Consider the following 143,285-nt stretch of genomic DNA (forward strand, 5'->3'; position numbering starts at 1 on the left):
GGCTGCTGGAGTGTGCGCCCCACGGAATGGAGCTCAGAGCTCTGCAAAGATTTCCACCTGCACCCCCGTGGCCCCTCGCTGGCAGCTCCCAGTTCCAGCTCAACAGTTCCTGATGGGACTAGGAGCACCTAGCACTGGGAGCAAAGAGCACACGTGCCCCACAAAAGCCTTTCCTTTCCAGAATCCCGCCGCGCAATTCTGGAATTCGCCCCACACTGGGAAGCAACTGCGAGAAGCAAACCGACAACAAACTGAATGTGGAGCAGCCGGAGAGCAAAGCGAGGTCGGCTGAGATTTCCTTGCAGGAAGGAAGGAAGGAAGGAAGGCAGCGCGCCGCCTTACCTGCTGGCCTTGCCGCCGCGTCCCTGCCAGGCGCCCCGCGCCCGCGGCCCCCGGGCGGGATCCGCCGAGAAGCGGCTCCGCTTGCCTTTCCGTTGCCGCTTTTCTCCCAGCCGCGCCTGCAGCCCAAGCCGGGGGCGGGCGGGGCTTGTGCTGCGCAGGCAGCTCCTCGAGGAAGCGCCCTGCCCAGGAGGGGGATCCGGCCCCTGGCGAGGCCGCCATCCCTGCCCCCGCGCAAGCATCCCCGAGAGGTGCCCCCCCCCCCGGGATGCGTTGCCTCAAATCATCTAAGGCAACTGGATGCTTTTGTCTTTATTCTGTAAACTACCCTGTGATCATCAGAGGAAGGGCGGTATAAAAAATTATTAATGATAACTGCAGCCATGGTTTCCTCTGGGTAAAATGATTTCTGATTTGGAAGTAAGACTGTCGTTCAAGGCACACTTAGTTGAAAGCAAATCACACAGAACTAAATTTAGTGGAACTTGCTTTCAAATAAGTGTGCCTATGATTGCAGCTTTACTTCAAAATCAGAAATAACTTTATCTGGAGGAAACAACAGCGGCATTTGTAATCCACTTGCTGAGCAAAAAAGTGATTTGCGTGCATGTGCAAGGGGTGGACATTCCTATGTGGTCCCCCCCCCTTTTTTGCTGTTTAATTTAGTGGCAGGCCCATTCAGACAAGGACAAATCCCTAATTTTGACATTCATTTCAAAATGTCTGAACAAATTACCCAACACCTACTGACCAAGTCAAGAACTTTCTTTCTAACACCACTACTAGAGTTTCAGCAGAGGAAAGGTTTAAAAGGCCTTGATGGGTGGAAAATCCTTGTGTTCTTTTCATTCTGCTTTGTCAGTTGAGAACTGACACAGGGGAAGATGATTTCCGTGGTGGCATCTGGACTTTCCCCTGCCTGCTTCGCACCAGGCAACTCCTGTTTTGAAAGTCAAATGCTGATGGCAGACTAACTGCATGGGGGACCTTCCTGCAAAGAAAACATCCTGCTTTCCCACTTCCACTTGACGCTGCAGTTTGCAAAGCCTTTCTGGAGACACAGAACAAACAGCATGGACCCACACAGACAGACAGACACACATTCTGCCAGAAAGAGAGGAGGATGTTATTCCAGGGCCCACCTATGGCAACATAACCCTTTGCATCAACTCCCAAAGCTTTTAAGTACAGGAGAAAACATGGTCCAGGTATTCACGGAGTGCTAACCAAAATATTGTTTCTCCAAGCACAGACAAAGCACACTTGCATTGCCTTGTAATTCATTCAGCTTAGGGACGCCCCCCGCTGTGCCTGCCACATCGCATAAAGTTGAGGCTGTGTAGCGGTTTAGTGAAATGTATGTTCTGCCTTCTGACGCCATTCTCTGCTCCAAGGGAAGGAGGGTGGCTGCATGATTTATTCATGCCTTGAGAGACATTGGACTCCTGTCAGTGCCAATTTTTCATTTAAGAAAAAATTCTGTTACTTCCATGGCTGATTGGTGGCCACTGAATCTTAGCAAGTGTAAGTATAAATGAGAAGAGTTCCTAAAGTTACGGTTCCTATGCCTGAAAGGAAAGAGGATTCAAAGTACAGACAAGCCTTGTGCTTCTTTTCCTTTCCCCTTTTACTGCTGTAGATGAGATAGGAGAACAGGAAGAGGGTGGGATTGTTTGAATTCTGCAGCTTCCTTGTGGGTTAAAGACATAGATCTCGAGTGCATGCTTGCCACAACTGTTGTTGAAATGGAACACAGAGTGCCAGGGCCCTGCAGATAAAATGGTGGGACCTCTAGAAATTTCATCACGTGTTTCAAAAAATATTGCACTAAAGAGGCAACATACGATGCCTTGTGAAATTTTAGAATTGTCTAATATCAATATGCAGCACTCCAAATTTTGCAGGTAATCTTCCCAGAAATGTTAAAAATATACAGTCCAAACCTACTACATAAATACTTTGAAAGGTGAGGACACAATATTGGTGGGAGTTCCCTTTTCAACTTACAGTAATGGCTGATGGGTTTCTGATGGCATCTATGCTTCGAGAGGCTAAATTTATTCTGGCCAGCCTGAATCTGTCACAAGACAGACATCTTGGATAACAGCTCCATACAGGATGAGCCAGGAATCCTGGGAACCAGCATGTTCTAAGAAGAAAGAGAAATCCTGTTGCCTCCGAGTGCCTGTCTTGCTCCAACCCTGCCGTGCCTAGAGACAGCCAGTCAGCTCATGCATTCATAGCAGTAACCAGAGGAGCAGCAGAGAAAATAAACGCCCTGGTGCGTCTGAATCAGTGCAATCGGATGCCTTCATCTGCCCCAGCTGCAACAAAGCATGTCTCTCCCATATTGGTCTCTACAGCCACAGCAGGCGCTGCAACCTTTCAACCATTTGATTTCACTCCTCCATTGTTTCCTAAGACAGTGGGATGCCAGCAATGAAATTCCAATGGATTAGCAAGGTGTCTAAGACACAATTTAGGAGGTTTGTCTAGCTCAGGGGTCAGCAACCATTTTTAGCCATGGGCCAGTCCACCATCCCTCAGACCTTGTTGGGGGAGGGGCGGACTATATTGGGGTGGGGATGAACAAATTTCTATGCCCCACAAATAACCCAGAGATGCATTTTAAATAAAAGGACACATTCTACTCATGTAAAAACACGCTGATTCCCGGACCGTCTGCGGGCCAGATTGAGGTGGTGATAGGGCCGCATCCGGCCCCCAGGTCTTAGGTTGCCCACCCCTGGTCTAGCTAAATTAGTTCTTTCACACCTTTAATTTCAGAGAATTAAAAGAATCTAACACAGAGCTCAAATACAGGCATGGGTCTAGCTTTCACCTCACATCAGAGACTAGCCTACCTTAATAAGCTTTTGATGCCCAAGCCTGAATCTAGCACCTACAAACCTCTAACAGTATGATACATTTTTAGAATCACTTTACATACCCATAAATTAGTAAACTTCATTTATTGCTTAGAAAAGAGGATCCTCTTAATGATAAACATTATTGCTATATATATATATATATATATATATATATATATATATATATATATATTTGCTTTCGTAGATTTTCACGGGTACAGGAATGCAGGTTTTGGTGTCTTCGGGTGTCTTCCCGTGTAAGAGTTGGGGTGTCTAGGCGACGTTTCGACGAGGTCTCACTCGTCATCTTCAGGCTGGTGCTTTCGGCTTCTTGTTACTAGAACAGAGCTCTGTTCTAGTAACAAGAAGCCAAAGGCACCAGCCTGAAGATGACGAGTGAGACCTCGTCGAAACGTCGCCTAGACACCCCAACTCTTACACGGGAAGACACCCGAAGACACCAAAACCTGCATATATATATATATATATATATATATATATATATATATGCTTTCGTAGATTTTCACGGGTACAGGAATGTAGGTTTTGGTGTCTTCGGGTGTCTTCCCGTGTAAGAGTTGGGGTGTCTAGGCGACGTTTCGACGAGGTCTCACTCGTCATCTGAAGATGACGAGTGAGACCTCGTCGAAACGTCGCCTAGACACCCCAACTCTTACACGGGAAGACACCCGAAGACACCAAAACCTACATATATATATATATATATATATATAGCGCCCAGTTAAAGTTTCTGATGTGTGTGCCCTGACCCTAGAAGTCCATGGCTACTTGGAAGTCAAAATCCTAACTGGGATCAATCTGTTGCCTAAATGGAAGCTCTGAGGGTCCTGGAGAAATTTAATATGACTGAATTGACCTATATGCAGTAATGAATGATGGAATGGACAGGAGGCGTAGAATATATGGAACCGACAGGTGACTGAGAAACAAGATTTTTTAAAATAAAAAACCAACAGTTCTTTTGCTGCATGGAGCACCAGAATAACTAAAGATCTAATGGACTGTTTCTTTAATAAAATATATAGCCCAGTCAAACAGATTTTTTTTTTACTTCTTCTATTTACCAAATATAAGGTATTAAATATACAGTTCTCTGCACAGAATCTGATTACAAAAGGGATTTAAACAAGCATAGCAAGCACTCGTGTCCCCCACCCCGTCTCCCGTCTTCCTGTGCCTGGTTCAGTGCCCTTGAGAAGACACTGCAGCATTGAAAACAGGTGAGCTGGAACAACTCTTCAATTCATACAAGGGCTGGAATGAAATATTGAAGAGAAACATCTTCGTGGAGCAAGATGAAGTGAACAATCCTTTTGCTTGCAATATCTGCAAAACACAAATCCATATTTTAAACTTCAAAGGATGACAGAGGGCCCAAAATATCACGTTCCACAATAGCCAACATTCTCCAGTTTTGAAGGCCACACAGATGCAGAGGCCAAGCTTCAGGAGATCTGGAATATTTTGAACATGGCTACCAACAACCTCCAAAACTTTTTAAAAACTTTTTCCCAACCAGGAGAAAGACAACAAAAAGAAAAGCTGCGTCAGATCCTCCCTCCTAGACAAAAGGCACTTTCAACAACCTCCACTTGACAGCAGACCTGACTCTGCCTACAGATGCAGATGCCCTGGTGGAGCTGGGCAAGGGAGGGCTGAGGTGAGTCACAGAAACATGAGTCATACATACATATATAATTTTATTTGTATGCCACCTTTCCAGTTAAAACCATGCTCCAGGTAGCTTACAACATGGGGGACGGGGACGGAACTTAATTACAAATATAACGAAAGTAGTCAACAATAAAGAAATATCAAAATATACACAACCAAATTTCCACACAAATCATGACATCTAAAATAAAGATACGAAAAAATTACTATCAATAACAGCAACAATCCCCCCCCCCATGGTGTCCGGTTTGGCCCTAAGAATGCTGGTCCAAATACACTGGTGTGTGTGGAAATGTTGAAATTTGCTTTTACAGGAAGGATGTGGCAATCCCTTCCAAACACGCGATATCTTCTTCATACACTGCTTTCTCGAGTGGCAAATGACTTGTTCACACAACAGGCCCAAAGGGTCACTTACTACATAGGGCTTTTGTGGGATTTACTTGCTGCCCTGCAAGTAACTGGAGAAGTCTCTTAATGTCAATGCGGGCCTCGGCCATGGTCTCGGGATCTCTCTCTTGACTCGACTTTTGGGAGCCTACGAAAATTCACAAAAAATAGAACCTTTTATTAACTAGAACAATAGTTTTTAAAAGGGTTGTACATAATTTCCATTAACAGTTTAAGGCTGTAATCTGTGCATTTTACTTCCAAGTACAGTGGTACCTTGAGTTACAAGCGTCTCAGGTTACAAACACTTCAGGTTACAAACTCCGCTAACCCGGAAGTTACCTCGAGTTGAGAACTTTGCCCCAGGGTAAAAACGGAAATTGTGTGCTGGCGGCGCAGCAGCAGCAAGAGGCCCCATTAGTGAAAGCACGCCTCTAGTTAAAAGAACGGACCTCGGGAACGAATTAAGTTTGTAACTAGAGGTACCACTGTACATATGAATATGATCAAGCAGCCAGTATGCACTATGTTCTATTCCTCATTGTGATAACCACCTCATACTTCCATTTCAGAGAGAACAAACCAAGGCTAGTAGCTAACTTGTCAAAAGGCAAGATAAGGCTCTCAGCAGGGCAGTAGCTCTTTTTGGGGGGGGTGTTATTGGGTCATTGTTCTTATTTTGCTTTTATATATTGTGATCTTTTCTGTGAACTGCCTTGAGACCTCCAGGTATAGGGAAACATATAAAGCTCCAATCTCAGCCACGGGGGAGGGGTGGACCCAGAGCCAGTTCACACGGATGCTTGCATGAAAGTAAGTCTCTGGTTAGCTGTAGGAGCTACCAAAGCTGCCAGAAGTGGCTGAAGGAAGAGAGGAAGGAACTAGCAGTGGCAGGCACTGATGATGAACGTGTTGGAATGGGGCTCACTAACTACAGTAATATTCAGACCGTGTACTGCATCCAGCCAGAGGCTTCTGTACACACAGAGATTTGTTCATAGGCAGAGGTGCTGTATTGGCACACCCCCACCCCAGAAAAAAACCACTTCATCACAACAACCACCAGCTGAGCAAGTACCGCACAAGAGCAGGAAGCAGGGAGGCAGGTGGGCCCCTGAAAGGTGGGGACTTTGAGGGCTGTGTGTGCACATGAAGGTTGAGAGAAGTTAAAAGCCTCCATCGGTAGTGGAAGCAAAGACGGCAGCAGAGACACCAGCTGCCCAGTCATCACCCATCTCAACTTCTTCTGAGGCAATTGTCATCCACACAATCTGCCTCTTGTGTCTCTCACCCTCTTTCCTCAGTTGGAGTAATCTGGGGTGATTTTTGCACCCCCTGGGCCTGGGCAGTGGGGACCAATTTCGCCAACCCCACGGTATGTCTCTGTTCATAGGCTCCTGTGTGTACTGGTCATCATTGCAATACATTCAGGAAAAGGAGAAGACTAGTGTGTGTTACCAAAATGATTTTTCATAGTGCATCAGGTAATAAGCAGGACCACCAGGAGCCCCCAGTTTTAGTCATCATGTTTACCATGAAGTGTGCGCAACCATCTTCTGTCACACCCAACAAATCCTAGCCACCATCCCAACCTTGGAGCTGTATATCTGTCTGTGGAGATTATCTCTGCAAGTTGCACAGAACTTCAGAAACACATCACAACTATGGAGAGCAATCCCTGCCCCAGCTGCAAGGATGGGAAGGAAACTGGCTTCAATTATGTACCTTCAAGGTGCTCCAAGTATCTCTGAAGCACAGGAGCAAACCGAGAAGCCCCAATCTTCTTCACAGATGCAAGGAAAGAGAACTCTAGTACTGTGCCTTAAAAGGGCACCAGCAAATCAAACTAAGCCCAACCCTCCCTTGCCGCAATGGAGATCTGCAGGATATTTTGCTTCTGCGCTACAAACAACCATCTTTGTGTCCATATTGGAGCTGTAGAAGAGGTGCAAACTGTTTCGGCAACTGCACCCGACTTCTGAGGCCCTTCAAAGGACTGTGCAACTGCAGTGACAGTTTCCACCTCTCTCTATACAGTTCAAGCTGCAGAAGAAGACTAGAAGGAATTCCCAAGTCTGGAGCTGGGAAAAGGAACAGGATATTGTGCTATGATCACGGCACTTCTCCTTGCTTATCTGGTAGTGCACCCCGTCCCTGGTTGGAGACAAGGGGAGCCGTGAGATCTTGCAGTATAACTCAATGAGAGTTCTGTGAGATCTTGCAGGAAGCTGCCACTTCTTCTCGCTTCTCTGGTGGTGGCAGCGGCAGGGGTGGGGCACCTGCGAGAGTGCTGCCCCTTGGGATTCCACCCCCCAAAGCAGCTGGCTTAGTCCCCTTTATGGGTGGCCCAGCTCTGCCTGTGATAGCATATGAGATCAGGAGCAACACCTTGCAGGAGCAGCAAGAGCCTGACAACCACACCTTTTTGGTTAATCATGAAGATCAGTTAAAATTTGTGAACTCCCAAGAATACTGACAAATAGCTATTTCACCCTATCCTCTAATTCTATATTTGCAGAGGAGGTAGGGATTATGTTCTGGGCCCCTGTGCACATAAGTGAATTCTCATAAAGTGGGGAATGCTCTCTAAGCACCCTCTCTGCCGCTCTCTCTTCAATCCATACAAAAAATACTAGAATTGTTAGTCAGGGAGGCTGAGCAGTAAACAAAGCCCTGCTACGCCTCTGGTCTCTTCTGGGCTTCCTCCGACGTCCTCTTCAGGCTCTGTGGAGGGTCTTCTCACCAGCCACAAGGGCTCTCCAGCTCTCTCCTGCCATTTCCAGGTTTGAATTGATTGATTGATTTCATGGAGCTGCACGTATATGTGGTCCCCTGCGAGTCGTAATACACCTGTATTTTCCCCATTCATGATAATTAATTATGTATATTAGTCCATTGTTTGAAGCTACAATGTTATTTCAATTATTTGACCCGCAAATCAGTATTTCCTTCCTTTCACTTTGTTACTGACATCTGAGCGTGGGGAAAGAAAACTATTAAAGACAGACTCAAGCTAGCTCTATTTTACAACAACTATAAAATTGGCTAAAAATTGTTGATGATTACTTTCAGAGCACTGCAAACCTATGCATGGTTACTCAGAAGCAAGCCCTTAATGCCTGATAAGTGTACACAGGACTGTAGCTTTTGTTGTGTACTTTTGTTAGGATCTGTTATCTGACAAGAAAAGAAAATTGCTTACCCCAGGGAGGATTCCCAAGGTCTTTAAAGTGGGTTGTAACACACACTAGATCAGTTTCTATTTTCAAGTTCATTTCTCCATTTAGATTTGCTTCTATTACCTACAATGTAAACAAAACAGTTTATATGCTTTTCACAACTACTAAATATATTCTACCAACACCTGTTTGTCAAGGGAATGCACTTATAACAATTAAGGTTCTATTCGTAAATATATGCCTCCAGACACACCTATAAATAAACGGAGACAACTCTGCTTAAGAGCTCTGCATCAACAAATCACTAAGCATCAAAAAGTCAGTTATATAAATTAGGGAGATGTGTAAAGAATATCATCCATGCGATGATCTCTAGTACTGTGAACAATGGAACAAAAGTGTCAACTGACTCGGACAAATAAGTAAGCCTAGCCTTCTCTGGTGCTGGTAAACCAGAAGACTGATCTGCAGATTCGGCAAGTGAAGCTTTCCAGCGCCGAGATAACACCACAATCTACTAATGATTTCAGATCAAGCTGCTGTTAAGAGCAGGTAAAATTCTTGATAGCCAAAATTCCATAGCTACAAGTTAAACATGCATTTCATAAACATGCAATAAAAAAGAGGAAAATACTGTACATTCACAAGGTCAGTTTGGCAGGGATAACTAATTTGTATAGTCTTAGGGACCAGACAGTGGCCAGGGAATTATTGGCACCATCTTGCAATGAAGGCTGTACAGGTATACAGGACATGCAACCAGGTAAAGCATTCTATATAAAGTGTGTATGCTCAGGACTTTTTTCCAGTTGGCACGTCTTAGGTACGTTCCAACTTAACAACTTTGGCTGGGTGACCCCCCCTTTAAAAAGCGCAATAACTTTGGGTGGGTGCTCCCCTAAAAAAGGTCAAGTTCTGGCACCACTTTTTCTAGGAAAAAAAGCCATGTGTATGCTTACTTATCACTTACAGAGTCTAAAAGAGATGGAATGTTGCAGTGTGGATCCTTTTTCCTTACATTACTTACTGGCATAGGCCAATGGTTTTCAAGTGGTGCCACGGTGCCCTAGGATGCTTTGAATGATGTTCAAGTTTTAGTTTTTACCAGGTATCCCACAAGGAACTGAAGAAGTTGGTCAAGGAAGCAGTGGATTCAAAAAGGTTGAAAACCTCTGGGTTGAGGGATCATATAGGTATGATATGCTAGTCATCTCCAGTGGCTCCAATTGCTTACCAGCTGTGTACTCAGTGCGCAATCCTGGATAACTAAACCTTGATGGGAGTCTTACGCGCAAAGTATCAAGTGAGAGCCAAGACCAGGCACCATTCCCACAATTAGCAACTGCAAGATGGTCTTTTCTAAAGTAAATACCAAGCACAGGGTATCCAATCTGGATCAGTACCATGGTGGGGGTAAAGAATTGAAGCCCTCCAGCTTCCCCCAAAGTCCCAAACTAGATTAGCCACACAAGCCTATTTACTAAAGAAAGAAAAAAGTAAGAAAAAATGCACAATTTCCAGTTGTATGAATGGTGTATTGTCCAGTTTGACCCAGCGGTTAAAATTATTGCATAAAAACTCATCCCAAGTGATGCATGTCTCTCTCGCCTCTTCTACTGCCACTTTAAGAATATAAGAACTTACTATAGAATTGGAGAGGTTTTTCATTCTCTCCACAACACTCTTCATGGTCTTCAGTGCTGGTAAATAAATGCTGACCTACAAAATCAAATCAACTGCTGTCAATTTAAAAGGGATATAGTCACATGCAAGGGCACAGTTCTATATAGCAACTACGAGAATGTTGAAGGGCGTAAGACTGTGAGAAACTAGATTGATAATGAGAAAGGTTTGCAATAAAATGAACAATATATCATTATAAGCAGAAAGTGAACATTCCAGCAAGGCTTACAATGAACTATATAGCACAAAAATTATTGTTGCTGTATTGAAGAATGCTAAGCAGCTGGCCACAGGCTTCTGAATAAGGTCCTGTTTCAAAGAACTTCCTCAGATAATTGTAAAAAACATTATTCACAAGGGAATGTTTACTCTCCCTTTCTTCTAATTAGAATAAGATAATTAAAGTTTTGTTTCATGTTTAGTAACTTATTTGGGGAGAGATACATTTCTGAAGTCCTTGCAGCTGTCAAAACTGTAACCAGGGCCTTAAAACACTTTTGAGGAGATGAGTTTTGGGCTGAAATATGGATGCCTCCCTTAGCAATGAATTGTACTGGTGGTATGTATATTTGTTAACTGCTTGAGGGGAATAAACAATTGCTTCACATTAAGTGCAAACCAAGCCAATGAAAGGGGGGGGGGAGTAAACTCAGGTTGCATTATTTGAAAACACATTTGCTTTTGGCTGTGAGAGTTTTGGCTCTGAAAATATTTCAACTGCCCCAAGTTTGTGTTGTTTTTAAATGGGCAGCACTCAAGAGCGAGGACCAGTTGGTAGGTATGTTGGCAGCCAAGTGTTAAGCTGAGTATTGTGAAGAGGGTGTGTGAATGGTACATTAGTTAGGGTTGCAAGTCATATGAATGGGCAGCAGTGCATGAAAGAGTGAATGTGGAATGGACTCAGGAGATACTATAAAGCACACTGTAAATTTTCACTGGTTTCCAATGGTAAAATACACATTCTGTCTAAAAAGAAGTTTTTGCACTAATTGCAATCCTTGGTAGAATAATGGCTGAATAATGGCTGTAATTCGATTGAATAATGGCTGTAATTCAAACATGAATAATGAAAAACAACTTTATGTAAAGTCAACTCATCCTCAGTTTACATTATCACAATGTGCTTATTAGCCTATAACACTTTTAGACTGAATGAAATCAATCATCTTAACTAAAAGGAAATTAATTTTGTTGTTGGAGTGGAATACCTTTGAGATGGGAAGTATTTGGAATACTGTTTAAACAATTTAATTTTGATATTGTGGAAACTGAAAGGGGCTCACATCAAAGTCCGGCACACTTGGTTCCCTGAAGTCATTCCACAGCTTTCTTGGGATAATACCCACAGGAATGTCGTGAGTCACGACACGGCTAGTGCTGGATAAAGAAGGCTAGAGAGAAGAAAACAAAAGGTTACATAACCAAAATTCACGACAGTAAAGGTTGTAATCCTATAAACACATATGGAAGAATGCCGCCTTTCTTTAACAAAAAAAGGGGGGGAGGGCTATGGCAGAGAAACTTCATGTGTTCCAGGATGAGCGTGATTATCTGGATCAACTTCAGTTCAGGCCTAGTTTTGGGACTGACTCATCCTCGGGATGAGTGTGGGGATAGGAGGTACTCATACTCTCAGCAGCTTTTGATCGCATTGATCATGGTGCCCTCAGCCCAACTGCTCAGATGGGGCTCAAAGGCACAGTGACAGTGGTTTCATGTCTACCTGCACAGGTGAGTCTAGAGATCAGCGTTGCAGGCGTGTGCTTTGGTCCCCTAGTGCAAATGCTATGGGGCTCTGCAGGGCACTATTTGGTCCCCAACACTATTTGACCCCTGCATGCAGCCCGGGGGGGGGGGGCACTGGGACCTCTTCCCACCCCGGCTTCCACAATTTGGAGCTGGGGCACAAATGGAGCTCCCCCTGCCGCCCAGGGGGAGGAATGCGACCTCACTTTCCCCGGGCAAGAATCTACCTGTTTTCCCGAGGCAGAGAGAGAGAGAGAGAGAGAGAGAGAGAGGGGGAGAGAGAGAGAGAGACGCCCCCCCCCCCTCTGCATCCATCTCTACTCACCAATTCCACGGCTACTGTGAGGCAAGGGCAGTGCTTGTTCGTCAACTTGATTTTCACCGCCTTCGCATTCTGTGCCGTTCTTAAGGCTCTGGATAGGTTTTCCGGCGTCACCTCGAGATAAATTTCATTTTTCTCTGCGGCCACGCCCTCCATCTGGAACTCGTCGAAGACATTCCCCTGGAAGAGCGGGAGCGGGAGCGGGGGGTGAGACCGGGGCGCCCCCCGCCCGGCTTGGGGGTCCCGCCGCCGCCCCCGGCCTACCTGGCGGACCTGGCACCACAGGCGGGCGCCCCCCACGGCCCCTCGGGCGCCCGCCACGAAGACCAGCTGCTCGGCCGTCAGGCGCAGCGCGCACGCCTTGGCCAGCTTGGCCACCGTCGCCACGGCGCCTGGGGGAGGAAGGAAGGAGAGCCGCGTGAGCCCCGAGGCCGCCCCGCCCCCGGAAAGCAGCGCCGCCTCCCGCCCCCCCCCCGCCCGCCACTCACGGCTGAAGTGCGCCAGGCAGCCGGCGTCCGAGATCTTGGCGCGGAAGCGCATGGCGGGGGAAGCGGCGCGCCAGGAAGGCCCCTCCTCCGCGCTTCCCTCGGGGGCCGGAAGTGTCGCCAAGGCCTCGGCGGCCCCGCCCCCCCCCGCAGGTTCCGCGGGAAAGGGCTCCGCAGGGCGCTCGCAACCACTTCCTTTCCACCCCGAGTGCTCAGGAAAACCCAAAAGGAAAACCCACCCTATGGAGTACATCTCCACCCCCCCCTTCCCAATTTTTGTTCCCTAAATAGTTTAAAATTCAGCCATGCAGTTATGAAAGGGACAAATAAAGCAACTTTCCACAAGCTGTTAACTGTTGTTGCATATTTCTTTTATAACTGAAAAAGCAGCACAGCAAATTCTCTTCAGTTCAGCCCTGTGAGGCTTTGGCTTCATTTCTACACCAGCAGCGGGCTCCCTTCGCAGAGCCTCTAGATGTACGGCAGATTTCCATGCACCCGGAAGCGATAAATGCAGGTGTAGTTTGGGTGGCCCCAATTGCTCAGCACTTTCAGCTTCACATAACTCATAGATTCAGACGATTCATTCTGAAAGTAAAGAAAGTAAGCATTTTAATCCTTGCCCTATTGGTGCAGCTGAATGAAATTACCCATCAATTAAGTTTTCCCTGACATAAAATATAAGATAATCATATAGCCAGACTTCCAGAAACAAACTTCTGTTTTTCTGATTTTTACCCACAAGGTATTGGTGATCATAAAGACACACAGATCACATGGGCCATTAATTACCCAACTAGCTAACAACTGCATTAATAGAATTTTGTGGCGATTTCCCATCATATTCAACATACCTTCAGTTGGAATGTTTGGATTAAATCTCCTTCAGTGTCATAAAGAAACTGGCCTAGGAAAGTTCCCTGCTCCTCCTCTTCCTCTTTTAGTCCCTTGAGGGGGGACAGTAAAAAGCATATCATCAGCACTCAAGAAATGTTAGATCAGAAAACAAATGCACAGTTTCCAATGACAACTATGCTAGCTAGCAGCCCACATATTGGCCACACTTGCTAGGGCTGATGTGATTTGTAAAGCAGCAACATCTGGCAGGCCAAAAGTTCCCCATAACTGGCACAAACCATTTACAGCATGTTTATTCAGAAGTAAGGCCTACCAACGCCCAGGTAAGTAGATCTAGGATTTACTTTTGATACATATGCTTGTGCTGTTAATGGGTTAACAAGAATGTTCAGGATCCCTGAACTGTAGCTGCATGCACATAAGATGTTCAAAGCATTGGGAAATTATTTCAGCTAATTTCTTTAAGTTATCAATACAATTAAAAATACTACTGTTTAAATGTTATAGAGAAATGTTAAAGAGAAAAAATCCAAGTTGCATGTTATAATAATTTCATAATTTGCTTTGCAAAATACTCATTCCCTAACTCAAATCTGAAAACTGGAATATTAGACTTACATAAATGGCAAAGTCTTTGGGAGCACTAGAAATCTCTCCTGTTGGGGCGACCTTCTTAGAAATATGCTCTATTGTAACAGATTTTGGAATAATTTCCTTGGCTAGCCTGACAACAGCTTCACCTTGATTCCCAGGGAAAGACCAGCAGTTTCCAGGGTGGTAATTGGGCTGCAAGAGAGCAGAGAAATTCTGAATGGGTTATGTATTATGTGGCTAAGGTTATAGGTGCTATAATTCAGCCAAAGCAAATGAATTTAAACTGGTCCATGTGGTTAAAATTGACATTACAGGCAATTTACTTCAGGTTACGTTCCAAGGCACTGTGTGTTTAAGTGAAATCATGTATATTTGAAACACTGTTGAAAAAGCCAGCCAACAGTCAAAAGTCAGACATTAAGCATCACTGTCCCAATGCCGTGGAACACTCCTGCAGCAGAAATTCACTGGGCTTCCTTGCATTTGACTTTCAAATGTCTCTTGAATACTTTTTTTATACCAGCAGGCCTAGACAGTTCTTTAAATGGTGCTTGAGTCATTCTATATTGCTTCTAAATGGATTTTTATGTTACTGTACACTACCCCAATGTTCTGCAGTACATGGAACCCCCCATTTACATGCGTTCAATATGTGCATGACTTTAAAAATTAAATATCCAGAGAAAACACCCCACCATTAATTTTCTTTTACCATCAATCTTTTATTTGACTTCATGCTCTGACATTTATCTTATAGCTCCCATTGTCCCTTTTCTTCCCTGCTGTCGCACTCATGACTCATTTCTCTGCTTGTCTACAAAATTGCATAGCTCACACTGTACAGTTTTCTGTTTTGAACACTAAAAGGCAAGATGAACCCTGAAAAAGTTGTGACTCGAGGCAATTTTCAAATTAATCATTCCTAAATCCCAGAGAATTTAGGAAACGCTCCTTAGGATTTTACAAGAGCATTGGCCTGCCAGGCATAAGCAGTGACAAAGGTTTTGGACAGAAGATACTGAAAAGGAATAAAATGGTTACATAAGTGGAAAAAGTAGTGCAGAAAGTGTTAAGTTGTGGGTGAACATATCAGACGACACAGCGATTCTTCAAATAGCTCTTGTTTATTCACAGGCCAGAACAGAACTGAACTGAACTGAAGGGTTCAGCCAGCCTGCTTATATAGAGCTCCACTAGAACACAACAGTAACCATTTTCTGTAACTATCCAATCACTGAACGTCACTTTTGATCCCTTATTTGCATATGTGGACCTGAACTATCTACAGTATCCCCCTGCTGGCCCAGGGTGAGAACTTCAGTACATAACAGAAAGAAATATCCAAAATAAGAAAACATGAATACTTTCTTGAAAATTGATTTCTACCTCAAGAATTACATCTGGAGACCTCACAAAAGGAAGCATAACGAAGGACATCCAGAAGTATTTTCCTCCATCATGGCGGTAGCTTCTAGTAGTTCTGGACTGAACAATGTTGGCACCTAAAATTAAACAGTTGTAGAATAATACTTCTGATATTTCAGGCACACAACAGTAGTATTGCTTGTCACAGAAGACTATGCAGAGAGTCTAGGCTATGTCCCCAGTCGGTCTGTTAGTAATGCATAATAATAATAATCAGGAAAATGTCAGCAGGCCTTGCCCTCCCAATTTAAGGGCAGAATACTGCAGCATCTTACTGGTGGAAACTGCTTACCAGAACTAACATCGTAATGATCACAGTGATATTGACAGACTCCTGTGTTTGAATAACAAAAAATGTCCAAAATACCATGGGCAAGTTTGTTTAACAACTGTTTCTAATACCTGCTGATTTGAGGGCATAGTCAGGCATTTGGACGTCATCTTCATCCAGCTTTTCCATTAGTTTTTTAAGCATCTTTTCAATACTCTGTCAATGGATAAGAGGTATAATTCATTTATCATTACCACAATAGGAAAACGTTAAAGAAACAATGGGCAACCTGAAGAATAATATTAAATTGTGACTGCAGTTTTTCAGAAATCAAAAAACTATAATTATTCATTGGGGAGCAGGGGCATTTCTGTTATTGTGCCTGACTATAGACACTCTTGCCTCCCTCCCTTGGAATGTTGCTTGTTCTTCAGCTTCATGATGGAAGCCAAGAAATCACAAGGCAAAAGGTTGTGCGTATGTGCAATGGAGTGGCATAGTGTTAGCATCCGACTTATGGTACAGTTGTCAGGTAGGTTGGTCGTTCCTGATTAGAGTAAAATAGATACAAAAGTCTGACAGTTGTTTACAAATCACATTACTTCATCTTACCCATCTTGTAATGCCTCTGCTAGTATATCCTTCCAGTACTTTACTGACAGCATGATGGGCAATGTCCTTCATACCAGATCTCACATCATGAAGCCGCAATTGTAACTTATTCACCTGCTCCTTCAGAGGTGTAATTTCAAGTGCTTTTCTTTCCAATATGTTATTTGCCTTGCTGGGGGGAAATAATGGAGGAAAGTAATACAAAGCACTGTTCCTTTAGTTGTGCATATATGTTCTGGAGTACATATGTCTGAGGCTGCTTTGCTGCAGTTCTAAGAATATTGTTACCTGCATTCTTTTATTGCTCTTGCATAAGCAAAGATGCATGTCTGGGACCTAGAAACTAAAGCATTTTAAACTTACTTTGCAGCCTGTGGTCTGTTTCATTGAAAAGGGGCCAAAATGGGGAATCAGCTGCTTCATACAGCTGAATGGAATAAAAAGTTAATATTCCTAGGCTTCATTAATCTGTCTAACAATGGGGCTTAATACTCTGCCACTAGGGCTGTCTATGTGCTAGCCCCATGTTTTTAAAACCGGCACCAGCCATTCTTTCGTTGTTAGCCTCCCCCCCCCCCATTAAAATATAATTAATATACCCTCTTACCAAGTCCCTCCAGACCTGGGTATGGGGAGTGCAGTTGACTAAATGGGACACAGCTGTGGGCAGCCTGAGGGCAGTCTCACAATCTGTGGGTGAGCTGCGAGTTTGTTTAGGCCCTGGGTGGGAGCCAGGAGAGAGGGGGAAGGTGTGTCAGATGGACAAGGAAGGAAGGTACAGGCACTTGCCAAATATTTACATAAATTATTTTAAACTTGTTCTTACATTAGGGATCTCAGATCTTGTGTTTCACCCTGTATATAAAAAAGGGGGGAAGAAGCAAGTTTAATTAGAAACAAGCTTACACCAAAGAGATCATTCCACAAAGGCAAGAAAGTAAAATAATGGAAATAAGAGTGTCATGCTTCTCATTACACCAATATCCTATGAACATTTGGGTCCCAGCAAATGGTCTTTTGGAGGGGTAAGCAGCTCTAAGTGGAATATAAGCAAACTAACTCTTATTCTGAGTAAACATGTTTAAATTGGATTTTTTAATTACCCCCCCCCCCCCAATTTTTAAATAATTCAGCCACTGATGCCAAAGACAAAACACCCAGTGGCTTTTGGGTAGGCTCAGATCTAAGTAGCCCATGCCAGAAAATCTTGGTGCAGGAAAAAATGCTGGGCCATACTAAACAATATGCTAACTGAATTAATCTAGCTGATCTGGTTTGGCCCTTAGAGCAGTGGTGTGCAGTGAAATTTTTTGTAGGGTCACAGAGGCACCAGCTTGCAAGGGTGATGGGGGGGGGGGCAACATCGCACGCGTGCCTGAGCCTTGCACCTCCTTCCCTAAGCTGGCCAGAAGCTTCATGGGCTTTGGGAAGGAGGCGCCAGGCTTCTGACAGGATGCAGACGGGCTCTTGGACCTCGTTGGAGCATCATGCCTCCCCAGGAGGGCTGTGCTATATCATCCGATACCAGGTTTTACATCAAATTGTGATAATCGGTTTTTTTAAAAATGTGCTTGCAATTTATCGCATATTGTGTTTTTTGTGGTATTAAAAAATCACAATACTGGAAAAACCAGGAAACCGATGCTTCTTCCTGTGGGTGCTAACTCCACCTCGGTCAGCTCTTCCCTGTCTCCAGCGACTTCTTCCCGCCAGGCTCCTGCTTCAAGGCGCCAGGCTGGGGGTTGGCTTCAGACTTCGGGAGCCCCTTTTACTACCCCTTCCTTTGGCATTTGGCCCTCTTCTGCCACCCCCCTCCACCTGCCTGTGTGTCTGCCCCCCTCCCGATGGCGGGGTGGGGGGCGCAGCCACCAGCCGGGCTAAAAGCACAGCGTTTTTTATTAACCCAGCCAACAGTTCTCTGTGAATGAGCCCCAATTCGCCTTCCCTGCTTCTCTCTCTCTCTCTGTGTGTTTTCGGATGTTTCTTCAGAATAAAAGGGGGGGAACACCCAGTGTTTGTTGTGTGTGCCTTTCTTTGGGGAAGAAGCAGCCCACAGGTTTCTTACTAACCCAGCCTACGCTGCCAGCCTCAGGTTAACTCTGCCAGTCTTCAGCTCTCCCCTCCCCTGACGCAAACAGGAGGGAAATACGCTCTTGAGATGCTTGTTGGCTTGCAAGTTGCTTCATAGTAAAAGAAAAAAACCCCACCCTGCTTTGCGTTTGAGCCTCTTCTGGGTGTCTCCCCCCCCCCACTCCTTATGCTGCCCATTTTCTCCTAGATGGCTACGCCAAGACTGGACACTTACAAATGCTCTTGGATGGGGTGGAAGGTGCATTAGGCATCCTTCCCAATGTTGAAGGAGCTTGCAAAAAAGTTTATGGCTATTCCAAGAACAAGTGTGCAATCTGAAAGTGTGTTCAGCTCGGCTGGCAATGTTCTTCAAATACAAAGGGCATCTCTATTGCCAGAAAACGCCAAAATGCAAATTTCCCTTGCAAAAAATATAAATTGTGTTTAATAGTTTTTGTTCTGTAAAATTTTATCCATGCTTTCCAGTTTGGCCTGGTTTATAAAAGAAATGCAAATTTTCCTGACAATAAAAATATAAATTTTGTTTATATTTTGTTCTGTAAAAATTTATCCATTCCATTCTTTCTATTTTGGCCTCGTTTAGAAAAGAAAATTAACAAACAATCAAATAACTGGTGTTGTGCGATGTATACATTCAACTAATACTCGATATTTGAGTATCTAAAAGTGTGACACTGAATTTGCTTTTTTCTTGTTTAGTGATGTAATTAATTTTTTAGGGAACCTTTGGTATCTATGCTACTAATTACTTCCACAGCTTTAATTTTAGAGAAAATGTACTATTATTGGTACAGTAGTACTATAACATAACAGTTGTAACAATATGTTAAGTAAAATTTTATCAGTTTTAGAGTTAGAGCCATAAGTAATAGCAGTTGCCAGGACCATGTTCACCTCTACATAGCTCCAGTCTTATTTTAGATATCGTGATATATTGAAATATCTCAATGTTTAACTGGTTATATATTGTAATGTTGAAAACCAGGTATCGCCCAGCCCTACTCCCTACCTAAGCTGGGCAGAAGCTTCCCGGGCTTTAGGAAGGAGACACAAGGCTTTAATACTTTAATAATCTAATTTACCAGGAACATTTAGTGAACTAGGCTAGTCCCCCTAGTCCATTGACCGCATGACACTGCCGTGGAGATAGTCCTCATTGCATTCACCCCCTTACTAAGGTATTTCCTCAAAGTTCAAAATCAGAAGGTTCTGCAGCTGACATATAATCTGCCTTTAGTGCAGGGATCTTTCCAGTACAAACCGGATCACAAAAAAGCTAATGGAAGCCTCACTGAATGCTCACAAACATAAGGTGCTCTGAGGATGAGACTCCCTAATATTAGCCAAGCTGGAAATCTTTGGTTTTGCCAGAATTAGGGTCGCCACCTTTTTTACTGGCATGAAGTCAGAAAAAGCTTGACTGCAGTGCTATTTTTCGAAAGAAAGAGGTGCTGGAGCTCACCATGAACTGTTTCCTTGTTCTCTTAGAATGGCAATGGCACCCACCTGAGAAGTGCCGGAGTTGAGCTCTCGTGAGCTCCGGCTTTAAAAAAAGCCCTGCTTCACTGGCTTAGGTAGGCTAGATGCTTTAGTTGAGATTTCTGCATAGCAGGGGGTTGGACTCGATAACTTTAGGGTCCCTTCCAACTCTATAGTTTTATGGTTCTATGAAGCAGATGCAGGATTAGAAAAAGGTGTAATCCTACTCTCAACACAAAAGAGATCATAAGACATTCTATCTGTGAAACCTTCAAGGACAGCATCTGTTCTGGCTGCAAATTGAATTGAGATAATGCATAAACATAATTTGTGCTCTATAATTTCTCAAATTTTACCTAGGGAGATTGTTGTAACAAAGCAAAACAAAAAATCACCTGGATGAGATCACAAATAGAGAAGTCCCTCCATTCTTCTCCAAAAATCTGAAATTTATTTCCATCAAATAGTCCCATGTAGGTAGCACCTATTAATAATAGTAATAAAAACCCTCTTTGTATTAACAAGATTGATTATTCTATTCCTTCTCAGCAGATTAAACATGGCAACAATCTCAGTATGTCATCCTACATGGCTGTGATTTTTTTCTAGAAAAATAGGTGCCAGCACTAACCAGGAAGTTGTTACAGTAATTGCCACATTTTTTAACAACAACAAAAAGAGGTGCTGGTACTGATACCCTGAGTACCTCCTGGAAAAAGCGCTGCTACATGGGTAGGTTAGCTAACCCATAACATGGCTTTATCTGCTTCTTTTATTTCACACATTGCGTTCCCAAGTAAAACACTTGGAGCTGGTTCAGGGGTTAAGAATGCAGAAGCCAGGCAAGAACAAAGGCTCTCTCATCAGCACTAGCGGAAACCAGAGTTAAGGTAACTAAACTGAGTACTGGGTCAGGACTGTGGAGAATAGAGTTCAGATCCCTTTGTGTAGCCAGGGAGCCAAGGGGGTTCTTAAGCCAGTTGCTATCTGCACATGCTACTCAGGGTAGCCTTGCACCATAACTCAACTTCTTAACAAAAGTAGACTTTTTCTTTCATAAGAATAAGGCCATCATGTCACCCAAATTGTTTTCCACCCAATTCACCTTGAGGGAAGGAAATGGCATACACTGGACATCAGGCGGGGCCTCAGGGTGTACCTGACCTACACAGAGCCCTTAAGAAAATCAGAATCCTTGTCTGCCTCCTTCAAACAGGGGTCCCTGAGTAGGAAGGTACCTTGACACTATCAGCAGGTCAGGCAGGGACTGAATCATGCTTGCATACCAGGCAAAAGCCCAGAGTCCTCCAACAGGCATCAATATCACTTAGTGTGTGTAATCACCACCACAGCTTTACACACCTGCACCCTGCTAGAATCTATATGCAGGGCAATCACCTGGGCTCACCTGCCCACCTTCGCTTAAGTGGACAAATGTGCTTCTGCAGAAGCAGCTTCCGGCAGGAAGATGTTCCAGTGGGTTGTGGCTTAGGTTTTCCTCCCACATGGAGTAGCAGACGAAAACTGGTTTACACCCTGTTGCTGTCAGCTCCACCTTGTATGCACGCCACCTAGGTCAAACCTAGGATTAGGGGGCAGCTTCTCTCAATCTGCATTTGCACAGTACTCTGGAAAGGTCAGACAGGGCTCTGCTGTCCTCTACCTGCCGCTAGCAGCTTTGCTCATATCTGGAGGTTGCAGGAAGGTCACCTCCCATTCTTGCTGGTCTTAGCAATTTTTAAATTTTTTTAAAAAATTAGCCTGCCTCTAGAAGATGAGTTAATTCATTCATGTATGTGCCATTCTATGCTGACCAGAAAGACACTTCACAGTAACTCCAACTTTCCATTCCCTGCTCTATAAAACATGTTATTAAATCACATGAGTAATAGCTAGTACATAGAAGGACAGGTAACCACAGTCCTCTGTGTGCCCAACAATTTAAGGTTACTATCCTCAGCATGCTGACAAAACTGCGATCCTAAACACACTTCATAGTGAGTAAGCCCCACTGGGAGTTACTTGCGAACAGACATGCATAGGCTAGTGAAAGGTAAAGGTGAAGGACCCCAGGATGGTTAAGTCCAGTCAAAGGCGACTATGGGGTTGTGGTGCTCATCTCGCTTTCAGGCTGAGGGAGCTGGCGTTTGTCCAGACAGCTTTCCAGGTCATGTGGCCGGCAGGACTAAACCATTTCTGGCACAACGGAATACTGTGACGGAACCCAGAGCATGTGGAAATGCCATTTACCTTCCCGCCACTGCGATACCTATTTATCTACTTGTACTGGCATGCTTTTGAACTGCTAGGTTGGCAGAGCAACGGGAACTCACTCCATCATGGGGATTGGAACCACCAACCTTCCGATCAGCAAGCCCAAGAGGCTCAGTGGTTTAGACCACAGTGCCATCCACGTCCAGCGTTGGCTAGTACAGTAAGTGCCACTGAATTATGTGAATCTTATGTCCTTGTAAACATGGCTAGTCATAATGTACACCAGTGCATACTCAGTGTATACTTAGCCCCATAGGAAGAAGCGCACCAAAAAACAGTAGGAACAGGGTCACCCAAGACACAACTTTCTGAGCAGAGCTCGCCCTGCAAAACAACAAAGAGAATGATTCTAGCATTACATTCTAGTCATATAAAACTTTGAACAAACAGCTAAGTTAGCTACTCCAACTTAGACACCCCAGAAAGCCCAGGCTGTTGGTTCTATTATGGGCTTGATGCTGTTTACTGCTTTCAGGTATACTGTCCAATAATCTGGTTCTAATTTCAATAAGATGGCTCCTCCAGATTTTTTAAGCATTCACTCCGATTTGCTTGAAGAAATCTTACTCATCCTGTCTTTATTGAGCTTTCATTTTGATTTGTTTGCAGGGAGGTTATACAACAATGAACATTCATTCTGATTTTCTGGTGGGGTGTTTTTACATTTCCATTTATCATTTGTTCATTCTACGCTTGTCAATGTATTTCCTCACCACTTTCCTGCTTCTTTTTTAAAAAGTGAACATGTGGAGACAGGAGACAGTGCTTTAACTGTTCAAATCTAAATTTCCTGGTATGCACTTAAATCTCCTGCAAAATAGTGACAGTTTAGAGGCATCTAGCTTGATAGTGAAATAGAGTTAGTGGATGCAACCTGGAGAAGTTCCCTTTTACTTTTAAAGCCTGCCTCAACCCCAATTAAGTGTTAGAAAAGCTCATGGAGAAATTGGCAGAACACATTTCCCCTGTTTTGAATGAATCCTGTTTCTGCACAAAAGCATTCATTGGCCTGCACAAGTGCATATATCTGGAGCAACTCTCCAAACTAGGGGTGGCTGGCACCGCTTTGCGGTGGTTCCAGTCCTACTTGGATGGTTGTTCCCAGAGGCTGTGACTTGGGGAATGCTTTTCAGCCCCGTGGAACCTTCAATGTAGGGTTCCGCAGGGCTCAATCCTGTCCCCCATGTTGTTTAACTTCTACATGAAACCACTGGGTGGGGTTATCTGGAGGACTGGAGTACGTTGTCAGCAATATGCTGATGACACTCAGCTCTGTTTCTCCTTTACATCTGCAGGTGAGGCAGTGGAAGTGCTGGACCGATGTCTTGCCTCAGTCATGGACTGGATGAGAGCCAACAAAGTGAAGCTCAATCCAGATAAGATGGAGGCACTGTTAGTGGGTGGTTCCCTAGACCAGATGGGTGGGAGACCACTTGCTCTTGATGGGGTTACACTTACTCAGAAGCAGCAGGTTCGTAGCTTGGGGGTCCTCCTGGATCCTCGAGGCTCAGGTGGCCTCAGTGGCCTTCCATTAGCTGCGGCTATGCCCCTATCTGGACAGGGATAGCCTAACTACTATCTGGACAGGGATAGCCTAACTACTGTTGATTATGTTCTGGTAACCTCAAGGTTAGATTACTGAAATGTGTTATGAGTGTGTTATGCCTCTGAAGACGGTTCGGAAACTTCAGCTGGTGCAGAATTCAGTGGTCAGGTTGCTCACCAGAGCAAGATGGTTTGAGCATCTTACACCGATCCTGGTCCAACTGCACTGGCTACCAATTAGTTTCCGGGCCAATTCAAAGTGCTGGTTTTGACCTATAAAGCCTTAAACGGCTCAGGACCACAATACCTCAAGGACCGCCTGTTTCCATAGGAACCTACCCGAACCCTGAGATCACCTTCTGAGGCCCTTCTTCATGTGCCTCCTCCTCAAGAGGTCCGGAGGGTGGCAACACGAGAACGGGCCTTCTCTGCAGTGGCTCCCCATTTCTGGAATGCTCTCCCCAGGGAAGTTCACTTGGTGCCTTCATTGTACACCTTGAGGTGCCTGGCAAAAACGTTTCTTTTTAACCAGGCCTTTGGTTGATCTGATTGAAATCCGATGCTCTTTTAAATTGTGGTTCTTTTTTGGTGTGGGTCTGGGGGGGGTGTTATTGGGTTGTTGTTTTTATTTTGATTATATATACTGTGGTTTTTATGTTGCTCTTTTCTGTGAACTGCCATGAGACCTCCTTATATAGGGCAGTATATAAATTCAATAAATAAGTATAAGCATGCATCATTGTTCGTTCCTGTGGATATCTGTGCAGGTGGAGGACTCAAACTGAGGAACCAGGTATTGTTTACTCCTTTGTACTGGTACATCAGTGCAGTACAATGTAGCACCAATATTAATACCTTGCAAAGTACAAAAATGGCACAGCGGCATGGTGCTAACACATGGCAAGATACTTTGCATGCCTCAGAAGGGATTCCACTTGTTACAAAGAACGTGATTTTTCCTTCCAATGCAACAGAAGCCGTAGGGGCCCTAATCTGGATCACGACTGTGGAAAAGGGTTGAAGCCTCTCCTGCTCCTGAAACCCTCCTGATCCTGATAAGCATCTCCAGTAATGTAATGTAGTAATGAAAGGGGTGGGGGAACCACATGGTAAACATCACATCAAATTTGACTGTAGGCTGTACCATAATTTGTTACTCCAGTTATTATGTTATGTTACACCTCACAATGTGGGTCCCTAAATGTTCCTGGGTGGTCCGCACAATAAGGGATGTGTATTCTTCGCTGGGCGATCTCCAGTCATCTCAGGCAGCGGGTGGGAGCAGAGGCAGCATCTGTGCTGGCCCAGGTGTGAAGGAAGTAGAGTTAGTTTACTAGTGGGTCTTGAAAGGATGAGTAGGTTTACTTGTGGGTCTTGCTTAAAAACATGGGAAAGTACTGTGTTACAGTACAATTCTAACCATTAGAAATAAGTCGTATTAAATTCAGTGGGGCTTACTCCTGGGAAAATGGGGTTAGGATTGCAGCCTTTTTTCAGTTTGTTATTCAGAAAACATTCCCGCCCCTCATATTTACCTTGATAAAGTGATGCAGACTCTTTTCACTAAGCAAAATGGAGTTATTAGGCTCAGCCCTATCAAATTACAGATGAGTCTAGTGAAACTTTCTGGAAAATACACACAAGAGGACAATTAAACAATGCAACACATCGTTAGAATGACTTTACAAAGCTCATGCTATGCAATTGCTGTATTGGTCATATTTATCCAGCAGATGCAGTTAATTTGTTAAGACCATACTTGCTGGCAGTTTTCCAGGAAAATGGGGAGGGGGTATATTGAAATCAATAGGAATTGAATGTGCTTAACTTTCAGGAGATCACACCTTATATTACAGACATACTAATGAAAATTACTGGAACATACTTTACAATTTGTTTTTTATAAATTGAAAAGATATAGCAAAGCTAACATATAACCGGAGCCAAGCATGAGAAATGTAATTTTCCCACAGCTGAAGAATCTCTTATTTCTGTGAAATTCTAATTGTATTTATTGTCCTTATCCAACACAGATCCATTCTTCAGTATGTAACCTCAATGCAATTATTTCAAAAGAAATGTTCTCCATTTTCAATCATGCTATTGTATTGACAAGCTGTTTGAACTAATGTTTATTAGCATCATTAATCAAGATTTGAAAAACAAAACAAAACCCAAGATTAAACTCTTTAGACACCAGAAAAAATATGAAAGTTTATGTCAACCAACTCCCCCACAGAAATGCTGCAAACCCATAGCATTATGAAAATAGGCAGTAAATTTGGATAAAACAAGAAAATATGTAATTGTAGTGGCCCAATATGACTTTAGAACAGAGTCACAAAATGAGCTCTTGAGCTTCCAAAAATATTATTTCGAAATAAAAGGATAAGAGCAAAAAGGAACACTGTTTCAAGGGACAAACTACTTTAATTTAGTCAACCTGACCATTTTGAATAATTTTTTTCTTACTATGCTTTGGTATTTTTTGTTTGTTACATAGGACTGAAGGATGTGAAATAGTGAAGGAAATCTTGTCAACATGTTGGTTCAACATCTGGGTTCACAAACCATAAAAAATGCAAAAGCCCCCTTATAAGTGAGTAATAACTACAACTGAACTTACTCTTGGGTGGGCATGGACACTGAACATTTTTCCCCTTATGAGAGAAGAGAGGGTGGCTGTTGGTGCAGCTGCAAGGTGATTTTTTCCCTTGGGACAAACTACAAAATGAAAAAAGTGTTAGAGCTCAAGAAGCCCCTTTGGGTCTATCTTTGTCACCAAACTCTGAGTATAAACTGCACACTGTATTAATTGATACTGTTTTTAACATTAGTGACCATGTGATGATTTTAGCTTATGAATTTTATTGTTTAATGTTTTTATTTGTACATTGGGGTACTTTTATAGTTTTGTTTAGAGTACCTAATGTTTTAATAATACAAATGTTTTAAGTCTTTTTTTACCAATTCAGTATATTTTCTTTTAATTGTCAAATAATTCTGTGTACATTGCGGCAGCCTTTGGCTATGTGCAATAAAACTGACTGAGACTAGAGCTCAAGAAATGACCAGGTGGATTTGACCAAAAGTCTTGTGTTCTGGAAGAACCTAAGCAGGGCATGAAGGTGATGTTCATCCTCAGCATCTGCTGTTCAGAATATACTGCTTCTATACACACAGATTAATTTAGCTGCTATGGCTGGTACATCCCTGAAAGGCTAAGCTTATTTCGTTCTTTTTAAAATTCATTTAATCTACAGGTCACAATTTTTGTCTGTCCTGAACCTGAATGAGCTTCATTGAATGACCCCAGCTTCTAAATTATGAGGCGGTTCTGTTTTATTGGACTAATTTTACCTGTCTTTACCTATGTATTGCTTTTGATATTTCTACATTGTTTCGTGGCATCTTGGATGCTAACACAGACATTATAAGAAATATAAATAAATAATTAGAAAGGAAAACAAGTTTTTTTATCCACTATCTATAGCAGGGTGGTGCAACCTCTCAGGCACAAGAACATGAAAGCCACACACTGAATTAAATTTCCACATTGTAATTAAAGTGTTTGTGCTATAGTTAATGTTATTTAAAATATTTAATTAAATATATGTAAGTAAATACATGTAATAGATTTAATATCCTTAAATAACATGACATACAAAGTAATGTCTGTGCCATGCAGTCCCCAGCCCCAAGCTACTACAGCTGGACAGCTATTTGGGAAGAATAAAGAGAGAACATTTCACCACATCTGTCATGTTGTCTGTTTCTTGAATACTGAAATAAATTAGTTAATATTCAAAATCATGCATACCTCTCCAAAAGCTGTTGGGTGTCAGAGTCTGAGGTGTCATTGTTACAGCCATTGTTTACTTCATTAGAGTCTTCTGTTGAATAGATACTCCCTGAGCTCTTTGGGATTCTGTACATATTTTTATGCGCTTACTCCTTGATGCTAAAATAATATGAATAAGGAAATATATAAAAGGGAACTAAAAAGAATTGCAGCGTAAAGGTAAAGGGACCCCTGACCGTTAAGTCTAGTCGTGGACGACTCTGGGGTTGCGGTGCTCATCTTGCTTTACTGGCCAGGGGAGCCGGCGTACAGCTTCCGGGTCATGTGGCCAGCATGACCAAGCCGCTTCTGGCGAACCACAGAAGCCCACGGAAACACCGTCACGGGGATTTGAACAGCTGACCTTCTGTTGTTGTTTTTAAAATGATATTTATTAAAATTTCAGAAACAAAAAATTACATAGTTAAAAATAAGAGAGACAAGGGAAAATATAGAAAAGAAAAAAAACCCATACAAAATACATTTCATTTCCTTGCTTCCCTGACCTCCTCTCACCTCCCTTTTTTGTATTCCAGTTCAATTGGTTACTTCAGCAATTCCTTTCCCTCTTTGTTTTTGTCTTAGTCCTTTAACCTAATGTTTTATAGCTTTAGATTCTCACCTATTAACCGGCCATTTTTTCATACACCTTTATGACATTGCTGCTAGAACCACTTAATTTCATTCTAACATCATTCTAACATCCATTAATTTTACAATATTTCTGTAAATAGTCTTTAAATTTCTTCCAGTCTTCTTCCACCGACTTCACCCTGGTCTCGGATTCTGCCACTCATTTCCGCCAATTCCATGTAGTCCATCACCTTCATCTGCCATTCTTCCAGAGTAGGTAGATCTTGTGTCTTCCAATATTTTGCAATAAGTATTCTTGCTGCTGTTGTGGCATATGAACCGCTGACCTTCTGATCGGCAAGCCCTAGGCTTTGTGGTTTAGACCACAGCGCCACCCGCGTCCCTAATTGCAGCGTATACTGACCTAAAATAGCTAACAATGTGCCATTTTAAATGTGGGTGAAATGTTCATAACTGTATATATAAACCACATGTCTGAAACACCACAGAAAAGGTCCTGAATAAATTGACCTCAAATATTTCTCTGCAACGTCAAAGTGGATAACCTCTCCATTGTCTCTTTCCTCACAAATCCTGTCCTCACAAATCCTGTCTTAAGGGCACATTCAAGATATAAACAAGGTGTGAGCCTGTGACCTAGGTTCTAGGGCTTGTCAATCAGAAGGTCAGCAGTTCGAATCCCCGCGACGGGGTGAGCTCCTGTTGTTCGGTCCCAGCTCCTGCCAACCTAGCAGTTCGAAAGCATGTCAAGTGCAAGTAGATAAATAGGTACCGCTCCAGGCGGGAAGGTAAACGGCGCTGCTCTGGTTCACCAGAAGCGGCTTAGACATGCTGGCCACATGACCCAGAAAAACTGTCGGCAGACAAATGCCGGCTCCCTCGGCCTATAAAGCGAGATGAGCGCCACAACCCCAGAGTCGTCCGTGACTGGACCTAATGGTCAGGGGTACCTTTACCTTTACTTTAATAACAAAAGAGTGGCCAAAACCCAGATAATGCAATCAGGTAACTTGCCAGACAGGAGATAAACAACACACTCAGGATTCTGTTTTAGACACCCCTTCTGTGATGTATGTATGATGTTTCTGGGGGTGGTCTAGAGTTTGAAGTGGGCAATTTAAAAAGTCTATATAAGGGCTTGCACGCTTGTGCTCCCCCCCCCCCCGTGTGTGGGGGGGAGCACCCTGTTGCAACAGCTTTAATAAAGATCAGGCTTACTAGCTGCCTTACTTCTCAATATTCTCTGGTTGGCCTCTGCTATTTTCTCCTACCAATAAGGAACCTATAAAGAGGTCTCTATATGGGCTCTTGGGTACCCCAAGGGAAAAGGAGGTTTTTTTTACTTATATCAGCGTGAATGAAAAACATGTCAAACGTGTCATTATTTAGGCATTATCTTTGAAACTGCTATGGCCATGATGATGCCCGAGTCCCTTCTAATTTCTGGGGTAGCCAGGCCAGCTTCTTGGGGCCTGAGCATGGTCGTTAGTATAACAAAGGAAGGGGCTTTGTGCTGGAGAGCAAATGGGTGGGTTCCTCTCCCTCACTTGGCAGGCGGCGAGAAGGACAAGAGGTAGAGTGGGGTGTGAGAGAGCTGGGCTTGCAGGCAGAAGTTGGGGGTCAGAGCCATGCCTTATTTTGGCTTCAACCCAAGGCTGTGATTATGGGAAGAAGCAAGACCTTCTGAGGTGTTAATGCTTTTAACCCATTGTAGGCTCAGGTTGTATATACAGTGGTCCCTCGGTTTATGAACTTAATCCGTTCCGGAAGTCCGTTCTTAAACCAAGGCGTGCTTTCCCATAGCAGCGGGGGGCCCAATTTACATTCAGCAGGAAGTGAAACATGTTCTGCTTCCAATGCAAAGTTCACAAACCAAAACACCTACTTCAGGGTTTGCGGCGTTCTTAATCCAAGTTGTTCATAAACTAAGCTGTTCTTAAACCAAGGTACCGCTTATGTGTAAATAAACCTTATCTCTTCTGTGGTAGTTTTTGTAGTCAAATCTACCCCTGCATATCTATGCTAGTTAGTAAATGGAGGGGTGAAGGACCAGAGAGCTGTCCATTGCTATAGAAGGCACTGCTAGGTCACCCCCTCACTTTCAGGGAGGGAGAGAAAGGGGCTAGGGCAACCAATATTATTGCTATTATTGGAGGGGCACTTTCTACTTGAAATTAGACTCACGAAAAGCATTTCTTCACCTTAAGCCGGACCTAAAATTACAACAAAAGTATAATTTCCTGAAACAAGTAATCAAACAAAAGTAAATTTAAAGGAATCCTGTTGAAGTTTTACATATCCAAACTCCTTGAAAGGATCTGTACAGAACCAAGAAGAGGGGACGCAAAAAGCCTCAAAGAGACCAATAGGTATATTTAAGGAAACCAGACTTGGTCCTGGTTGATCTTATGGAAATGCAGCCGTCCCGCCGCCCAGCCCGCGCGCTCTGCCCCAGGGCTGGGCCTGCACGGAGGCGGCCGAGGCCAGGGCAGCCCAGGGCCAGCCAAGCTGTCTTGGGGCGAGAGCTTCTCGTGGGGACAAGATCAAGCCTCTCGGCAGCGTGTATCTGGGGACACACACGAGTGTGCGCGTGTGAATCCAGGCACACCCTCGCGGTAACGCGTTCCTGTTCCGACAAGCCACCTCAGAGGCCAAGGGAGCTGAGGGGATTTCCATCTGCCTGAGGGCTGGAACTTCTCTCGCGAGTCCTCCAGGGCTGATTCGCCCTTTCGTAACCCGCTCACCTCGCCGGCTGAGGAAGCCCCCTGCCGCTGGGGTCGCCCTCCGTGGGGCGCAGTGGGGCGCCGGCGAGACCCCCTCGCTCTCTCCCTCTCCCGGCCGCCTCGCCTCCCTCCTCCGCTCGGCCTCCCGCTCCCGGGGCGCGCGAAGCCGCCGTTGCCGGGCGACGGGATTGTTTGCGGCCTCCTCCTCCTCCTCCTCTGGGTCGCTCTCGCGGCGGCGGCGGCGGCGGCGGCCTCCCGTCCCACTTCGAACTCGGCGGCGGAGGGTGTCTTCCCCCGGGGCGAGCTCCCTCGGCTTCGCCCGGAACCAGGCGAGAGAGGGCGGCCAGGGAGGAAAGGGTCCACCTCCTCCTCCTCCTCCTCTCGCGGAGGGTCTCCAGCCGGGCGAACCGCCTTCGGAGCGGCTCCCCCGGCAGCCTTAACCGCGGCCGTCGGAGGAGCCTGCCCCGGCTGGCTCGGGGTGGGCGGCGTCTCCTTCGGGAGGGTCGGCGGGGAATCGGGTCGGCGGACCCGGGGATTCAGAAGGGGCCCGAGTCGGGCAGCTCCGTCTCTGCAGCGACGCTGCGGTGCACTTGGTTCAGGATGCTGCGAGGTGGGCGGGAAAGTTGGCGCAAAAGCCTCTCGGGTTCAGAAATGGGGGAGGCTTGGCCGGCTCGCCTGGCTTCCTTGGCGGGGATTTGGCCAAAGGCTTCCTTTTGAAAACAGCCCCTGTTCTCCCCCTTGTGCAGGTATGAGGAATACAAATAAAGAGCCTCGCGGACCCCCAAATCGATACGCACCATGTGGCAAGTACACAGTTGATAAATGTGATATTTCTCATGTAAAGCGTTTCAAAACTGCGCTCTCTTTTATTTTAGTGAAAATAGCTTACATTTGAATTTGATAGGAGCAAAGAATAATGACTATGGATCAGTGTCTTCAGTGCAAAATAAAGGCAAGAGGCAGGTGCAGAAAATGGTGGTCTTGAAAACAGGACCTGCCAAGGCAGCCCCTGCCGTCCCGCCAGCCCTCACCCAGAGGCTCAGGAACATCCAGCGATTCTGTTTTCTATACGCCAATACTTTTTCAGTCTTAAAATCCAGCTATTACAAGTTCATTTTCTGTTTCACACAATTAAGTCCATAAGAAGTTTCCAATCCTTAATAAATGTAAGTGGTTTTTATTTAATTAATCGCATTAACTTTGCCATCTCAGCTAAGTCGAATAATTTTACCAACCATTTCCCCATAGTAGGTAGGGCTGTATCTTTCCATTTTTGTGCATAAATCTTTTCTCAAACTTTAGTTCGGGACTATATAATACCTTTCTCAGAACTAGATCCTGTGGTGTTTACAGTGTTTAGACATCTTCATTTTGTACAGTAAGCTCACTACTTATGCACATTTAACTTGTGTGCATTCAGCTTTACATGCTTGGCAATTTAAAAAATAAAAGGGGAGGCAGGCAACCAGGAGAAAAGCTCCTATTCTCTCTTCCATGCAGGGGTGCCAACTTGAATAAAATACTGGGGGAGCCCAGGTAAGCCACGCCCCACATAAATGTGGTGTGCACACACCATTGAATGGCAATGCCCATCAACTTTGGGGGATAGCTGCCCCCCGAAGGGGCCTTGACCCCTAGGAGTTGGCTCCTATGCTTGCACACATACACATTCTTGTGCACACTTGTTGTTGTGTCCAGGAGGGAAAAATTGACCAAGATTCTAGTTTGGAGGAGAAGACTAAAAGAGGACCAACAGAAGCAGTCATGGAGCTGCTTGGAGTCAAGAAGAAACCATTTGACTGGTGTGTTTTTGCAGTAAAGGGCAGGAAAGGAAGACCAGGAAAGCGGCAGTAAATGATGCCTTTTGGATCAATGAGGAACAGTGTAGAGCTAAAGGAGAAAGCCAGGAGGGTTACAGCAGCAGCCAAGCACCTTGCGGGGTTCACAGAAAGAGCTTGGGGGGGGTATGTGTGGCCATTGGGCTGCAGGTTGGGCTATCCTGATGTAGAGACATTTCTATCTGACTTGGCATTGAAATGCCCTTGATCTTTCTAACTGATGAACAGTACCAGGAGAGGCAGCCAGGCTTTTAATTGTGTGGGTTCCTGTTATATTAGGCCATTGATTTTTGTAGTAATGGGGAGTAGAAGTTATATAAGTTATTCTTTATAAAAGCTTTTAAAAAAACAAAAAATGGAATAGTTTTCCTGTTTTTCATTGTTTCCTATAATAATTATAATTATTACTTATTGAATATATAAAGACTGCCCTATCTATACCTGGAGGTCTCGGGGTGGTTCACAGAACAAAATCAAATTAAGTTTATACCACTTAATATAATACAAATCTAAAAATGTGATATTCATCTTTTTGCTTGTTGATGCAGATTGGTACTATCACGTGCCACTCAAGCGATCAGAGGAGCCGGTTAATTCTGAAGCTCAACAGCAGCCAACATCCCAGATCCCAGGTCTCGGTGATTTTGGAGATCCTCACAGTGAGATTACATTTGGGGGGCGAAGGAAGTGGATTAAAGACACTGACTCGGAATATGTAAAGCTGGCAAAACAAGGAGGCCGACCTGGTAGTTAAAATTCATATGAATCTTATGGCAATTTCAGGAGGCTTATACATATAAATGGTCTGGAAAGTGCTATAAGAAATTTGGGGACATTGGGGAGGATAAAAAACACAAAATATGGATGTTCCATGCCACCCTGAAAGCTGTGATGTTGCAGAAATGCAGGTTCTTTTGTTTTGAAAGAACCCACAATTTTAGCAGTATTCTGTAACCTTTTGTGGCAATCTTGGTTGAATTCATACGGTAACTAAAAATTGCACATTTACCTTTGGGTAAGGCCAATTCAAATCAGTGGGTTTACTTCAGAGTAAAAGTGCATTGAATCAAGCTGTAAATGCATCACCTTACCTGAAAGCAGCTATCAGAGGAAACGTGCACATTTTTTCCCAGATAAGTAACAGCCTCAGGGAACAATTTTATTTGTAAATCAGCATGGAGGGGAGTTAATCCAGGCATAAATGCAGTTGCTTTTGTGTTTTTATTTCTGTATATTGGTTTGCTCTGTTAGTAAGTAGAGATCTTCTGACAAATGATTGTTTCTCTTGAAACAATTTGGATATTTTCAGTATTCTTTTTTGTAGTGTAGGGAATTGGGGAGGGCAGGCAGATTTGTGTGTGAGCCATGGTGCATGAGTGTGTGTGTGTGAGAGAAAATAAGTTTCCCCGTCTACTTTAAAAAAAATCATGCTTGAAACGTTTGTTGGGAAGGCACATTGGTTAGAGCAGCAGTGGACGACCTTCTTAGGGCCAAGGACCACATTCCCTCAGGGAAAGGTGATTGCAGGCTGCATACTAGTGGCAGGGCCAGCACCAGGAGATCCTGTCGTAGGTCTATGTCACCTAGTATAGTTTGCCCCTTAATCTCATGGGGAGGGATAGAATGAAGCATTTTTTATATTGCCCTCTTGTTTTAAGAATGTCCAGAAAACTAGTTATCTACTTGCTTAAAAAAACAAAACTGAAATAACTTTGTCTCCTTCACTTAAGACTTGTTGAGACATTTTACACCTACCCCACGGAAAGTGTCTCTGGGGTCTTATGGTGCACCTGAGTGGTATACACATCATGGGAAACCAGCAGCAGCAGCAGCAGCAGCTGATGAGTCTAAGTAAGTATTCTGTCTTCATGCTAATCTCTTTTGGGTGACTGAGGAAGAGTGGAGTTGAAGAATGTTGAAAGGAAGAAAATGTCACAGCATTTGGAAGCACCTGGAACCTTTCATAACAAAATACTTCACAGTAAACGGTAAAACTGTTTTCCGCAGGCCTCGAGTTTCAGCTATGCCAGACTACATGATCCACGAGGAGTTTAAGGCTGATCAACCTGCCAGCTATGAGCCTAAAAGAGGGCCTTTTGATTTTGATATGAAAAGTGTTTGGCAAAGAGATGCTGAAGACAAAGAGAACAAAGAGAAAAGAGAGGTATGTGAACCTCTCTTGGTTGGTGAGTGGGTCAGGACAGCAGCACCTCACGCAAATCCCAATGAACTAGCACATCTGGTGTTTTGTATTTCTCTGTCTCATAATGTGGGTCTCTGTCAAATTTGCAGTTGAAAATATATTCTTATTCTTCTTATTATTAGAATTTGTATACTGCCCTGCATCCATAGATTTCAGGGCAGATCTATATCAGGTATTGCTGTGGGTGCCAATCAAAAAATGGCCACCATGGGGAAATGACATGGCATAACACAACACAGCTGCCATGGAGAGTGCGGCATAACACAAAATTAGAGAGTACAGTCATGGTGAAGCTTTTCCCATGACTTTATTTCCCCACCAAAAAGGTTTCACTTACTGATTTTCTGTCTGCAGCGATGCAGAAATGCCTGTTTCCCCCCAGTGCCAACCCTAAACCAAAGCCTAGGCTGCCATCCTGCATCCACTTACCTGGGAGCAAGCTCCATTAAATAAAAAGAAACTTACTTCTGAGTAGATTACGTTATACTGTAAGTTAACTATACAGTGAATTCTTAATGAGTGCTTGATCTTTAACTGCTGTACAGCAGGTGACATGCCTCTTTGCAAATGTTTCAAATTTTCCTTTTGAAGTTAACATCCACTCAAACATTGTTTAGCAGTATTTGCAGAAAATAACCTCTAGAAACTACCTGATCTCAGATGAAGCCACCACAAACAAAATGCACCCTGGCTGCTAGGGAAAGCAAGAGGACAGAGATTCCAGGAACTAAAAAATAAGACAGAAGCAGGAAAAGTGCCCTAAAGGGCAGGGTGGAAGAGCAGCTCTTTAGGACCCAGCGTTTCCTGTTATCTGGTGTCCAAACAGCTCACTTATCAGTCACAAATCCGTCTTCACTCATTGGCTAAAAACATTGATAGGCAGGAGCAGCCAGACTGGCTCATTTCATAGAATTTGTGGAAGTGTTTAAAAATGATCATATCCCCTTTGGGGGCAAGGTGCTCGATAAGTTGGTCCAGCTGCAGGCATGCTTGGAGGAAACTGATTACTTGGATCCATTCCACTCTGGTTTCAGGCCTGCCCGTGGCACTGAAACCACACTGGCCACTTGGGTTGATGACATTTGTTGGGAAAGAGATGGGAGCTTGAGTTTGCTTGTTCTGCTTGATCTCTTGGTGGCTTTCAATTCTGTTAACCACAATATCCTTCTAGAGGAGCATATTGTCTCAGGGAGGTTGGGGCTGGGGACCTTGTGCTTCAGGGTCCACTCCTACTTCCTGGGACATTTCTAAGAAGTAGTTATGGGAGGCTAGCATTTGGTGTCCTGTAGTGTCCCATAGGGTCGCATCTTGTTTCCCATGCTATTTAACATCTATATGAGGTCTCTGGTTCTGTGATCAGGAGATTTGGAGTGGAACGTCATCAGTATGCAGATCACACCCAGTTCTACCTCTCTGTTTCATCTGAATCAGGAGAGGCAGTTGAGGTGTTAGACAGGTGCTTAGAGGCAGTGGTTTGGATGGGGGCCATTAAACTGAAGCTGAATCCTGAAAAGACAGAGGTGTTATGTGTCCCAAGTTCTGGTGTCCAGGAGGTGAGGAGATGGCTTGTTCTGGTGAGAGCAGCTCCACAGCCTGGGAGTGTTTTTTGAATTCAGCGCTGACCCTGGAGGCTCAGGTGGCCTTGGTGACCAGGAGTGCCTATTCCCCCAACTGGCTGGTTCACCAGCTACGACACCTTTTAAACAAAACAATTTGGTCACTGTACTCCATGCTGTGATAACTTCCAGATCATATTGTTGCCCTCTGTTCTGTGTGGGGCTGCCCTTGAAGACACAGCAGGAGCTTCAATTACGTAGTCCAAAGTGCAGCGGCCAGATTACTGGCTGGCGTTCTGTTTCGATCTCACATAACCCCTGTTTTAAAACAGCTGCACTAGTGGCCAGTTTGTTTCTGAGCCCATGGTGTTCACAGTGTTTATAGCTCTGATTGACTCAGGCCCCAAAGCAACTTACAATCACAAAAATCAGGTGGGTCCTAAAAATATACCTCTCCGTAAGAAGAGCTCTGCTGGACAAGGCCAATGGCCTGCCCACTCCAGCCTCCTGCTGTCATAGTGGTCAGCCAGATGCCTGTGGGAAACCAGTTATTACCCAACTTTCACCCTAAGGTCACATAATAATCACTGCCATGGGGTCTTAGGATGAAAGGTGGGTAATAAATGAAAATAATCATAATTTTTTTCCCTATTGAATTACACAAGCTTATTTGCACTGAACATGAAATGTCGCCATATGATGCTGTTTCATTCAGAACCAAGCTGTGTCCTGGAACTGGAAAGAAACGATCAGCGGCTAAATTGATGTTGGCTCTGTATAGACTCCAGAATCCTTAAAACTAGACTATTTGCAGACCCTTCCTTTACCTTCCAGCCCCAGAATGTGTTGTAGGACTTAACATCACAATCCTCATATATAATGTCTTCCATGAACTGCAGCAGATTTGGGGGCTGGGGTGCAGACACTTGTACTTTTTGTCACTTTTAGAAACAGCTGAAGTGTGCCTACAGGTTATAGAAATCAACATTTTTTTGGAAAAAGTATGGTATTTGGGTGCTAAAATCTACCATATATTTTGGATAGTCGCTTTTCTGTATGTCTCTGTTCTCTATGGGTCTGGCTACCTCTCAAGATACTGTATTGTTGCCAAACTCTGTACAAGGGTTCCCGAGGGGGAGATGGCAGTTTTCATCAATGTTTGGATGCCAAGGCACCATTTTGAATCAAGATGGCAGATCAAAATGTGACTTTGGTGTGAGTTTGCCTGGTTTTTGGTGTAATAGGTCCAGACTACACCAATTTGGATGGTTCTGAAGATATTGTTGTCCCATTTGGCAGGATAGTTCCTACCTGCATCAGTGTCGAGTTGCAGCTCGGCATCCAGGGAAAAATCAGTCTCACACCAAGAGGGGTTCCGAAATATGGCTGCTCTAGGGCTTGGCAGCATGGCTTTTATTGTGTGAAATAGAAAGATACAAGCCAAGGAAAGATACAAAATACAAGCCAAGCAATTTGTTCTAGCCAGCAGATAAAGACCTTCATAAACCGTGCGAGCGATCAGGCCATGCTACGTTAGCCAATCATATAGGACAGCACGAGCTGTTCACGCGCTATTCATGCTCCAAGGATGCTTCTAGCTATGAGATCACCCTGCAACAATAAGAACTTTGCTCATGCTCTCATGTACAAGCAATCATTTTCCCACACATCAGTTTGGATGCCTCTTGAGATATTGTCCCCAAACTGCATCAGGGTTCCTCATATGGAGGTGGCAATATGCATCTGTCTTTGGACACCAGGCACCATTTTGAATCAAGGTGGCAGACCGAAATGTGACTTTGGTGTAACTGCTCAATTTGGTAGGATGGGTTCAAAGTGCACAGATTTTTATACCTCTGAAGATATTGTCACCCCATTTTATAGGACTTTGCCCAATTTGGAATGACAGTTCCAACTTGCACCAATTTAGATGCCTCTTGAGATAACATCACCAAACCCAGCAAGAGAGTTCCCAAGGTAGAGGTGGTGGTCTAATCCTACAGTTGGACACTGGGCACCATGTTGACTCAAGATTACGGATTGATATATGACTTTGCCCAATATAGCATGACGGGTCCAAATTACGCAGAATTGTACACCTCTAAAGATACTATCACCCTGTTTGGTGGAACTTTGCCAAATCTGATGTGATTTGTGCCAAATCTGATGTGATCTGATGGGAGCCAGTGTGGTGTAGTGGTTAAGAGTAGTCTTGTAATCTGGGGAACCGGGTTTGCATCTCCGCTCCTCCACCTGCAGCTGCTGGGTGACCTTGGGCTAGTCACACTTCTCAGAAGTTTCCTAGCCCCACTCACCTCACAGAGTGTTTGTGGTGGGGGAGGAAGGGAAAGGAGAATGTTAGCCGCTTTGAGACTCCTTAAAGGGAGTGAAAGGTGGGATATCAAATCCAAACTCTTCTTACTTACTCTTACGTTGCCAACCAGTGCCAAGCTTAGATGCCTTTGAAGAGATAGCGTCAGCACGATTGTTCCCAAGGTGGAGGAGGTGGTCTACGTTTAGATGCCAGATGACACGTTGAATCAAGATGACAGGCCAAATTAACGCTAAGTAAACATTAGCTCCCTTTGCCACACTCAAATTGATTTGGGGCTGGGTCAAGCATTCCCCAGGGAAGGGTGAAGCCCGGGTGGGTAAGTGGATAGTTGGGCACAGCCCTAAAACTCACTAATTACACTATCCTTTGAAACATCGCAATATTTTGGGGTTTCTTCAGATTCCTGGGAAGTGCCAAGCACTTCCCACTAGTGAAGAATATAGTGTGAAATAATCCCTTTGAAGGGTGTAAATTTCTTATGTAACTTGGTTGAGGTTCCTGCATTGCAGGGATTTGAACTAGATGACCCTGGGGGGGGGGGAGGTGGCGTTCCAACTCATTCTGTGATCCTTGTTATGACTTAAGATGCTTTTTGTATCATTGTAATTAAGCTGACAAACTAATAAAATTATTATCAGGTTGGTTGGTTTTTTTTAATTTCCCTGCTTAATTTATACAAATTTTGTCAAACTAAGACCTTGACTAAATGGGAAAGAGATTTCTCTGTTCAGGGATAGCTTCTTGTGCCCTTTGAGGACATTCGTGGCAACAGCAGGACTAGGGAAGAAGTGAAGCAGGTGAGATTTTTGCTCTCTGCACCAGCATCCTTGCTTAGTAACATCGAACCATAGTTTGGCATAGCACCGCATGCAAACCAGGTCATAGTATCTTAATTTGGTGCATTTGTCTCCCAGCTCTTTTAAGGATCCCTCTGAAGTAATATTGGGCACTATTCAGCCAAAATGAAGCATAGTAGTTGATTTCAGTAGCAAAGTTGTTTTGATTAAAACCTCTCCCACTGAATTGGGTGAAATTAACTTTGAATGGATAGTGTGGCTTTTGTCCTTCAACAGGAATCACATATAAACTTAATTTAATTGCCTGATGGCCAACCCTTATGGCTAAACCTTGAGAAATAACTGCTGAAATCTTGGATTTAAATTTCATTAGCTTTCTGAAACTTTCATTTTATATATCTTCTCAGAAGCAAGTTCCATTGGGTGTAATGGGCCTAACTCTCAGATAAGTACATTACTGGATTGCAGTCATAAACTATTTTCAGATACCTGCTTATTTAGAGTTATGGGTTTTAATTGTTTTGTCAGGATATAAGAAATACTAGCCAAGAGTACTGTTTAAAGTTCAGCCTCCTTAGTTTATTCTATCAGGGGAAAGTGTGTTGGTTCCAGTTAAAGAAATAAATCCTTAAGGACATATCACAGTACAAAAACATTTTAATCCCAGAGGGTTCTTCTCAGGTCTCATTAAAAACATGGAAGCCTCTTGTGCATTCTGGATCAGGTTATTCAAGTGATTATAGATCCATTCTTTTCAGCTTCCAGAATATATGTTCTTTTTTCTGAACATTAATGTTTATTTGGGAGTGTTTTCAGGAACACTGGTTATCTTTTTATATTATTATTAAAGCTTCCATACTCTGTTTCTAAAGAGTATGGAACTAGATGTGAAATGGGATAATCAGTAACAAAGGGATCTGTTGAGGGATACCTTTTTTAAAAAATTTAAAAGCAGTATCAGAATCTTGCTGGAGCTGTGGCTTAGAGAGGAGACATAATATTGTGTACATCATTTTCATGATTTAAATTTTACCTCGCCCCCCCCCAAGCAGAAAGGTTCTATTCTTTCTGAAATGAAGTTTGTACGGAGGCAAGTCAGGTAGTATACACTTTATGTGACCAAGCTGATCATTTTTGTAAAACATTAAACACTCCTAATCTCTTTTCTGTTATCTTTAAGATCTATTACTTAAATTATGTTTTTTTTTAAAAAAAAAATCCCAACAGGAAAATGGAGTACAAGTTGAGGGCTCTCCAGGCAGCACAAAAGAAGAGGTGAGTTTTTCTGAAACTAGAATTGGATTTGATAAAAGACAGAGGGAAAATCTCAAACTGACCATTTTAAAGACTAAGGCAAGAAACAGGTATTTGGCGATTCCATCAGCATATCAGTGCAAAATCTTTCTCCAAGTTACTGTTGTGGTCTCCCCTCCTTTTAAAAGTCAGTGTTGATTCCTGGATGCATTTGTATTTTTAATAGTTTTCTAGCCAGCTTCAAAGTTTCAGATTCTGGTAAAGAATAAAACTGGTTAGCATGAAAAGCCTTTTTAGTACTGTTCCAATCAATGCTCTTTTAGTATTCCAATCAGCCTGACTAAGGAGTTCACTGTGGTGGAGGGACTGGGATGGGTACGTGGAAGCTCATATTCCACTCATGATTTCTTACCTTGGTTAATAAATTCTGAAGTTTCTGTATGCATCACCCTGTGTGTACTCAAGTTTTGTCATTCTGAAGTATGCACCTGCTCGAAAATGTGAGCTTTTTCTTAAAACCTGAGACTAAACTTGACAAGATTTTAAATGTGTTCTTGTATTTAACATGCAGGATGTTAATCGTAACTGGAATCACAGCAGGTTTATAAAGCAATTTTAACTCTCTGCCTTCCTCCTGAGGAAAACCCCTCCTCTGGTATTTGCTTTGTAGGGTGAGGAGGAAATCCTAAATTGTCACCAGTGGGGGATTTCCTTCCAAATCTGCACACAAAATTTAAAGAGGCATATAACAGCACGGGCTGTTTGGCCCTCATATTTTAAGATAAAGCTTACAATTTTAGCATTCTAATGGCACATACCACTGGTAATCAGAACTTGAATAAACACAGGTAGCGCAGACACAACATTGCAAATGTGAACTTGCACACATGCTCCTTCCATCACCGTCTCACTTCAGTGTACATATTTAAATCCTGCACGTTAAAGGTGCACTTAACCTTGCATAAAGCCCTAACAGAAACTAAGCAACCTTGACCACCCTTTGGAAGTAATGCTAAGGGTCAATCTACATGTTGTGTTACAACTGATTTGAATTGGGTTGATAGCATATGGGGAACGGGTCCAGTCTTGATCAGCCCAACTCAAAAGTTCTAGTCATCACATATCAAACTTTTCTATTTCTCAGCCTAGTCAGATCAGATTACTTTGAGCGACAACATCACAAAAACAGGAGCCTAATACAGGAGCCATGTACAGATTGCTACAGAATATATTGCAGGGAATATTCTTTCTTTTTAGCTGTTATTTCAACCTGTTTTAATCATAGGTATATGTATGTCCATTACTGAATTAGCATTATCTTTTTTACACAGATAAAGCTTCCTGCTATAACGCCAAGATACCCACACAGAACACCACAACCTATTGCAACTAAAGAATTTCATGGAGGAAACCGACTCTACTTCCCTCCAATGTTAGCTAAATATAATTGCTGTGTTTTAAATCCAGACCTTACAGATGGATGTGCAAGTACTCAACTTGCCAGTGTAAAGCTGTGCATAAAATTGTTACCCTTTGCTCCAGTTCAGTTTGAGTATGAATTAGTGTATTGCATCATAGTGATGGCTATATGCTGATCTTAACAATAAGCATATAATCACAATAAGATATATTTGGGAGGCAGTATGCACACTTTTTAAAAAAGTGTAGTTTATTAAAAACTACCCTAGATTATCATATGTACACTGTTTCAGTTATTTGTCAGTGTACCAGATGAGAAGCCTCGTTGGATGTCATGTTACATGACTGGTAATCTGGAACAGGTGAAAATGGAGACCAGAGTACACCTTGCTTTATTTTGGGAACATATTCAAGGGCGTAGCACAGGTTCTCTGCACCCAGGATGTGTGTGTGTGTGCTGGGGCAGGGGCAGAGTGTGGCTGCGCGAGCCCAAGCCCTCACCGCTTACCAAGCCACAGTGGTCTGAGCCGGCAGCGAGTGAGGCAAGGGGATGGATGGAGAAAGGCTCAAAGCCAGCTCACAGTGAGGGCAGACCAGCAACAGCTGCCAGAGGCTCTCGCCTCTCCTTGGTGGGTGGCGCTGCTGCTGCCGCCATCCTCCTCCCTCTCAGCCGGCCATGAGGAGGAGGTGCTGCTGCTGCTGCAGCCCTGAAGGCCCAGCCAGGGCACAGCTTGGTGAGGGAGGGAGCCTGTCGTGGGGGTGCCTGGTTGTGCCATCTTGCGCCCTCTCAGCAATGCATGCCCCTGATATCATTTGGGATTGCTGTAGGCTTGACGTCTTTCGATCACATAAGTTACTTGTCTTAGTCATTCATATTTACCAGTAGTTCCTGTTTTGACTGGGGTTACTTGAAACAACTTTTTCTTCACTGCTGGATGTTGAGAAGGTGTGCATCAATGTATGTTGTCCCTTTGTGAAGATTTGCACGTGGATCTGTTTTACCAGCTGGCATTCAAAGAACCATGCAAATACTTCTACTAGAGGCCTTTTTGCCACAAAGCCAGAATGCTTCTAATACCAAAGGAAGCTTCAAAAACACTTTTTAATATACCACAGAGATCTGGTGTTTAAAAACCTCACCAGACATGCTCAAACATTTGGATCCACCTAATGTAATTCTTTGACTCTCTGCTTCTCTGTATGTTTGCATTGGGATGCTCTGATGACCATCAGGTTCCCCAGTACATAGTGTTTGTTGTCAACACTAACAGTAAATTACTGTAAGTAACTGTTGAAAAACCATGGCGCCAGGTATAACCATTGACCATTTGGACTCATGGCACTCTTCTAAAAATGTCAACGACTTTTATTTCCCTATTTTAAAAAATTGTTATCATAGTAAAAAAAAAGAAAAGATGGGTACCAGTTTTGATAAAAGGCTTGCTTCTTGTTTGGTGTTCTCGTATAGGCCTGCTCACAAAAAAAACGAACCTGTAAACTTCAGCAAACTGATCAGCAGTGGTTATGGAGATGAGTGGCTTCAACAGCGTGATGACTGGGAGAAAAAGAACTCGCAGCCTAATGGTAACATTTTAGACTTTAAAAAAATAAGCAGTATTTACTGACCTATGTCTTTCTTTGTGACGTAGACCTATGCAAATATGTGTATTAATCCCATAAAACATTCCAGTAGATATATGAAATTGGGCTTCAATTCATAGCTTATTCTTCGTATTGCCTACAAACCCGGTATATTGTTTATTCGGGACAAGTTTTTGGGATTTTGTTTCTGTTCAGATAGAGTAGAGCTAACTTAATCTGCATTCATTCTGCAGTATTTGTAGAGCATATAGAAAATAAACTACTTGAGTGCTGTATGTTATACACTAAACCTTTACACAGTTTTATATGTAACTTCTGTAAACTCCAATGGAAATTGCTTCCAGGGCAGCATGTACTGGACTTTAGTCTGACATCGGACATCGTTGCTTATGCCAAATCATAATTCCACTTAAAGATGCAAGGTAGCATGGGATAAATGGCACCCAGATATAATATTTATTTTTCAATGCTCCTTTTGAAAAGACTTGCCTTCTAATAAGATAATAGCATTTACAGAATGAAGCCTGTGCAAATATCCTATTGTATTCAAAAGCTTTTGGACACCTTTTTAGCTCATTTGCCCCCTAACAAATACCTTGTAAGACTATTAAAGCAACCGAGGCTTATTTTATGACATGAATGCATATTAAATAAAGAATTCCATTTCTGTTGTTTCTTACAGATTCTCTTCTTCCTCCAAGTGAGTACCAGAAGAAAATAGAAAAGAGGCAGAAAGCTAGGAAACACACATTGTCATACAAAAGAAAACCTAGATCTCAATCTGGACTTGAAATGGGGGCCCAGCCTAAGAAGCCATTCTTCAACCTCAGAATGTATGCCACCCAAAACACTATCCTACCAGCCCATTTCTGCCTTAACAGATCTAAGAATTATTCATTTCCAAACATATATAGTCTTTTTCTTTAATTGTCAATAGAATTTAACACTGAAGGAAAGTAACCTTTTTAAACGTAAAGCTTATTACAAATGTTTTTAATATGAATTTTTACTTCTAGCTTAATTAATTAATTGGGGAAAAACCTTTTGCTTTGTATAGAGCAGTGGTTTGTTTCTCTTTCCCACCCATTCGCTGTTATCGACAGGCAGAGATCTCCTTTGGTGTCCCAGGGGTGGGCGCTCTCATAAATTCTGCAGCAGCCTCTCCTGTCACTCCTCAACACCTCACACTTCCCTTAAGTTCACTTCCCTCAAGTCTTTGCAATTGGGTATTAGCAGACCTAGAAGAAAATATTTTCTTCTCAATTTTTATTCTCAGGCATATCCAAATAGAGGGCAGTAACACTGCATTTATTTTAAATTGGTTGAAAGTTTTGCTTTGGAAATTCATAATAAAATACAATGATACATTCTACACAAGGTCCCCAATCATGAGAGGGAGATCGGCATATGCAGTGATGCTTACTTCATTTTTTTCTGCACTGCATCACTGGCTGATTTTAAAAACACTAGAACCATAGAATTGTAGAGTTGGAAGGGACCCCGCGGATCACCTAGTCCAGGCATGGCCAAACTTGGCCCTCCAGCTCTTTTGGGACTACAACTCCCATCATCCCTAGCTAACAGGACCTGTGGTCAGGGATGATGGGAATTGTAGTCCTGAGACAGCTGGAGGGCCAGGTTTGGCCATACCTGATTCTAGTCTAACCCCCTGAGTAGCTGCGTGCAATGCCTTGTGGGATGCTGCTGTTTGGAGAAACAAAATTAAAGTCCTACAGCACTTGCTTATTTTCCACTTGTGCCTCACTGGATGAGGCCATTATGCAGAAGGCTGCAAACTCAAGAAGAATCTAAAGTTCATGATGTAAAGCACATACACAATAGTAGGGTTGGAAGGCGTATGTAGTTCAAGTGTTTCCATCTATATAGAATTTATCACATCCAAACTGTTTCTTAGAACTTAATTCCACATTTCAGAAGCTCACAGGTAGGAAGGTTATATTTGTGTTGTAGTGTCTTTAGAGAATGGATCAAGCAAAGTTAAGATATCCACAGTGATTTCTAAAGGGACCATGTATGTGCTGTGTTGGAGAAGGTAAGAAAAGGAAAGAAAACTGATTAGCCAGGATGGCTGAGACGGGGAGAGTTGTTCTAAGACGTTTATTAAACTTGTTCATGCAGCTGAGGTCTACTAAAGCAAAGCAGAATACTTTTAGAAAAGGACAATAATCCAAATTAGGACAATGAACTCTTGTGTGTCAGAATAACAACTGTTATATGCCTCAATTATTACATAAAACCCATCATTTTAAAAATTGTGCTGCAATCCCATTCAGCCAGTGTTTCTTTATATTTCTGAGCAGGCATGGATGGGATTGCACTGTGACGCTCTAGTCCTGTACACTTACCTAGAAGTAGGATCCACTGACAGCAGGGTTTTCTTCCAAGTAAAGGTGCACAGCATTCCATGGCATGACTAGAATCATACACCCGGCCTAGGAATTTAGTTTAAAGGTATTCATTAATCTACCTGCACACATGGGATGCCCTGTGCTTGGCAGGCTAATGGATCCCACATCAGCACCATCTCCATTGGTTCATGTGTGCTGGTTAAACATGGAATTTACTATTCTAGGACAGTATTTCCATAGATTTGGGGGGGGGGTTGTAATGTGGAAGTCATCAATGTAATAGAATACTGAGGATATAAAAAAGTGTATTTTTGTTATTTTAAAGAACTTCAGTACTACCATTTAGAACAGACCTCACATGCAATTCATCAAAACCGTTAATAGAACAATAAACAGAGCACCCTATTTCCATCTAACCATAAAACTGACTAAAACAAGCCCTGCTCAAAGAGCCCCAATTATCTAGCATTCCAATTTAAACTCCAAATGCCTTTCTAAACAGATGTGACTTTGAAGTGAAATTGGGGAGGGCATCTCCCCAAGGATTGAATTCCATAGGTAAGGGGCCAGGGCAGAGAAGACCCTGTTTCTTATGACCGCCAAACTAATACATTTTACTGTAGGCATCTCAACCAGGTCTCCATATTGCTGCAGGCATCTCAACAGGGTCTCCATATTGCTCCATATTACCTGTATCCTTCCAGGGGCAAAAGTTGGTGTGGTGAGCACTGGACTTCTCAATACTGCCTTCCAAAAGACTTTCCCACCAACTCTGCACTATTTTAAAGCATTTTTAATCATGCATTATTACATTCAGATACAGCCTGCAGGTTTGCCACCACTATTTTAGAGCTTCCTTGGCAATCACCAGCACTTTGATTTGGACTGGGAACAAGCTGGCAGCCACTGTAGCTGGCACAATATTGATGTCACATAACTGATTGCTTGGCCCCCACAAATAGCTGGGTAGCCACATCTAAAACAGGTTATCCAGAAAGGGTAACAACAAGCTTATCAACCTAAGTTGGTTAAAGGCTCTTCTGGATACCACATCTAATTCCCTGTGTTAGCAGAGAGCCCAGAAACACACCCAAGGTGCACACCTGAACCTTCAGGGGAAGAAATGCAATTCTAGTATCTGAAACTGCAACCAACAGCACTTGCATTTCATTTCATTTCATTTATTGATTTGGTTGCATTTATGAATTGCTTCCTATGTAACCTCTTGAAGTGGTTTAATACTAAAAGCACCAACAAGAAAAACATACAAAAATATCATATACGGTATGGTTGCATCTTGTGGGGGGGGGTAATGTTCTGGGGTGGTGCATATATGCAAAAATGGGCCGGCTGCCCCCCCAGCCTTACCTTCCAGAGCTGGTGTGCCGAGCAGGCCTTTCTAATGGTTGATGTTTTATTGTGTTCTTTAGATTTTGTTGGAGTGGCAACCCAGTCAGATGGGCATGATATGTTGTTATTTTGTGACCCTTGGGGTCCCTTCCAACTCTACAATTCTATGCTTCTACCTCCCTCCCCTCAAGCAAAGCAGATTACTTTTAAACTCTCCAGATTGCTTAACAGACAAGTCCTCCTCAGCATGCGGGCTCTAGGATGCTCTCGGGGCCTTCTGGGTTTCCATGCAAGAGCATCCCATATTTCATTTGACAGTCATTTAGATATTTGAAGCTGGCTGTCATATCTTCCCTCAGTCTCCTCTTTCCCAGGCTAAACATATCCAACTTGCTCAACTATTCCTCAGCAGGTTTGGCTTCTAGACCCTGGATCATATTGGTTGCCCTCCTCTGCACACCTTCCAGCTTGTCAATATCCTCCTTGTAGCACCCAGAACTGGACACCGTATTCCTGGTGTGGCCTGACCAAGGCAAAATAGAGCCGGACTATTAACTTCCCTTGATCTGGACACTATACTTCTGTTGATGCAGCCTGGAAGAGCATTGGATTTTTTTGTTGCTGCATCACATTTTAGGCTTATGGTCATCTAAGACCCCTTGTTGTTGTTGTTTAGTCGTGTCCGACTGTTTGTGACCCCATGGACCAGAGCACACCAGGCACTCCGGTCTTCCACTGCCTCCTGCAGTTTGGTCAAACTCATGTTAGTGGCTTTGAGAACACTGTCCAACCATCTTGTCCTCTGTCGTCCCCTCCTCCTAAGACCCCTAGAATGTACTATTAAAGCAACGCTGTTCACACTGAAAAGGAAATTAGAAAGAGGAAGAGCAGTCCAAATGTACAAGGAGCAACCCAATTTCATTGCTGTTAGTTCATTTCAATATTACACAAGCAGAGCCATCCTCAGATGAAGCTCAGAGAATGACCTCAGAGAAGCTTTTTTGTACAAGAAAGAAATTGATATTTAATGTCTTTGAGTGAGAAAAAAATGCTCATTTTTCTGTCACCTCTTGTTTTTCAGATTCAGAGACATCCCAGCCAGAATCAACACAAACAGACAATGAGTAAAAGCAGATACTTCATAGAATTGTCAAAATTCTCACTATTTCAAAACAGCACTGAGTGCAGAAGACTATAATAGAGCTTAGGAAGCAGGCTTCAGTAATTATATGTTGATGTGTTAGATTATGTGTCTTTTTAACCAGGATATTTAAACAGTGGACCACATTCATTCCTGTTGGTTTTTCTGTTTGTTTCAGTAAGTTTGCAACTGACGTGAGTTTGGTCCAATAATCTACCCCCGTAAGCTTTTAAAGCCTGGATGCTTGCTTCTGCTGTTAATGCCTCCGCCTGTACCTGAAGCTGCTTTCTGCTTCTACTTTTCACCCACTTCTGCCAAGGCTTGCCTTGTAACCTCATGTTCTAAAGCTACGTGGCTGCTTGAGAGTTGGTGAACAGTAGCATCCCTGCAGTCCTGGTTAATGGATGCTTTGCTATGGGGTTGCACTACTGGAGAGAGTCTCTAGTGAAACAAAACCCTTGAGACCAGTTTGAGCCACATAAACTTTGCAAAGCTGAGTCTTTATTTTTCTGCTTCCAAGTGTTGAATGGGGTAAGTAGAAAGCCAGATTGTTGTGATGTTTTATATATTTTGAACTTGTATGTATATTGGCATTGAGGTTATTATTCAGGAGGTTGGATTGAAATGATCGTTTTCAACACCATTCTCATTTTGTTCTGATGTATACCTCACTTCATATAAACTTGCATATATACTTGGAATTCTGTTTGAATAAACATCATAAGAGAGTGATAACAATTGCCTTTTAACTATTTCTTAAAACATTAAAGTGGTTTTTTTATTGACTAGGCACATTAGCCAAGACAATTTATGATACAAAATCTACTCAAAAGTTACATTTCACCTAAAACAAGGAGCATATCAAATGAGAATATCACATAGCTTCTGGAGTCCTTGAGTCCTGTGTCCAGTTCTGGGAGCCACAATTTAAGCTAGAATGTGTGCAGAGGAGCCAACCAGGAGTCTGGAAACCAAGCCCTATGAGGAACAGTTGAGGAGTTGGGCAGGTTGAGCCTAGAGAAGAGGGGAGATATGGTAGCCATCTTTAAACATCCAAAAAGTTGCCCTATGGAAGATGGAGCAAGCATTTTTTATGTTGCTCTGGAGAGTAGGACCCAACCCAATGGATTCGGGTTACAAGAAAAGATTCTGACTAAACATCGGAAAGAACTTTCTGATGGGAATAACTGTTTAACAATGAAGCAGACACCCTCAGAAGACTGTGGACTCTCCTTCATTGGAGGTTTTTATGCAGAGGTTGGGCTGTCATCTTTTGCGGATGCTTCAGTTGCAATTTGATGACTCACGTTCTCTTCCAGTTCTAAAATTTGATGTTTCTCTAATAGCTGGTGCAGTAGTGAGTGACACAACTGGTTTTATATGTCCAGATCATTTTGCAATGGTCAGCAACCTGGCTGTCAAATTCTGCACAAGCTTTAGTCTCTTAACAGGGCCAGATTTAGGAGTGTGAGTGCGCATGCACTGGGCGCTGAGCCGAGGGGGGCACCATCTCAAAGCCAGGTAAGCGAGGCACTGGGATTTGGGAAGGAGGCACGAGCCCTCAGGCCTTCTTCCCCAAGCCGCTAGCACCTTCCCAGCCAGGTGCTCCCTTACTCACCTTTTCAGTACCTCCTTCCCAAAGCCAGGTGCTTCCTTACCTGCCTTTGGGAAGGCTGGGCAGGGGCACCAGTTTTTGGCCTCGCACAGGGTGCCATAGTACCCAAGTCCACCACTGTTCTTTATCTTCAAAGGCAGCCCTATGTATAATGCATTGCAATAATCTAGCCTGGAGGTTACTAAAGCACAGCTAGCGGACGTTAGGCTGTCCCTGTCCAGAGAAGGGTGAAGCAGAGCTGCCAGTAGCAGCTGATGGAAGGTGCACTGTACTACTGAGGCCACTTGAGGCCCAAATTGCAGCAATGGACCTGGGAGTACCCCCAGGCTATGCACCTGCTCCTTCAGAGGGAGTGTAACCCCATTCAGAGCAGGGCTCATCCCACTCATCAGGTTTACGGAGCCGCCCACTAACAATCTTGTTTGGACCAGGCTTCAGTTTATTGGCTCTTACGTGATTCATTACTAAGGCAAGGCCTTGGTCCAGAATATCCACTGCTGCACCTGCAGGTGTAAAAGAAGAGTAGAGTTGTGTGTTACCAGATGATTGCTGGCAGCATGCTTCAAATCTCTGGTTGGCCCTCATTCAGTGGTTTCATGTAGATATTGAACATCATGGGGGATAAAATTGAACACTGCAGAACCCCACACTGAAGGCTCTATGGGGCTGAAAAGCACTTTCAGAGCATCAGCCTCTGAAAATGACCTTCCAAGTAGGATTGGAACTAGTAGTAGTAGTAGTTTGGATTTGATATCCCGCCTTTCACTCCCTTTAAGGAGTCTCAAAGCGGCTAACATTCTCCTTTCCCTTCCTCCCCCACAACAAACACTCTGTGAGGTGAGTGGGGCTGAGAGACTTCAAAGAAGTGTGACTGGCCCAAGGTCACCCAGCAGCTGCATGTGGAGGAGCGGAGACACGAACCCGGTTCCCCAGATTACGAGACTACCACAGTGTGTTGCCATCCACCCCCAGTTCAGGCAGCTACAATAGGAGGATACCATGTTCAAGGATACTGGAAGCGACTGAGTGACACACTCCTGACAAAAGTCATTATATGAAGCAGCCAAGGCAGTTTCAAGGTCAAAACTGGACTAATCCCACGATTGAAATTGAAAATGGAATGAAACATGGAATAACTCAATAAGTTATTCTTACTTAGGAACTGGTTTGTTGCTATTGCTTTATCATACGATGGCTATGCATTATAGCTGATTATACATTTTAATTTAAAATTTATAATGAAATATTAAACTGGAGGCACTTGTTCCTTTCTCCAAAACCTTCATCTCCAGGACCATTTTTACATAGCTTGCCACTTAAGAACTGAGTTGTGCTGCAGGATGGTGTATCAGCCACTAGCATATGAACATTTCTAAGATAAGAAAATGTCTTTATAGTATCTGCTCACCAGACATGCAAAGACTGAAGAAGCAAAGCTAGTCTTGACACAGCTGGGCCACGTGGAGAGTGGCAGGTGATGGGGGCAGCAGCAAACAGCAAACAAATGTTAGGACCTTTGCAGCATCCTTTAAAAAATATAGTCAGAGGAGCTGGCTGAGCAGGTACCTGTTTGCAGATGTTCATTTAGCTGCTTCTCAAACAATGCTTTATCTTAAACCAGCTTCAGTCTGATTTGAGAACTAGCTATATTCAACTGGCAGTTGAAGCCCGGATTTCCTGCAGGTGGGTGGTCTTTCATGTCCCCCGCATGGCAAAATTGGGGGGGGGTTGGGGGGGAGAGATGGTAATAATGATGATGTTTCTGTCTCTACAGAGCTCTCCCAGTAGAAAGACAATCCAAGATACTTGCTTGCACCCACAAAGGGAGGGAGTCAATGTGTCTCTGTGCCCCTCTGTAAAATGCTTTCCCATTAAAAACAGACATCCCAGTTCAAGAGCATTCTAGGACTGCTTTGCAGCATATGCAACAGTTGAGTTTTTCAGTGTGATCCTAACCATGTCCTACTCCAACACAAAGCCTATTAAATTCTGTTGGACTTTCTCCCAGATAAATGGGAATAGGATTGCTTACCTCCATTACTTGAGAAGAAAGCCTGTTGAACTCATTGAAACTTACTTCTGCACCATGGGCTGTGATCTTACGCATTCACATTTACTTGGAAGGAAGATGACAGCCGTATGGAGTTTGGGATGAGTTTGGGGCAGGGAAACCAGTCAGTCAATTCACATCAGGTTAAGACATGATCCCCACTTCCTCCCCACCCACAGGTGTGGGCAGACAGCGTGGAAACGTGAAAAAGCAGTGATGAACCCAACAATGGTCAAGCTCAAACTGAAACATGACGGGGGGCGGGGGAAGAAACCTGATCTCCCTGTTTTAAGCTGGTAATGCCAGCCTCTATCTCTTTCTCTGACCAAATTAAAATCTGATTGCCTCTTTTTGGACGCTCACTCAGAGGCAGCCTGTAGAAGTGTCCTGCATTCCCGCTCGGCCTTCATTTCCCTGCCAGGGGACGAGGTGGTTGTGCTTCGAGGGAGCGCGTAGGAAGGGCCTTTCGCACAATTACACGGATGAATGTGATGTGAGGAGAGGTGACCTCCGCAAGGCGATAAGGACACTCAACCCTTTCCAGCAAGGCGGGTGTGTGTGTGTGTGTGCTGGGTACACTGGCTGACCCGCGTCTGACCCCCCCATGTGTTCTTTCAGTGCATGGGGGGTGTCTGAATGCCTGCTATGTTTCTAACTGCTTGCCACGGAACTGGAAAAGGTTCAGCCACTTATACTGGGGCGGGACATTGTCTGCCCAGAATAATCCAGCTAGCCTTTTCACAAGTAAATTATAGGAATGTAGTTGCACAATTGTCTGTGAAGTTTATTCCGCTGATCATCTTACATTTTGCCTAATCTCTAGGTTGTTACTTAATATTTGTGATCACAGCTGATAGTAATACAACTGTTCAAAGGTTTTTTCTGTTGATGAAATTTTTGTTTCTTTAGAGGATGTTTGCTAGTTAAAGGAATTGGGGCGGTGATCTCTGGCGTCACTTTCTGTGATGTTATTTCAGAGTTTCCCCCGTTGCGTCCTTCAGTGCTTCCGGCATATTGTGTCAAACTACCAGCTAGATTCTGAAGCAAACTTCAGGAAAGTCCACGCCCTGAACAAGGAGACATTCCTACTCGCCTTGAGAGCACCTTCCCTGCCTCTTTTGGCTTGCAAGTTTAGAGCAGCTCTCCGAGAGAGGCCGGATCCTGCCCTCCCAGAGTGTTCTAAATAGGGAAGCGCGGACCACTTTCTTTGGAAGTGCAGACCCTCGGGCTTCCCAAGAGAACTTCCTCGCGCTCTTCAGAAAGCTCAGCCTGTGGCGCGGAAGTGGCGCGGGATCCGTGCCCCGCCTCCCCCCCGGGGACCTCGCCGGCCGAGGATCCCTTTCCCGAGCAGCGCGGCTGGCCGTGTCTCTGCGAGGCGGAAGGAAGAGGCGGGGCGGCATCTCTGCTGGCCTCGCTCCTCCTCAGGTAGGCGCCTCGCGGGGTCTCCTTTCCCGGCTTTGGTGCGTCGCCGCCCGGGCGAGGGGCGAGGAGGCGCTTCCTTCCCGAGGGCACCTGCCGCCCAACCCTGGCCGTGCTCCTTCCCCGGCTTCCGACGAGCCCGAGCGGCGGGCGGAGTGTGGCGCGCCTGGCTGGGGCTTGGAGGGCTCTCCTTGTTTGGCTCTGGGACCCGCTGGGCAGCCTGCGCTTTGCCGCAGCTCCGCTCCGCTCCTCGCGTTCAGTAAAGGAGGAAATGCAATAGAAAGCCGCCTGTGGCATCATGGGAAGCCGGCTGCCCGGGGGTTTGGGGTTTTGCCGGACGCGGCCATTGCCCCCCCCCCCTCCTCTCATTCCACTTTGCTTTCAGCAGCCCAGAGGGAAAAGAGGCAGCAGCCCCACGGATGGTTGCTGAGAAAGCACGCTCACTGTATTTTAATTAAAATAGCTTGTGGACCGAGCTACTGTTGCTCTCAAAGCACCTCTGTTAAAAGAGGCTTCTCACGGACTGGAGCAGGAAAGGAAAAGGAGAGGAAGGGAAGGGAAGCGGACACCTTTCATGCGAGCAATTCCAAATCCTTGCCTGACTTGGAGCAACTCCCATTGGAGACAATTCGGAAACTTCCATTGCTCCAAAATGCAGTAGCCAGATGAGGGGCTGGGGTTCCAGGCAGACCCCCTGTAACTCCTGTTTTGGTTGCTATTTTGTTTCAAAGCCCATTATACAGGTTTCTGTGAATGCTGAATGCTTACCCATTGACACCTGAGATGTATATCTGCAGGTCCCATCTTATTTTTTGTAGTTGCATTTTTAATTGTAAGTTTTAAAACTGCATTTTAAATTGTAACTTGCCCTGGGACATTACAGTGAAGGATGGGTAATAAAGTAAAATAATGAGAGCAATCATAATACTGATAGTAACCAGTAATAATAATAATAATCTATTTCTGTCCATTTCTGTCTATTTCTGTAGCTGGCAAACAATCTTGTTCCTTATACAATTTTTCACAGTGCTGACCATGGGATGTCCCATTTCTTAAATTTCCTTCCTCAGAGTCTGACTGAATATCATGGCTTCTGGGGATGCTGTGGAGAAGACCGTGAACACATCTTCCACGTAAGAAGTGAATCAAGTGCTATTTAATAGGTTTAGGTATAAATTGCCTCACAAATTGTGGGAGGGGGGAGTAGGGGGACATTACTTTCAAACTTCCATTATATTGCTATCACAGAAGTGGGGGTGGATAAGACAGGGTGTGGGACAGGGAAAACTGCTTGCCATTGTGCTCTTTCTTCAATTGCTCTGCCTGTTCTTATACTTACACTTACTTGACTTTCAAGTAACCTTTAAGAACATGATTTATTGCTGCGAAACCTTTGTTTTTAAGAAATCTTGTCTTGATTGCCTTCTAAATAACAATCATGCAGTTGTGCCCATAGAAATGTAATTCTGTAAACAGGAGATCAATGAATTAGGGAATTTTGCACATGAGGGCTAGAAAGTATTCAGGCCTTTGCTTGAATGGATGTGGAAGAAGCTGTGGGATTGTGCCTGCTAGCCTTACACCTTAGTGCAATCCGTGTAATGTCTGAAAGCACCTACATGCATATTAACTATGTACACACAGATCTCCCATACATCACGTTGTGTGTGCATAGAGAGCATGGTCAGCGGGCGTGATGGGTATAATCCTGCTCCCTCATCACTCTGCATTCTGAAGGGTAGCTACAAGAAAGGAGATCCCAACTAAACCACCCCACAACACACAAGATGCCTCTGAAAGGAAAATAAGCAATCTTTACTAATTTTGAGATGCTGAACACAAAAACAAGGGGGGTGGGTGGGATCTGTTGATCGGTTCCTGTTTAGAAGATACAAAGATGGTCATGCATAAGCAACCCACGCCATACTGAGTACAGAATTTCATTTGGTAACACTGCATTTCAAGCTTCTGGTTGCGACATACGGTGCCATCTTGCACCAGCTCATCAGGTACACCAGGACCAATGGCATGCAGCTGAGTAGTGCAGTTGAGTCATGACATTGTGGCGTAACGGTTAGAGTGTTGGACTAGGACCTGAGAAAGCTGGGTTTGAATCCCTACTCAGCCATGAAGCTCCCTCGGTGACCTTGGAGTCAGTCACCATCTTTTAGCCAAACCTTCCTCACAGGGTTGTTGTGAGGAGGAAATGGGGAGGAGGAGAACCATCTACACCATAACAATAATAACAATAGTGGTAAATAAATAACTAAGCAATCATTAGTATAAAGCAAAGTATCAACTGGTGAGCAAGTCATTTGTGTGACTTTGTGGGCTACTCTCCCATTTACCCTGCGTCACAAGTGATCCCTGCAGTGATGCCTCGTAAATGTGTTAATAGTGCAGATAACTTTTGCTACATTTGCGGGGAAGTGACATCTGCAAGCCAGAAAAAAGGCCGTCACTCCAATGGTGAAAAATGCATATCAGCTTTATTCTGGATGGCGACAGAACCAACTCCAGCCCATCTCCTTCCCTTCTCCCTGGTTCCTTCACCGAGTCCCTGGGCAGGCACAGCTGAGTTTCGTGGGCCCAACTCCACTCTTGGTAATACGATATGTGAGACAATTCTAAACATTCAGGGCTGTGAGCCAGAAGAATCCTAATTGTCCAGACGTTATACTTGTTGCCTTGTTTAAAGATGCTCATTCTGCTGCTATAAATTCATACTAAGTTTCTCCCTTCTTTTGACAGGGAAACCCCCATTCGTGTCCCAAATCAACATCTTGAGAAGATGAGCGATGACATCCTGTACCATTTTGCTCTGGGGACTGGCACCCATGACTTCCCTGCCTTGTTTGGAGATGTAAAGGTTTGGAGATGTAAATGGTGCTGGTGACAACAAGGTCGCAGGGTTGATCCCCATGTGGGGCAGCTGCATATTCCTGCATTGTCTAGTGTGAATTGTTAAAAGGTGTCTTTGTAGCATGAACAGGCTTTTCATATTTCTATTTTTAAAATGTTTTAAAAAATGCATTGTTAAATATTTCCATGGTTAATATTCTTACAGTTTCCTCTCTTTGATCTTGCCTAGTTTGTGTGTGTTGGAGGAAGCCCTTCGCGAATGAAAGCTTTTATTACCTACATAGCTGAAGAGTTGGGAGTTGGCAGCCCAGGCCAGGACTACCCCAATATCTGTGCAGGAACCGATCGTTACGCGATGTACAAAGCAGGGCCTGTGCTATCCATCAGTGTAAGTGGGCCAGATATTTGTGGGCATGCAATACATTGACTATCAATTAAAACTGAATTTTCTCTTTTAAAAATATCTCTAAATTATCATTAATGCATTATTAGATTAGATTTGTATATATACAAACTGCATATGTACACTTGACAAAGGACACAAAACTGGGCTAATGGGGGCTTTGGGCTTGTGCTTTGTGTTCCTCTGGAGCAGCCTTTCTTCACCTGTGGGTCCCCAGATGTTGTTGAACTACAACTCCCATCACCCCTAGCTAGCAAGGCCAGAGCTCAGGGATGATGGGAGTTGTAGTCCAACAACATCTGGGGACCCACAGGTTGAGAACCACTACAGAGGCTCCAGGACAGGGCAGCCTCTCACAGTGGAGAGGTTCCTTCCATTGGCTTCCAGGCAGAAGCTAAAACCATCCAAGGGAGCTTTCTGGCATGCCCAAACTCAGCACTAAGCAGGAACACTCCTCCCCTGTCAGGAGATGGGTGATCCCTGTCAGGAGCACTGGGTGGCTCAGGAAAGCATTCAGATGTGCCAACCTGCAGAATGCTGTTGCACCCAAACTCAGCGCTGAATAACAGAGAGAAATCTCTTCCCTTCCCTTTTAAGCACAATCAGTCTTAAAGTGGAAGAGGAACAATGTAACTGTGTTACAATGATCACAAGAAATTTTGCATGTACAGTGGTGCCCCGCAAGACGAATGCCTCGCAAGACGAAAAACTCGCTAGACGAAAGGGTTTTCCGTTTTTGTGTTGCTTCGCTAGACGATTTTCCCTATGGGCTTGCTTCGCAAGACGAAAACGTCTTGCACTTTTTTCTTAAAGCCGCTTGAAGAGGTGCAGTTGCTTCGCAAGACGAAAAACATCGCAAGACGAAAAGACTCACGGAACGAATTCTTTTCGTCTTGCGAGGCACCACTGTAAAACACATATTAGTTACTATCTCATCACATTTTCTTAATGGTAAAAATGGTAAAAAGAAAAGAATAAAGTTAAAGAATATGAATTTTTCTTTTCATTTGTTGAGATGGAAAAAAGCACATGTTTTGTGGTCAAGATTACACACTAAACCAATGTACATTTTATTGTCCTAAGCTCATCTGATTTTCCTCCTAACATAAAATGTCTTGTCAGTTCACCAGATGAGAAGGCAAAGCTGTCAGTACACTAAAGGGTCATTAACCTGTTCTTTATTTTCTTGCAGAGGTGCTTAACTGAGCTTCAGGGGGCTAAATAGAGAAATCCTGAGTCACCTTGCATGTCATACTTCTGATTGTTTTTATTCACATGTAAAATGCCATTGTGAAAACCTGTTGCCAAATGATAAAATTTGGGGAAATAACTTTAAAATTATATAGAACATGCTAACAATATAATAAAATGAAAAATGAGTCTATTTGTTGACATTTTCATGTAATTACCCAGGAATCCATGAAAATATTCCCAAATTAATTTACAGGTGGCATGTTACACCCATTAAATTGAGTGATATACGGATTATAGAACAAAGAATGCTGGAGAGGCTATAACACAAAAGGAACTTTCTACCACTTGTGGTGGAATTGCTCTATAGTCAGTCAATTTTTGCGAAAGGTATTTTAGGAAATTGGCAAAGCTGAAAGCTTCCATAGTTGTGTTGCTATTTCTGTTTGACAATCAATATGCTGATATACCTTACAAGGTTTTTGATAACTTTCATGTTAGTGACAGCTTACCAACTGATTGCTAAACACTGGGGAAATGGCCTGTTTCTAGATGGTGCGCTAACCTTTGGCAAATGGTCCTGGCTGAGAAATTAACAGGTAGATTAAAAGCTCTGAAGGGTTTAAATAAAATTGCCTTTGATGATGCGTGATGTTGCTTTCTTGCTGATGTGAATAAATGTAGCCACACTATAGCTCCTCCACTTTTTGGAGAGACTCTTTTAGTTAATATACTTGACTTCACATTGTACACTCTTGCAACCGCAAGTCTCTTTATCATTAATATTTGCTACTATGGTTATCCACAGACTGTATTTTGAAACTCTCCGAATAAAAAATGGCTTTAGTGCAATATTTTCTTTCAGGATAAATGCTTTGCTGGCTTCCTGCTTCAATGCTTCAATAAAATAGAAGGTTGTAACCATCAAAATAGTTATTTTCTTCCTTTCCCACATCCCCACAATAGAACAGAATGATTTATTCACTATGAATTTTCCCCCACCCCCACTTTTTTCATTTCAGCATGGAATGGGGATTCCTTCCATTGCTATCATGCTGCATGAACTCTTCAAGCTGCTGTGTCATTCCAAGTGTTCCAATGTAACCATTATTCGTATCGGCACATCTGGGGGAATAGGTATTCCTCATGCCCTTACTACTTTAAAGCAAAAAATGAAATGAAATCACAGTTATTGGTTTGTGAGCTCTAGATATAATTATTAAACATATATTTGAAATGTAGGTTTGGCACCAGGATCTGTGGTGATCACCAAGCAATCTGTAGATGCCACCTTCAAACCTCAGTTTGAACAGTTTGTTCTGGGAAAGCCTGTATATCGTAGCACAAACTTAGACGAGGAACTGGCTCAAGACTTGATGGAGTGTGCCAAAGAACTGGATCAATTCAAAACAGTCTTTGGGAACACCATGTGCACTCTGGATTTCTATGAAGGTAAGGCTGAAAGGGTGCAACCATATTCATGAACAACAAAGCAAAGGAAACAGAAGAGAAGCAAAACACTTAAAACGTTTGCTAAACATGTGCATTTAAAAACAAAACGGAATAATATTGAAACAATAAAATCTGAATATTTGGATAATTAAACCAATAGTCCCCCACAAGTCTGACCTAGTTTACACAAGCAGAATCTTGATAGGTTAAAGGAACAGCTTCACCTTACATTTTAGACTACATGTGAGGGGATTATTCTCACAGTTGAATGCTTCCCCATGAAAAATAACACATATAACTGATGGTGTGGCCTAATTCTCAGAACTGTTCTGATCTGCACATTGGTCCAAGTAGGGTGGAGGGAAATGGGATGGTTTGGTCCCAAATGCAGAGTGAGCTGAAATCTTCCCCAGCCATACAGTAGCTCTGGTTCCATCCATTGGCCAAAGTTCAAGCGGTGAGCCGGGTATAGCTGATCAGGAAATTCAACTCCATGGGGGGGTATTGTAGAGATTTCATTGCATGTATTAAAATCTGCATTTCATACATTTGTAGGCCAAGCTCGTCTTGATGGTGCAATCTGCTCATACACTGAGGAAGAGAAGGCACAATATTTAACGGCAGCTTACAAGGCCGGAGTCAGGAATATTGAGATGGAATCCTCTGTTTTTGCAGCCATGTGCAATATTATTGGTATCAAAGGTAAGCAGCACATGTCTCCAGTCTTCCATAAGTCACTAGTTTCAACAGTCAATAGTTTATCATGTAATTCATAGCCACAGAGGAGTTTTAATATTGATCATACATGCTGAGTATCTTAATGCTTTAGTATAATTTTTAATCAGTAATTCCAAGTGCAATCCATAATAGCTTATCTAAGGCTGGAGACAGACAATATTTTGAAAAGTTAAGTCTGAAAATCTTGGGCTCAGTTTTTCTTTCAATGCTCTAAGCCTCTTGCCCTGCATTCCGAATCCAGAATAACAGCATATTTCATAACTATTGCTGTGTCCATTAGACCTTCTCTTATTTTGACCAAAACATTCATACAGTTCATGTTTGATGTTTGTCTGATGTTTCCAACTGATTTGATGCCACTTGCAGTTTATACTGCTTCCTTCTCTTGCTTGATTTATGATTTGGCCCTTTTCTGGTCCTAAGCAGCTCATGTGGGATGCTTGATAGTCTCCCGTTACCCCTAATTTGATCTCAGTTGAAGTTCAACATACGTCCGCAGTGCAGAATTTCCACTAATTAGCCATGACATGATTAAGAATGCTTTTGGGTTTGAAGGTGAAGAACCTTTAACTAGATCCAAACTTCAGAACCACAGAAAGAAAGCTTTAAAGTATCCTATTTTATTTTTTTAATATAAGAACAAATCTGGGCCATAATCTCACAAGACCTGGTTCTGCGGGGAAAAGTGAGGTAACAGCAAATACACCACAGCAGAGATCTGATGAGTTATGTCCTGCTGACCACAGCTCCCTGAGGAACGAAATAATCACCCCATGTGCACAGAGGAACTTCCTTGCTCTTCTGTTTTTTGAAGGTGGAGATGAAACAGCCTATGGGCTAGTTAACAAATGCCCAATTCCTGCTGAAGGTTTTGTTTCCATTGTGAATTGGCTTTATCTGTCACTTTTCCCTATGTTTGACTGTTTCTTTGTTTGCTGGGTTAATTCATCAGTTTCAGTTCATCTTATCCTGGGTAAAGTGTCATTTCCCCCACATGGTTCGTAGTCTTATTTTCAAGTAACCTCTGTGTATTGGTCTTGGGTTTTGTTTTATAAACGCAGGTGCTGTGGTCTGTGTAACACTCCTGAACCGACTGGAGGGCGACCAAATCTCCACCCCCCACGACGTGCTGGGTGAATACCAGAAGAGGCCGCAGATATTGGTGGGGCACTGGATTAAGAAACGCCTTGGGAAAAAGTGACACTGCCATTTTTAGTTAGCCTTATACTGTAAATAAATACAAAACTCAACATTTCTTCATTTTTAATTCATGATAAATAACCTTGTAACTCAGGGGTGACAAGCTATTTTGGGGCTGAGAGCACATTTACCCATGCTCAGGCTCATGGGGATCACATTTCAACATAGGCATGGTGGATGTGTAAAAGTGGACATGTGGTGTGTTTTTATAATGGGCAATGCTAGAAACCTTGGAATGGCCAGAAAAAAACCTTTTAGAATCACAGCAAGGAAGCCAATGAGAACAGTAAAGGGGAAATAATTTTAATCAATTAATTTATTGATTATAAATGGAAAAATAGCTTGGTTTTACAGAGTTCTAACCCCAGCAGAAGGGACGCGGGTGGCGCTGTGGGTTAAACCACAGAGCCTAGGACTTGCCGATCAGAAGGTCAGCGGTTCAAATCCCCGTGACGGGGTGAGCTCCCGTTGCTCGGTCCCTGCTCCTGCCAACCTAGCAGTTCGAAAGCACATCAAAGTGCAAGTACTTAAATAGGTACCGCTCCGGCAGGAAGGTAAACGGCGTTTCCATGCGCTGCTCTGGTTCGCCAGAAGGGGCTTAGTCCTGCTGGCGATTAGTCCTGTACGGCGGCTCCCTCGGCTAATAAAGCGAGATAAGCGCTGCAACCCCAGAGTCGGCCACAACTGGACCTAATGGTCAGGGGTCCCTTGACCTTTACCTTTTAACCCCAGCAGATGTTTCTTACTGGTGCGTGAGGGTAAGCTCTACTATAAAAATGGATATACAGGCAAGGACCAATTAGCGTGTGTTCAGTTTTTACCCAACTGCACACATGTGCATCTTGGTGACCTGGAAGTGGCCAGAAAAGGGGTCAGAATGGGCTTATGCACGCTCCGCCGTCACGAGTGATGAGCCAGAATGCAACCCCCATGCAAAACAGGGGTTGCCTGTATAAACTGAGAGCCTCTGGAGGTTGAAAAAGAAGAAGAGAATTTTCTTTCTGTTTGGTATGATTTTATTGTTTACGTTAATAATGCAGAACATAACCAGTCTTCGCCAACCTCCAGCCTGTGGATAATACAACATAGCAGGAATACACCCAGAGCTTCACCAACTACGGTGTGCTGGAAATGCAGCTGACCCCCCTTGCAAAATAAGGAGTATCCATGTTTATTGTGTTTTTAGAATGTTCTTCTGAGTGACGCATTGAGCATCAAACCAGCCATGGTTAACTTGTTTAACTAAATAGTTGGGTTTAGAGTTGACCATGAAAGGTCTAATTTCCAGGACTAATTATCAAAGATTTTTATGGGATCAGGATGAGTCAAGAGTTGGTTGGGAGAAGTGGAGGACATTCAACACTATCTGTTACGATCCCCTAGACAAAAATTCCTCGATTGCATCCTTTGCTCTCTTTCCAACCGACCTCCCCTTGAGCAAATCTATTTTGCTTGCTGGCAATAATGTATTTATTACTGCACTGGTTCCAAAATTTTTCTTGGTTGCAAGTAAGTTGAGAGCTAGGCACCAAGGCAAGTATCATAAGGGGGAGTGTGAGACGTGGAGTAAACTTAGGCAAGAGTGATTTTTACATTTTTGTAAGTTTGCTTTGCTGTTGCTGTTGCTCAGTTTTAAATCAATTATTTGTATTCTACGCATTGTGACCAATTGTGACGGCTTATAGCTTTTAGTAACAAAGATCCATTCATTCATTGTGTTTTTAATTTTTTTATAGGCTTGTTGTAATTTCTATTAAATTAAATGTCTGGAATGTATTGCTAATGTCTCTGGCCCTCTTTTTGTCTCTTGCTCTGATTTTTTCATGCCTATTTTTGTGATGTTTTTTTCTATGAGTGATTTTTCATTTTAATTTTGAAAAAGCATGTTAAAAATGTGGAAAAATTGGGAGGGCGTCCCTTTTGAGTACCACAGTATCCTATTGGAGGTTCCATAGGAGTAGGCAATAATATTTTGTGTTTTATTTTGCTTAAAGAATTACTAGTCATTTAAATAACAGATTTTCCTGCAGTGGAGGAGCGTTGTCCTTCCTGCTGACTCCACTTGGCAGGACTGGGCAAATTAAGCAACTCTTACTGTTATGTATTGAAGTTCTCCCCCTGCCCACCAGGAGTATCGTGTATATAGTTTTCACTCAGGTCCACGTCAGTTACTTTAGGTGGGAAACCCTGGGCTGTTGTTGCTACAATGTTGACAGCCGGCTGCCTATAAAAGCAGGCCGGCAGAGCTGTTGGCTGTTCAGTTCTGTTCCAGCTTACAAATAAAGAGCTGCTTTGGAGAAATCTCTGCGTCGTCTGCTATGTTCACCCACAACTTAACATTTACCTTGATGGAGGGGGGGGGCAGCTGCTCCACCTTTGATCCTGCCTAGGCTCCCTGTGCAGGTCGTGGGACAGACTCTGCCTTCAACTCTCTTTTGCCTTTGTGTTGCTTGGTCTGTGAGCAAGAGAGAGATCCTGTCAGAGAGGACCTTTGGGGTAGCAGCCAGCTTTATTCTGAGCATGGCACAAATCCCTTGTGGACTCCCAGCCTTCTTTTTTCAGCCAGTGCCTCCAATGGACAGGCTGGGGAAGCAGAGGCTTCCTGGCCGGTTGCTTCAGGGGTCGGTCCAGGGAATAGGGCTGGGAGACGGGGCTATCCAAATGGGGTGGGGGTAGCAGATTGGCTCAGGGAGCTTGTTTCGCTTTCCCTCTCATCAACACCAAGGCAGATTTTGATCCCGGAGGTCAAGCGGGGAACTTTGACCATTCTACCTTTAAAATAAATAAATAAATAAATAAATAAATAAATAAATAAATAAATGTTTTAACTGGATGTATAGTTTGGGGAAAATAAGTTCTCAGTTTGGAAGGCTTCTGTTGTGTTTGTTTGTGTGTGTGTGGGGGGGAGAGAGTGCACACCCAATGGTCCACTCCTGCCATATTCCTGTCTCTCTTGCCTACTGCACTAATCTGGCTTGGAAAGGCCTTGCCTTCCCTGCAAAATGTTCCCATCTGGGCTACACAACACAGCAGGTACCAGTGGAGTTCTGAGTTTCTTCTCATAGCTTTAGCTAGCTTGTTTGTTTCTGTGTTTGTTGGAGATAATAGGAATTTAGTGGCCACTGGATGTCGCTGGTGCTCCACAAAGCAAAGAAAGGAACAAGAGAGTTTTTTCTCCACCATTATTTGGCTTGTTTATTCATTTGGCTTACAAATTATCTTTTAACTGTCCCAAAACTTTTTTGTGTGAAATTTATGCAGCTGACTTCAAACTGTTTGTTCTGAGGACCAATTGCACAACTAATCGTGCAACGTAAGTTCTACTAATGTTAATTACTGAGTGCCATCTCCTTGGGTGTCTTGCAGCAATGGGGTTCTCGGTTAAGCAGAGGATTTCCTTCAGCTCGCCTGATACTTCCATAAACAACCTTCCTGAAATTTGTTTTCTCCTCTTGAATCCTGCATTCTTGCCATCTTTTGCTTGTTCAGGTTTAATGGTCCCTTGTGGTGGTGGTGGGGAGTTCCTTTTACTATTATTATTTTACAAATTGGTGGTCTTTTCCATTTTTTCTTTAACTGTATTTATGTATGTGTCAGGGGTTCAGAGACAGAGGCACAGGGGAGGCAGGAAATGGAGAGCGATGGAGATGAATCCCAGGACAGTGAGGAAGAGGATGACAATGACTCAAGGGATTCCATGAGCCTTTCCAGCGAATCAGAGGATTCCCAGAAGGGGGCGCCGGTGGTCAAGGCAAGGGGAGCCCCAGGGGGGACGTGTCAGGAGCAGGGGGCCAGCAGGGGATCCCAAAGTAGCAGCTGGGCGTCAGGGCCAGCCTCCCCGCCAGAGTGCAGCGAAGGGGGAGGAGGTTCCAGTGTATCAGAGGAAGCAGCTCCGGCAGCAGAGAAAGGAGGGGGGTCGGAGCAAGCCACCTTCCCGGAAGGGGAGGGGAGTAGTGAAGGGAGTAGTATAACTGTCAAAAGGAAAGTTAGAGGTTGGGCGCGTGCGCCAAGTTCAAATGTGGAGGCGCGCGGAAGAACAGGGAGTCCGGAGGAGGAGCCAGGTCCCAAAGCCCGCAGGAGGGGGGAAGAGCAGTCTGGGGATTCCGCGTCAGAGGAGTCCAGGAGGGGCGGAACCCCAGCGGGCAGAAAGACCCTGCGGAAAAGGAAAGAAAGGAAGAGGTGGAGCAGCGTAAGCCTCTTAAACTGGTGCAGGGGAGGGACCGACTCAGAGGGGACTTCAACGGTCTAAGGCTAACAGTCTAAGGCTGCGCGCCTCGATTGTGGAACCAAGAATGAACTGCAATAAACATCCTTGTATATAAGAAGAGCTTGGCGTTGGTCTTTTGTGAGCTGAGACCTGAGGCAGCCCTTACAGTATGTAACCACAGCGGCATGAAATCTCTATGCTCATGAGTAAAAGAAGAGTTTTTGACAAAAATCATGGTTTATGCAGAGATGGCTAAACTGACAGCACTTGATAAGAGACTCAAGTTTAGATTCTTTCAAGGTGGACTGGAAATACATTTTTAGTCTATTTAAAAAGTAACTACCGTATTTTTTGCTCTATAAGACTCGCTTTTTCCCTCCTAAATAGTAAGGGGAAATGTGTGTGCGTCTTATGGAGCGAATGCAGGCTGCGCAGCTATCATAGAAGCCAGAACAGCAAGAGGGGTTGCTGCTTTCGCTGCGCAGCGATCCCTCTTGCTGTTCTGGCTTCTGAGATTCAGAATATTTTTTTCTTGTTTTCCTCCTCCAAAAACTAGGTGCGTCTTGTGGTCTGGTGCATCTTATAGAGTGAAAAATACGGTATATAGAATCATAGAATCATAGAGTTGGAAGAGACCACAAGGGCCATCGAGTCCAACCCCCTGCCAAGCAGGAAACACCATCAGAGCACTCCTGACATATGGTTGTCAAGCCTCTGCTTAAAGACCTGCAAAGAAGGAGACTCCACCACACTCCTGGGCAGCAAATTCCACTGTCAAACAGCTCTTACTGTCAGGAAGTTCTTCCTAATGTTTAGGTGGAATCTTCTTTCTTGTAGTTTGGATCCATTGCTCCGTGTCCGCTTCTCTGGAGCAGCAGAAAACAACCTTTCTCCCTCCTCTATGTGACATCCTTTTATATATTTGAACATATTTGAACATGGCTATATACAGGGCCATCATTATATATGTTCATTATGTTCATTATGTATGTTCATTATATATGTTCATTATATATGTTCATTATGTTCATTACATATGTTCATGTTCATTATATATAAATGAACATGGCTATATACAGGGCCGTCTTTAGCAGATGCAGCGCCGAGGTGCAAATATCTGCCCAGTGCCCCCAAATTACCACGGATAGTGTTGGGGTGGCCGTAGCTGCGCACTGCCAGCCACCCGGGGTGTGTGTGTGTGCAACTCTCCCCCATGCCCCTGTGGAGAGCAATCCCTGCAGAGACTTGGGAGGGAAGCTGCGTGGCCACCAGCCTTCTGGTTGGCGGGGGGCAGCTGGGGGGCATGCCGGGAAAGGGGAGGCCGCTGGCAAAGCCGAGCAGCTCCCCCACTTGCTGGGGCAACCCTGAGAGGCTGGTGCCCTGGCGCAACACACCACTAAGCTCTATGGGAAAGACGGCTCTGTTTATATATGAAGTCCACATTGGGGTTTGAAGTTTAAGGGGGGGGGAATAGTACATTATATTAAGTGACCTGTCAACGAGGATGAAACTCAGTATGAGGGAACTTTAAAATGCAACTATATGTAATTACAGGTAGGATAGGATTATAATTATTGAGTGTTAAAATGTAATTTTGAATCTTGAAACCAAATAAAATATTAATATAAAAATCTTAATGAAAAATCAGTATCACCATCTAATTGCACCACCAGTCCTCTCCATCAGTCCCTAATTGCTGGGTCCCAAATTTACTGGGGGCAAAGAAAGTACCGTATTTTTCGTTCTATAAGACGCACCAGACCATAAGACGCACCTAGTTTTTGGAGGAGGAAAACAAGAAAAAAAATATTCTGAATCCCAGAAGCCAGAACAGCAAGTGGGATCGCTGTGCAGCGAAAGCAGCAATCCCTCTTGCTGTTCTGGCTTCTGGGATAGCTGCGCAGCCTGCATTCGCTCCATAAGACGCACACACATTTCCCCTTACTTTTTAGGAGGGAAAAAGTGAGTCTTATAGAGCAAAAAATACGGTACCTTCACTTATTTATTATATGATCCTGTGCATGTATAGGATGGTCTGAACCCATGTGGCCGAGAAGATGAGTAAGCCACACTTCAAAGAGCGTCAAAGGGCTCTGGGTCATAAATGAGAGAGCCCCTTTGAACTCTAGCTTATTTATTCTAGGGCTCTGCAACAAAACATGTCTATCCCCATCAGTTTCTACAGCCACAGCAGGTCCTGCAACCTGCCAACAGTTGGACCTCACCTCCTCCATTGTCTCCCAAGTACTAGGCAAGTACTAGCAGAACACACACAAACACCTGGCTTCCCTGCAGCAGACAGGAGTTGAAAGACAATGAAGAACGCTACTGGCTGCCATGAAAAGAGTAAATGGAGACACTTCAAAGGGAAAAACAAATCAGACATGGAAAATAGTTGCACAATTGGAATTGACATAGAGAATTGTTGTGTAATTTGCACAACTGTGTTTCCTGTGTTTGCTGAAATGGAGTCTGACTCATTCCTTCTGCAGTGGTCACAGGAATAGAAGCCAGTAAATTGCAAAAAAGGAAACAGAGCACTGGATTGTTTCACCAGCTGCCATGGGTGTTGGTGATTAAGAAATCCCACCATCTCCATCTCTCTCTCTCTCTCTCTCTCTCTCTCTCTCTCTCTCTCTCTCTCTCTCCCTCTGTGTGTGTGTGTGTGTGTGTGTGTGTGTGTGTGTGTGTGTGTGAATGAGTACATCCACACTCTTCAGATGAATTGTAAAGTTTCTTCCATTGCAGCAGTTCTCTCGTGTCCTCTCAGCTGCCTTGGCTGGAAGATGGTATGTGGAAGTGTTTTAGACCTCAGCAGGCAGAGGACCAGCCTCTTTGAACAGTTCTATCACCTGGACATATAGTAATCAATATTTGCCTGCCTTTTAGCACCTAGTAAATTTATATGACTGACGACCATAAACAGCCTGTGGGCACGTGGGCATTTTATTCTTCCAAAATGCTTTCCATTTCCCTTCTGTGTTCTTGCTGCTGGGATTTAATCTACTGGCAGCCAGGAGCAAATGTCCTATTTCATAGATGCCCAAGTAGAGCCCCCCCCCCCGCATAAAAGGAGTTAAATTGATGGGCTACAATAAATCTCCTGGGCCAGTTCTAATGATTCAGACCATTGGCTGATGCCCTGTTTGAGGACTGTATGTCACTTTCTTAGAGATCTCCTGACATTTGGCTACTTTTGAGTTTTGGATTAAAATGGATGGATCTGAGAAGCTGAAGCCTGTGTTGAAATCTTGACACAGATGTCTGGAATTCAGCTTTACTTTGACAAAACACGAAAATGGGACTAAGTTCTTTCGTGTCTGTGATTTGTGTATTTTCTTTGTATCGTGGGTACCTATGGTCTTTCCCCACTCATCCTTACAAGCACCTGATCAATATGCTATTGTCAGCTTGCAGTGCAATCATCCAGCGACTTTCCCTGTGAACAGTGCCATAGTCTGACATGTTCTGGTGGAGGAGGGACTGAAGGGCACAGTAGTGTAGGGAAAACAGCAAAAACCTATAGGAATGTAGCCTTAGATTTACATTAAAGTTATAAAAAATATTTCATAAATGAAATTAATTTATTGAACTAAAAAATAAGTGTCGAAGTGCTGCATTTGTACTAACTCACTCTTCCCCAACTTAGTGCCTTCCAGGTGTTTTGGGTACAACTCCCATTATCTCCAGTCAGCATGGCTGATGGTCAGAGATGATGGGACTATAGTCCAAAAAAATATAGGGGGCACCAGGTTGGGCAAGGCAGCTCCCCATTTACACAGGTCCAATTGATGCTCAACTGTGTGCATTATGCCAAACCTGGAAGTGACTTTAAAAAAAGGCAAAAGCAGCCCTAAAAGAGCCCAGAAAGGGCAAAAAATCTGCAAAAACGGCTCCTAGCAATCCTGTTGAGGCCTATGAAGAGTTGGAGTTTCAGCAAGGAGGTTTGGAGGAAGTGATTGTGGTGGAGTTTGGCATCTGGTAAGTGCTACTGGTTTGTAAAGGGTTTTTCATAGAATCATAGAGTTGGAAGGGACCCCAAGGGTCATCTAGCCCAACCCCCTACGATGCAGGAATCTCAGCTAAAGCATCCAGGACAGATGGACATCCAACCTCTGTTTAAAAATCTCCAAGGAAGGAGAGTCCACCACGTCCCATGGGAGTCTGCTCCACTGCCAAATAGTTCTTACTGTCAGAAAGTTTTTCTAAATGTTTAGTCAGAATCTCCTTTCTTGTAATTTGAAGCCATTGGTTTGAGTCCTATCCTACAGAGCAGGAGAAAACAAGCTTGCTCCCTCTTCCATGTGACAGCTCTTGAGATATTTGAAGATGGCTCTCATATCTCCTCTCAGTCTCTTCTTTTCCAGACTAGACAAATCCAGCTCCTTCAAGCACTCCTTTGTTTCCAGACCCATGATCTCCTTAGTTGCTCTCCTCTGCACACGTTCCAGCTTGTCAACGTCCTCCTTAAATTGTGGTGCCCAGAATTGGACACAGTATTCCAGGTGTGGTCTGACCAAGGCAGAATAGAGTGGGACTATGACTTCCCTTGATCTGGACACTGGACTTCCATTGATGCAGCCTAGAATAGCATTAGCTTTTTTGCTGCTGCTGCATCACACTTTCATGTTAAGCGTGTGGTCCACCAAGACCCCCAGATCCTTTCCACATGTACTTCTAGTAAGCCAGGTGTTCCCCATCCTCTATTTGTGCACCTGGTTCTTCTTGCCTAAGTGCAGAACCTGGCATTTGTCCCTATTGAAATTCACTTTGTTAGCTTGCGCCCAGTTCTCCAATCTGTTAAGGTCATTTTGAATTCTGATTCTGTCTGCGGCATCAGCTCCCCCTCCCAGTTTGGTGTCACCTGCAAATTGGATGAGCACCCCCTCAATTCCTCCATCCAAGTCATTTATAAAGACGTTGAGCAACAACAGGCCCAGGGCAGAATCCTGCAGAACCCCACTGGTCACTTTTCCCCAGGATGACGAGGAACCTTGAGTACTGCTTGGGTTTGGTCAGTCAACCAATCAAAGGCTCTGAAATAACAAGGGCTTCCAGAGATTTAGAGGTTGTTTGCAGGCTTTTCCAATGTCGTTTCGCTTGAACATGTGGTGCCTCGTAACCCCTGTGTAAATGGAGAGTTGCCTGTATGCTGAAAACCGTACAAAAAGGGAGACACGGCAAATAATACCTAGCAATAACAGCTGCTTAAATTAAAGCTAAGTAGTAATCAATCATATTCACTTCAAAGATGAGAAGGGAGAATTGGGATGAATTAGAAAGTATAATTTAATTGTAGATGTAATTGCATTTGTTACATGTAATTACATTCATATGTCAAGCATGACAACTTTTAACAATTGGGTCAGATTTTTGATTTTTGATCAGCTAAATTATTAATGTAAATATTGCAGTGGTTCAGAAATTTAAATAACTATGTGTTTGGTGGGTCCTTTTAAAAAGTGACTTTTTAAAGTTGCAAAACCTGTATCCTCTGTTATGAGAATTGTCTGAATGCCTAGTCAATCCAGTGGTGATTTGTACAGCTGTATGTCAACACAGCGGGTGGCGCTGTGGGTTAAACCACAGAGCCTAGGGCTTGCCGATCAGAAGGTCGGCGGTTCGAATCCCCACGACGGGGTGAGCTCCCGTTGTTCGGTCCCAGCTCCTGCCAACCTAGCAGTTTGAAAGCACGTCAAAGTGCAAGTAGATAAATAGGTACCGCTGCGGCGGGAAGGTAAACGGTGTTTCTGTGCGCTGCTCTGGTTCGCCAGAAGCGGCTTAGTCATGCTTGGCCACCTGACCCAGAAAAACTGTCTGCGGACAAACGCCGGCTCCCTTGGCCTGTAAAGTGAGATGAGCGCCACAACCCCAGAGTCGTCTGCAACTGGACTTAACTGTCAGGGGTCCTTTACCTTTTTTATGTTGACACAACTTGCCATAAGGGTTAGAAATCTGGAGGTGATTTTCATTTGTCTCGGCATCATGGTGCAGAGGCCCAGCACAGCCTCCTCCTCCTCCCTGGGACTGGGGGTCAGTGGGCAGCTGGTCCTTGCAGAGTGGGGCTGCCAAGGCCACGCTCCGCATGCCTGTAGTCACCCGCTGCTACTCCCTCAGCACTCGGAGCTTTGACCTGGGCTATGGGGGCCTAAGTAGGAACCGACCTTCTCTACTGGCAGATCGTTGACTTTTCAAGTTGGGGGTGCTGGCTGCAGCAGACGGGCAGCAGCGGGTGCTGGTTGCTGACCCTGACCCCAATAAGATAAAGAGTGAACACATAAATGGCTAAACTTATGTGCACCTCTGTAAATTTATATGTTTGCAGCCACCCCAATCTCTAAGCAGTGTGAGATTCCAGGGGTTGCAGGTGCTTAGCAGGGTTTGTGTTTCCTTTTGGGAATGAGGCACAGCAAAGACTGGGGTGTCTTTGTGATACACATATATGCAACCTGAGCCTAGGATGGGGGGTTCACAGCATCAACACCCCAAGAAGGCCTTGCTTTCCCCCATAGCCACAGCCTCAAACAGAAATCAAACGTCATTCTGACTCTCTCTCTCTCTCCTGCTTGCTGATTTTCTTCTAGCTTGCATCACTCCAAACTCTCAACTCTCTCTCCTCAACTCTGGCTTTGCTGCTCTGACTACCCATAAGTTGTGGGAGGGCCACCCGCCTGCCGACTTGCAGAGAGCCACTTTCCTCTATTCCCCATAATGGTTTATTCCACCTCAATAGGAAGTTAGCCTGGCTTATATTTAACACTTACTGGCAGGAGTGCTAACTTAAAAAATATATGAGGGGGGCAGGTAAGCCGTGCCCTGCATAATCAATCACAAGATGCAGCACACACACAACATTTGAATGGCAGTGCTCATCAACTTTGGGGAGTCCAGACTCCAGCCCCACTGAATATTTTATGGGGGGTGAAGGGACCTCAGCCCCTAGGTGGAGTTGGCTCCTATGCTTGATGGATCCAGTGGTGAGGAGAGCCTTGGCCTACAGCTTACTCTCCACCAAAAAACACTCCTAACACTATTGAAGGTGGGAAATTGCTGTCCATAGGCGCCGACTCCATGAGGCCTGAGGGGGCCCGAGCCCCCTCAAAAATTCGATTGGGGGGGCGGAGCCCCCCCAACAATTTAAGAAAATTATTAGTGCGCGGACCTTTGTGTAAAGTCTGGCGGGCCAGCGCTGCGGCCGCGGCGACATCAAAAGGACTGGAGAGTCCCGAGGAGATTGCACAGCGGGGGAGAGAGAGAGGGAGAGAGAGGCAGGAGGTGCACTCGCTCGCCGCGCGCACGCACACGCAAATACAAACACACCGAGGGAGAGGGAAAAGTGTTTTGCAGGAGGAGCTGCTGCCGCCGCCACCGCCGCTGCTGCCAGGACGCGCCAGAGGAGCCGCCGGGTGGGAGGGGGAATCCAAACGGAACAACAAAAGAGAGAGAGAGAGAGAGAGAGAGAGAGAGAGAGAGAGAGAGAGAGAGAAGCAGCAGCGTCTCTGAATGGGCTGGATATTCCTCCTCAGGCGGCGCTGGCTCTGTGGCTCCCGGGGCCTGGGCGGCAGCAAGCAAAGCAAAGGAGCCGCCGACCGAACAGCAGCAGCAGCAGCCTGCCTGCCTGCCTGCCTGCCTGCAAGCCTGCCTTCTATACCAAGGTCCAGGTTCTTACCCGGTCTACCTGGAAGAAGGCAGGCAGGCAGGCAGGCAGGCATGGGACGTCCACACACCCTGGCCTGCTGCCTTCCTGCCTGCCTGCGGCCGCCTGGCGCTTCTATACGAAGGTACAGGTTCTTACCCGGTCTACCTGGAAGCAGGCAGGCAGGCAGGCAGGCAGGGGACGGCCATGCTGCCTGCCTGCCTGCCTGCTGCCCGCCTGTCGCTTCTATACAAAGGGCCAGGTTCCTACCCGGTCTACCTGGAGGGAGGGGGGCAGGCACGGGGGTCCTGCTCAAGCAAGGAACCGACGCCTACCCGGCCAACCCGCTGCCTTGAGGCAGGAGCAGCAGCTGCGCGGGGTCTCGCGTTCTCTCAGAGGTTCGTGCTGCTTCTCGCGTTCTCCCTCCCCCAGGACCCCGGTATGGGCCCCCCCAATATTTTTTATAAGTCGGCGCCCCTGTTGCTGTCTCAGCTGATGAATAGCTGCTTAATTCCCTAATTTCATCAGTCCTTTGGTATACAAACTCCTCCTGCAATAGCAGAAAAACTTATTTTACTCACAGTTCATCAGTGGAGTATTAGGACATGCTGCCTGAACGCTGGGGATCAAAGAAGGGGATTTGACTGAAAGTGACAGCCCAACCTGCTAAATACAGCAAGGACAAAAATATTTCAGGGACGACTTCTTTGGAGCCAGAAGCACTCAGCCTCAAGGATGACTGGACAGCTCAGCTCCAAAGCTTCGAAGCAGAGCTAACCAAAAGCTGGAGCACATTTCCAAAGCCACTAGAAAGCAAGCTCACTGACTTAGGTGTGCATTTGGAAGACATCGCAAATTTGGCGGTAGACACTGGATCTCAGCCTAAACAACTCCAAAGAACTACTCAAGCTTAAACAGAATACAGTAGTACCTCGGTTTTTGAACAGCTTAGTGCACGAACAACTTGAAACCTGAATGCTGCAAAACCAGAAGAGAAATAAAAAATTCAGCACACTGGCTGAAGTCAGATTTTCCATTTCACATTGAATGCCAAAGACAAGCCTTTTGGGACACTGGGAGATGTGTGGATAAAATAAATTATTCTTAAGGTTTTTGTCTCATACACATAGCATGAAAACTGAGACTGCAGTAATCTTTAAGAAATCGGGTCCTCCCTTAAAGAGGGCGCGTATTGCGGTGAGACCTGGAAAACCGACTCCCTGTGTTGTGGGTGGGTACGATTGGTCAGTCACAACACCCGATTGGTAGGTCCCTCGAAGCTGGGTGCAATCTGGCCAATGGGATGCAGTCCAAACGGTTCGAGGGACCTATTTATGCCCGTGCAACGTGACCCAGAGCTTCCTCTTTTGGCTCGTGCATTCAGAACACCCGCCCACCTCTCCCTACTTTTAGGGCTTTGTGCTTGACCTTGCTATGCCGTCGTGTGTCGTTGGGACAGGGGCACGGCAGGAATTTCCCCCACTTGGCTGATTGGCTGCTGCCATTTGGGTTTTGCCTGCCGTGTAGCAAATCGTCACAACTTGTAAGGTTGCAGATAGGCTCTGGTTCAGGTGATAGGGATGGGGGAACGCTCTCACCATCCCTATGTGAAGGGTATTCCGTTAAAGGAATCCAGGGCCTCGATGGTTTGGTCAACCCCTGAGAGGGGGTTGTGCCCGTGCCTGAGTCCAGAGGGACATTTGGGTGGCGGAGATAGCCTGTTCCTGGCTTTCCGCTTATCCAGGTGTTCACCCTTGGCTGACCTATGCTGGTGCCCTGGGTCAGCGCTACCTACATGGCAGGGAGCTAGTCAAACCAGAGCCTATGCAACCACTCACTTTCTGTAATCAATAAAGCTATGGCCTAAATTCTGCCAAAAACCAAAATTTGAGTCAAGTGTGAATTTATTTAGGGGGGAGGTTTCTGGGTCTGAACACGCAGTTAAAGCGGGCTTAGATTCACCAGCCCCGTTCTGTCTTAACTGCTCCATGGCGGCTGCGGAGCTCACTGCCATGGCCCCAAATCTGCTTCTTCATTCTCTGCTTTACACACAGGGCAAGGACTCCCACCAATTATCTGGAATAGGGCTGGAAGAAGATCTCATTTATATAACTGAGCTGTCTGGAGCATGGTTATTTCACTTTGGAGTTTGTTAGGCTTGCTTCTTGCTGATCCTTACAATCTAAAGTGACAGGCTAGGAAGGAAATAGATGCCTTTCAGGAGAAAAGATCCTGGAGCAATGAGCTGAAGAGGGGTTTTGCTGCTTTTCCTTTTCACATTTTGTGTGTATGGCAGTTTATGAATGCAGATATACTGCAAATGTTAAACTTCTTCAATTCTATCCCTTTGCAGTTCAAAAGCCAGGGAACATCCATCCCCTTATTTATATTTCATGGTAAATATGAGGTGTGGATGGCTAGAGATTTTTGTACAAAATATTAACATTTTGTTTGCCAAAGAGGACACTATTATTGTTCAAAATAGCTAGGAAAACTTCTTACATAGGCCTATAGTGCTACTATAACCTTTTATTTTTTAAAAAAAATGATTAACCATCTGGCTTATAAATGATTAGAGCACTATCTGGCCAAAATTAAGCATTTTGAATGCAAATATATTGCAAACGATAAACCTCTTCAATTCTCTCCCCTTGCAATTCAAGAACCAGGGAGCATCCATCCCCCTAACTATAAAAAGGTAAAGGAACCCCTGACCATTAGGTCCAGTCGTGGCCGACTCTGGGGTTGTGGCGCTCATCTCGCTTTATTGGCCGAGGGAGCCAGCGCACAGCTTCCGGGTCATGTGGCCAGCATGACTAAGCCGCTTCTGGCGAACCAGAGCAGCGCACGGAAACGCCGGTTACCTTCCCGCCGGAGTGGTACCTATTTATCTACTTGCACTTTGACGTGCTTTCGAACTAATTATAATTCACTGTAAATATAAGGTGTGCATGGCCAGAGATTTTTGTGCAAAATATTATGCAGACTGAAGGTGCAGATAAGTGAATAAACCACATTTCTTAAAGCTACAGCAGTCTCCTCCAGACTCCATTCGCCAAAGGAACCCAGACCCCGGGCGAGTGCCTGGACCCCCCCCCCCCGGGGGATCTTGCTTGGTGCAATGTTCGATACAAGAGAGGGGTAAAAGCAGCACAACCAGAGCACACAGACAGGCAGAATTCAAAAAGGGCAAATAATAAATTAAAAGTGAATTCTACTGCAATTTAGAAGAAGGAAGCGTTGATGTCAGTGATGAGGCAGAATCCGCTGGCAATGGCAGATGGCCATGAATTCCTGTTTCCCCCAGATATTTCACCAATAACCCACATAAAAGAAAAAGTGGAGCTTCCTTACTACAATGCTAAGGAAGAAAGGTTTAACTCATAGATGGGAATTAGCTTTTATTATTTATAATATCAAGCAAAACTAGTAACAGGACTGTGGAAGGGAGGAGATGGCTAAGGAGCTAGAAGGGGAGAATGGAAAAGAGAAAACTATGGATAAACTGCAAAAGGAAGGAAGATGATAAAGAAAAGGTAGAGGGCAAGGGAAAGAACCACAAGGACTGTAGCTTTGATATAAAACTGTTTTGTCCTTTTGGTTTTGTTTCTCTGTGTCTCTCCTCCATCCTTGCATTTCACTTAACTTACTATGCTTCATTTCATAGGATTTCCAGGGTCTCCCTTTCTGCAATACGCTCTTGCTAGTCTGTCATTTTGCTGGATACATTTTTTGAGCCTTAAAATGTCACTTGTCCTGGATCTGCTTAATGGGAAATGAAACTGGTGCAGTTAGCAGCAATATGTCGCACCTTGCGATTGTAAATACAGACATAAAATCATATAAATAATTTAGAATGTTTTGGAGTAACCCAGAAAATCAGCCTTTGTCTTTATTTCTAACATCTTTGGCACACACTCTTGAATCATCCATTCAGCAATAAATCACAGCCAAACTGTTATTGAGAAAGCTTCCTTCCCGCCCTGAACAGTTGTATATTAGAGTTTAAAAGGGCACATTATAATGTAAATTATTGTCAGAGGGTGCCTTTTGACTGATGTTGTATCAAATTATTGCATTAACCTTTCACTAATTAATGGACACATTTCTACTTTGACCTTTTAGGGCCTGTTAATCTGACAGTAAATGTTATAATTTATCCATAATTTTATGAAGAAGAATGGTAAATTAGGGTATGAGGAAATTGTTCTATGAGTCATTGTAATCTTGTACACCTCTGAGCAGTGTTTTACAAAATACTTTTCTTCTGTTGCAAAACGAATCACTCAGTAAATCACAGTGTGTGTTTATACTGTATAAGTGTGTGTGTGTGTGTGTGTGTGTGTGTGTGTGTGTGTGAGAGAGAGAGAGAGAGAGAGAGAGAGAGAGAGAGAGAGAGAGAGAGAGAGATAGGCCTAGTTGCCTGCATGCAAGATACTTTTTTGTGAGTAGATTCTCACAAAATGCCTTTCAACGCAGCCCAGCTTAGATGGACACAAAAATAGTCTGCAAGGAACTCCAGAAGCATCTCTTCAAGCAGTAAAATAGCAAGTTCAATTCACTGTAAACAATTGCAAAATGATGCACACTGAACCCAAAATTTTAATTTCACATGTATATGAATGGGGTCTGTGTTAAATAGCGGGTAGACATAGCAGACGACGCAGCGATTTCTCCAAAGCAGCTCTTTATTTGTAAGCTGGAACAGACTGAACAGCAAACAGCTCTGCCAGCCTGCTTTTATAGGCAGCCAGCTGTCAACATTGTAGCAACAACAACCCAGGGTTTCCCACCTAAAGTAACTGATGTGGACCTGAGTGAAAACTATATACACGATACTCCTGGTGGGCAGGGGGAGAACTTCAATACATAACAGTCTGAACTGGCAGTGATTCACCAGGAATGTGACCTTAGGGTCAGAATGGATAGTTCAATGAATTGCCACCTCTTACCTGCGTCATGCGTCATGCCCTTGTGGGACAGCCCCAGCCAATCAGCTCTCTGTGTGGGTGTGGCCACTTGTGCAGACGGCTGGCCCCCCCTCTCTCCCCATCACCGGATCAGCCAACTCACCCACCCTCTTTTCATGCTTTGCTCAGATATGACCTTGCTATGGACAATTGTTGGTCGCCATGTTGTTGGGTCCGAGTAGGAATTTTTCCACTTGGCAAATTGTCACTGGCCATTTGGTTTTCGCCTACCTAGCAGCAAATGTCACAACTTTGTGTGAGGTCAGGCATTGGGTAAGCCGTCGTTTGGTTGGAGGGGAGGTTGTAGCCTTAGCCTGCCCCTCCTCACCAAGGGTACCCTGTTAAAGGGATCTAGGGTGTGAATCCTGTCTGAAGCCTGTGCATGGGCTAAGGCCGTGTCACAGCCCCTATGAGGATCCCTCGGGTGCCCCTATTTGATGTAAGGCATAGGGCACTCCTATCAGTGGTCTACCCTTCAGTGGACTCCCTGCAGACGGGCGGGAGTCAAGATTTAGCCTGGCGTCACCCCAATGCCTAAGCCAAACCGCTCACATCTGTAACCAATAGAGTTGTGGCCTATTTGAACCCATAAACCAAAATACTCTGTGTCCGTGTGCTTTATTGTTCTCCTGGGAACTTTGTGGCTCAGGTGCTTCGGCACGCAAATGTGGGTCAAGCGGAAAACCACTAAGACCCGTCTAGGGCAAAACAAATGGGAGTGTGGGGAAGCCCTGGGACTACCAGTGGAAGCCAGAAAAGAACTCTGGAGAAGTTAGGTGTGTTTACTGTTCTAGGATATGATTGTGTTATATGACAAAGTGAAACAGCATTTGGCTGAATTGATAGCATATGCATAAGGGTGCCAACATTAATGCTGTGCTTTATTTTTATTTTTTATTTTTGCAGCTTTTGTACCTGGTTCCACCCAGCCTTTGCAACAGGCATTATTGCTGTTTCCCAGCTACCAGCCTTCATTTTCCACAAGAACTTGGCAGCTGCTGCTCTCCTGCGGATTCTCTTTGGGTAGGTGATTGGAAACGCTGCTCCTGAACCAGGGCTGGTGTTACAGAAGCAGAAATCTCAAAGGCTGCCATACCCCACTGCTTAGGAACATGATATTCTCACTTTGAAGATGATTACTGCTTCACAGCACAGGCTGAGAGAACAAGTTGCTGCACGGGGCCTGGTGCACAGTGCAGGCGGGGGGTGGGGGGAGCAGGTGGGGAAGATGTTCCACACTCATTAGGAGAAAAGCTTCCAAAGATCCACACACACATAGGGATATTATTTCATTATTAGAAACAGAGTGTGTGCTGTCTTTGCTAAAGCTCTCCTCAAAATGCCCCCCAACACACCCGACCCCATCCATGGCCAAAATAACTTCAGTTCAGCTTATGGGAGAGAGAGTCAGGGTGGTGCAAATTATTACAATAATAGATATTTGTTTATATCCCAGCTTTCTCCATGACAGGGCTCAATATGCTTTAGAGATAAAACAAGAACTGCTAAAAACATAGAAAAAGCAATCATTAAAAAGCAATTAAGCATAGATAGAATTAAAACACACACCCCTGTTTAAAACATACCAATGATTACAATTAAAAGAGCATGGCACCAGGCCTTTCATTAAAAAGCAGGCAGTTCCCAAAACTCTGCTGGAACAAGAAGATCAGTGGAAGGACAGCAAGGAAGGAGCCATTCTAGTTTCTCTAGGGAGGGAATCCCAACGCTGCCTGGGAGCAACCACCGAGAAGGCCCTCTCCCGCATCCCCACCAAACATTCCTGTGAGGGAGGGGAGTGTTATGTACTGAAGTTTCCACCCTGGGCCAGCAGGGGGATACTGTAGACAGTTCAGGTCCACATATGCAAATAAGGGATCAAAAGTGACGTTCAGTGATTGGATAGTTACAGAAAAGGGTTACTGCTGCGTTCTAGTGGAGCTCTATATAAGCAGGCTGGCTGAACAGTTCAGTTCTGTTCTGGCCTGTGAATAAACAAGAGCTGTTTGCAGAATTGCTGTGTCGTCTGATATGTTCACCCACAACTTAACAGCGAGACTGAGAGGATTTCGTCTTTCGGGTAGCTTGGACCTAAGCTGTGACTGGTAGCAGGAACCATCCCCTCAGGCAATGAAGCAATAGCCAGGCTCTGGACGCAACCAGTCAGACCCCCTCTGCAATATCTTAGAAGCCAGGAAGGACAGGGGTTGAGAGGCCACGCGGTTGTTTGGGTGGCACGCATATTTATGGTATGATAAAATGAAAGCACAAAAAGGATTCCTGAACCACTTGATAAGAAAATCAATCTATGAGGTATTGGGATAAGTACAAAAACTTATTAGAATGGAGGACACCATGGTGTTTCTCTCCATTGGAAGCAATTTCAGTTAAAAAATTAAATCTGAGAGGTGATTGAGCCACCTATAAAGACTTGTTAATAGAAGAAGAAGAAGAGTTTGGATTTGATATCCCACCTTTCACTCCCTTTAAGGAGTCTCAAAGCGGCTAACATTCTCCTTTCCCTTCCTCCCCCACAACAAACACTCTGTGAGGTGAGTGGGGCTGAGAGACTTCAAAGAAGTGTGACTGGCCCAAGGTCACCCAGCAGCTGCATGTGGAGGAGCAGAGACGCGAACCCGGTTCCCCAGATTACGAGACTACCGCTCTTAACCACTATACCACACTGGCTCCTTCTTCTTCTTGTTGTTAATAGAGGCAGGAGACCAACTAAAACTGAGAAAATTTGAAGATATTAGAGAATTATTAACGGATTGGCTACAGCATCACCAATTAAATGATTGGTTAAAAAAAGGTGAGATCAAGGTTTGAAAAAGAACTGCTGGAAAATAATGTGAAAGTGTTATTAAAATGTACAAATTACTTTTAGAATGGTATACAAGTTAAGGCAGTGATGATACATTGGGCTAGAGATTTTGGGTACAATATTCAACTTTCATCTTGGGAAAAGTTATGGAAAGAGGAAATAAAGTTTACTGCATGCTGTTTGTTGAAAGAAAACTATATGAAAATGATGTACCATTGGTATCTAACACCGAGTAAAATTGCAAAAATGTACAAAACAAGTTCAAATCTGTGTTGGAAATGTAATGGGAGGGAGGGTTCTTTTTACCATATGTGGTGGACATGTACATTGGTAAAGGCTTTCTGGGAAATGATATATAATGAACTAAAGAAAATGTTTAAAAATACATTTGTTAAAAAACCCCCAGAAGCCTTTTTGTTAGGTATAATAGGTGAAGCGTTACCAAGAGAGGATAAAAGACTTTTTATGAATGCAACAACAGCAGCAAGAATTCTACTAGCCCAGAGATGGAAGGAAGGAGAAGTCCCAACCAAAGAAGAGTGGCAGATGAATCTGATGGAGATGCAGAGATGGCAAAACCAAAGGGGAAGATCCGAAACCAGGAAGATCAAGTATTTTCCAAAGACTGGAGTAAATTTGTAATTTATTTAAAAGACAGTTAAAATCACTGGCAGGGATGTAATGACACTTGCAATGTGGAATTTTTAAATGTTAATTATGGATATTTAACAGATGGATAATGGTAAAAGATGCAGTAAATTTAATCTTAAACATGGAACCCGGGGAGGGAGGGAAGGAGGTATGAAGGTTCAAAAGAACCTTGTACAGTACTTGAATGTTTGACATGGTTGTGTTAAAATGTATAAAATTGTGGGGGGGAAAATAAAAAATTATATATATAAAATGAGAGGGCAAGTAGCATTGATGCCAGTACTTTGTCCACACCAGCTGATCGCATAATGAAGCTGATCCCACAACACACCCTCCATGTGGGCACTGGCCGCAGGTGCAGAAACTCCGAAGTTGAGCCACTTTATTCTAGTTGGTCCCAGGGGGCCGTTGAGGGCTCAAGGGGTCCCTCCCTGCAGTGGGAGGCAGTAACCTCTGGACTGTCTGAAATAACTCCGCTGGCCGGCTACTAGGGGATGCAACGCAAGCTGTAAAATGAGCCCTTTTTGCAGCCCGCATGGTGAGCAAGATTATGCGCGCCAGCCAGTGCTTGGTCACTTCACAGGGAGGCTTGCACCACTCATGCTCCAGTCTTCCCCGGGCTTTTTTCAAAGCCTGGAGCCCCTCAGATGACCAAGCCCCCACCCCAGGCTACACAACGCCACATATGATCCTTTGGAGAGTGAAGCAGATTTGAAGGCTTAGCTCAACTTTATCTGCTCCTTCTGCTTCCTTTGTTAATGGGCAAAGGAGCAAGTCAAATTCTCTTTCAGTTCACTATGTTAAATTGCACTGGTTTAAAAGAAAGACGAATGGCGAGTAATTAAAATGATATCTAATAAATAATGCTGCTGATTCAAAATGCTAGCTGGGGGTGTCAGACACTTTACACAACTGTAGGCCTATACAAGTCCAGAACGTCTGTTATCGGCCACGGAGGGGAGGTGGGTATTCGCAGGTGAAGCCCAGCTTTAGAGGCCACAAAAGCAGCACGGAGGTTCACTGAGTCGTGAAAATGTTTCTGTTCTTCCAATCTGCTATGCAGTACAAGCTGCCGTCTGGGGATTCTACGTGAGTGCAGAAGGTTCTGTTATATTAGGAAAGCCAGTTAGAAATTTAAGAAAACCTATTTGTAGAAGCTGAAACAACTAGGCTCAATTTTATGTTGAATTGTCACTTTAAAAACGAAAACTTAAAACAGGTGCACAGTTAAACATTACCTGCAATCTTAGGCACAGGCTACCCAAATCCCTTGGACATCAATGGACCTTCTTAAACAACCTAACTGTGTACAGGATTGCAGCCACATGCTGAAGATGTGCATTTTTTGTATAATATGATTAGAAACTCTACCAAATGCTCTCCTATTTCCTGTTTTTCAGAAGAGAGGGAGAGATATTTCCCCTCAAAACACCTTACTGGTGCAGGTATTCAACTTCCATTGACTCCCTTTTCTGACATTTATCTACTGATTATTCTTTTGATGCTATTTATTTATTGATGCTTAACCTTAGTATTATTAGTTTGAAAACGGATAGAATAAACATATAATTGTATACTGAACTAGAGAGAGTACAAATACCATACACATGCACAAAACAGACTTCATCATACTTCAAAGTGTGGTTTTTTTTAAAAAAAATCTCTCCCCCCCCTAATACATTATAAAGACTTTCCATTTGCCAATGAAATCATTATATGGTAACTCTCTTCATACTCTGACCATGTTAATTTGATCAAACTTACTATCTTCCATACTTTTATCATCCAATCATTGAGTACTGGATTTCTTATATTTTTCCAGTTATGAGAAATGGTCAAATGAGCTGCAATTAATTAATTTAGGACAATTTCTCTATTATCTGTCAAGACCAAATCTTTAATATAGCCAAATGAAATAAGTAATGTGTACCGTATTTTTCGCCCCATAAGACGCACTTTTTCCCCTCCAAAAATGAAGGGGAAATCGGGGTGCGTCTTATGGGGCGAATGCCTGCAAGCCTCGCGCGCCCGGCAGGAGGTCCCACCGGGTGCGCGAGGCTTGGGGCGGCAGCCTGTCGCCCGAAGCACGGGGAGCCCTCGGGAGGGCTCCCCCTGCTTCGGGCGAGTGTCTGCAAGCCTCGCGCACCCGGCAGGAGGTCCCACCGGGTGCGCGAGGCTTGGGGCGGCAGCCTGTCGCCCGAAGCACGGGGAGCCCTCGGGAGGGCTCCCCCTGCTTCGGGCGAGTGTCTGCAAGCCTCGCGCACCCGGCAGGAGGTCCCACCGGGTGCGCGAGGCTTGGGGCGGCAGCCTGTCGCCCGAAGCACGGGGAGCCCTCGGGAGGGCTCCCCCTGCTTCGGGCAAGTGTCTGCAAGCCTCGCGCACCCGGCAGGAGGTCCCACCGGGTGCGCGAGGCTTGGGGCGGCAGCGGACTGCTTGCGCACACCTAGAAGCTTGGGGCGCGCAGAGCTCAGCACGCCCCAAGCTCCTGGTGTAGCGCAGCGATCCGCTAGCCCTGGGAGAGCCCCGCGGCTCTCCCAAGGCTAGCGGACTGCTTGCGCGCACCTAGAAGCTTGGGGCGCGCTGAGCTCAGCACGCCCCAAGCTCCTGGTGTAGCGCAGCGATCCGCTAGCCCTGGGAGAGCCCCGCGGCTCTCCCAGGGCTAGCGGACTGCTTGCCGGCACGCAGAAGCTTGGGGCGCGCTGAGCTCAGCACGCCCCAAGCTCCTGGTGTAGCGCAGCGCACCTGGGGGGGAAATAAATTTTTTTCCCTTTATTTCCCCCCCCAAAAATCTAGGTGCGTCTTATGGGCCGGTGCGTCTTATGGGGCGAAAAATACGGTATATTGTTTCCATTTCATCATTCCAGATGCAGAAGATCTACTGTATAGCAAACTTCCTCATATTACTTCTCCAACATAAAGAAGACAGTTGAACTGCTGGGCGGCTGGGCGGCTGGTGGCACAGCAGCAGAATCCTTCCTGGGCAACTGCTCAAACCCAGCCCTGCCCTCAAAGCAGTAGACTGTGGGACAGGGACAGATCACTGCAACGCCCCCTCCCTGCAGGCAGCAACCCCCCACCTGCCTCCACCACTAGGTCTCACCTGCGGCTGCAGAGATGAGGGGGATTAATTAAGCCAGGCTTCCCCCAGCCCGGTCTCTGTAATGCAAACCAAATTGCATGGATCTTGACAAAAGAGCACTAATGATAGGGAGCAGGAGGAGGAATCCCCCCTCCTACTCTAGGATATTGCAGCCCAGCTGCCTCTGTGTGGAGAGGGACTGCGGTTTGAGATATAGGATTGTTACCAGCCACGCCAGTCCCGGCCAAGCTGTGAGCAGCCCTCAGCCAGGATCTGTGCTGCTTTTGGAGAACTGAAAACCTGGCAGAGGCTGTCACAGCTTTGAGAAATAGGATTTATTTACACCTGAGTTTAGAGGGAGGGGGTCCAGCTTTCACAGCATGGTCAACTCAACAACTTTTCTGTCTGGATTTTCACATTTTGAAATATGGCACCCTAGCTAAAGACAGTCTTCCCCCATCACCTCACACCCACTGACCTTTGAGATCCTCAGCCTCTGTTCACACCTGGGGTGGACACTTCTTAACTGGCTTGGCCAGGTTCTTTTACATAGGCTAGCTCAGAAATTCCTCTGCTGTACTTCTCCCTTCACATCCCAAATAATCAAAACCCTACCAGTTATAAATTTATAGGGTTTATGATAATGCATCCATTGTCAGCGGCGGAGCATATGCCTGCGCTGCCCAGGACAGACGTGCTCCCGAGGGGGGCATGGGATAGCTGCTCAGGGGAGGAGCGAGCCGCCAATGGCAGACATTTGTCGTGTTGCCCGCCCGCAACTCCCAAGTGTACCCATTCGCAGCGCACTGAATGTCACCCCCCCCGGGATGACACCCAGGGCAGACCCACTGCACCCCCCTTCCTCCGCGACTGTCCATTGTGAAGACTGCAGAAGAGAAGGACGTCTTTTGAAAAGACCTGTTTTATGCTGTCCGATGTGGAGAGGTATATATCCTTTAGAACACCCAATTTTCTTGCAAAGGCTTTACAAATTCGTGTAATAAAGCTTAAAAGGGGGAATGGGAAATGATTTATCCTCTCAAGGTCAGGGAGTAGAAATTTTAAACCACTATTCATAGTTGTATTCTTGTCATTATTATTTTCACGTGTGTAGTGGCTGTTTGCTAGACACAATAAATTGAACTGAACTGAACTTACAACAGTATGAAAGATGGAAAACTCTGTAAGCTCTGTGAGCTTAAAACACGAGGTGCTTGCTGTTCCTCTCTAGAGATAAGAGGCGGAAGCAGTGAACTCTGCCTGTGCCAGTCTGTTGCAGCGTTTATGCAGGGCCTCCATCGATGCTCCAGTCGAGACGGGAGAATGAACTCAGACATTACAAGACGCCTGTGGCTTCCCACCAGAGGAAACTGGGCCTGGCTAAGTGCTGGACCCCGGAACGTCTCAAGCTTGGAGACATGAGGTGGACATAATACTAAAATATTTTGCCAGTGTGTCCTGCCTAATTATTTCAATGGATCACACTGAAATTTTTCATCTCCACAATTGTCTGACTGCCAAAAGATGACTTTCTAACCAGTAATATTTCTTCTTAGATGTGAAAGCTGTTGGCAAGTGATGACCTTTCCAATTATAGCTGTAATTAATATATCAAGTAATGGTGCTCCAGTAGGAGAATTAAAGCAAATTTATTATAATGAACATCAAACATCCCCACCGTATTCATTCTGTCACTGTTCTTTTTTAAAAAATCTATGCACCTCATTAATAGCATTGAACAATTCAATTAGTGGCATTGAATATTTTGGCATTCATTCCTTTACAACGTTGATCTGAACTCTGGCAATTTTACTGAGAAGTTTTATTTAATTAACTTCCACTTCATTTGTTTAATTTCCCTTTTCACTTCAGTATTTGGTTTCTGCTGGATTTGTCTTCTTTTTCTCTCCCTATAGACTCCTGTGTGGCTGGTCTGACAGATGTGGAGATCAGGAGCCTCCTACCTGATAGACCCCCTCCCTCAAACGCAGAAGCCACCGCACTACTAGCCTTGGATTTCCCCGGGACAGAAAGGCCCCATTGCTTTGACGAGTAAGAAAAAAGAGGTGTTTCTTCCCTATTTTCAATCTTTTATTTTAATATATATTCTCATGTATACTAATAAAACAGGATGAATCGGAAGGGTCAACTGTAAGTAAGGATGGATAGAAGTCCTTAGCCCATACAAACAGATTTTAAAGATTAATTTCCCTTCTCTTAGTCCCAATCCTAATATTAAAGCAGGCAGGCAAGGTCTGGACGTGCATGTGTTTTCCATACCTTTGTTCACACTGGAAGCTATTGTTAATCCCCCCTTAATTACCCCTGTCAACAGCAGATGTGAATATAACCAGCCCTGGATCCTCCCCAGAAGTCCGATAACTACATCCTTCTTGATTATGATATGGCAATACACGAATGTTGGTGAAGAAAATAACATTAGTACAAAATGTGAGAGCTATTTTCTTTTCACGTGCACAAGTCTTTGTATTTAAATGATTTTGAGAAGGCGAGAGATGAGCTTTTCTCTAAAGCCAAGAGCTGGATTAAGCAGCAGGAATAAATAGGATGCATTTACTGTCATTATGTTTAATGACTCACCATTGCAATCAAGCCTTGGCAATGAATTCTATTTAAAGAAACTGTTCAGCTACAAAATTATGGTAAAAATGATGGCGTCAGAAGGAAAGTGTGAAACCCATTTTGGGAGCCCATTGCAAAGGGTCAGTTTTTTTATCACAATACTTAGGCAGTTGGAAAATCTGCCTAGTGCGGAGTGCAAGGCAAGATTCCCCAGGAAAGAGAACGGGGTGAGTTGGGAGTAAACTCACAGGTTAGCAAAAGAGAAGCACAGCAGACAGAAACTGAAAGCTGACAGTTAAAGTTATGTCTCAGTGCCACATTATTCAGATATGAATCAGATATGTTAAATCCAAAACTCTGCCCCCCGCAACTGACTGATCATAACCTTTCCCCCCCTTTTCAGGTAAGCTGGATGGAATTTGGCAGGCACAGGAGCCCCTCCAGACTATAATAATATAATAATAATTTATTATTTATACCCCGCCCATCTGGCTGGGTTTCCCCAGCCACTCTAAGCATGCCAACCTGCAGGCAAATCAATCAACTCAGTGGGTTTTATATGCTGGGAAACTTTTTTTTTAAAAAGTAAGCCTCTAATTTAATTATTTTCTGCCAGAGTTGGAGGCAATTTGTCTGCATGGTTGTGCTTTCTGAGGGGGTGCGCATGCCAATTTTCAGAACAATAGGTGCAGAGATTTTTCCACAAGAGCAAACTAAAGAGAGGAGGATGAAACTTTGAAAACAACTAGAAAAAGCAAGGAGGAAAACAACTGGAAATGAGTAAGCAGCAAGAAACACAGAGAGAGAGAGAGCAGTGGGCGGAGGGGAGAGGAAGAGAGGTTTGCACAAGCAAAGGGAGAAAGAAGAGAAAGCAAAAGGCATGACAAGCAAGTCCAGCTTCTTTTGGATGCAGCAGATTAGCCAGGTCCTGGCTTTGGACCCAGAGAGCGGGGGGGGGGGGGGCGGAGGACAAGCCGGCTTCCTCACCTTGATCTTTCTGCAGTGTTTGATCCCATTGGCCATGAAATCTTTCTGCTCAACCCCGGAATGGGAGTTGGGGCCGCAGTGAAAAGATGGTTCCTCTCCTAACTGAAGGTGAGTTTCAGAAAGTAGCATTTCAGGGTTTTTTTCCTGATTCCGTGGCATGCACTGTGGAATCCTGCAAGGATCTATTTTGCCCAGCATGACTTTAAACAATTGTATGAAGGTGAGGTCATCTGAGAGTTTGAAAGTGCCTAGACGTGGGGCAGGCTAGAGGTGTATGAAGCTACACCTGGAGTGGAGAAGTGGGTGCATAATCCCTCATAGCACTAGAACTTGAGTCCATCCAATGAAGCTGAATGTTGGAAGATTCAGGACAGAAAAAAGAAAGTACTTCACAGTCAAACTGCAGAATTTGCTCCCACAAAGGCAAGCAAAAGACAATCTGGAGGCTTTCCCATTTCCTCCCTCCCTGCAGAGTGTATATATGAGAGATCTTAGAATTCGTAAGGTCTCATATATATATAAATCATATGTTCATAAATATACAAGGCAAACACATACATAAGTATATAAACCACATGTCTGAAATAGTACAGGAGAGCAATCCTGAAGCCATTTTGACTCTCCCAAATTGACCTCAAATATTTCTCTGCAAGGAGGAAGGAAATGGGAAAGCCTCTCCATTGTCTTTTGATTATCTGTCTTAAGGGCGTATTAGTGTATGAACAGGGTGAGCCTGTGACCAGGATTCAGGAATTAAAGTATTTACCATCACAAAAGAATGGCCGGGCTGTCCAGGTAATGTAGTCAGGTATCCATTGCCAGGTATCCTGGCAGACAGGATTTCTGCTGTAGACCACCTATTTCTGTGATGTATGTGTGATGTTTTGGGGATGGTATCTGGCTACGGGGCGGGCAATTTCAGAAGTCTATATAAGGGCTTGTGCACCATTGTTCTGGGTTCCTCCTCCCTCTGGCACGTGGTGAGTGAGGTCCCTGTTGCAACAGCTTTAATAAAGATCAGGCTTACTAGCTGCTTTGCTCCTCAATATTCTCTGGTTGGCCTCTGTTATTTTCTCCTATTGATAGGGAACCTATTTAAGGACTCTATATGGGCTCTTGGATACCCCATAAGGGAAAAGGAGCAGTTTTTTCCTATAACAATAGCGATGGCCCTCAACTTGCATAACTTTAAAAAGAGGATTAGACAAATTCATGGAGGACAGTGGCTGCCAGCTATATTTTCCCTCCACTGCTGGAGACAGTGTGCCTCTGAATACCAGTTGCTGCCCATTACAGGGGAGGAGAGTGCTGCTGCACTTCGGTCCGGCTTCTGGGCTTTCCGTATGCATCTGGCTGGCCCCTGTGAGACCAGAGTAGTGTCACAAAAGCACCTGTCCCACTCTCTGCCAAGCTACAGCAAGAGCGCATGGGATCCCAGATGCCCACACAGGGTCTGTGTCACTTTGGAGAAAAGAAAACATGGTGGAGGCTGTTGTGCTTTAAGGAAGAGGGTTTATTCGCCTATTTACACCTTCGGTCTGTATGGAGGGGGTCCAGATCTTATACCTTGGCTCAGAGCATTGCAGGCAGTCCTTCCTTCACCCTCTCCAAGATAGATCTTGGCTTTTCTTCCTCGTTCTTCTTCCCAGAGGCCCCTCGCCCAGAGCAGTTACCCTGGCAGCCTTCCAAATCTCCAGTCTCTGGTCACACCTGGGACAAGGAGTTGCGGACCAAGCTCCATGGCTCTCTATTGTAATGCTATCAGCTCTGCTGTTCCCTCTGCCAGCCAAGTGCCCCTGGCAAGTGTCGGCTGGGCTGGGCTGGGCTTGGAGGCCACCAATTGTATAACAATAGACATAGTTCAGGGTCCAATCCATTTTCATTATAAGACATTACAGTAACGTATTTCTGAACAACTTGTGACCCACAAAGCTGAATAAGTTTTGCAGGGCGGTTATAAAATAACCTTGTATCTATGTGTCAGGGGTTCAGGAGCTGAGGCGAGGGCAAGGGAGGAAACAGAGAGCGAGGGGGAGGAGGCAGAAGAAAAGATGAGTGATGACGACGACCCGAGATCTCCGAGTCTTTCCAGTGAATCAGAAGATTCACAGAAAGGAGCACCAGTGGCCAGAGCAAGGGGGGAGCCTAGGGGGACACCCCAGGAAGAAGGGTCCAGAGGGGGCTCAGAGGGGAGCAGTTGGAAATCGGGACCAGCGTCACCAACAGAGAGCAGGGGAGAAGAAGGGCGCCAGGTATCAAGCGCTGGCAGCTCGCAACAGGAGGGAGGGCACGAGTCAGGAGTGGCCACACCTCCATCGGGGAGCGAAGAAACGGTCAGGCGGAAAGTGGAAGGTTGGGCGCGCGCGCCAAGTTCAAATGCACAGGAAGGTGGCGCAGTAAGCAGCCCGGAAAGGGAGCCAGGTCCTAAAGCCCGGCGCAAGGAGACAGGAGGGTCCGGGGGGTCAGCGTCAGAAGAATCCCGGAAGGAAGAGACCACGGGGGGCAGAGGGACCCAGAGAAGAACGGTCAGGCGGAAAAGGTGGAGTAAGGCTAGGTTAGTAAGCTGGTGCACAGGGGGCGGAGACTCAGATGGAGCTTCGCCGGTCTAACCCGTAAGACGTAGAGCTGCGCGCAGCAGCTTGAGAATGCAAACTGTAACTCAATAAAGACTTTTACAAGTGACCGCTGGCTAGCGTGATCCTCTGTGAGCTAGGATCTGGAAGCAGCTCTGACACTATGTTTTAAGCGCCTTCACTCTGAACATGAGTTAATACATTCAAAGTGGCATTATCCATCATGGGGTGAGTTACCACCCAGACATTCCCCACTGGCACCTCCCAATTTAGCTCCCAAGTTTTTCCCTTATGGCAACAAGCAGTAATCATCCATGATGACTCAACTTGTGATGAGTGATGCTATCAGCTTCAAAATTTTAGGTAATCAAGTGGATAATTGCAAGTATCACATGAATCGTGTCGTGCGTACCGTTGAGTTTATCAGCAAAATGATGCTGTCTCTGCCATGGAGGTAAAATGGCTTGAATTCAAAGTGTAAGGAAGGAGGAGTCATTTTTGTTCCCCTTTCTCAGTGCATTTGTCAACCTGGCAGGTGACTTGTTTTTCTGAGTGGAATCCATAATTAGGTTTAATTTATTAAAGTTATAACTTCAGAGTTTAGAACTTTCCCGAGTAGATGATAAAATACACAAGATGAAAGTTAGGTGCGTCTCATACTTCTGAAGAGTAACTAATTGGGATGAATAAAAAAAAGAGCAATTATTATCAAGAGTATTTTTATCAGAGTTATATTTTGATGTGACAAAAGTAAAGAAAATAGACTGAAATAGACTGTGCATCATGGATGATATTTTGCACTTGCTGCGAAGCATTAAGCAAGTCAAATAATCCACCACAAGTATATGGACTGAGCATTGGGTGAAGGAGACTGTAGTGCCAAAGCCCACCTGGGGCCCAGGAAAGGCACTCAGAATTCACAGAATTGCAGAGAGGGAACAGACCTTCTATGAATTAGAAGCACCTTTCATATGATTCATCTCACTTAAGGCATTCGTGGAAGATGGCCATCCAAACTCTGCTTAAAAACCTACCACCTTCTGAGGTATCCGTTGAAAGGTTTTTGCCGGCAGAAAGTTCTTCTTCGTTCTAAGTTACAGAGCTGGTGTGAAGGGAAAATGAGGCTTCCTATAAGTTCTTTGAAGGAAGGCTGAAATACATGAAACACAGTCTGGGGCCCAGTCTGGCACTGCTGCCCAAAGGCGTCCACAGCTCACTTTGTGTGCATTGGGCCCCCTGACCTACCTGAGGGCTGCATATGCCATGTGTCATATAAATATATGCATCTTCCTTTGCAGGAGAAGTGGAGGACCCCCAAGTAAAACAGGGGTTCTCATACATAACAATAAATCTGACAGAAAGAATGTGAGGAGGTAAAGGTTTCCCCATAATTGTATTTCCATATTAGAAAAGGTTAACCTGTTGAAATTTTGCATGATAACACAGCTGTTAGGATGGCAAGAACCCTGCTCTCCAACCCTAAACTAAAGTCTAGGATACAATTCTGTACTCACTTAGGGCTTATCCACACTTTCTCTTGTCCTGCTCTCTCCCCCCCACCACCAGGGAAAACCTCTCTTTAGCACCTAATTGCAGCGAATTTTGGCAGACGGGTTTTCTGCAGATTTCCATTTCTTCTTATTTAATGCTAAAGTTCAGGTTTTCCCTGGGAAGGGAGTGGGGCAAGGAGGAAACCGCTCATAGCCAAGCTTTCTATGAATCAGTTGCCAAATTAGTCCCGTATGAAACTGAATCCAAATAGGACTTATTCACTGATAAAACATGCAACAATTAGCTTGTGTCAAGACTAGTTAAAGCTTTGGAGCTGTAAGAATTTGCAGGGGTGGAAGTACGCAGAAAAGTATGGAACCGAGCCAATTCCAAATCACCACGGGGTGACGTTCACAGATCATTGGAAAAGATTCTGTCCATGTCTTCAGAATTCCAAATAAGAATAAACAGAGCAGAACTCTTTAATACACATGTTAGATAGCAAACTTTTTTGAAAGTAGGCTGAATTGGCACCTGATGTGACACATCTTTGACTGTCAGGGGTAACTTTTCACTCATTCCACCCTGTATTGCTGACTCACTTGAGAACTTAGATGATTTTTATATTATTAGCCCCAGCTGACCCAGATGAAGCAGCCTCAGGTGAGGAGATCCTGTTAAATCAAAGTCTGCCTTGATCTGAGATGATGCTTCAACTGCCTACTAATCTCCTTGACAGCTTGTGACACAGCAGGGAGCTAATTAAATTTGCCTCTTGAGGGACAGCTAGCACCATAACCATGTTTGAAACAGGTCCTCTAAATTGTTCAAACATATTGGGTTGTTGGATAGGTTGAAAACTGTGTTTTCTGGGACGGTATGCTTAAAAAGACTTTAAAGGGCACCCTTTCTTAGTAGCAGCAGCAAATACACCTTGACACTCGGGAAGGGAGGAGGTAATGTGACCAGATTAGCTCCAGTGTAGATGCTCCACAAGCCCTATCAGGCATCATGGAGCTTGTAGTTTTCTACTTGTGGGAGACTAGAAGAGAAGATTAGACAAAGGTGGGGAGAAGATGTGAGTCCCATTTCAAACTGAGCACATTTTGAAGGAGGCTGCAAACCCAATTCTAAGCACCTAGGAAACATGGCTGATGGGCTGCATTGTCCTTGTGATCTAAAGGTTGTGTTGCTACATCCTATGGTGCAATCCAAATCCAAGATCCACTGGAATGAGTGAGTTAGGAATAGGTTGGGCTATTGGGCTACTTGAGGCTGGGCCTGCATAATTCCCTTATCCCAGCTCAGCTGGAGATAGGCTGGTGTGAACTCCCCATCTGGCCAAACCTTGTTGGCATATTATTTAGCTACATGCCAAGATCTAGGATTGGGGTAAGGATTCTTTGGTGAGAGAAACCCAGCAAAGATTTAAAATCACAAAACGTGCAGCAAAGTAAAGCGTGGGAATATAGGCTGATAGACCTTTAAAATATCCCCTTCTAAGTTCCTTCTAATGTTTCCCTCTTCCCCAGCATAGAAAAAGACTGCATTTGGGAAGTTAAAAACAGTTTATTTACAAACTCTCCAAAGAGTGCTTTTCAATATAGCAGTAAAAACAAAACAAAACAAAAATCAGGTAATGAAACTTGACTTAGTTGCAGTGCTGAAAGTTCCTAAATTATTGGTATAGGAACACAAAAAGGCTTGTTAGAGCCATGCGGTCTAAGCCTGGAGCAACCAGCTCAGTGCTGCTCCTTCACATGCAGCTTCCCTGAACACAAGGGACTTGAAAAATAATTTGCAACTACAGTAGCTCACCTTCCCCCCATCCAGGTTCACAGAAAGGTTCTAAGCATAAAGGATGAGTGGCATTTACAATTGCGCCTGCTGCTGCAAACATTGCTGCAGATGCTAGAGTTATTTTACCTGCCCAAGAACACTTGTATTTAAAAGCACGTAGTAGTGGCCATTGTGGAACCAGTTGGAAATATGGCTGTGCGCGTAATGGGTCTCCAGTCCTAAATACCTCCCAGTCTCCAGACTCATGGAAGACTAAAGCAATGTTTACTTTAAAGTGTCTTTTCACAGGCTCCCACGTTGGTCAGGGATATTTTGATTGATTAATTGATTTATTTTCTTTATATCGTAACACACCATCCCAGTCTCCCAAGAGATGCCAGGTGCGCTTACCAGATAATCTGCTGCTTTATGCAAAATCTCAAAATGGCACTGTGGATTTCTGTTGATGGTAAAAGCAGGATTTTTCTTTTTCTTTGTGTTAATGCCTGGAAATAACTGTTTAAATTGAAAGCATACATCCCCATAATTGTTCGTACTAAAAAGCCTCACTAAGTCCTTTTCTTAACGGACTCCAGTTCCTTTCCTATCATCTCAATTATTCTGGTCTGAAATTACAAACATTAAATCCCTCTTGTAAAAGATGGAATTGCACCTCTAAGGTATCTTTTTATGAGAGCAGCATGAAAAAGAAAATACTTTTTTATATTAAAACCCCCCACCACAGAATAGGCCATTTAATCATTTTTTGAAGTAAGGCTCTTTGGTGCTATAGACTCCTTTATTGTTTAGTGAGCTTCTGGGTTATTTGCAGTGCCTTATTTTCTGTATTGATTTTCAGAAATATTACACTATGGGTTAAAAAAATCTGAGTGTGTACATTAAGTTTCAGGAGGTGCAGAAAAAAATTGGGAGAACTTTCATGTTTCATAAATTAAGCAAGGTGAGACTTAAACCTCAAGCAGTTTAAATGAGAGTAGTGCTTAAAATATTATCAAACTTTGGTACATGGAGAAAGGAAGGGCAATGTTATAAAATCAAGTACCTATTCTGCAAGTCAAAATAAAGCCACATTTTTAAAATAGCAGTGAATTTGTGCATGCATACCCATCACTCGTTTACTGCAAGATCATAATGACAGTGACATGCAGATGTGAAACAGCTGCCGTAGATGAAACTCTTAATCTACACAAAATGCTCGGACTGCACTACTTCAGGCTGCAGGTGGGGGAATTACTTGACTAATTCAGTTATTCCACAATAGGTTCATTGTGGAAGAAAAGGTACTGAAAAACACATTCTATTAAATAAAACTGTGTACATATGAAGCTGCCTTAGATCAGGTTAAACTGCCACGCTGGAAGAATGGCAGATGCAACTGATAGACTATATGGAATTGGCAGAAATGACTGGCAGAATCCGGGACCTGGGAGAAGAGACAGTGGAAGAGGACTGGAAAAAGTTCAAGGACTACTTGCAAAAGCATTGTAAATTGTATGAATGTTAAGATGATGCAGGATAGAAAATAATCTGGCATTAGTAACTTAGTGGAAAGATGTATGAAAATAAGCGAACCATAAGAACAAGGTTGAAACTTTGATTAATATTATGTCAAATTTAAATATCTAAATATTTGATAATAAAGTTTAAAATTGGAGACATAATATTTGAAAATTACAAAATAAGATTTGAAAGAAGGTGAAGCACTGCTGAATATAACTTTATAAATGGGAACGCAGGAAAGGGAGATGTGAGGAAGTTCGAAAGGAAGGTTATGGAAATTTGGTTTATTGAAATTTAATTATGCTGTATGTTATTTGTTTTGTGTTTACTTTTTTTTCTATGTTGGTGATGGTGTTTTATGTGTTTGGTGATGTATTGTTTAAAACCTTTAATAAATACTATTTAAAAAAATAAATAGATCAGGTTAAACTGTTTGTCTATACAGTCTAACGTTGTCAACTTTATATAATAATAATATTTATTATTTATACCCCGCCCATCTAGCTGGGTTTCCCCAGCCACTCTGGGCAGCTTCCAACAAAATATTAAAATACAATAGTGCGTCAAACATTAAAAGCTTCCCTAAACAGGGCTGCCTTCAGATGTCTTCTAAAAGTCTGGTAGTAGTTGTTCTCTTTGACATCTGCTGGGAGGGCGTTCCACAGGGCAGGGGCTACTACCAAGAAGGCCCTCTGCCTGGTTCCCTGTAACTTGGCTTCTCGCAGGGAGGGAACCGCCAGAAGGCCCTTGGAGCTGGACCTCAGGGTAGAATGATGGGGGTGACTTTGGCTGACAGTGAAACTCAGCAGAGGTCCTTCTTCCTAATCCTTTTATATTTTTCTCTTTATCTGGTGATTGAACCTGGGACATTTTGTATGCAAAGCACATGCTCTCCACTAAGCCATGATTCCTCCCTAAAATAGGTTTGGGTTTTTCAGAATTGTTCATTGCTTCCTACTATGAAGGTCTTGAAGCGACTTACAGTAAAATAATAAAATAAAAATACCCTAATAAAATGATGTTGGCTGTTGCTTCTTGGCATCCATCTGTCTCAAGAGACAAAAGTGTGTGCCCAAATGCTGGGGGTGGCTGGGCTGGGGCAGGGGGCAGAGTCTTTGGTGCCTGGCGGGCCTCACTATAGGCTTCATTAGATGTATTAAGGGTATTTATAGTGGATAATTAATCTGTTGAAAGAACTGAATAAATGCAGCATGTGTTAAGAGTCCCCCCCCCCCAGAATCTGCTGTATACTTTAGGAAGGGGAAGGTTTGTAAGTTCAGTGTCAGAGCCCCTGCTTTGAATGCAGAAGATCCCGGGTTCAACCCTGTTGGCATCTCCATATAGGTGTTGGGGCATGTGCAGAGTGCAAAAGACCAGAGAAATGCCACTTCTAAGAAGAGTCAGTTGCTTTTACTGACAGTAATGCAATTCCAGGTGAGTGCAAACAGCATACGGTTGTAGACACAGAATGCAGTCTCCTTACAGGAGAGATTTTCAACCTTTTTGAGTCCACGGCTCCCTTGACACCCCTGTGCCTATTCAATTTTATTTTCCTAGATGTGGAACAAAAGCCACTGGCAACTTGCAAGACATTAAGACATTATTGTTATTGGAAGCACCAGAAAACACCAGCACCTTTCAGTGCTCCAATTCATGCTGTTTTCTTCCCACATCACTTTAGCAGAGTGTGTATGGATTAAATGAGTTGTTGGCATCTGTCTGTCTCGAGAGACAATGGAGTGCGCCCCTCAGGGTGAAGTCAAAATGCTGGATAATTGCAGCACCTGCTCAGCTGCAGAGACCAGGTAACTTGCAGTTGCCGCCCCCCCCCCACCAGAGGTACGTACTTCCCCTCCCCAAGCGCCCCAGAGAGGAGTAGACTGGGCCAATGGTTCCCACCTTTATCAACTGTGCTGTAGATTTTCACAGTTTTTGAGCTGTGTAGTACAGAGAAAGCTACCTAACGCTGGAGACTCCACGGCAGTGGCCAGCAATAGTTTGCTCACTCTTGCATGATCTCTAATGAAACATTTTAAATACATCACCATTTGTCTCTACAGAAATACGGGTGATGTATTGAAGTTGCAAAGATGGATAGAGTTAACAAGGATGTTTAATTTAGGTGAGAACCAAGCTGAGGCAGCCTTTGCAAGAGATCATTAATTATTTCCGTATTCTGGCATCCGCATACAGAGCCCTTGTTAAGCTGCAGTTTGCAAAAATGCTGGCTGACGTGGACGGCTTCAGCAGTCTCATAAAACGAGGCTGCTGTATGTGGTGGAGTTGCAGTGCAAATAAATCAAAATCCTGATGAGCAGAAGACAAGAGGTGTCTCTGTGGCTTTTGAAATGACCCTCAAAACAAACAAGGGGACATACAAAAGCTTTTCAAACCAAGAGCCATTTTCTGACCAGTGAAATTTAATCTTCATGGCACTTTGAATGTCCTGTTCCCCTTCTCCCCATTCAAAGCCTTTTCACATGTGTGGATTAAATTTCTCCTTTTTATGATTACCTTAAACTTATCATGTTCCCACCTTTTAAATATTTTTCCTCTCTAACTCAGTTGAGGTAGTTACTGAAAGGGGTCAAAATGGAATTACACACAAACATGTTGTTTATTTGTATTGCTGGAATAGTCTTCAAATACATTGCAGTTGGATGAGAAGGAAAACACTTTTGGTAGAGCAACATAAGCTGAATCCCAATTCTTCACCACCCGCCTGCTACAAAAACCCCCCATTGTACATGAACTAAAAGGGTCAGGGGAGGACATGCAGCTCAAGATAAATAAGAATAATGACGTAAGATATATAAATAATAGATCAAACGACATATGTGGGAAAAATTTATTTTATTACTCAAAAAATTAAGTCAGTTGCTCAAATACTAAATGCATAGAATACTCTCAAAGAGAATGGAACATTAAAAGACTGCAAGATTTTAGTAAACGGCTGAAAAGTTCCTTCTCCACCCAGACGTCCTTCCTTGTGGTCAGGTTCCCTCCTATTTCAGCCACTGTCTACAGGGATTTTGGTCTGGCTTTCCCTCCCAGGTCCTTCACATCCCTTGTACAAGCTCATGACTCCAAGTCTGCCCAGTCTTGCTTCATGGAAACTGGAATCCAACAGGCTGCATCCAATGATATCCTCAAGAATATGGAGCTGGTCAAAAGAACACTAATTTCATTTGCAACCTATAACCACCAGAGAGCTCCCAAAGATGGTTGGCAAGAATACCTGGGCCCCCATTTTTAAAAACCTGGATCCATGCACGCAGCAATTTTCTTTAAGTAAGTGATGACTTCATATACATAAAAGTGTACAAAAGTTTAATGTCCTGTCATGAGTCCAGAAGAGTTCAGGGATCCAATAAACCAGTCACAATGGTGGGCCAAAAAAATGACCCTGGCAACATATTCTGTTCCACAGGAAACTGGTGAGGTTCTAGAAAGTGAACTTGTAAGAGAAACTAAAAGTCTGACAGCAGCACTCAAACTAAAAATCACTGAAAATGAGCTTCCAAGACCAAAGTTCAAAGATTACTGTAGAGTGGCAACATGCTTTACCTGATCATGGAGATTTTCTTTGTAGACATTCAGAAAATCACACAATCTTCTGAAATCCTTTTTTACTTGTGGCAGTTCTCTCTTTAAGGAGTAAACAATGTGCTTCTGCCAGACCACAAGGAATGGACCTACTTTATATTATGTACCAAAATGCCACAACAGAAAAGCAGCATAGAAAATGACTATTGCAGGCATCCTGTAGACAACAAGGAATTGCTTTAGACTCCTTTACCAACAATTCATCCTGCAGATGTGTGTCCCAGGTAGTCAGGAGAAGTCCTCAATTTCTTTTTCTGTGACCCTCTTTGTAAACTAGCTTGACATGCATGTTCTGCTTAATCTATTGCAAATTGATTAGCTGTTATTTGCAAGGATATTTGTTTTCTTGTTACATGCATAAAACTTCAAAAAACTTTCCATGTGGGCCATGAAGTTCATGTTTGGTATTGCAAGGGTTGAATCAATAAAATTAATCAAGGACGAATTTAGAGAAGAACAGTTGTTCCAGCACAGCTTGACAAGGTGCACTTTGCTACATCAACACCATACGGGATTTCTCACCTTCGCAGCAACGTGCCGACATTTCTAACCTCTAGCCATATGCTGTTCGCAAAAAATGTGGCAATATATCAGTGCCAATAATAATAAGAGGTTCAGAAGCAATAGTAGCACCATTGTGCTTCTTATGGTGTATGCTATCCCTGAAAAATTAACCAACTTGTTTGATTTTAAGTTTATATTATGAAGATGTCAGTTTTTGTAATGGTCATGAGCTCTTTTTGTGATGTATGAATAAATATTAAGGTAGTTGGAGAACGTTTCTTATCAATAGGATAATCTTACCGATCAATTATTATTATTATTATTTGTTTATTGGAGGGAAACTCTGAACAGCGCCAATTTGCAGTTTCCATCAGCAAAAAGCAGACATACAATTCTGTGGAAAAGTGGCCCTTATAACCCTTAAAAGGTAAAGGTAAAGGTCCAGTCGTGACCGACTCTGGGGTTGCGGCGCTCTTCTCGCTTTATTGGCCGAGGGAGGCAGTGTACAGCTTCCGGGTCATGTGGCCAGCATGACGAAGCCGCTTCTGGCGAACCAGAGCAGTGCACGGAAACGCCGTTTACCTTCCTGCTGGAGCGGTACCTATTTATCTACTTGCACTTTGACGTGTTTTCGAACTGCCAGGTTGGCAGGAGCAGGGACCGAGCAACGGGAGCTCACCCTGTCACGGGGATTCGAACTGCCAACCTTCTGATCGGCAAGCCCTAGGCTCTGTGGTTTAGACCACAGTGCCATCCGCATCCCTTATAACCCTTACCCTAACTCTAATCAGCAGGTTTAGGATGATCAGCAACGATTTCAATTTTTATTCTTTTCATATGACTCAAAGCACAAGCTCTTGCACTTATCTGTTTATCTCTATGTATTTATAAGCCACTTAATATTTTAAAAATCATTAAGTGGTTCTAGAAATGCTACAATAGTCACCTGCAGGAAATGGGTCCCCTCCCAAATACCCCCACTGAGTATATTTCAGATGACAGTGCATGTGTTTCTCTTTGCAGAATATGAAGCTTATTCACAAATAAACATCAATGTTCTGTAGTGGAACTCTGCTTATATTGCTTAAGGCAGGGGCTGCCAGCCCTGGTGCACATGGAGGTTTTCATTGATAACCTGTTTTTGGTTTTTGTTTTTAAAAAAGGAATGGGGCTAAGTTTCTAGGCATCCTACAAAAAAGATATGAAACAAAATATGCGGGTACTCTTCTAAGTGATTTCTGTGAAATGAGCAAGCCTGTCTGCTCCTGCTTCTCAGTCATTTATAGTATTTTTGTTTAGTCGTTTAGTCGTGTCCGACTCTTCGTGACCCCATGAACCAGATCACGCCAGGCACTCCTGTCTTCCACTGCCTCCTGCAGTTTGGTGAGACTCATGTTTGTAGCTTTGAGAACACTGTCCCACCATCTCGTCCTCTGTCGTCCCCTTCTCCTTGTGCCCTTCATCTTTCCCAACATCAGGGTTTTTTCCAGGGAGTCTTCTCTTCTCATGAGGTTGCCAAAGTCTTGGAGCCTCAGCTTCAGGGTCTGTCCTTCCAGTGAGCACTCAGGGCTGATTTCCTTAAGAATGGATAGGTTTGATCTTCTTGCAGTCCATGGGACTCTCAAGAGTCTCCTCCAGCACCATAATTCAAAAGCGATCAGCCTTCTTTATGGTCCAGCTCTCACTTCCATACATCACTACTGGGAAAACCAGTGGCTTTAACTATACAGACCTTTGTTGGCAAGGTGATGTCTCTGCTTTTTAAGATGCTCTCTAGGTTTGCCATCGCCTTTCTCCCAAGGAGCAGGCGTCTTTTAATTTCGTGACTGCTGTCACCATCTGCAGTGATCATGGAGCCCAAGAAAGTAAAATCTCTCACTGCCTCCATTTCTTCCCCTTCTATTTGCCAGGAGGTGATGGGACCAGTGGCCATGATCTTCGTTTTTTTGATGTTGAGCTTCAGACCAACAAATGAAGCCAGCGTTGAAGTGAATTTGGACACCAAGTGGCAGGATCTCTGAGGTTCTCAAGAAGTTTCCCCTTCCTCTTTAATGCACTTTCCCTGCTTTGGTCTTATTCCCTGTATTGGGAAGTGCTCTGTACTGGAAAGTTTTTAATATTTGACATTTTATTATGTTTTTATATTTTGCTGGAAGCCGCCTAGAGTGGCTGGGTATAAATAATAAAAATATCATTATTATTTCTAAAGAGAAATTAAACAGATTAAACCTTTTCTCATTTGGAAAGACATTATGGGGAAAGCTTCACCATAATTATTTGGGTTGTGCACTGGATTTAGTCAGGTCCCAAGCCAAATCTGGCACACTCAGAGGGGCTGGGGAGTTGCATGAATTTGGTACAGACAGCTATGGATCACTGCAGGTCGGGCTGGATGACCCAGAGCAATCCATGTCTGTTGGGGGGCAGGGCATCAGGCAGGAAGGAGAGGCAGGCAGCGGAAACCATGTTCTAGATTCACAGAGAGGAAGCCCACCTTACTGATCTGTTTTCTCCAGAACGAGTTAGTAGTACACCAGCCCTAAGTGGCACAAAAGAATTCTGCTCCATGGCATTTGCAACCTGACTTGACCTGCCGGGGGAGGGGACTGGCACTTGTTTAAGCCTCACAGCACCTGACACACACAGTTAGCATGCCATTGTGCATTCAGCCCACACACAGGAACAAAACAAAAATGTCATCACAGAATGAAAGATGCATCATTGCACCACCTCATGTATTGCAATTTTAACTGAGGAGATAAAATGATCAGAAATAGAGCACAGGACTCAGAACATTAAAGAAAAGTCCCAATACTTTTAGACCAAGCAATTGTACAAAAGGGCTACATTGTCTTGGGATCTTCATCAACCATCAAAGTAAAACTTGCTAAGAATCAGACCAAGAAGAGCTCTGGAGAGCTTCCTTTTATCATAGCAATAGTCTCCCTTAAGCGCTTGAGTTAAGGCTTAGTCTGTGCTTTGAAATTCCTAATTTGATGGGGTTTTAGATCTCCATAGTTAAGAGTTAGCTTGAGGGTCAGACTTGGCCTACTCTACAAGGTATTGCTAATGGACAGATAAGACACATTTTATATCTAGTTTTAGATCTTAGCCTTTTGAATTTGTTGTGTTCTGCTCACCCAACATCTATATTCCAAGCACAGTAGTATGAATTTAGATGTTATAACAATTTAACCATATTTAAACAGGATATTGTCCACTTCCTTGTACTCCTTTCTTGAGAATCAGGTTAGGAGTAACAATCTGAAATTAAATTTGGTTTCCAAGGATCTCCTGATATCATGATGTTCACACATCACTTAATTCCTGCAATATCAGGTGATGACTTGTGCGCATAAAAGTAGTTATCACAGATATAACACAAAGAGAATTATTTCAGTAAAGGCAGTTCATACATTCAGCTGCATTAAGTTGTGCATCGGTTCAGGAACTTGAGATCTATGAAAGGAATGCCACACTTAGGAGGGAATAAAAACGGTTCCTGCACACCTGCATTCCTGGACATCAGTGGAGGTCAGGGATGGTATAGCTTTGCCTGCGCACCATTGGAGGGATGAGGCGTGCAGGCAAAGTGGCTGTCTGACCCTCACGCAGCCCAGACAACTGGAGCAAGCAGTTTTGAGCACACATGCCTCCATTCAGCCTTGGTTCATGAGGCCGGCCCAACTTCTCAAACAGAGCCAAATAAGATGCAGGAGTGAGGGGGTTCAAAATAATACAAAATACAAAATAGAACTGATAGGGATAATTATGTGACAATTGACAAGGCGAAGGTGGTTTCTGTGGAACTCTGTAACTGACCTTAAGGAGATCATCCTTGAGCAAAGGAACTTCAAAGGGAGGCTGCTGTGTGGAACCATTTAGTTAAGATTCATCAGGAAGTTCTGTTTTGTCACCTGTGGCTGGAATACAGTTTAGAGGTGGGGTCCCCACCGGCATGTATTCATTATAAATAACTTATTAATGTCAGAATGCTAGAGTTTTGCTGAAATGTTATTCTGCAGGATACATTGTGTATGACTTGCCAACAACAAAAAAGACTTTTATTGTTGGGGGAGGTCTTGTGGGGGTGTGTAAATAATTATTTATTCTATTTTTACTTGATGCATTGCATTTCTCAACCTTTGCAATAACGTAACTCAAATATAAGAAATATCTATCTGTACTTCTAAAGACATTTTTATTATTCTTCAAGATAAATAAAAATATACAAAAAAATTAATACCACCATGCTTGTATTATAGCCACATGTCATTCTCCCTCATATTCCCAGCTACTGTTTGCCTTCAAAGCTGCTATTTCTGCACCTTTGAGGATCTCAAGGACAAGATTCAAAGACGTGACTAGCAACAGATGTAATTGGATCCTGTTATCCACTCTGGAGTTTGGGTGGAACAGAATGAGCTCATTCCACCTATTATTAAAACTCAGCTAAGGAGATCCTGTTTAGCTGAAATCAAGGAAATGACCAGTGGAAGCTCTTAATAATGACTAATTGTAATAATATATAGAGGAAGAGCATGGTTGTGTGCCTTCTCCAGGGTTAGCTTCGTCCAACCCATTTTATGCTCTGGGTTCTTTCAATTGCTCATTCAGTAGTTGCTGCATGACACCAACAGTTGGTGGTGTGTTTTTAATATTTTCAGTGTACTGAGTACCTTCTCTGAGATCCACACAGTCCTTGCTTATCAGAAATACATTCCTAGAATTCCACTCTTACAGCAAGCAGCCATGTAGCTGCACATTACTACCAGCAAATTCGATGGAGTCTAGAAAGGAGATGTCTCCCCAGAAGTCTAGAGCAAGCAGTTTGCATTCTCTCTTTCTCCCCACCCCCGTCTCTCTGCTCCAGTCACAAGAGCCACAAGAAAGAATGTCAGAGGCTTTTGCCCAATCCCAGCTCTCTTGCCATCCAGCAACCCTTTACAAGTTCATTTACAGGGCTTGTTGGGAAATGCAACCGTGAAAAAGAAAGAAATATAGGAATGCTCACCAACTTTTTTAGAGGGGAGGACCCTAAAAAAGGGGGGGATGTGAACAAAGGGACCTGGGCCCCTAGGAGTGGGGTGATATGAAAGAGTGTGGCTTTGAGATTTGGCTGATTTGGGGGGGGGGATATTTTTTTAATTGCTTGCAAATCTTCCTGGCATGGCTGTGCCCTAATAGAGCAGCCCCAAGGAAATCAGTGGATGAAGGACTTAGTAATGACTTGCTCTTGCTATATTGCACTTAGGTAGAGTTAGACATGCATTGACTAAGTCTTATTGATCTTAGGTGTCTTAAGTGCTGACTTTTTTCTTCAACCATGGTGATTTTCTCCATTTTCTGTCCCCTAACTTGGTCACATATGTCATTTTTCCATTGACTTGTTCTCTGTTATTGCTCCAATTAGAAACCTGAAAGGCAGTCTAGAGTGAGTTTAGAAGTTCTTAATTCCCCAACACAATGAACAGATCTTGCCGCGATCAGCAGCACACAATCCAGGGAACTGCTTTCATTAAAGACTCTTCTGGCAGCCACAAATAATGCCTCAGGCACTCGCTGTCCCTGGTGTGCTCCTCGATACGTTCAGTTGCTCTATTAGACCATATACTTCCTCCACCATTAAATTGATTTAGTAGCAGCGAGCGAATTCACACCCTGCCTTTGTTGCCTTGCATTTTGGAGATTCCCATTCATTTATTTAAAGTCAGCATCTAAAGCTTAGCATTTCTTCTTCCTAATATTATCATGCCATTTTAAGAACTTTGAGGAATATTAAAAGAAAGGAAAGATACACATGTGCAGATGAGCCTAGCTCTTCATAGCAATGTGGTTAGTGTCACAGCTGTCAACTTACAGATTTGAAAATAAGGGACCAGCAGCCTCGAAAATAAGGGATCAGCAGCCAAAATAAGGGATTTTGCTTCGCTTATGCAGAAATCTGGCACTGATGGAGCCAGGCTGCTTTTGCTGCGACTGACTGTGTTTTGCAGGGGGTTGAACTAGATGATCCTAAGGGTCTACAATTCCGACCAAAGAAGAGTGGCAGACAAAACTGATGAACGACGTTGAGATGGCAAAGCTTACAGGCAGAATTAGAAACCAGGAAGAATCATAGAATCATAGAGTTGGAATAGACCACAAGGGCCATCGAGTCCAACCCCCTGCCAAGCAGGAAACACCATCAGAGCACTCCTGACATATGGTTGTCAAGCCTCTGCTTAAAGACCTCCAAAGTAGGAGACTCCACCACACTCCTTGGCAGCAAATTCCACTGTCAAACAGCTCTTACTGTCAGGAAGTTCTTCCTAATGTTTAGGTGGAATCTTCTTTTTTGTAGTTTGGATCCATTGCTCCGTGTCCGCTTCTCTGGAGCAGCAGAAAACAACCTTTCTCCCTCCTCTATGTGACATCCTTTTATATATTTGAACATGGCTATCATATCACCCCTTAACCTCCTCTTCTCCAGGCTAAACATGCCCAGCTCCCTTAGCCATTCCTCATAAGGCATCGTTTCCAGGTCTTTGACCATTTTGGTTGCCCTCCTCTGGACACGTTCCAGTTTGTCAGTGTCCTTCTTGAACTGTGGTGCCCAGAACTGGACACAGTACTCCAGGTGTGGTCTGACCAGAGCAGAATACAGTGGCACTATTACTTCCCTTGATCTAGATGCTATACTCCTATTGATGCAGCCCAGAATTGCATTGGCTTTTTTAGCTGCCGCGTCACACTGTTGGCTCATGTCAAGTTTGTGGTCAACCAAGACTCCTAGATCCTTTTCACATGTATTGCTCTCAAGCCAGGTGTCACCCATCTTGTATTTGTGCCTCTCATTTTTTTTGCCCAAGTGCAATACTTTACATTTCTCCCTGTTAAAGTTCATCTTGTTTGTTTTGGCCCAGTTCTCTAATCTGTCAAGGTCGTTTTGAAGTGTGATCCTGTCCTCTGGGGTGTTAGCCACCCCTCCCAGTTTGGTGTCATCTGCAAATTTGATCAGGATGCCCTTGAGTCCATCATCCAAGTCGTTGATAAAGATGTTGAATAAGACCGGGCCCAAGACAGAACCCTATGGCACCCTACTAGTCACTCTTCTTAGAGGATCTCTTTAATAAAGAATGGGGAAAGTTTATAATTTCTTTGAAAAGTAAAGAGTTACCGGTACATACATTGGTAGGATTGACAGAAAACTTGTAGTAAAAATTTGAACTATGGATGGACAAATGATTTATAAAAATAAAGTTATGAAAGGGATGCAGAGGGGGAAATCACTACATTAAGATGCTGCACTGGTTGGAGGGGATGCTAAGCAGCATGTCGGGGCTGCCGTCGTCTTGGAGCGAGGAGTTCCATCGGCCCTTCCCTGCCCGAGAGAGAGGGAGAGAGGGAGAGAGGCTCTCTCTCACGCCGCCTGCAAGCCCGGCATGAGGCGGTTGCGGCGCTGCGGCAGCCGCTGAAGCGCTGCCCTTCTGCGTCCCTCCCCATCCCCTCCTCTTCCTCCTCAGGCCACCTCCTCAGCCGCCGCCTCCGGCTTCCCCTGGTAGCGCGGCAGAAGTCTCGCAAGAGAGGGGCTGCCTGCCTGCCCACCCGCCGCTACCCGTCTCCTCACAACGCGCCCCTGAGGGGGAAAAGGGAGAGACGGAGACACAGCAGCTCGTGTGCGCTCTCTCTCTCGCGGCAGAGGACCCTGAGCCGCTGCTTCCCTCCCAAGCCGGGCGAGCATCAAACCCGGGAAATTTAAGGGACATCATCAATAAGAGACAGCAGCGGGACATGGCTCTGGGATAAGGGAGTTTCCCGCCAAATAAGGGAAGGTTGACAGCTATGGTTAGTGTTTGTTGTTGTCACCCAGCCCTGCACAATTTTTGACAGAGGAACTTGTACAGAAAAATTTAGGCTGAGGAGGGCTGTGTACATGATACTACTGAACACCCTGCTGAATGCAGGGCTGCTTCCAGGTTGCCTGGTGCTATGGAAAATAATGTCTGAAGGGAAACTTGCACAGCAAAGTTGGATGGGAATGCCTGCAGGAAGTCCTGGCATGTCCCAATCTCCTGAGGACCCACAAAGTCATCCAGAGAAAGGGGGCAGCCTGCCCTGTCCCACACGGCTTGCTTCAGGTGTGTATTGAATCCTCAGAATGTCACACAAGTAGCTTAGCAGTCTACTGGCATAGCAGAGTCCATGTACCAGGTTTCCATGCATTTAAATCCCAGCAGGCTGAAGTCACAGAATCATAGAGTTGAGTTGGAAGCTACCTTGAAGGTCATCCAGTCCAACCTGCCACAATGCAGAAAGGAGAAATATAGTAGTCATGGGAGACTTCAACCAATATCTGTTGGAATTCAGACTCTGCCAACAAATCCCTCAATTGCCTCACTGACAATTTCATTTCCCAGAAGATGGAAGAAGCCAGAATGGGATCACCTGTCATAGACCTGGTCCTCATCAACAGTGGAAGTGCTAGGAACTTGAGGGTTTCTTGATACAGAGGGAAGGGAAAACTGAGTGTAGTCAGACATGAGAACAGGCCTTTTCTGCAGTGCCCCCCGCCCATTTGTGGGACACTCTCCCCAGGAAGGCTCCTCTGTCATCTTCATGACATATCTTTAGGTGCCAGGTGAAAATCTATGGCTGTTTAAACTGTTGCGGGTGTGTGTGTACTGTGTTATGTATTTCTGTGTTTTTATATAGTAAACCGCCCTGTGATTCTTGGATGAAGGGCAGTTCAGAAATTTGATATATAATACTACTACAAATAATAATAATAATAATAATAATAATAATTTACTTTGGAGCAAGAGCTGCAAGTGGCTGAGGCAGCAGGCAGTGGGTGCTGGGTCTGTGAGTGGGTTGTGCGCCCTGCTTGCCTGCACCTTAAAGGGTCAGTTCCCTTCAGCCTCCCATCCCCGTGGTCTCCCTTCCACCCAGTCTGCCTCAAGTCCACGTATTCAAGCAGCCTTGCTCTGGTGTGCCCTGCAGGCTTCCACAGCCCCAAGCATCAATTCATGCCTCTGTATCCTGGGACCATTCTGGCAGGTGGGTGTGCCTCAGCCGAAGTTGCCCATAGCTCTACACTCCCTTGATGTGGCAGGTGGGGGGACTGAGTTTGGCAGGTGGGTGCCTTTCCTCTAGTGGCTCTCCATATCAGAGCCCTTTCCTTTGCCTCCTCTAATGGCATTGTGTTTTGCAAGCTTGCTGCTTCTTTCCTTGCCCTGGTAGCTGGCTATTGCCTAGCAACTGTGGCGCTTTTGTGCCATTCTTCACTGCACCAAGTAGCAGATTGCAGTGTTTTTCTCTTCTTTTGTCAGTTCAGCTTTTAGCCCTTTTTCTTGTCGAGACTGGAAGGCCTGCTAACCCGGCTGGTGCGAGTTGTAACTGTGCTGCACTTTCTTACAGTTTCAGAGTTCTCACTCCTGTTGATTAAAAAAGGCCAGGCAAAAGGAGAGAGTAGGAGCTGTGACGCAGACCCCCGAGCACCCCCCGGTTCAGCGGCTTGCCTCAGATGAGGACTTGGGCATTTTGCAAGAGGAAGGAGCAAAAGGCTCCTGGGGACCTGAAAGCAGGGCCAAGGAAGAAGGTCCCCGCCAGGAAATCCACCAAGCTGACCGCCAAGTCTAATCTGGCTGCCACAGTAATGGTGGTGGTGAAGGAAGCAGCTAGTTAGCCAGTGCAGATCCCAGCAGGCACAGCGGCTGCAACAAGCGCCATGCTTCAGATGCCAAGACTGGTCCCAGCTTCAGAGGTCTTGGTCTCCCCCTCTACCATGGTGCTAGTCACCCCCCAAAGTGGCCCCCATCATCCCGAGTGCTCCTGGCCATTGCTCCAATGTCAATGGAGATACGCAGAAGCAACATTTGACCATTGATTCCCCCACGCCAGTCAGATCCATTAATGATCTAGGTTTTCCCCCTGAATATTTTCTGATGACACCATAAAAAGAAAAACCTTGGGGAATGGAAGATTCTTGTTAAAACAGCACATTTTATCCTTTTATCCTTTATCCAGAGCAAATCTGGTTCAGAGCAGAAAAAAAGCACTTTGTATTGTGGCGATGTGCTTTGTTCGCCCCATGACAGTCCTGTACTGTAACGTTGGGTAACTGGACTGTGGGAGAGAGTCCACTTTGAGCCAGCAGCCAAACTTCTCTTTCTTGGGAGTCCTGTAAAAAGAAAGTCAGAAGAACAAGGACTGTATTTGATCCTTGTGTAAAACATGTTGCTCTTCTTTAGCAAGATCAATGGATTTAGGAACACTGAAGCACAAAGTAAAATGTAATCAATACAGAGCTGCAATATTTATGGAAATATAGATCCCATTAAAAAAATCCAGTCCCCTCTCTCCCAGGGTTTTTCTTCCCAGAATAAATGGCCCTTTGGCAGTGGTGGGGTGGGAGTGAGGAGTGATATAGATATGTTCCAAAAGAAATCTGATCCAAACTTAAAAAGCACAAAATGTTTTATTTTTCTGTTATTTATTAATTTAACAAAATTCATTATACCTCTTGAATGCAATAAAACATTTAAGTAGATTATAAGAAATGCATTATAAATAACTTAGCAATCAAAACTGCATTAGTATTTAGAAGATAGTGTTTAGAATAGATGTATTTGTTTTATTAAACACATATATAGGAACAAATGTACCCAGAATTAGAGCTGGACTGACCCAGGCATGCCATTTCTGTGGTTCTGCTATGCTGGGCAGCAGCGGCAGCAGTGCACTGGAGTTGTGATCCTGCACCCTTCCAATTGCAAAATCAAAAGCATTAGAAATCAAAAGCTGCCGTAGGCATGTCAATCACTGTCCTCCCAGTCCCACTGATGCTCACTGTGGGTCATCCCACATGAGCTGCTCATAGAAGGACGGCAGGAGTGTTGTGGTGGCACATGGGACTTCTCTCCCCCCCCACACACACCTGAAGCACAAGAAGAGGCAAGCCAGAAAGAAGGAATTACGATGGTGGTGCCAAGTAATAATATCTTCACTTTCTCTTTTTGTCATGAAAAAGTGTAAAATTTGCGTGTCAATTACTCAGTTAGGGGAAGGGTAGCACAAAATGTGGGGTTTGTGGCACAAAACCTTGGCACCTGTTTGGAGCTATTCAGACAATATTGGAATTTTTGCCATTAACTTGTGAGCCTGATTTGCTTTGTCAATTTCTCAGTTTGAGGGATGGCACAAAATGCAGGGTTCGCAGCACAAAACGGCACAAAACTTTGGCATCAGTTTTTTTTGGGTGGGATCCAGAATTTCAAGGTCCCATGTTAATGAAGTTGAATTGAAGGCATTGTGACAGAATTGTTATCACACTATACTGCACACACATTTTCGGACAGCGCGATGATCTCTGATGGTTCTAGAAGTGTCTGAGGCCTGAAGTGTTGGGAGCAACTCTTCAGTGTGCACATAGTGAACAACTAGTTTTTAAAATCATATTCCTTTCTCCTCTCTGAAAGAAACAACAGCTATGCGCAAATGAGAGCAGTTAGACTGCAGTTACAAAACAGACTGTTTAGCACATTCACATGCTGAATAATGCTTTAGTGCTTCATTTCAGAGGCAGAAGGAGAATGGATACCTATGGGGTCCGTGACAACTAGCCAGTGAGAAATCTGAAATGTGTCTATTCAAGCATGTTTAGACCTTTGGAGAATCCCCAGAAGGAATCTTTGCCTCATTGCTTTTAAGCCCTCCTTAAGTTTTAGAGTCTGCCCTGGGTTACTGCCTCTGACACAAGTTCATTTCATCTTGAGCATCTGTCCCTTTCCTTCCCTTTAGCATTTTGGAAATGAGGTCACTGTCTTTTCTTTTTTAAGAGCGCAGAGTTCTAATGTTTCAAGTTTCCCTTTTAAATTGGGTTCACTGAGTCTTTTAATCTTTCTGGCTGCACCTCTTTACATTTTATAGGTTTTATAGGCAAATCCTCAGCAGGTAGAAATCTGAAAAATTCTATGGAGCTTAGTGGAGTGTCACAAAGGAGACCCTCAATGGTTTGATCTCACCAGTCTAAAATAGGCTGAAAAAGGAAAGAACTGTGCAGCCCATTAAGGGAGTCTGTGGCATCACTTGCATTTTGCACCTCCAGGATTTGATAGCTGTGGGTCACGATCCTAAAAGGGCTCCTCTGCCAGCTGAGTGTCCATCTCTTTCAGCTGGATTTGCATTCAGAGCCATTTCCATTTGGGGGCTGCAGCCCGGGGAACCCCCAGATTCATCATCTTTATTTTGATGCCATCCCTATTTCTCATGTTTCAGTTATCCCACACATGGGGCGGTATTCAGCTAAGCTATACTCAGAGTATACGTATTTAAATTAATGAACATGACTAAGTTAACACCATCAATCTCAGTGGGTCTATTCTGAGTAATACTTAGTTGAATGCCACACACATTCTCCAAGCTTGTCTTCCAGCCCTCCAGTTTCTCAAAAGTGCTGTTCCCCCATGAAAGGGGCTTCCACTATGTGGCCTCTTTCTCAGGACACCTCAGAATTTCCTTCTAATGCTGGTGGGTGGGAGCTTGAGATTGCAGTGGGGTGGATTTGCTTTCCATTGGACATTTCTCCAGCACTCCTTGGCCTGGCAGGCGGCCCAGACTTCCTGATCTGGGAGAAATGACCTCATGAAATTTCTCCCTAGGAAGCTGCCTTATACCAAGTCTTATCATCAAATCACAGAAGTGTAGAGTTGGAAGGGACCCAGAGAGTCATCCAGTCCAACCCCCTGCAATGCATGTTTCGCAACTAAAGGATCCATCTAGCTTGGTACTGACTGGTATCTGACTGGCACCAGCTTTCCAAGTTTCAGACAGGGGGCTTCCTTAGCCCCACGTGGAGCCCCACCCTCGGTCATGCCTCAACTGAAGCACAGGAAGTTGGGGAGAGACTGGCTACCTTGCATCTGAGATCAATGCGCTTGCTGCTTTTGTTTGGACGATACAGTTTTACAAAGAAGATTTCATGTCGATTACATTTTTTAAAGTAAATTTCAAAAGTCAGTTTGATAATGTTATAATTCCACATGGACCATTCACCATTTATGGGTTCCCTAACATCTCAGCTCCCCAATGTTCCATGTTGCCTGAAAAGGTGAGCCAGCAAGGACTTCACTGCATGTGACAAATCAAGGTGCAACTTTCCTGCTGAAACCTTTTCTTGACACGGACACAAGGGCAGCCCCAGCTGCCATTCAGTGTGGGACCTTCTGGGTTCACAAACACCCCACCTTCACCCACTTCTGTTCTGTTCTAAACACTGTACTCCCTATTCATTTGGTTGCCCCAGAGAAGGAGGCATTAAAAGGCAGAAGAAAGCATATTATTCTATTCGCCCCACTTTTCCCACAAAAAGACTCCCCTGGTCTAAAGGTACCCCTTGAACATTATTGCTGAGTAGGAATTTGAATTCACGTCTCATTGGGCAAAACCCAGCAGCCTACGCAATTGCCTCCAACCTGTGTTAGAGCTCTGGACCGGAAATCTATTTATTTCACAAAATTTATATACCACTTGATTTTAGAAAATACTTCAAAGCAGTTTACAAAGCAATAAAATTATCACTAAAAAGTTTACAGCCATAATTTAAAACAAAAAGAGAGTTAAAACCAGACTAGAATAGACTGAAGCAAATTAAAAATCATACAGACTTTCTAAACATCTGAGTAGGTTTGTCTAAATAAGAATGTCTTCAGCTAACAAGAGTTGAAAATTAGAGTTTTTATAAATACAAGCAGTATGCTTTTGTCCTGGAACATCAAAAATGAGAAGAGGGGTTTTTTATATGAAAGAGACTGTTTGGAGGGCTCTGTAGTAGCAGTGAAGAAATTTCAAAAGTGTCAGCAGTTTGGGGGGGGCAGGATGTTTTGAAACCTTTACACAGGAGCCCATCGAAATCATGCCATCTGACTGTGTGTGTATGCAAAATTCTTGAATAATTTCACAATCAGTGAGTCAGAAATATTTAGTAATTGGACACAAATGAAAGACATTGAATCTCCATAAGTAGGTGCAATTACTCCAGGCTTCTGTTTAAAAGGCTGCGTGGAATAAATATTCCAGACCGCTGGCAGGGATTGCGGAGGAAGGCTGTCAGGCTGAAGAAGGGACCCAACAGAATGGTGCCTATAATTATATGGATAGATGATCACATATCCTTACAAAGGGCTTGCCTCTTTCAGTCTGAGGCAAATGACACTACTAACTGAACACCTTCTGAGGGGTTCCGCCTGACTGAGAATCCTGCAAAGCATTGGATTTAATATTGGGCGGGAAGGTATAAAGCATGGCCAAAAATAAAATCTTCTGGACCAGGAGTTGAAGCATTGTTAGAGAACCACAAAGGAAGGAGCAAAACTGTTTCCCAACTGGGGAACAAGCACTACACACTAGATTAGTTTATTTCAGGTAGGCGTCACTCTCACGTGCATTCATCTGTAAATCCCTCTTCTGCATACGTCTGAAGGGCTTTTAAAAATCTGCACTAAAATTCTCACACACACAGTTTCTAAAATATTGTTATGTGAGGGGGAGCGAGCCAGGCAGAATGGCTGGGCCCCCCTGGAATTCTTGGAGTAGCCGGGCCAGCTTCCTGGTGAGGCAATAGCTTGGGTGATGGGCCATTAAGGGGAAGAGGGGAAGGGGCTCTGGCATCAGGCAGGTGTCTGGTGCCCCTCTCTCAACTCAGAGGTGGTGAGAAGGGCAAAGGCAGAGTTGGAGATCAGAGAGTGAAGTGATGTGAACTAGAGGTGAAGCAGCAGGCTAGGAAACCAGAAAGAGATGCTCAATTTCTCTTTGACTCCAAGGCTGTGACTATGAGAGAAGAAAGACCTTCCTGGGATGTTGATACTGTGGGCCCTTCCATAGTAGACTCAGGTTGTATAAATGTGCAAATACAGTGGTACCCCGCAAGACGAATGCCTCGCAAGACGGAAAACCCGCAAGACGAAAGGGTTTTCTGTTTTGGAGGCGCTTCGCAAGACGAATTTCCCTATGGGCTTGCATCGCAAGACGAAAGCCCATAGGGAAATGCTGGCGGTCGGGAGCAAAGACTTTCGCCCACAGCCGGCCTTCAGAAGAGGACCTCTTCTGAAGGCCGGCGGGGGGCAAAAGTCTTTGCTCCCCCCCGCCTGCCTCCCCCCCGCCTGCCCCGGGCGATCTTAAAATGCTGGCGGGCGGGAGCGAAGCGTTCGCTGCCGACCCCCAGCATTTTAAAATCTCCCCCTGTCCTGGGAAGATTTTAAAATGCTGGGGGTCGGGAGCGAAGCGCTGCAGACCCCCAGCATTTTAAAATCTCCCCGTGTCCTGGGAAGATTTTAAAATGCTGGGGGTCGGGAGCGAAGCGCTGCCGACCCCCAGCATTTTAAAACCTCCCCGTGTCCTGGGGAGATTTTAAAATGCTGGGGGTCGGCAGCGCTTCGCTCCCGACCCCCAGCATTTTAAAACGCTGTTCCGAAGTGGGGAGTGGGGGCGGGGACACCTGGCCCCGCCGCCCCACTTCGGAAAGCTCTTCCGAAGTGGGGAGTGGGGGCGGGAACACCTGGCCCCGCCGCCCCACTTCGGAAAGCTGTTCCGAAGTGGGGCGGGGGGCGGGGACACCTGGCCCCGCCGCCCCACTTCGGAAAGCTCTTCCGAAGTGGGGAGGGGGGGCAGGAACACCTGGCCCCGCCGCCCCACTTCGGAAAGCTCTTCCGAAGTGGGGAGGGGGGGCGGGAACACCTGGCCCCGCCGCCCCACTTCGGAAAGCTGTTCCGAAGTGGGGCGGGGGGGCGGGGACACCTGGCCCCGCTGCCCCACTTCGGAAAGCTCTTCCGAAGTGGTGAGGGGGGGCGGGAACACCTGGCCCCGCTGCCCCACTTCGGAAAGCTGTTCCGAAGTGGGGCGGGGGGGGCGGGGACACCTGCCCCATCCGCCCCACTTCGGAAAGCTGTTCCGAAGTGGGGCGGGGGGCGGGAACACCTTCTGAAGGCGGGCAGGGGGCGAAAGTCTTTGTCCCCCCTGCCTGCCTTCCCAGGGGCTTTTAAATCGCCCCGGACAGCGGAGAAGTCCTCCGCTGTCCGGAGCGATTTTAAAATGCCGCCCGCCAGCATTTTAAGATCGCCCGGACAGCGGAGAAGTCCTCCGCTGTCCCAGGGTTTTTTAAAATGCTGGGGGTGGGAAGAAAAGCCCTTGTCCCCCCCCCCCAGCCTTCAGAAGAGGTCCGGGGACAGACTGTCCCCGGACCTGGTCTGAAGTCGGTTTCCCTAGGAACGCATTAATTGATTTTCAATGCATTCCTATGGGAAACCGTGCATCGCAAGACGAAAAAACCGCAAGACGAAGAGAATTGCGGAACGAATTAATTTCGTCTTGCGAGGCACCACTGTAAAGTATTCCACTACAATTTTATTTTTTTTGCTCCCAAGGCTGTTGAAGGGGACATAGTGTGCTACGTCATCATCTCTCTAGTTCAGGTGGGTTTGAATAAATGCCTTTTATAAACTATTAACATACCTCAAATGACATTTCTGTAGGTTTATTAACATAGCCTCTTCTTATTTCTTCATCAGCCCAGAGTGTAACAGTTAGATAGGAGGGCCACAGGAACTGGCTGCTATAGAAACGACAGCTGCCTCTCAGAAAAGAGAAATAAAGTATTTTTCTGCCTCTTTCAAAAATATCCCTTCCACCTACCCCAGGTGACTCGTTTATTTCTTCCAAACATTAAAGGGGCAAGCATCTGTATAAGCAACATCCCATGGTCTTCAATTCATCCTTTCAAACAGTGTAGCTTTCATCATTGCAACAGATGTTTCCCTTCTAATTAGAGTTTGAGGACCAAATTTTCCTCCACTATCTTTCAGTTTTCTCCATCACCACCTGTTTTTGTTTTCAGGTTCACAGCAGGACATCTTTAAATGATGAAATGACTTTCACTAAATCATAGAAAATTATCAGCATTTTAGTGTGAATTTCTACTCCTAAACAAATTTGATGCAATATCCTCTAGTATACAGTGGTACCTTGGTTCTCAAAATTAATCCATTCCAGAAGTCTGTTCCAAAACCAAAGTGTTCCAAAACCAAGGGGGGCTTTCCCATAGAAAGTAATGCAAAATGGAGTAATCTGTTCCAGACTTTTAAAAACAACCCCTACAACAGCAATTTAACATGAATTTTACTATCTAACGAGACCATTGATCCATAAAATGAAAGCAATAATCAATGTACTGTACTATAAATTAAATAAAAGAGTATTGTAGATAATTAAAATTATAATTAATTTTTTTTCTTACCTGCACTGATGATAGTCATTTTTTGGATGGGGGGCTTTTATCCATTTCCACAGTCACACAATCAATCAATCAATCAATCAATCAATAGCTGAATCCACACAGTCACAAAAACAAATTAACTGAAAAAGCCTCAAAGCAAAAAACGCAAAATAAATAGCAAAAACAAAAGCACCAAATATAAGCTCCAAATATCACCTCAGAACACTGTAATCAGAAACGGAAGGCTTGAATTACAATGGGGGGGAGTCAAATTAGCAGCTCAACAGGAAACACAGAGGGACTCAAAACGGAGCATGTTTGGCTTTCGAAAAAAAGTTCAAAAACTGGAACCAACTTCCGCTTTTGCAACGTTCGTGTTCCAAGTTGTTCGTGAACTAAGCTGTTTGAAAACTGAGGTACCACTGTATACATTTTTGCAAAGCAATTTCCCCTAATATAATGCATTTTTGTATGCAATCTTTACTAATATATGCATTCTTATGAACAGTTTGTTCTAGTATCTGCATCTTTATTCACATTTCTTGGCTGGAGAATTACACTGCAAAATTCAGAGAAGTGTGAATTTCAAAGGATAATGGTGTTTTAGTTTACAGTGGTACCTCGGGTTAAGAACTTAATTCGTTCTGGAGGTCTGTTCTTAACCTGAAACACTTCTTAACCTGGGGTACCACTTTGGCTTATGGGGCCTCCCACTGCTGCTGCGCCGCCGCACGATTTCTGTTCTTATCTTGAAGAAAAGTTCTTAATCCTAGGTACTATTTCTGGGTTAGCGGAGTCTGTAACCTGAAGTGTCTGTAACCTGAAGCATCTGTAACCTGAGGTACCACTGTATATATTGTTTCAGAAAGTATGAATTCAGTAGATTTGCCTTTAAATGCAAATGTAATCAAAATTCTCCCCTGTCCCTAGAGACATATATGCAGTCCCAAAGCTGAGAGGAAGCAGGAATTTGCAGGCTCAGAGATCTCTTTGTGACAAGCCAATTAGTAGAGAAAATTGATGCAGTATTGCAACCTCTCGGTGATTATGGAAGCAATGACTGCTTCTAGAAGTAGTGGTAGATAACACTGTTTTCCCAAAGAATAGCTGGTTCAGTTGCTTATTTCAGTTATTACTCCTCAGATGTTACGGGTTTTTAGGTTTTAGATGGCAAATGCTTAGCTTGTTTCCAGTTTTGTTATGTAGGCATTTCAGCTTAATACTTTGGTTCTTAAACAAGGCACTACATTCTGTCAGCTTCCCCGCCTTATAGCAATCACACACCTGAGGTACTTCTAGCAGTATAACAGACCCAGGGGGTCCCCTCATCCCTCTTCACTGGCTTGGGATTCTTCTCTCCCCTCATGACTGACAGGAGACCCAAGGAGATGCTATCCTCACAGCTCTACTTCTCCTGGCTCAGACTCAGCCCTCCAGTCCACTCCTGTCTGAATACTTTCCCTAGACTTTACACTGTCTTCCAGTCTAAGCTCAGAGGCTCCTTCTTCTAGCTGTAGATATTTTCCTGAGCGTAGTTGTTCCACACAGACCAGACCCAGCTCTCCTTCTCTCCCTCCGGCTCTCTCTTCAACCATCTCTCCATCTGAGCTCTTTCTCAGAAATGAGTCCTTTTATACTCCCCCTCAAAGTGCTGGCTCCACCCCCTCTGACTAGCTATATTGGTAGCCAATCAGAGAGAAGCTCCAGCCCTCTGGTGGAGTTCTGAGGAAATGCACCACCAGACTCTGGTCTAGCTCAGCTGTCTACCACAGTAGCCTTGTTTATAGCTATTCACAAATTATTAAGAATTACATTAAGATGCAATAAAGCTATAATAATTCCTATATATAATGAAACAGAGAGCAACCTGGTAATTTTTGATCTATTAGTTTACTGTCAGTAATGAGTAGGATGTATGAAATGCAAAGACTGGACTGAAGACTCAGGGCACTTTCAGACCTCTGCTTTTTTTCAGATGAGATTCAACCATATACCGGCAAATTCAGGTTGTGCAATAAAAGCTCATCTGGAGTTCCTGAGCAACAAACTTGCTCCCCCCCCAAAAAAAACCCCCCAGTCTTTGCCCAATAATGTGCCTGGAGATTGATCCTGGAACCATGCAAATCAGGTGCTGTACAACTGAGCTACAGCCCTTCCCCTTGAAACCGAAATTATTTTAGAGGCAAGTTGCATTCTTATGCTGGTTAACGTTACTCGGATTTTTATTTTTATTTTATTTTTGTATGTGTTTAGTTGCTATGCCTTGCTCTTAACATGAGTAGTTTGATTCTCTCCCCCCACATAACACACATATTGAGTGTGTGCTTGAAAAATGGAATAGACATTGTAAGTTAAACTATATATATATATATATATATATATATATATATATATATATATATATATATGCATATATATATATATATATATATATATATATATATATATATATGCAGGTTTTGGTGTCTTCGGGTGTCTTCCCGTGTAAGAGTTGGGGTGTCTAGGCGACGTTTCGACGAGGTCTCACTCGTCATCTTCAGGCTGGTGCTTTCGGCTTCTTGTTCCAGTAACAAGAAGCCGAAAGCACCAGCCTGAAGATGACGAGTGAGACCTCGTCGAAACGTCGCCTAGACACCCCAACTCTTACACGGGAAGACACCCGAAGACACCAAAACCTGCATTCCTGTACCCGTGAAAATCTACGAAAGCAAATATATATATATATATATATATATATATATATATATATATATATATATATTCAGAAGCACATGGGGCAAAGGCAAGGGGAATTCTACATTCCTATTTATTAACTGTGAGAAGAACTTCACATGTTCTAAGAAAATATCTCAGTGACACTTAAATAGCTGTCATGCTTCAGAAAAAACCTATTCCATTTTTTAAAAGTAAGGTAATTTGAAAAATGAATTGATTTTTTTGTCTTACAATCGTATCATTTTCACTTTAAAATTCTAAGCCAAGAAATTAAAGCCACTCTCTTCAAGTTTCTATGAAATGTTTTTTTTTTAAGTACCAAATTTCCATCCCAATTTTGTACTAATAATGGAGGTACAATGCCTGCTTGATATGTACTCTTTTCAGCTGCCAGGGTTTTCACACTAAAGGTTTGTTTCATGACTGTGAATAAAGGGCGACATCACATTTCTCAAGCACTTTGAAGCAGCTGCGGGGGTCACCCCCTTCCCGCTTGGGACTCATCCATTCCAACTTCCATGGCAACATGTGGAAGAGCAGCAGGCCTGATCCTGGCTGGGTGAGGCCTTCGCCATGGGAACTGCATGAGGTCTCCTAAAATTGATTCAGCATAGGAAGAACAGGCAGCATTTGCTACAACTTTCAGTTCCTTCCATTTATTTACATTTCTATCCACCATGTTATAGATGCTATTAGGTGCAAAACACTTTAAAAGTGAGCATGATATTATTGCTTAGTTTATTATTGCATAATCCATGGCAAGATTATTCGTGTGTAATGTCGCACCTATGTGCAGGTGTGCTCCTTCCTGTGCACTGATAAAACACCACCCCAAAAGAGTCTTGCTACACGTATTTATTTTTATTTTTCAAAAAATCACATCACTGCTGTTTTCATCAGTATATACATGTGCTTCAGTAATGTTCAAGGGAGTGGGGAGAATGCAAATCAACTGAAATAATTGCTGTGGCAGACCTCATACACATAATGCTCTCTGCAAGATATGAGAGCAAAGAGGGTACAGAGCATCAGCACAGATCAGCTGAGGAGAGGGCGCATTTCACCCCCATGGCAGTCATAGCTGCAGAGGTTTAAATCTTCCCATCAACCCCATTGCCACAATGTGGATGAAAACAGGGCCCTCCTATAATTAAGCTCACTTTATTTATTAGCAGTCAACAAAACGTTAACACATATCATACCAGTTGACAATGACAATTGGTGGCCCCAGAGAATGAGAGGAGCAAGGTTCCTGTGCAGCTCCTTGAGGTTCTTGGAAATCTATAAAAAATTCAGAATTGGGAGTGGAAAATAAAAGGAGCCATTTCTGAGGGCTTAATTTGAGATGGGAGATAGTGATTAGGATAAGGTTTGTCAGAGAGAGTTAGTTCAAATTTGAGTTTAACATCCGCTCTGAGAATATCTATAGCTAGAGGAAGGAGCCTTGTAGCCTAGATAGGAAGACCATGTTGAGTGTCTGGGGAGAGTATTCAGTGAACTGGAGGACTGAGTTTGAGCCAGAAGAAGGTGAAGCTGTGAGGAGGATATCATCTCCTTGGGTCTCCTTCCAGTCAGGAGAGGAGACATCTTCTAGAAAGAGAAGAAGAACCCAAGTCCAGTTAAGAAGGCTGTGGAGATCTCATGGGTCTGTTGTACTATTTGAAAGTACCTGAGGAGTGGGATTGTTAAGAGGTTGGGTAACTGACTGTTAAGTTGTGGGTGAACATATCAGACGACACAGCGATTCTGCAAACAGCTCTTGTTTATTCACAAGCCAGAACAGAACTGAACTGAAGGGTTCAGCCAGCCTGCTTATATAGAGCTCCACTAGAATGCAACAGTAACCATTTTCTGTAACTATCCAATCACTGAACGTCACTTTCGATCCCTTATTTGCATATGTGGACCTGAGTGAAAACTATCTACAGTATCCCCCTGCTGGCCCAGGGTGAGAACTTCAGTATATAACACTGACCAAAAGTGTCCCCTGCTCCTGAACCAAATTAACAAGCTGAGAAGGAAGCTGTGCTGTGTCAGAAGTATTTAACTGCAATGTCTGTCATAACTAGGTAAAGCAACGAGAGTGAAGTTCAGAAACTGAGTTAAGCATTTTACCACCTATTCTAGAAATCTGAACATCTACCTGAAGTGTAACAACTGATTTTTAGCAACTGAAGTTTAAGAAAAGCTATGCATATACTACTGTGTTTAAGCCTGTGATGTCTTGATATTTAGTTTAAGTAAGTTAACTTCTACCTGAAAGGAAGCATATCCTGACCCATCTTTGTTTTACCAACTTTGTTTTGTAAATAAAACCTTTCTTCTTTGTTCAACTTCCGCCCAAGTCTCCAAATTACTTGTTTTCCCTTACACAAACCCCCCAAAGGATAACTTGTGGTAATTTAGAAATTTAATTTACTGGTGTACCGTGTGGGAAGGACGTGGGTGACACTGTGGTCTAAACCACAGAGCCTCTTGGGCTTGCCGATCAGAAGGTCGGTGGTTCGAATCCCCGCAACGGGGTGAGCTCCCGTTGCTCGGTCCCTGCTCCTGCCAACCTAGCAGTTCCAAAGCATGCCAAAAAGTGCAAGTAGATAAATAGGCACTGCTCCGGCGGGAAGGTAAATGGCGTTTCTGTGCACTGCTCTGCTTTCACCAGAAGCACCTTAGTCATTCTGGCCACATGACCTGGACAAACTGTCTGCAGACAAACGTCAGCTCCCTCAGCCAGTAAAGCGAGATGAGTGCCGCAACCCCAGAGTAGTTCACGACTGAACATACCTGTCAGGACTGTCAGGAGTCCTTTACCTTTACTTTTATCGTGTGGTAGGTTCACCACCGGTTTAATTGGGGGCAGTTAGTGGTGGGATCTGCTACACACATCAACAAAGAATGCTTAGTTTATTACACGAAATGAATGTGACAGAATACATACATGTTGTTTCAGACAGTAAAATTACAATTTAGGCAGACAGCAAATCATACCATACATACATGCCTTTATCTGGAGAGGAACAGAACTCCTAACTATTTCATAGCCTATAGAACACGGACCTGGCAATTTTGCCAGCGAACCCACACTAATAGCAAGATAAGAAATGGAGGTGGGGGTGGGGGAGAAAAATAAGATGTCCTTAAGGTGTGTGCTGATTCCTTGGGAGCACTGGACAAGTTCTGTCCTGTTGGAGCTAGAAGAGCTAACTGCCTATTTTGAACCTGGGGTCAAGGCATGCCAGTGGCGAGGGAAGAGGAACCTTGAGATAAGCAATTAGTTTTACTGTGCTTTTGAATTTATTCCCTGCCAGCTACTCAACTCTCCCATCTTGCAAATTAAGTGTTTGAATGAAAATAACCCTAGTGGGCTGGGATTTAACTGGCGATCTTTTGTCTGCCCCCTGTCTTGCAATTATCTTGATGGCCCCAATTCAGGAGTTAAATAGACTGTACTTGGCAACTAAATTTGCATTATGCAAACTCAGGATATGCCTGAATGCTTTTCAGAAGACAGGCTGGAATCAGACTTGCCCAATGCTGATCAGAAGGTTGGCGGTTCGAATCCCCGCGATGGTGAGCTCCCATTGCTCCTGCCAACCTAGCAGTTCGAAAGCACGTCAAGTGCAAGTAGATAAATAGGTACTGCTCTGGCGGGAAGGTAAACGGCATTTCTGTGCGCTGCTCTGGTTCGCCAGAAGCAGCTTAGTCATGCTGGCCACATGACCCGGAAACTGTACACAGGCTCCCTTGGCCAATAAAGTGAAATGAGTGCCGCAACCCTGGAGTCGTCCGCGACTGGACCTAACAGTCAGGGGTACCTTTACCTTTACCTAACTTTGTCAATTATCAAAGCAGAAAAATGACAAAAGCCAGTACATGTATTTATTTATTACAATATGCCATGTATATGCACGATGCTTCGGGTGTCATACATCAGCATTATCTTCACAACCACTATCCAGAGGTAGCCAGAATGCTTCAACCTGAGGGTATCTGAGACCATTCTTTTGGTTCAAGCACAACACACTGGGCAAAATGCATTATTTTCCAAATGCTCCATTTGACTTTAATCTTCCAGCCAGATTTCAAAATGCTGTACTTATTAGTGAGAAGCACCTCCTGCAATGATATTGTACATTATTATTAGTGATTAAATTCTGTCTAATTACTAATTCCCAAGAGAACACTTAGAACCATCTGAATCTTTATAATGGGGCCTGAGAATTAAAAGAACAAGCTTGCATCTGTCTTTGAAAAGTGAGAGTGACACCAATTATTTGTTATATTCATTGCTCAGCTATTATTTGATCTGTTCACTGAACATAATAAACATAATTATAATTAATGATATTTAAAGAATACACAGAGGAACAGATGTCAAAATTGGTTGTAAGAGTGATGTCTGGATGTTGGAAGATGCTCAGTTCACACATGTATGTTCAGCACTTAATAATGGCAGTATTATGAGGACTTGCAGATGTGAAAAAGGCACAGCAAAGTAAACATGAAAGATACACCTATCATTTCACTCCCCAAAATAATCATATTTCCATGGACTCAATCCACGTGTATTTGAAGATTTCCCAATTTTTACTCCTGAATTGTGCAGGTTTTCCCTAAGCAGAAAAAGTGCAAAAATCCAATTAAAAGGTGCAAAAAGTGGTAGTTCTTTTGATTCAGCTGAAACCAAAGTTATTCAGTATTCAGAGGAGATGCTTCTGATGTCATTTTTTTGTGAGCGCACAACACAACCCCTCTTCCTCTCTTCCATTCTGGTCCCCTGCAGTGAACCTGCTTATTTTCATTTCCGGGAACGGCTACAGCAAGGTGTCTTTCCTGTTCACTTTGGAAAATACTGCTGCAAGCTGTGGTTGCAGTGACAGAGGCATTTCATCATACTGGCAGCAAATGACACTGTATCTCATAGAAATTTGGGAGGAACAATTCAGGAGCAGCTCTGAAGAAGCCACAGAAATATCAAATGTTTTGAGCATGTTGCTTGGGAGATGTGTGCATAGGACCACAAACATACAGCTTTCGTATAAGAGGAAAGTGCAAACATGTACTCAGTGGTCACTGGGCAAAAGATTCCTGCATTGCAGGGGGCTGGACTAGATGGCCCTCGTAAGACCAGAATTCCACAATCTGCCCTTATTTCAACCAGTTTCACCACATCCCATATGAAGCCCAAGGGGGTTGCTGGAAGGCTCAGCTTCAGCTGAAAAAGGCGTCCTGAATGAGAAATATGTCACTCAGGAACTTCAAAGAGCAAATGTGTCTGAGTACCTCCAGGAGGATGATACTGGTCTGTTGAACTGCAATTATTAAAAAACAAATGAAAAGTCTGGCATGTCTTGCACTCCAGAAAAACTGAGGAAATTTCCTTACTAATGGGCATCACTAGCACACCACATAAAAGCCAAGTCAAACTTTCCATTCTTAGTAAAATGTCATTTTATCATACCTCCTTTTCTATTAGTTGCCCGCCAGAACTTGTATACCACTGAAAGACTCGTGTTAGTAAACTTTAAATGGCACAATATTTCATTATTATTATTGACCATGCAATTAAACACGGCAATAAGCTGCTTCAAAACAGAAATCCATGTTTTTACTCCTTTATCTTAATTTCTAAAGTAGAGCCATTAAATAAATAAATAAAAACAGAAACTGAAGAGAACATAAACTGATGGCCGTATGGTGACCTTATGTGTGGGCATGACTCAGTGAAAAAGCAGAGCCTGAGGCCAGTCTTCAGTATTTCCTATTGCTAAAAGTTCATAGCATCTGTTTTGGATGTTTTGAATGTCTATATATAAAGCACGTTGTTACTTGAAACAAGGTTTCCTTCTGTCCCTCCATTGCTTGCTTTCCCAATCCCTGCCAACCATGCAGCAGTCAGAGTGCCACCACTAACAGGGCCCCCCCTGTCGATTGTAGGGCTGGAAATATTTGGGTCCCAAGTCATTTAGGGCTTTGTACACTAGCACCAGAAAGTGCAGAGCTTTTCAGATGGGTGACACATGGTCCCATCCGAATGGCCCACTTATCAACCTTGAAACCACATTCTGTACTAACTGCAACCTCCAGTCCATCCTCAAGGGCAACTCCATGTGGAACACATTACAGTAGTGGGAGATCAGTAGAGTATGGATAATGGAGGCCAAGCTATCCCATCCAGGAACAGCGATGGCTGGAAAACAAAACCTAAGCTGGGAATAGGCACCGCTAGCCACAGAAGCCAATTGAAACACAGAAAATGGGTTGGGAAAGGGTAAATGATACGCATGGCATCCCCCTCAATTTAGTTTGGAAGACGAAGGAGCAATGTGCTTCCTCTGCTTCACCTCCTTGATCCCGGGGACTGGGCTGAGTCAAAGTAGGGCTGGAGGGATGGATTGCTGGAGAGATGTGCTGAATGCAGGTTTTAAATTTGCTGCTCAGGAAAGCGACAAGACAAGTGTCCGAGGCTGGTGCTCTCCATCATCACCTTCATGCCTGACAGTCATGTGGCTAATGGTAAAGAACAAGTTGAAGATGAACAGGTGCAAAGAGGAAGTGAATTTGCTTCCCAAAGTTCTGTTCTGTGTTGTAAAATATTCACTGAACATTTGTTGAATATTCAGCGCATAATTCATTTTGGTATTTTACATTCAGTGATATTTCATTTTTATATGTGATATTTTACAGTATTAGTTTTCAGGCATATTGGTATTTAACATTCAATTATATTTCATTTCACTATGATATTTCATGGTATTTGATTGTTGTCAGGCCATATTAGATAGTGTTTAACTGTATTTCTATAATTGAAGACCAATTCCATTAAGATAACATGCAAGGCATCTGACACAGTTTGACAGCTTGAAAGAGTTTAATTCTTTCTTTTTAATAAGAATTTCTTCTTGTCTGCTAAAATAAAAAATATGAAAACACTGATGTCCCAAACATTCTATTTTTACATTTTTAGGTAAATATTCTGATTTTTGCAAGATTCCACAGGGTTGCAAATCAATATTTACCGGTAATTCTATTCTATTTCAAATGCAAAAACTTCATGAAATTCAGTGTAGCAATGATGGTCCTGTGAACAGCAAAAATAAAATAAAATAAAATATATACACAATGGATCTTAAAAAACGTATGCTGCATTTAAGCTGAATTTATGTGCTTCAGTAAGGTTCATTCTCAGAGAAGGATTTAGAGTTTAGACAAACGGTTGGTTTTTAGGTCAACCACAACTGAATACACTTCAAATACTTTGTTCATTAACATTCTATAAAAATTGTCAAAAACAATTAAACTTTTTTCCAGTCAACTTGAACCTGATAAACGTTTGTGCAATGTAATCCTGTCACATTGAGATTGTAGGCTAATATATGCTTTTGATGACTTTCAACCCAGATGTTAGAAAATCCGTATGTTTTAGAGGCCCTTGATGTATTTATTATGTATGAATACTTGTGTTGCGTATCTCAAAATGTATTTATAATTATTTTTACAGCTCATACAATGCTCTGTTCCAACAGGTATAAAACTGGACAATAAATAACTCTTTTGGATTAGAAGATGCTGGAAAAGTTGCACATCATGCCAAAACTGCCTCTGACAGCAATTAAGTCTGAAGGAAAAAATGCCCACTGGTTCTAAATGGGGCAAAGAATGGGGGGGGGGGGTGTCAGCAATACTGATGCCAAAAAGAGCTGTCCTCTTGAAGACAAAATCATTTATGTCAGTTCAATTTACTGGCAGTACATCAAGTAGGCAAGAAGAGCACACAAGGGTACATGAAGTTCATTAATGGTCCACAGGCTCTCAGATTCCAAAAACAAAACCAGTTGATTTTTTTTAAGATATGAAAAAACTCCACCAACATTGCATTTAACAGTTAAAATGTGATAAAATAGAGCAAAAAATATAATGAGTAATCCTTAGCATTTCTTTAAAACTGCTTACAAACCTTTACAGCTTGGAATAGGAAGAAGGCAGCTAATTCAGATAATCATGGTTGTGTGTCTCTGTTCTGGATGGTGACAGGCCACCAGTTCAAGATCTGCCCAGGAAGGAAGCCATCATGGGGCCAAAAAGCCTCCTTGTTTCATGTATATACGTAATATGGTTCTGATATAGAACTCTGATAATCACTTTTATCACTTGCAGTATCCAAAACCCTTTCTTCATACATGCGAAATGCCGTAGTTTTAGTTTTATCATAATCTAGGCAAAACAGGGGTGGTGGCAGTTTTACTCTCTGGGTGTTGACACCACCTAAACCACAAGGAAACACTGGCCTTAATTTTGGGGTCAGGTTTACTTGACATGTATTTTTGACATTAAGAGGGGTTTATTTTTAATAATTATTATTATTATTTATTTTTAAAGGGCATGCTCGAGCCTTTCCTTAAAAACTATATTAAATGAGCAAATCAGCTCCCGCCACCTTCCCTATCCTTTCACAGTTCACCCTAACCCCTCACAGCTCACCTAGACCCTCAGTCAATAACATGTGGCCTTCTGTCAGGCCTTGTCCTAAGAAGGTGGTTCCTTTTTACTCCGTCTTCTGGGTAGGAAGTTTGCCTGAGGAATAAGCTTTTTTTCACTATTTGAAAATGATCTCGCGAGATGCAGCTGCGTTGTTTTGTTGGTCCCCCTCTTCCAGGCCATGGTGGCAACCCAGTGAGTTGGGGGGAAGATTCCTCAGATGCGAGAGAATGGGAAGTTCTGGGAAGCCTGTGAGCTGCGTGACTAACTGAGAGACTCGGGCCAGTTGCCAGATGAAACCAGAATGTCACCCATGCTTCCTTTGAGAGTGCCCCACTTGGGCTCCTCACCTTTGCACCTGACATTAATACAACACCTGTGTGCCTCTTGCTGTGTTTCTGCAGGGTCAAGTCTTCTCCATCACTAACACCAGCCTGCTCAGGGTCTCTTCACATAACACATGGTGAGTGCCTACAACACAGAGGGAAAACAACCTAGAATATGTCTATGTGTTTACTATATGTTTTGAAGGGTGAATTGCATTAAACATCGAGTAGCTGCTAGGTTTGAGGCTGTCCTTTGCCATTAACATCAAAGCTTTGCTTTTGTCCCTGCAACCAACTTCTTTTCCAAATGATAATGTGGAGCAGATATACCACACTGCAATATTACAATTCTAAGGGAAACTGGCTACGCAGAGCATCCACAAGCCATGCAAAATAATCAGAAGGCATTAAAACTAGGTACCCATGGAAAATTATGTTGGCATGGGGGTGGGATAGGGAACAGGATGTGGGTCGACCACACCTGGAAGAAACTATGGCATAGGGAGTGGGGCAAGAGAGAGAGGAAAGCTGCTGGAGACGGGGGCTTTTTAAAATATGAAATTGTTATGTAACATGATGAAATGAGGAGCGGCAGAGCTCCTGGGGACAATCATCCTCTACTCGCTTAATGCCTGGCCATGCAAAAAACACTTCCAAACAACAAATTAGCCCATCAGGGTTTGCAGCTGCATGGAGAAAAGGGGCTGGCAAGCTTAGCAAGGGGATATTGTCTGAACAGCGAGCAAAAGGCCCCACAACTCTTTTATTTACAGATGCTTGCAACTCTGCAGACATAGTGTTCCTATGTTCCTACGTATGTGAAGTGTTCTAATTATTAGCATTCACTCCTTTTAATTTCTCTCTCATGCACTTTTTAAATCTCATTGTCTTTCTGCCTTCACATAGCCCAAACCTTTGTACTGTGTTGGAGTAGCAGAAAAAACATGCCTCTCAAAGAAGAGCTCCAGAGTGAATTTCTTTTTTCCCTTATTGTGGTATTTTATTACAGAACAGTTGCTCTGATTCAACAGTAAAGAGTGAGTTTTCCCCGGGGAAAGTGGTGAGGCCCACTGAAGTGTGGGCAAGCCCTGAAACGCAGTGCCCCGAGGCACGCTCTGCACAATGCCAGTCCACTCCAGCATACATCCTTGCCCTCCAAGATCCCTGGCCTCTTGGTCAGCTCTTGGTTCAGGCAGTGTGGGTTTGGGGCAGCCAGTGTGCAAGTCTGCTTTAATCACTTTACTCATCAGAAAACACCACATTTTGTTGATTCAAGCTGCAAAGCCACCTGACTCTTTAATGCCAGTTTGTGACACTTGTAAAAAACAGCTGTCTTTTTATTTGACCCCAAAACGAGGCTCTGCGGTTTTTCCTCATTCCCTCAAACAATTGAAGTGAGTACCGTATATGTGTGTGATGCAGTGAGTGACTATGGATAAAAGGATCCACACAGCATAATGTGGGGTTAGGGATACAAGCAGGCTTGATTATTTGTTCTCATGATTACTACTATGTTTTGTCTGAAGGGTAAATCCAAAGGGACTTTGTAGGGCTCCCACTTCAACTAAATATCAGAGTTTCAGGGAGAGAGAAAACTATTTTCTGTTAGACCAGTGAGATGTATTTGGGAGAAACCAATTCAACATAAAGGTAAAGGGACCCCTGACCAAATTCAACATATCCCTACCTAAAGCAAAATTTGAGGTTGATTTAGCTTAAGCAGAAAAATGAAAAGAAAGTTTGTGAAAATTATGTCTGCATACCCCTAATTCTAGAATACCTTTAGTGAGTACAAAGCCAAGTCTGCTGCAGACACACCATGTCAACAGTTTGTAAGTACCTTTTAAAACCTAAGTCAAATAATTTGTTTCTCCAGCCTGCAATTTTCCAAGATAAGAATTTTAGAGGCTGGGCTGATTCCTTATCAATCGTTAGTCAATCTGCAGAAGAATCTGCCAATAATAATAATAATAATAATAATAATAATAATAATAGTAGTAGTAGTAATAATAATAAAAAATTTATTTATACCCCGCCCTCCCGAGCCAAAGCCGGGCTCAGGGCAGCTAACAACCTATAATAAAAACAAGTTGAATGAATACAACTTAAAAACAAGATTATAATACAATGTTAAAACATTAAAACATTAGAATGCCACCTCATCACAGGAGGAGAAAGGAAAAAGAAAAAAGAAAGAGGGGGAGGGAATCAAATTGACTCCAAGCCAAGGGCCAGGCAGAACAACTCTGTCTTACAGGCCCTGCGGAAAGAGATCAGATCCTGCAGGGCCCTGGTCTCATGAGGCAGAGCGTTCCACCAGGCCGGAGCCATCACTGAAAAGGCCCTGGCTCTGGTTGAAGCCAATCTAACTTCCTTAGAGCCCGGGACCACTAGGGTGTTGCTATATATGGACCTTAAGGTCCTCTATGGGGCATACCAGGAGAGGCAGTCCCGTAGGTACGAGGGTCCTAGACCCTGTACTCCACCAGGAGCCAGTACAGCTTGAAAAGCACTGCGTGAATATGCTCCCATGGCAGAGACCCTGTGAGGAACCTCACTGCAGCATTCTGCACCCGCTGGAGTTTCTGGGACAGCTTCAAGGGCAGCCCCGCGTAGAGCGAATTACAGTAGTCAAGCCTGGAGGTGACCGTCGCATGGATCACTGTGGCCAGGTCGGGGTGGGAAAGGTAAGGGAAATACCATGAAGATACCTGTTACTTACGCGCCAATCAGGAATCGACAACTGCTGGTTTTCATTTGATACTTTTAATATAAGGCCCCTCTTTTTGGACAACTTCTGTAGATTGTGACTTGAGAATAACTGATTCTTTAAAATAGATGTCTCTTATCTTAGGAAATCTTCTAAAATTATACTTTTGGACATTAGATCTAGCCTATGGGGATATTATCAGGTGGTTATACCTAAGAAGCACAACTGTCCTGTTCAAAATAAGGATTCAGGGACAAATTACTCTGGGACATAGCCTTCTGAAATTTAGATTTATAGGTCTTCTCACTAGACACAAGCTTGCAATTCCTTGATGAAAAAAATATCCATTTCTTCTGGGAGTTGATTTTATGCAGAGGAACTATTCCCCCCATCCAATTTCTATAACAGGCTCCAAAAAAACTGGGCCTGATGACTATTAATAAATCTCAGGTTGACTATTACTCTTTGTAGCTTAGACCTAGTGGGGTCTATGCAGAAGCAGTTTATGTTCATTAATGGATCCCAGTCTTTCCTTGTTGTAGCTCAAATGTCCTGTAGCACCTCCAGAAACCTTGCTATCGGGACCTATTAGCGGCCAACTGAAGATGAGGTAATACAATTAGAATGTGTTAAAGTCCTTTCCTCATGCAATAAAGTATGGTGATTAAAACCTGACTTTCCTGGAGAACCAATCCATCTGAAGTTCCTACACGAGACCCTTATGAGCAAAGACCAGAAGCCGATTGCATCCTAGGCATCATCATATTGAAGAGCCGTTAGAGATGGTGCTGAAGTTGGAAGTTGGAAGTTGGAAGTTTCTTCATTAAAAAACCCCCCAAAATCCACTCTGAAACTTCAGCCCCGCCTATGGACTACCAGTCTTGTTTATCTCTCCTTAGATGGAATGGGGTGGAGAGCGCATGGACAGAGACATTCCCATTCTCACTCCTAACCAGTCCAGTTCCAGGTTTGTCAGCCTGGGCTGCTTCTGATTCTCTCACAACATTCATATGGTACCCTTAGTTCTATTAGGGTCACTGTGGAATCCAAAACAGCTCTCAGACCTAAAATCTCTTGTGTTATAGAGCACATGGGGATGTTCTGGCTAGTCTGCACCGATAGATAGCACATGTATTTCAAAACCAGCAGTAGTTATAACCAGCAGATGCTCTATCTGGATTATGAAGAGCACCAGAAAAATACTATTGGCATACTGTTTGTCCTGGGAGGGGTAGAATTTAAAGAGCTTGCATGTGCAGTGGCTGAGCTTGGGCAGCCACCACTACAAAATGTCTCATACGAATGACAGCAGTATCTGCTAGCATCCCCGCAAGCTCCCTTTCCCCTTTTTCCAAGCAGGCAAACAGTCAAGCAAAGAAGCTTGTGTTTTGTTTGCTGGCAGGCAATGATAAGCAGTTATGTTGAGTGGTGGTAGAACACTGAAAAGTTTAGAAGGTTCTAAAGGTTTTTTTAAATCCTTAGAATAAAGTTTAAAACCTGTATAGATAAACGCCAAGAATGCCAAAGAGACTGAGCCCCCTTTGAAACTGATTTATGATTTTTAGCTCTTTGAAGAACAAAAGAACACCAAAAAGAGCGCTGCCCACGATAAATTACGGTAGCTGCTCAGCCATCGACGGCACTATCACATAAGAAACAAACCATCGAACAAACACCAATTAAACAGTCTGGGATAAAACTGGCCACAATTTTATTGATTACAGATGCAGTAGGCTTTGGCATGAGATTGGGGATGTATCCTAAATCAACCTGAATGATAACCCTTCAGGGCTGATTCTAGGTTTAGGGATCAGCCCATGACGCACCTAAAATGAGCTGATCCTGCCAACATGCCATTAGGGTGCTCTATGCCCCTCCCCCCCCGCGTGGACCAAGAAACAGAGCCCTCCCCCTGGACCTCTTTACCTGAATTTCATTCCAAATTAGTCCAACCTTATGCCTTTTTCTGCTGAAGTTGTGACAAGTGCTCTGAGGAAGGCAAAACCCAAAGACTGGCCCAGTTTCTCTGCATACAAATTCCTTCCTGGCCCTGACTGTGGCCGTGAATTAAGTCCACAGCACACGCTGCCTGCTTACCTTTGAGCAACCTGGAGTTGTCTGTCTGCCGTCTGCCCTGCCTGCACCAAGTGGGGCCAGCATTTAAACTGGCGAGAGTTCTCCCATCAAAGGCCACGAGTGGTCAATTCAAACAGAATTGTGTGGGAGATCCTGAGAGCGCCCACAGCCGGCCAAGGCCAGTGATTATGTCAGCTGGCCATGCGGGTGACGGACCCCCCACCCCTGGCTCACTGCAGCCTCTCCAGGACCACAACCTCTGCTGTCCCCCAAGAGGCAAGCAGCATTTTGATGAACATGGGGAAACTGACGAGAGAGGAACTGTGGTAGACTATTCTGAGGAATCAGAGGAAGAAACGCAAGCCCTCATAAACTGGCAGTCCAGATCTGCCTTCCACTGCCACACCTCCTACCCAGATGCTGAACAGGAAGGAGCAGAGGAGCAGATTCCAAGAAGAGGAAGCACCAGAGGGGAGGAGACTGTTGACAAGATGAAGAAGAGACTGATGAAGTTCCAGAGCCAGGTGTCAGGTGCTCATTGAGACCAGCGAAGATGTTCCAGCCCCAGGATTGTCCCATCCCACAAGGTCAGTGCAAGCCCTAGAACATTCCACCTGGGAGGAGACTGAGCAGATGCCAGCCACTGAAGCTTGCCTGTGGAGGGAGGATGCCCAGGAAGAGACTGATGCACTACACCAGAACCAGACCAGCAGGGGGGCCAACTTGGGTCCCAGGTTATGGGTGCCCAGCACGCGTGAAGTCATGATATCACACTCCCCGGGGCCTCAGAACCTGAATTCTGGTGTCACCAGAATTCAGGTTCTGAGACCTCACAAGGCCTCAGACAGCATCTGCGAGGTCTTGCGAGGCCTCGTACGTGACTTCCAGTGCTTCGCGAGGCACTTGGAAGTTGTGTCGGGGGTCCTGCGATGTGGATCCTGAGCATGCACAACAAAATCTGTGGGCGCTCAGGCCTCCAGGGCCCCCTAGAGATGATGCCCCTGCAGACCACTATATATTTAAAAACAAACGGATAATTACAGTAAAAGCAGCACAGCACCAGCCCTTCCATTAAAAGCAGTCAGTTCCAAAAAGCATGTTGGAACAAGATGGTATTCACCTGCTGGTTGGATGACAGCAAAGAGGGAGCCAGTCTGGCTTCTCTGGGGAAGGAGTTCCAAAGTTGTCTGGGAGCAGCCACCACCAAGAAGGCCCTTCCTTGTGTCCCCACCAAGCATGCCTGTGAAGGCGGCAGAATCGAAAGAAGGGCCTCCTCTGAAGATCTGAAAATGTGGGATGGTTCACATGAGGGAATACAGTCTTTCAGATAGTTTGGACCTAATTTGTGTAGGGGTCATAGGTCATATCTAGTACTTTGAATTTCCGCTGGAAATAAACAGGTAGCCAGTGGGGCTGATGTAACAAAGGAGTTGCGCCCTCCCTGTAACCAGCAATCTAGTTTGAACAAAACCATAGATGCTTCTGAGTGCTTTTCTAAGGCAGCCACATGTAGATTATATTGCAGTAATCCAGAGCCAACTCTGACAAACTGAATCCAGAAAAAAGCTGTGAAACTGTTCTTTTGTGTGTGTGTGGCAGCTGGGAGTGATCTATTCCACCAAACATGAGAGTCACCAGACCCATTCAGCCTCTGTTCAACTTGCCCATTATTGAACCCAGGGATCAATCCAGCACTTGCACAGCTTCACCTGATTCAGGCGGTGAATGGATAGATGGATGGCTAAATGAACTGGATATTATCAGCATCCTGAGGACACTTTGCTCACCCACTGGTTTCATGGTATTATTAAAGAGAATTCCACATAATGTACACAGTTTGAAGTGGTGCAGTCAAGAAAGAAGCCAAAGCAATCATTTCCCTAGGTATTATGAATGGCTCCCAAGTGTGCATCATTAAAATCAATGTTAACTATGCAATTGTTGCAAAGGGTTTTAAAAATTAAAAGCAGTTCCACAAAGCTACATATATAGGCTTTCTTCCAGCTCTGACATGATGGGAAATGTTTTTAAGGATGAGATGCAGGAAACTAGCCTCCCCCCGCTGCAAGTCAGTCAAGAGTTCAAACAGTAATAAGCTATTGTGACAGAATTGCCACAACTCAGTCTAAGTGGAAGAACAGGAAGCTTCATTTTGAAAAGGAGCTTCAGAGCTAAGTGGACAATTACACTGAAAGGGGCTGGTCCTTTCCAATGATACTTAAAGAGTATTGCCAAAGAAGCATTCTCTTCTTGCTATACATCTATACAATTTCCCTCTTTCTTGTAAGCAGATAATTGGGACTAGATGGATACCGCATTTTGATCTTTGGGAAAAGATTGTCACAAATGTTCTTTAACATACCCTTTGTGGTTTAAATAGATTTACTATTTTGAGACCTCCTCAGAAGTTTCTTTCATCATTATTCTTTGGTTGTATTTGAAAGAGTGACGTACCTCTCTTGTGCCAAAGATTTTGTTTGCCAAAGGCAGGGGTTCTTTTGGATTTGAGATCAGTAAGCACACTTACGGGCAAAGCTTTTGTCAGCTTGCATGTGCACAATACACAAGCACAGAGCTTACTCAGACCAGGCAAGGCAAACTACTAAAGCCCATTCCAGGGTGCTTTGTTCTCATGTTCCATTTCCTACCAGAGAACCCTTAGACATGACAGACAGTGACTGTCCCCACATCCCCGCTTGGAGCTGGCAGATACATAGCGCCCTCTCGAGGTCTCCTGGTCTGTCCTGGGTTCGGTCCAACAGCGACTCCAGCTCTCATAATAACATGTATCCTGGCAAGTCAGCTAACAGGTGTATTATGCCCCATGAGCCAGGCCTCCAGGACCCTTCTATAAGGGTCAAAGGGACAGGTCAGGTCAGGAGAGTGTAGCTGCCGCTCAAGGCCACATCCCATGACTGCAGCCCAGCTGGTTTCCAGGAGATTGTCAACTGAGGAGGGGGTTGTTCATCACCTTGGGGGTTATCAACTTTTTGATTCATCTACTGTGCATTCCAGTTATTAGTGCTGGGTCCAGCAAAGTATAATCAAACCTTTCAGGACTCAACCCTACACTCTTATAATTGCTAAGCCCAGACATTGTGGGGCAATTGCTGTGCATCATTCCTCACAATACAAAGGTCTGCTATGAGGTCTTCTGCATGTTGAATGGGTGGCAGTATAACAGGGCCGGTGTAACAGAGAGGCTCCAGTCAGGTACTTTTGTGGGAGCATGGGGATCCACCCAACTTCAGGCTTGTTCCCTGGGAAGTTTGCTGAAGGATGGGGCGATGGAGGCTGGGACAAGAGAGGGCTGGGGCCAGGCAGGGTGTCCTGAGGGCAACCTCTTGTCTCCCCGTTGCTTTCTTGGTGGTCCTCATGTCTCCTAGGCATCTTCAGGGCATCCTGCCTACTCCAAGGAAGCTTACTGAGTAGCATGAGTGGGTCTGAGGCAGGAAGCAGCAGTCCTGTGGAGCAGTGAAGCTGCTGCTGAGTCACGCAACCTGACAAGTCTCCCTTCAGGGGTCCTTGAACAGAAAAGGTTTCGACCTGTGCAGAAGCAGCACAACGTTTTGTTTTATTTTTAGGGATCCTGGCAGCACCTTTAAGGAGACATGCCAGACCAAGTCACCTCTTCTTGTGGAAATTAAAGGAATTGTTTTTTCATAGTGAGATCAAGCCTCTACATGTTGCTTTACCCCTCTAAGCACCGGCTGGAATTCACAGTCACAATTTCACACCCTCCGTTTGCCTTTGAACCGTCTACCCCAGGAAGAGTGGTGAGTCTCCACAGACAACCACTCACCCCCTGAGGCCTTTTCTGTTGCCCTTGCTATCCTCCTTCCCAGCAGCTAGCTGCAGGCACAACACCCTCATACTTGAAATTAAATGCAGTTTTTACATTAAAACTGGGTTGGCTTGTCCTTGACTTCTCTTCTTTTAAATTTATATTTGTTATGGCCCCTGCTGTTTCCAGAAGATCCAACTTCTTTTTTAAAGAGGCAAGAAAAGAAGTTGTATCAATGTTCAGTTGCATCTGCACCTCGGCTATACATAAAACTCTTTCACAGTAGACATTAAATATTAGACACAGGAAAGGGTGAAATAGACCGATTTTTCCATTTGGTTGCTACTTCTCTCCGTCATTTATCTGCAAACCTCCAAATATCTCTGATATTTTTCTGCTCTTCCTTGTAGTCTGGATCTGGCAGGTCCCCGAGACAAACTGGGCATACTGTATTCAGAGAAATCTGGGCATTGGACCAGTTGGGTAAAGGCAGCCATGGATTGCTATAGGTCAGGCTGGATATATACCTGACTGCCCTGGGGTGGGGCATCAGGCAGCAAAGAGAAGCCCCCCACAACTCTCCTTCCTGCTTGTTTCAGGGTGTGCATCTGAATAAAAGACTCAGGATCAGCTCCTCTGCTGAACAGCTGCTCGTTTTAATGTTCAGCAGAGGGGCTGATCCTGCTTGCCGCAGGGCAGTCGGAGAAGCCGCTTGCAAAGGAGCACACACAGAATTAACTCCCCTGCTCTCGGAACAAGCTCTCTTTCCCCTGCCCCCTGTTGGCTGTATGTTTAAGTAGGGTTTATTTAAAAACCAAGACAGGGCAGTGTCCCCAGGTGAGCCTAGGGTGGGTTGCCCTAATTCTGGACCCCTGGGTCATGACCATGGGGTGGGCATCATACAGTTTCTCAGTGTAACTCTTGCTGCAGAAGGCTGGAACAATTGTGAAGTGGGGGGTCTCTTGTCACTTCGTTGTCAAAAGGTTTTTTGTGACCTTTCAACGTACCATGGCAACATCTTATTTGGTTCATCTCTGAATTATATTATGCCAGTTGGAGACACATCCCTCAAAGTGTCTGTTTCTGACCTACTATCCAAATCTAGTGTCTGAAAAATACTACCACGTTGCGCTTAACAAGATATTCCCCACTGAATGCTCCCCACACAATCTTCACACAGTCTTCTTCCCCTCGGTTAATAAGTAGACACTCAATGCTGTGCTCTGTCAAAAAGCTCACCCTGGCCAGCACTGTCACCTGTGCTGAAGAGCAGGTAGAAGCGAGAGCCACCTTGCTGGCCTATGCTGAAGCACATATTTGTATTCCATTCCTACAAAGAGGGCTCTACTTTCTTGGCCACTGAAGACAGATGTTTCTTCATCAAAACTCAAAACTGTGGATTACATGGCTTTTGCATCTCCCCTTTAATCCACTGTACTGTGCTTCCCAGAACTTACAGGGCCACATTTCTCATGCAGTTCTGAAATCATTCTCCTGTAGAGTGTTGGAGTTACACACTGCCAACTAAAAAAAATTAAAATAAATAAATTGTCTAGTAGCACCTTATAGACCAGCTAAGTTTGTTCTGGTAAAAGCTTTCGTGTGTCTCCTCATCAAACTCAAGCAAGCCATGCTTTCCCCTCTGCCACAGACAAGTAGCATTGGCTTTATAGAGGCCTTAAATGCAGTTGAACAAAACCTGCCTCATCCAGGACCTTAAACAAATGTTCTAGTGATTTTGGTGCCAAAATGTTTTCTGTTATGCTGGATCCATTTGCCCATCCACAATGCTCCCCCCCCCTTCTGATTCCCCCCAGCCTTTCCATTATTTTCTTTTTGCAATTTCAGAATCAGGCAATATAAAAATATTTTGTCTTGGTATTGCATAACATTTAAATGGTGGAAAATACTGTGCTAAACCTGCCCTGCTTCAGCTAATGTCATAATTTTCTTGGAAGGTCTCTATGGATTAAAAAAGAGATATATTTGTGGCATTTTTTTCTATTGTGTGTAAAACACTGTTTTATGCTTTTCTGCCTCATATTTAACTGAAAACCCTTGGCAGTATAGAATGAATTCCGTTGCAACTGTGTGAAGCTAATTTTTGAATGAATCTTCCTTGTAACACACAAATACACAAATACCCCCCCCTTTTTTACTGTGTCACTGCCTAACACCACTACCACTGTCTGTTATGGATTTTTGTTTTTGAAAGAATAATTGCATGCCAAGAATACTGCAGAGGCTTCTCCGGCCGTGTCCTTCTATTCCCAAGGGCCTCTTATTTCTCAGTGTCATCCCCTCCTTCACCCCCATTAAACAACAGGCTGCAATCTTAGATTTGGTGCACCCAATCTTCCCGTTTTCTTTGCATCTTGTACGTAATACGTTAAGTTTAGCACGTGGTTTTTTCCTATATAATATATAATATTAAAATGGTAAGTTTCAAGCCAACATGGAGGTTGGTTGGCCAAAATATTGGGAGATAATAGAAAAAACCGGAGATAATTGGAGATTGCAGAGCTTTGATAAATTAAAAAACAAGGTGCAAGACTGGTTGCACTATGCTCAAATTCAAGAGGTATTTAAAATGGACAAAAAAACAGGTTTCCAGGTGGAGAAATCAAAGTTAGAAACAGAATTATTGGAACCAAAGACTAAAATTCTTTCAAGAATGTATAACTTGCTGCTTAAATGGAACACTCAGGATGAGATAGTCAAATCAGCCATGATAAAATGGGCACAAGACATTGGGTACAACATTATGTTTGAAGACTGGGAAAGGTTATGGACCACTGGTATGAAATTCACGGCATGTAATGCCTTGAAAGAAAACATTATGAAAATGATATACAGGTGGTACATGACCCCAGTCAAGCTTGCTAAGATATACCATTTGTCTGATAATAAATGTTGGAAATGTAAGGAGGCTGAAGGGACATTCTTTCACCTCTGGTGGACTTGCCCGAAAGTGAAGGCCTTCTGGGAAATGATTTACAATGAGTTAAAAAAGGTATTTAAGTATACCTTCCCTAAGAAACCAGAGGCCTTCCTCCTGGGCATTGTCGGCCAGAAAGTGTTAAAGAAGGACAGAACTTTTTTTATGTACGCAACTACAGCAGCAAGAATCCTTTATCGCCAAATACTGGAAGACACAAGATCTACCCACGCTGGAAGAATGGCAGATGCAATTGATGGAACTGGCTGAGATGACTGGCAGAATCCGAGACTTGGGTGAAGAAAAAATGGAGGAGGACTGGAAAAAATTTAAAGACTATTTACAAAAACAACATAAGCTATATGAATGTTAAGAGCTTGCATGGCCGGGAAAGTCTAGCTTCAGCAATTAAAACTTGAGGACCCTGGAAATTAAGTTATAATTAGTAAAGAACCAAAGTTTAAAGTAACCTTTATGTTTATTTCAGGATAAAGGTAATTTGACAACAAGTATTTTAAACTTAAAGTAAAACTATCTGAAAGTACAGAAAACGCATGAAACAAGGCAACAATTTGCTGATATCTTTATTGTAAAGAATGCAGGGAGAGGGAGACGCGGGGAAGTCCAGATGGTTATGAAAAATGTTCTGAAAAAATGAATTTTTCTGTTTTATTGTTTCTTTTTTTCCCTTCTTCTTCTTCTTTCTCTTCTCTTTTGTGGACTCTATTATGTACTTGACTTTACATATATATCTGGAAAAAAGCAATAAAATATTATTTAAAAAATAAATTAAAAAAATGGTAAGTTTCAGCACATAGTTGAATTGAGGAGAGCAGGAGGGACCACTGGTTAAATGTCGGGCCAGTTCCTCATTTTCCCATTTGACAAGGCGCATGAGACCTTTGGACGTTGGGCTTCAGTCTCCTCTTCTCTGAGAAGCCAAGGGCAAAGCCACTTCTGACATTATGGGTGGAGAAAGGAGGTGCTCTTTACATCATTGTATTACCTGACCTCAATGAAAGGTTCCAGAGCAAATTTGTCCACTGGCCTGATTAACCCAAGGTTACTGCTACTCCCCAGGGCAGCTGAAGGAATCTGACCTTATCTGCTCCACACAGACAGATCTGAACTATCAAGCAGGTTTAGCTAAATGTTATGACTGATTCTGTGTTTACTGTCCAGCCAAACTTAGCAAGAACAAAGCCTGGTGCCATTTTCACAGTTGTTTTTTTAAATACAGACCTAATTGGCAGTTTTATGCTTTGTACTAGCTCAAAACTGTAATAGAAATTTTCTTATTTAAATTTGTGTGCCGTTGTCAGTCATTTATGCCCATTAGGGTGGTAGCATGCAGAGAATATTTGAGAACAAACTGACAATTGCCGAGTTCACCATGTAAGTTCCACATAAATATATTAATTGGTAGAATTCAGTCTATTAGTTCCATAAATAAAGTCGGAATATATGCAATTAAACCTTTGCTTTGGTTCAGTAGATCCATGCTGCTTTTTGTGCCTTAGCTTAAACCTTGCCAATTAGCTCAAACATCATTTGAGCCATTAAGAAATAACAAGGCAGAGGGACAGATTAACAACACAAGTTTATGCACTCAGCTGGGTAGGTCCTTGGAGAGACTTCTAGAGTCTTGCAAAAGACAATGGCAGCTGCCTTGTTGAGGCAAGTTTGTGGTTAGGATGTGGTTTTATAAACTGAAATGTTTTGTTCTAATTCAGTTGCCTTCTAAAGTTTTCTCATAACTAAAAGCTTTTCATTCTGTCACTCCAGCACTAGGAGGATGTTGCATAGGTGTTTGTTACATACAAGTTAGGTTTTCGCTACGTGCCACATTGTACTGTACTGTACTTAAAAAATATAGAGTTGTATATCTGTTTATTGGTGCATGTTTGGACAACTGCAGCATTAAGTGAATATTTTAATCTGTGAATGAGATCACAAAATATACACAGCAGGTGAAGATCTCAATCTTTCCTATAGAGTCAAATCATTGTTATGAAGCACCCCTAAAACTTAGCTTTTGCTGTAGTTGCATGGGGGGGGGGCTCTGTTGGCAGGGAGAGGCAAAGAGAGAGTGAGATTCATTGTTTTGTCAGACTGCTGTACATGCCAAGTAAGCTAAGCTGCAACACCTCCTTGCAAATCCATAAATTGTCTCCTTCCTCTGTAAAAATCTGCCATTCTCACATATCACATGTAAATGTAAAAACAATAGCATCGACTCCTTCAGTAGAGAGCCAGTGTGGTGTAGTGGTTAAGAGCGGTGGACTTGTAATCTGGGGAACTGGGTTCGCATCTCCGCTCCTCCACATGCAGCTGCTGGGTGACCTTGGGCCAGTCACACTTCTCTGAAGTCTCTCAGCCCCACTCACCTCACAGAGTGTTTGTTGTGGGGGAGGAAGGGAAAGGAGAATGTGTGCTGCTTTGAGACTCCTTCGGGTAGTGATAAAGCGGGATATCAAATCCAAACTCTTCTTCTTCTTCTTCAGTAAGTGTTAAGCCAAGGTATCAGCATCAAAAATGGGAAAAAAAATATCCTCACACCCCCACTATTAAAACCAAGTAGTTTCAACGGCCTGAGGCTCACATTTGAGTCCCTTGTGGGACTATTGAGGTTGAAAGTACATGGTCCATCAGGGTAGGTGGGTCTGCTCCCATCTGTGAAGGTGACACCTGGTTTTAGGTGATAAGACTACACCTTCCTGTTCAGACTCCTGTTCAGGCTTTGTGATTCCAGCCTCATATAATGCTAGCATGTTTGGATCTAGTTAGTGCAT

At 44.0% G+C, this 143,285-nt stretch overlaps 4 protein-coding genes and 1 long non-coding RNA gene across 13 annotated transcripts; 2 read left to right on the plus strand and 3 right to left on the minus strand.

Moving 5' to 3' along the window:
• Positions 1-4,150: 4,150 nt before the first annotated feature.
• Positions 4,151-12,782, minus strand: HUS1 (HUS1 checkpoint clamp component). The gene is made up of 8 exons (XM_081168615.1): positions 12,713-12,782; positions 12,489-12,616; positions 12,228-12,404; positions 11,440-11,547; positions 10,118-10,192; positions 8,497-8,596; positions 5,323-5,442; positions 4,151-4,556 (listed from the first exon to the last, which is right to left on the minus strand). The coding sequence occupies exons 1-8, from the start codon at positions 12,762-12,764 to the stop codon at positions 4,474-4,476; spliced, it is 843 nt and encodes a 280-aa protein (XP_081024741.1). The 5' UTR covers positions 12,765-12,782; the 3' UTR covers positions 4,151-4,473.
• A 276-nt stretch (positions 12,783-13,058) lies between these two features.
• Positions 13,059-27,819, minus strand: SUN3 (Sad1 and UNC84 domain containing 3). Its single transcript, XM_081168595.1, has 12 exons — positions 27,679-27,819; positions 26,485-26,582; positions 25,394-25,484; positions 22,582-22,637; positions 20,435-20,523; positions 17,296-17,324; positions 16,470-16,641; positions 15,989-16,073; positions 15,548-15,663; positions 14,186-14,353; positions 13,564-13,656; positions 13,059-13,297 (listed from the first exon to the last, which is right to left on the minus strand). The coding sequence occupies exons 1-12, from the start codon at positions 27,792-27,794 to the stop codon at positions 13,181-13,183; spliced, it is 1,230 nt and encodes a 409-aa protein (XP_081024721.1). The 5' UTR covers positions 27,795-27,819; the 3' UTR covers positions 13,059-13,180.
• Positions 27,683-49,618, plus strand: LOC308572472 (uncharacterized protein C7orf57). 5 transcript variants are annotated; one of them, XM_081168588.1, is made up of 11 exons: positions 27,683-27,818; positions 31,045-31,345; positions 31,763-31,819; positions 33,403-33,600; positions 34,585-34,705; positions 34,862-35,018; positions 40,973-41,020; positions 42,331-42,431; positions 43,887-44,002; positions 44,703-44,853; positions 48,821-49,618. In XM_081168588.1, exons 1-11 carry the CDS (start codon positions 27,801-27,803, stop codon positions 48,861-48,863), a joined length of 1,311 nt encoding a protein of 436 aa, XP_081024714.1. In that variant the 5' UTR covers positions 27,683-27,800; the 3' UTR covers positions 48,864-49,618. The 5 variants fall into 5 exon arrangements, with proteins under 5 accessions (XP_081024714.1, XP_081024717.1, XP_081024715.1 ...); XM_081168591.1 differs by lacking the exons at positions 27,683-27,818; positions 31,045-31,345 and adding an exon at positions 30,804-30,908; XM_081168589.1 differs by lacking the exon at positions 27,683-27,818 and having other exon boundaries at positions 31,164-31,345; positions 44,703-44,720.
• Positions 49,619-49,691: 73 nt separating this feature from the next.
• Positions 49,692-52,734, minus strand: LOC308572508. 3 transcript variants are annotated; one of them, XR_014001785.1, is made up of 4 exons: positions 52,528-52,734; positions 51,904-52,021; positions 50,910-50,998; positions 49,692-49,894 (listed from the first exon to the last, which is right to left on the minus strand). It is a non-coding gene; the product is annotated as an uncharacterized lncRNA (long non-coding RNA). The 3 variants fall into 3 exon arrangements; XR_014001784.1 differs by lacking the exon at positions 51,904-52,021; XR_014001786.1 differs by having other exon boundaries at positions 49,692-50,998.
• Positions 52,735-52,948: 214 nt separating this feature from the next.
• UPP1 (uridine phosphorylase 1) lies at positions 52,949-63,586 on the plus strand. Of its 3 annotated transcripts, none has more exons than XM_081168609.1 (8): positions 52,949-53,097; positions 55,035-55,097; positions 56,716-56,833; positions 57,056-57,214; positions 59,443-59,557; positions 59,663-59,872; positions 60,428-60,574; positions 61,672-63,586. In XM_081168609.1, the coding sequence occupies exons 2-8, from the start codon at positions 55,051-55,053 to the stop codon at positions 61,809-61,811; spliced, it is 936 nt and encodes a 311-aa protein (XP_081024735.1). In that variant the 5' UTR covers positions 52,949-53,097; positions 55,035-55,050; the 3' UTR covers positions 61,812-63,586. The 3 variants fall into 3 exon arrangements, with proteins under 3 accessions (XP_081024735.1, XP_081024734.1, XP_081024736.1); XM_081168608.1 differs by lacking the exon at positions 52,949-53,097 and adding an exon at positions 53,934-53,970; XM_081168610.1 differs by lacking the exon at positions 52,949-53,097 and adding an exon at positions 54,338-54,660.
• Positions 63,587-143,285: the final 79,699 nt, after the last annotated feature.

The sequence above is a fragment of the Podarcis bocagei genome (assembly GCF_964188305.1).
Source record: "Podarcis bocagei genome assembly, chromosome: 13".
In the NCBI taxonomy this organism is placed as follows: Eukaryota; Metazoa; Chordata; class Lepidosauria; order Squamata; family Lacertidae; genus Podarcis; species Podarcis bocagei.

Bases quoted from the DNA above. Each gene is read 5' to 3' on its own strand.
- HUS1 (XM_081168615.1), bottom strand. From the start codon at position 12,764: ATGCGCTTCCGCGCCAAGATCTCGGACGCCGGCTGCCTGGCGCACTTC. The intron at 11,548-12,227 runs GTGAGTAGAGAT...TCTTCTCTCTAG, and splicing joins TCACAGTAGCCGTGGAATTG to CCTTCTTTATCCAGCACTAG. The intron at 5,443-8,496 runs GTAAGCAATTTT...GAATTTTCGTAG, and splicing joins CCTTGGGAATCCTCCCTGGG to GCTCCCAAAAGTCGAGTCAA.
- SUN3 (XM_081168595.1), bottom strand. From the start codon at position 27,794: ATGTACAGAATCCCAAAGAGCTCAGGGAGTATCTATTCAACAGAAGAC. The intron at 25,485-26,484 runs GTAAGTTCAGTT...TGTATTTTCCAG, and splicing joins GTGTCCATGCCCACCCAAGA to AAAGTTTCACTAGACTCATC. The intron at 14,354-15,547 runs GTAGAAATCAAT...GCTCTCTTGCAG, and splicing joins CTCCAGATGTAATTCTTGAG to CCCAATTACCACCCTGGAAA.
- LOC308572472 (XM_081168588.1), top strand. The intron at 31,820-33,402 runs GCAAGTACACAG...TTGTTGATGCAG, and splicing joins AAATCGATACGCACCATGTG to ATTGGTACTATCACGTGCCA. The intron at 44,003-44,702 runs GTAACATTTTAG...TGTTTCTTACAG, and splicing joins AAAGAACTCGCAGCCTAATG to ATTCTCTTCTTCCTCCAAGT.
- UPP1 (XM_081168609.1), top strand. From the start codon at position 55,051: ATGGCTTCTGGGGATGCTGTGGAGAAGACCGTGAACACATCTTCCAC. The intron at 56,834-57,055 runs GTTTGGAGATGT...GATCTTGCCTAG, and splicing joins CCTTGTTTGGAGATGTAAAG to TTTGTGTGTGTTGGAGGAAG. The intron at 57,215-59,442 runs GTAAGTGGGCCA...TTTTCATTTCAG, and splicing joins GGCCTGTGCTATCCATCAGT to CATGGAATGGGGATTCCTTC.